Raw genomic sequence first — 121,896 nt, 5'->3', positions numbered from 1 at the left:
CTGCTTAAGTCAATCGGCCGTTAAGATGAAAGCTCATTAGGGCACTTCCCCGGTTTAAGCAGTGCGATTATGCGACTGCACTTCCACTTATCTGGAACATTTTCTGACTCCCAGGAGGTGTTGTAGTAAGATAACAGGATCTGTCGTGCTTCTGTATCAAGATGGCGAAGTGCAGCGTACGTAATTCCGTCCGGCCCGGGTGCCGATGAGCGCCGGGAAAATGAAATTGCAGCGTCCAGTTTCTGCGTTGTAAAAGGCACTTCGAGGCGTTCGTCGAAGCACGGGGGCACAGTGGTGGTAAGAGTTTGGGTCACAGTGTCAGCGGTAGAAACGACAAGGCTACAGTAGTCCTTGGCTACCTCTAATTCACTCCGACCCTGATGTAGAGCCACCACACGGAATGGCCGAATTTGTTCTGGAGAAGATTGTAAACTTCGTACTATCCGCCAGATTTCAGAGAGAGGCTGTCTTGGGTCCAAAGAACCGCAGAACGACCTCCATCGTTGCCTGTCCAGCTTGTCGAGATGCCGAAGAACGTGTCGTTGAGCTTGACGACAGGCTGAGAGGCCTGACGGTGATCTTGTTCTTCTGTATCGCCGTTCTGCGCGGCGACGGATAGCACTAAGGGCCTCGTATTGTAAGTCGATAGCTGATCGTTGCAGCGGAATGGTAACTTGTCTTGTTGTGTCACGCAGGGACGAAAAAATGATGTCTTCTACTTCGAATGGTCTAGTAGTGCGCTGACAGCTGGTTTTCACAGATGACTTGAAGAGACGCCAGTCTGTCTGATGAACGCAGCGTGTGGCTGAACGGCGGTACCACCTAAACTGAACATATGTAGGCAAGTGATCACTACCGTCAGTCTCTATATCCGTGGACCAAGCTGCAGAAGACAGGAGACTCCTAAATACAAATGCAATGTCGAGGCAGCTGCTGTAAGAAGTACCCCGAATGAAAGTGGGCGATCCGTCGTTCAGCACCCTTAGTCCAAAATTACACACCAAGTCGCACAAATCTCTGCCACGGCTGTTCATTACAGTGCTACCCCAGAGGGGATGATGAGCGTTGAAATCTCCAATGACAATGTGGGGGCTCTGAGCAGCCTGAAGCACAGACCTAAGGTGAGAGCAGTCCATCTTCGCACTTGGATGAATGTATCCTCCGATAACTGACAACGTGCGCCTCCTATACTTTATAGTCAAGCAAACGTAATCATTCGTTGTATGCGACAGAATGTCATGTCATACGTACGTCAAATCGCGGCGTACACAAACTAGCACCTTGCTTGCACGGTGATCACTGCGAGACCTAAGCTGGACGTACCCAGACAAACGGAATGTAGAATCCATGTTTGGTTCGCAGATGACAACAACTGGGAACTGGTATTTCAATACCCGCTGTCTGAAATCAGAGAGACGGCCACGTAAACCACGAGCATTCCACTGCATAACAAGCGTCTGCCCCATGCGATCATCGAGGCCATAATCGCTTACTGAATAACAAGAAGAAGTGGCTCCAGCACCTCAAGTAACTGGACAGCAGCTTTAGCCACCGGAGTGTTTAGACCACTGAGGATCTTGCGCATTGAACCCATCAAATTTCTAAGCATACTCTTGATGTCATTATTATCCATCTTGTCGTCCTGCTCGCTGCATTCAGCAGCATTATGCGTGGAAGGCGTACACGTGGGTCTTGATGGTAAAGAAGGCCACTCCGAAGTATTACGGGCTGGTGGCTGGTTGGCTCGTCCATTCGTCGGCTGTAGAGGTACGGAAGCACAGACATCTTCATTTCTGGCCGGTAAAAGCAAACGACGAGAAGGTGAAGCCTGGACATTTGATGTCAGTTCTTCAACTCGGTTAGCGCTGCTCCTTCGTTTGCGTCGGTGTCGTGAACGACGTGTACTGCGCCGGACAGTCCTTGCAGCTTCTCTGTGCGTGGAGTGGTTCCTAACCATCTTCTTCATGATAGTTATTTGGTTCCTCATTTTAGGACAGTCCTTTGAGGTTGCGTCGTGGGCGCCCGTGCAGTTAAGACAATTTGTGGCAGCGTTGCAGTTGCCATCGCCATCAGGTCCACCACATCGTTTGCAAGCTACCAAACCCTTACAAACTGCACTGACATGCCCGAATTTCAAATATTTATGGCACTGTAGAGGCCTCGGTACATAAGGGCGTACCAGATGACGCACATATCCAACCTTGACGTGAGTAGGCAACGGCTCGGACTCGAACACTACTTTCACACAACGCGACAGTCCAAAGCGGTGAAAACCAATTACAAGAGCCGTCGAAGAAGGCAATTTCTCGAGGCTTGAGTCTGTAATCTCTTCGTCCACATCATAAATGACGCCTATCGTAGTTGCCTTGTCGTACGCGGAAAACGCGCGCACTGGAATGTTACCCAACTGGACGATGGCCTTCAGCGTGTCCAGTATAGCCTTTGAAGTAACCTCCACCGACAAAATGTTCTTGCAGGTATTTATACGTATTTCCTCAACCTGGCCTGGTGCAATACGTTAGAAATACTCCGACAAGCTTTGCCTATTTAGAGTGTTCAGGACGTCTGTCGTAGTTGTCGGCCTGTACGAGATCGTGAAGGACCGCATGTTACTAGCCTTTTTCGGTGCCTGTCGACCGGTTGGCGACGTCCTTCTGATCTTTCTCTTCAGACGGCGGCTTGAAACAGGGGTGAAATCACTGTCCGAGGCCATGTCTTCGGTGGAAGAGCCATCAGAAGCGTAATTGTGCCCCACGTTGGGGCCCAGCGGTTACTCACATCGGATGCACCCTGATGAGGCGGTCCAGGGCCCGGAAGCTGGGCGGGGTTTCGATCCCCCATTTTACGGGACCACGTCCCCTAGTGTTCTTGTCTCAGATTGCAGAAGTTGCAGAGAAAATAAAGAAAACTTCGAGAGCTGAACGCTGGAGCTCTTCTCTGTGATCACTTCTTCTTCCTCCCACTCCGATATAGTTTGTGTGTGACCTTGCGTTTGTTTCTTCGAAAAAATACACACGCTGTTCAGCAAAGGTTCACGCGATCACCCCTTACAGTTTGTCCTCGTCCACACCAGCGCTAAGAAACTGCATTTCCTTGCAATGACGCGGCAGGTGTGAACCTGTGTTCTTTCTCAGTAACAGCGCATGCTTTTCTAGGCGACTGCCCAACTGACCAATGTACGCCTTGCCGCAACTTATGGAAACTTTATACACAACGCCTACGGAACACTTCGAAAGGCTTTTCAAATGAATGCTTTTAGGAACGCGCACAGGCATTCTCTCTCACGTGTCAGGTGATCAACAGTGGGCGAGCAAGGCTAGCTTGATCACTTCTCTACACTCGCTCTTCCGTGACAACCTTCACAAGAACATTCGCTTGCTGAAATGATCAATTCAGGCTAATGCTTCTATTATTCGCCAACTGTTACTCAATCTAAGTGTAAGTCACTGCAACTTGTATACCTCTTTTGAAACATAAGCGAAGTTTCCTTTTGAGCATCATCCCGTAAATGGCGTTCACCCAGGACACGTGTACACGAGCTTATCCCAACTGAAAGTTGAGCTATAGTTGGCCTTAATTCGTCGCAAAAATATCGGATGTGCGGGCACGAACATATAGATATTAGGTAGTTTTATAATGCCGTTTGCAAGCACTGCGGACGTTGCGGGAGAAGCGGGCGCCATAAGAGCTTTAGAATAGCGTTAGCCCTGCTGCGAACCACAACGCACGATCGCAGCGACACCGTAGCCTCGAAAGCAGCGCTTGTGGGCCACATGGGGGCCGCCATCACGGCCCGTAGCCTCAAAACCAGTGCTTGCGGGCCACATGCGGGCCGCAATCACCGCCCGTAGCCTCGAAACCAGCGTTTGCGGGCCACATGCGGGCCGCTATCACCGCACGCAATACATAGTGTGCACGTGCGTCACGCAGCGCCCTTTCGTCACTTCCGAAATACGCCGCCGACATGCCCTGGTACCTACCGACTCCGTCGCCTACCACTGCCGTGTTGTCTCCTCATGCTTGCGCCCATTTAGTTTTTCCTCACGATGCAAGTTTGAGGGCTGCTAGTGAGGCAAGTTGACTTAGTAGTCCACGAAGAGGGAGCATAGCTTTGTGGTGTTTCTTCGCCGAAAGTTATTACCCAAAATTGAGAACACACATTGCGATTTTTCGAAAAGTATACGTGTTTGGCTGGCGCGGATTAATAAAAAATCTACTTGAAGAAACTCGGTGATATTTGCATCTTCAGATGTCACTTCATTCCGGGTAAGTGTTATAGCCAAGCACTTACCTGCAAACAGAGAGAGCTCACCAAGATACTCATGTGCATACAAATTTGTCCGCGACCACTGCGTGCACAATCAACGTGTCAGGGAGGCGGTTAAAATCGTGATGGCGATCGCGGAAATTAGGGTATTGCATTGAAACAAACTGTGAAAATGAATGCGAAACAATATTAGTCCACTTCGAAGTATAGCGGATTGGTTCGAGTTGGGGGGTCAAGATTTCGAAAAGCTGATCAATTCATTCCCTAACACAGTCTCCATCATTTTCAGGGACTCCACTGTAGATTAGCATACAAAAAAGTAAAATCCAAGGTGAAAAGGTGTCAAAACATACGCGAGGAAAAAAAAAGTGATGACCGGCATTACCGCGGCATGCACCACGCGAAGTCTCTATCTGCCTCGCATAATATTTTTCTCGGATGTTTCCACAAATTTCAATCAATTAGGCTCAACATCAGCACAGTTTAAAATACTTGGGGGGACTGGGACGGGGGGACGCTGCTACTTTGGTGGCGTGGGCCGCAGCAATATAGTAATGTTAATATATCTCTTGTAAACTTGCCTAGCTCTGCACAACTCGTTTTCGATGGGAGTTGCTGCGCCTCGCTCATCCACTCTTAAAATTGCGGCTGGAGAGACTTTGGGCTTTCACTTATTCTTGGGCTACGCGATTTGTGGTGTTTGTAGTGAAAGCGAGATAATGGGCCCTCGTAGGTCGTGGCGGGCAGCCGGTGTACGCGGTGGCTGGTATACGTGTCGCACATCTTGATTTTCTGGTCTTGTATCGAGTGAACAAACGAGGCCTTCCTGATCCGATGAGCTCGTTAAAGTACGACAACAAAAAACCACAATGTTTCGCTTTCAACATCGTACACAGCAACAGATGCCAAGCCCCCAACAAACCGCGCTGCAGCACGCGAACTGCTGTAGGTACCCAGGAAGGTACCCAGGCATGACGGGGGAGGGTGACAACGGCGGAAGTGACATCACATGAACACTATGTATTTCGAATTTTCTGCGTGCGGTCCGCGAACGCGAACGCCGACTCAGGTTACGACGCATGCGCAGTGGCAGCGACCTCACCGCAAGCGCTCGTGGTGCGCTATTCTAAAGCTCCCTACTGAGCACAATAACGACATGTGTGCAAAAATGAGTAGCATGTCAGCTTTCAACTTTTTTTTTCTCCAACGGAATGTGTCTCTAGTCAATGTGTTGTCAAAATAGTGCATTGCGGTCCAAGTGAATCTTACTGACACTGCATCCGTTCAGGACAGTTTTAATGCTCCACACTTATTCCAGCTGAAATCCTCAAACGTGCATGCCTAGTGAGAAAGGTGACGAGTGGCACGTACAGAAGTGCTGTGTAAATGCCGCCTAATCGTAAATATTGTTGCCTGACGCATCGTTCTGCGTACTATACGATGTATGATAAACGAGCCATCAGACAAAGTTGCTTGATTTTCTCTGACAATGTTATTAAACGGATGGCTATTCCTGTTTCTTGTTGTGTTCATCTCTGTGACTAACAGCGCTGCTTTTTATGTGTACACACTGCCACATTAACCTGACGTGTTTTTTGCCAGTTGAGGCCTCTCGGTCACCTGTGGACATAACGGTAATATTTGTAGTAACCTTAGGCCGGCATGTGCATGAATACCACCCCGCGACAGCCGTGAATAAACGGCCAGAACCGAAGGGCGCGCACCGCACCCACGCGAACCCGCTAGCTACGCCAGCCGTGCAGCAACCATGGCCGTATCAGGTATCAGCCCCGCGTAATGACTATGATAGTTTTAGCAGCGCCATCTATCGGAAATTCCAGTTCACAATGCCACCACTATACCCTTATTTCCGCTGCCCTGTCAAAAGCAGCTTCCCTTACAACATGCTTTCTAAAAGAAACTGGTTGCTGCCGGGCCATGAGAAGTATCACGAACCTCTCATAAGCTTACGTCGAGGAGCGCGATTCCTAGTTACGATGCAATTGCAGCTTCCGATGTACCCTTAGGCTAACACTACGTATTAGGACGAGAAACAACCTTACCACGCAGTACACCTATGAACACAAACGTGTGGGTATTTCTTGCTTTCATCATCTGTAGCAGGTGACACCGCATTGCCGTGCCCGATGGCGCCACTGTGCCATCAAAAACCTCCCAATACTACTCCGTGACTAGTTTCTATGAGCGAAAAAAAAATGCCATGGACACAAGCTAGTCTGGCTAGAAGGTGGTGTGGTATGGAGTGCTTTCACGAATATTCAACTTATGATACGAGAGAATGTATTTGCATAAGGAGAAACAAAACAAAATTACCAACCTGTTTTACTCCCTCCTTGCTCCAAATGGTTTGAATTGGTCACCTACAGTGCTCTTAAAAAGCTTCCATCACCTGGCGCAAAAATCTCGGAGGTTGTGGGGAACACCGTTTATGGGGAACACCGGTGGGGAACACCGTTAACAACGGAACACCGTTGTTACTATACCCCGGATTTCACTCTCTCTATGAGTCCATCTGGGTTAGGATGAGCCCGCAGCAGATGCACAGTGCTTGCCTCTCACACGATATAGCCCTTAAAGTGGTCCAGCAACCCTTTTTCAGCACGGTCAGACCACGCTGCCGATCGGAAGTCGAGGATACCACGCGAGCCAAACATTCTAGCGCAGCCAGCAACCCAAAATTAGCAATTAATTTTCAAAGTCGCCTGAAAATTGTTTTTTCTCTTTTCTATACCAATGATTCACTTTGCACAAAGGACCGCGCCATACATTTCAATTCGTGCCCCGCCGCAGTGCTCGGCTGCTGACCCACAGGGCGCGGGATTGAATCCCGGCTGTGGCGGCTGCATTTTTTATGGAGGCGAAAATGCTGTAGGACCATGTGCTTAGATATGGGTGCACGTTAAAGAACCCCAGCTGGTCAAAATTTCTGGAGCCCTCCACTACGGCGCCTCTCACAATCGTATGGTGGTTTCGGGACGCTAAACGCCACATTGCAATCAGCATTTCGATTCGCGGCTATTACTCATTTGAGAATCGCGGGCTGCACATTTACTGTGGGCGCCGTGGGAGGCCGCCACATGCTCGCGCGGGTCAGAGTGCTTCGAGGCACGCGCCCCGATGATAGTGTGGCACTCGATTCTTGGCCAATCCCCCACAGTGGGTATGCGCCACTAACAATAGGATACCAACAACAACATTGTTTGAAAGGGTCGACACCTGGAAATCGACGCCGCTTCGCCTCGAGCATCCGCCATGTTTCGGCCCACACCGCGTCTTGTTTAAACGTGCGTGCCGCGCCTGCTTCCTTGTCGCCCGTATGAATCGTCGCGACTCCAGTAAGATGGCTGGATGCTGCGTGCTACTGTGCACGAACCATTCTAGGAATGGATGGAAGATGTTCTCTTTCCCAAGCGATCCAAAGAGAACTTTTATTGACAGGGAGATTAAAGAGTGACAAGTGGCAGCCTACGAATGTTTCATGTATGCAGCGTGAGTAATGCAAGCTTTGTTGCCGTTTCCTATCACCCTTCCTTTGCTACGTCGGCTACTTCTGAGATGATTTTTGAAACGGAGTATACATATTACTAGTACCACAGTGCAGTAACATATCAGATTATCACAAGTTATGTGCGTGGTTGTTCTGACTTCGTGTTGGTGCCAGCAGCCCAGTGGCTACGCCGTCATTGAGAGTCGTTACGTTCCGCGACACTTTCAGGCGAGAAAAATTCGATTACTTGCTGTGACGCATGCTTACAAACTCATGACTAGCATCATCTGTGGGTGCGATGCATTTGTGTATACAAGTCCAGCAAAAAGTGCCTTTACTCGAGAGCAAGAGGCTGTGAAGTCATGCGCTGAGAAGTGGGATCAATAATGGCAACCGCTGTAGCGGATGCCGTACTTGCCTCTACCCTGAACGGAGCGGAGGCGAACGAGAGCATCGAGGCACTGTAGCGTGCGTGATCGCAATCACGCTGAAGTAAGCCGTGCGTTAAAAGAAAGAAAAGTGCTCAAGGCCATGGTGCACTTGTGACGTAGCTTCTTTCAACCATGCCATCACTCCCTGCTTACCTTTCAGTATGTTTGTCGGGATGATAGAAGAGAGAAGAGAATTAGAGCGTGCGATAAATACCTCGTTGAGTAAATCCATTCAATAGCAAGTTGTAAATTAGTTGCAGGGCCCCTTCAAGTTGAAATTCTCACATATTATCGCAGCGGCGAGCTTTGATGAGGCCTGCGTGTGTCGTCAACTGTACTTCTGAGCGCACAAGCAAAGATCTTCCTCGCCCCCAATAAATGTTGGAATTTATTGTTATTTCGGTCGCAGAGGTTGACGCCACTGAAAGTGTCCGTTGAATCCAGGATGCAGCTGAGATCGACAGCACAGAAATGTCCCGCTTTGTTCGAGCCTCTCAGATGACTTCCTCGATCTGCGTCAACCTGATCGACTCATCGTACAGCTTCCTCGCCGCTGCAGGGTTCGTGGCCCACGGAACGGCATACGTGGATGCACAGTCTTTGAAATATTTGCCGCTCACATTCTGAACTTCCTCGGAAACGGCGAGGTATACCGTTGTCTCGGCACCTTCTTTCACCGTCTGCAACATGAAAGAGAGAATGGGGGGACATCATTTGCGTTGTGCACCACAAAGCCATTCATTACACTCAAAAACTGTCTCTTTGAAAGACACAGAGGAAAACAATCTGCTCATCAGTAGCTTAAAGGAATCGACAACCAATTTTTATGTCTTATACAGTGCCACGGAAAGCGTACCCGGCAGTGTGCATTATGGAATTATGAAGGAAAAAACATCGCGAAACATTTAAAACTGAAATTTATCGTTTTGTGATGACTGATGTCGTAGACATGACATCCTGCAAACAGTTGAAAAAAAAGGCGACTCAAGCGCTGGTGGCGCGCTATCCAGAATTCAACTAAATCCCGATAATTTACACTGCCAATAAAGCTAGATTCACGGTCTCTAATAACCTTTTATTGCCTAAAGTTCGCACCAATAATGGGAGTGTGAGCATTGTTTTTTCATCAATGTCATTATAGACTTCTCTATCACGTGATCTAAAATACATAATGCATATTCGTGTTTTAGGTCAAAATTGAAAAAAAAACGTTGATTCAATGTATAACTGGTGCATTTTGTTAATTTCCTATAGTTGCTTTGTTTGTGAACAATTCGTAAAGTACTAATATGAACACATTGAAATTCCCTTCTTACTTGTATCACTTAAAACAAAGGTTGCTCTTTCGTTGTTCGTATTTCAGTTTGTTCTTTTGTATTGGAGATCCCACCTGCGGTTCGTAACTTTGAGACTACCTCCGGCATAATTACATGCTATGTATTATCTTTCTGACGCCAATAATGACCAACCGACTGAAATGGCCCTGAAAAAAGAAACCTGTCACACCTTAACTATGCGGATTTTTTCGTTTTGTTTCTAGTTTAGTGGTCGCATCCGGGTTGTGCTTGTATATCACCCGTTTCGAAGGGTAGTAGCACAGAAATCATTATCAGTGGTTCACCTTTTGTGCACTGTGGTTTTATGCGCATGCTTGGCGCGCCGCTCTATACATAAGCTCCACCGCGATAGCAGCGCCGTTTTTCAGCTTCAACTCCGACCGCTTAAGCAGCACAGAATACAGCGAAAACGTGAGCGAAGACAGTGCTGACAAAAAGCGTGTCCCTCCATTTGCTTCGCAGAAGGCCATTCGCAGTGTCGCAAACGGCGGCGCACAAGGCGAATACAGATCATGCCTGACGAACTAAACTCGTGAAGCTGACCACGCGAGTGAACTGACGGTGGACTGCGGCAACGCAATCAGGATTCGCAGCGCAGATCTCGCGTGTGTGAAGCCCCTCTTCTGTGCTCGTCTTCCGTGTAATTACCCACGCGGGTCACGTCACACAATAAAGTCCTGACCTTAGTTGGCAGTGACATTCTGCGCAGCAAAGCGAAAGGAGAAGGCGCATGGCCGGGCGCCTTGTGACAAAGCACAGCACTCACCTTGCCGTAGAAGCTCAGCAGCTGGTTGAAAAGCCACGTCTGCACGTCTGTGCTGCGAACAGCGATTTCTGAGCGCACGAATCCCGGGTGACAGCAGTTTACGGTGACACCTGCGTCATAGTTTGCATACGACCAATAAACATAGCAAAAAAAGAAGAGGAACGCTTGAAGCGAGCCATGCGTTTGACGTCATATAAGTGATCAAAGACGACTACTTGGCGACCACCGAGATCAGCTAACGTTAAGTTCAGGGCCACTTAAAATCACATTTCGTGTGGGAGTAGAAAGGGTAACCAGTTGTTTGCACTTGCGCAACGATAAGAACAGGAACACTAGTATTATAAACACCAGATTGATTGATTGATTGATTGATTGATTGATTGATTGATTGATTGATTGATATGTGGAGTTTAACGTCGCAAAACCAACACATGGTTATGAGAAAAGCCGCAGTGGAGGACTCCGGAAATTTCGACCACCTGGGGTTCTTTTAAAGTGATCCCAAATCTCAGCACATGGACCTACAGCATTTCCGCCTCTACCGAAAATGCAGATGCCACAGCCGGGATTTGATCCCGCGACCTGCGGGTCAGCAGCCGAGTACCTTAGCCACTAGACTATTCAGTCACATTCATTGCTTCGGCCTTGTGACAAAACTGTGACTGTGCTTTTGGGGCAACTTTAACATGAAAGCGTTATGTGGCCAGTTTTGCGAAAGTGCGCACTCATGCGGCGTCCGCAGGCGTCATGCATAAAAAACACGTGACTTGTCCCACCGGCACTGACGCCGGCGACATCTATATACAGAGAACACGGTTTAGCCGCACCTTACAAGCGTTTCATCAACCTGGAAGGGAGCATTTGACGTTGCAATATGTTGTGCTAGCGTGCGCAGAGATCCTCTGCAATATTTTTCTCGCGATTTTGCTTTGAATTATTCAAAAAATAGCTTAGATATATTCGTAAATTATTCAGTTTGATCCACGCTCAAACTTCATTATTCGAATATCCTTCGAAACGAAAAATTTTGCTCACAGCTCTGTTCTCACTAGATACTATACAGGGCCAGTGTCTAGTGCCCTATTATTAAAGAATAAATGTAAAGGAGAGACGTTACCAGTGCCCTCGAGCTTCTTGCTTAGCTCGACCGTGAAGAGCATGTTGCACTGCTTGGTGGTGCAGTAGTTGAGCAGTGGGAACCAGTAGGGCCCGAAACTGAGGTCGTCCGTGTTCAGCCGACCCACAAGCTGGCCACACGAGCCGACGACCACGATGCGGCTTGGCCGACTCTTCTTGAGAAGGTCTGCACATTCAAATAGATGAATTGCTTGAGGAAGCCACTATAACCGTCATGCCGTTCCATTAGCCGTTAAATGCACGCGAGTCAGCTGGCACATATTGAGAGCAGGGCAAGTTCATTACTAGAGTATGGTCTTGCACATAAAAACACACAATCATGATGATGGTGATGATGATACCTTCTTACTGATGTCACTCGCCAACAAAAGGGGGTGAGCTCAGAATCAGGTGGCAGGATCTTTTAGTTAAACACCTATGAAGCTGAAAGAACAATCACGGTAGCTTTAAACTAAAAGGAAACACTGCTCATAAATGAAAAATTATAGAGCAAACAGTGAGAATATCAGATGGGATAAAAATGTCCTTGCTCTGTGTGGGTCCAATCATTCACGTCTTTTGGTGTGCAGCCATTCTCAAGTTGCCTCAGGGACTAAACCTGTGACCTTCGAGGTCACAGGTTTGATTTCTGCCCACGGCGATGGCCCATATTCCGTAGGATTCGAACATGACCAAGTACGAACGAAGAAACAACGACTATAGGCTCTACTAAAGGCATCCATCTCCGGTGAGCGAGACGTAAACATTTATTGTAGAAAAAAATCATAGCATATCCACGGAGTGAATGATGATGAGTGGAATGAAGCGTTCGTCAGTTTGTCCGTGTGACCACCCGTGCGTCCGTGCGCCCGTGCGTCCGTGCTCTTTGAAGATGGTTCCCATCACCTTTGGTAGCAGCGCAGTTAAAACAACACAGCTCAATACGAGTCAACGTAACGAGAAATTACTGCAGTGAATACTTACATAATCCATTGCTGCCTATATAGAAAACATTGTGAACCTCGTTTGCCCTGATTTTTTTAGCAAATGGGGACCGACAGGCCGAGCTTCATTAACGAGAGTCGTGAAGTAGTGGATAAGAACTGATCTTCCCGGAAGTGTATAAGGATTCGCTCCATTTTGAAATATTCCAACGAAAAATGATGATTGATATGTGGGGTTTAACGTCCAAAAACCACCATATGATGATGAGAGACGCCGTAGTGGAGGGCTCCGGAAATTTCGACCACCTGGGGTTCTTTAACGTGCACCCAAATCTGAGCACACGGGCCTACAGCATTTCCGGCTCCATCGGAGATACAGCCGCCGCAGCCGCGATTTGATCCCGCGACCTGCGAGTCAGCAGCCGAGTACCTTAGCCACTAGACCACCGCGGCAGGGCAACGAAAAATGATAGTATACAAGATTATATGAAATTACCCATGTCTTAAAGAAAAGCACTTAGCTCAGTGCTGACTTCATTTGTCTGTGTTTGTTTCAACCGTGTTTTCTTTTACATGAAATTGTTTTGTGCCGGGGTCCACCACAGCTCCACTGACGTATTTACGTCACGGATATGACGCTATAAAATATACACTGACAGATGGAACATAAAAACAAGAAAAAACTTCACGTTACTGGGTGTCAATCCTACGACCTCTGGCTCCACAGAGCGTGGCGCGAAGCGACTAGGCCACCAGCCGTACAGTCCTTGTAGTACCATAACCACGAGCCATTTCTTTATGTACACTACCATAGGCTGTCTTAAAGCTATGCCACTAGTAGTGATTTTAGCTTATAGACTTCATGTGTTGCCAGATTTTCAACAAAGACTACCCTGAAGTTGTCATTGTACCTCACAACATGCAGGCCGTAAGGTTCCCGCTTTTGAAGTTTTTCGCACCACACTTATCGCTGCAAAGCTAGCGAGACATAAAAGTACAGGGTTAGAAATAAGAGGTTGAACTGTGCAACCAACATTCAATATGTTCGACGACCTGACACAAAGTTACGTTATCACCGTTGTGGAAAGAAATAAAAAAAATACGTTTGGTGTGGTTCAGTGACCTAATGGGCGATTATTGAAAGAACAGAGGTCAAGCTTTTTATCGTTTTCTTTTGCAAACGTGGATCTGTTAAGAAGTGCAAAATTTTCCAACTGCGCTCAATTAGCTTAGCAATATTGGATGTAGATATGTAAATACAGATATCCACTGCAATGATTCGGCGTGCAAGGAGAAATTTCCTCCGGTAGGAAACTTGCGGCAATTGCGCAAGTATTTCATATTTGCTCACCCAATAAAAGATGCGTTAGTAGAAAATGCCCAAGGTGATTTGCTTGGAAAGTGGCCTCGAAGCCATCCTCGGTCTCTTCTCGACTCGGAGGAGCTGCGTGCAAAGGAACAAGTTACAACCGTCACTGCATACTCAAAGAAGTTCGTAGCATGGCGCATAGTAATAATAATAAAAATACCTATCTGGGGTTATACGTGGCAAAGCACCTTATGAGGCGCGCTGGAATGGAGGGCTCCGGTAATTTACGCCATCTGGTGTTCTTGAATGTGCATTGATATACCACTGTAGGCGCGCCTATGCCAGTTCCCTTTCACCGAAATGCGACCGCCAGGACCGGGATCGAAACCGCGACCTTCGGATCAACAGCCGAGCCCCGTGATCGGCGCACTCTGTTACAGCTTACAAGTGCACGCACACCAGCCGAGGCTAATGTCGAATTCCAATGGCAAATCCAGATCAAGTTTTTTCTGCTCTGAGACGAGCAACCACATTACAATAACAGATAGGGAGCGTGACTTGTGGGTTCCAATGGCAGATTGAGAGCGACCGCAGATCACGGATTGCTCCGTGGAGCAAGAATTCTTGCTCCGCTGAAATCGGTGGATTGGACCGGAAGTTCAAGTGACGTATTCTGTCCGCCCGCCTTTCATACCATCACCGATGGATGTCCAGAAAACGCTCTGCACTCTCTCATGTTCCCTCGCTAGATTTCGGCTCAAGCTCCCGTCGAGACGAGCGCGTTCCAATCGTGACTTGTGTGTTCCAATCGCAGATTGAGAGCGACCGCAGATCGCGGATCGCTCCGTGGAGCAAGAATTCTCGCTCCGCTGAAATCGGCGGATTTGACCGGATGTTCAAGTGACGTATTCTGTGCGCCCGCCTTTCATCCAATCACCGATGGATGTCCGGAAAACGCTTTGCCCTCTCTCGTACTCTCTCGTGCTCCCTGTCTAGATTACCGCTCGCTAATAACTCCCATCGAGGCGAGCGCGTTCCGATCACAGATTCGGGGAGAGCAATCCCGCTCGGATCTGCGCGCTCCATTCACAATCCGGCTCAGCGCTCGCGATCTGGCATTGGAATTCAACACAAGCTGCGCATGTTCCGTGTATACCTGGACATTGTATTGTGAGAGCAATTACTTGGATAGTCTGGGACTCGTTCGCTGAATTTCGTGCCGACCGGTTGTGCCCTCGCGATCTCCGACGTCCGCGCGGCCTCTGGCCGACTGGGTTCCCCCTACGCCACCCCCTGACGCCGATATCCGACGACAGCGCAGCTCTGGCCGACTGGACTCGCCCTACGCCATCTCCTGACGCCGACAAGAGCTCTCATCGAGTGGTGCCACGTCCTCGGACTCCCGTGGCCAGGTCCGTCTTTCCTATCTTCTCTTTACTTTCGTCACTCGCTGTCCCTGCACCTCGCTCACTCCTTCCTATCTCTCGATATATACCCTTTAATCCTATCCGTTTAATCCCTCCTTACACCCATCCCTCGTGAGCTACTGTTGAGGTATCGCACCTGATGCAGACAGTTATGGGGCTTTTTTTCCCTTCTTTCCCATTTAAGAACCACATAAGAACACAGTTTCGACGGGTTTGTGTTATCGCCGTCAAAGTCACGTCCCGTATAAACCATCATGTCCCGTATAAAGTTCACATTGATAAATTCCCCTTGCGCATCGTACGTTCTATCCGTGGTATAGAGCACCAGAGTAAAGGCGACGAACGACGCTGAAGGAGGGACGAAACGAGCCGGCCCTGTTCCGTCACTCGGGGGGACCACGCAATAAGATCGCCCACTATTTAATCCGGCCGTCAAACGCTCAAGCAAAGAAGAAACACCCCACTCATGTTTAACGAGCACGGAGAACGCCAGGGAAGGAGGAAGAGGGGCTTGCTCGAGAAGCAACTGCGAACTTTCATTTTACAGGCGCGGTCACCATGTGCTCTTTGTCACGACAGCCATCAGCGGGCGGCTTGTTCGCCTTAATATGTGCTGAACTCTCAACGCCAAAAGACCGTGCGAAAAGTGTCCCTGAAGCAGCCGTTTTCTCTTACACCAGCGCTTTGCAGATCAAATTCATAATGTAGCGCAACAAAGGACAAGACGGGCACAAAGAACGACACACCACAAGCGACACACCTCGCGACATGGCTTGCTGCATTGAGTCGAGTAAGTTTTTTTTTATTTTTATTAAACGGCCACCCGTGTGCACCCTTCGTAATTTTTGCTGGACCAGTTGGAAGAATCTGTGTGATAACAAAGGGAAGGGTTCTAGCACGCTACAACGCGGCCACAAGAGGAAGACACACGCACAAGGGAAAAGCTGTACTTACAACTGAGGTTTGATAAAAAAAAGGTATTACCAAGAACATTACCCCGCGTGCGTAAAAAACCAACATCAACTATGATGTTGACGTGCAATCTAACACACTCCCCATGCCTCCCCATTTCTTCCCTCCTTTCTAATATAATTTTAACCAGGCCTAAACACGTGCACTGCATGAGAAGCACGGACTGCTGGGCGAGTTGGTATGTCATCTTAACGGTACGCGAAATAGTGCGCTGTGTTTAGCTTTTTTCCTTCTGTGCCATCGTTTTTTCGCGCACCACCGTTAAGATACGAAAGTGCAGTGCGTGTTGAAATTGTAGTTTCTCCAGATGTCACTTAAACTCTTTATCAGTGATATGACTCTCATCAGCTGTATCAACATTCCTCTATTTGCTGACGACAGTGTTATTTTTCGAGAAATTACTAACGATAATATTAGTATTATTACTAAAATGCTAGTATTAGATAATGATATAAATTACTAACGGTAATTACATTAACATACCTCAGTCTGACCTTAATGCTATATTTAGCTGGTGCGAAAAATGGCTAACAGACCTAAACACTAAACAGTGCGAAATAATGCGTGTAACGGGAACATCCACTACCTCACCTCTTTATTATGTTAATAACATTCCTCTGGACTGTTAACTCTTACAAGTATCTTGGAGTTCACATAATGCTTAATCTCAACTAGTCTCCTCATATTGTATACATTATTAACAACGCTAACCACATTCTTGGCTATTTACGACGTATACATTTTAATTCTCCATGTGGCTTAGAACTATAGCTTTATATAACACTAATACGTACTAAACTAGAATATGCTACAGCCTTGTAGGACGCCACCTATGCTAGTCTAGTAACTTCCCTAGAACTTATCTAGAATAACTTCGTTTGTTTTATACTGTCTAATTATACTAGAACCGCGAGCATTTCAACCATGTAAACTTCCTTAGTGCTCCCTTCTTTAACATCTCGTAGAAAAGTCTCCCGCTTAACACTATTTCACAAGGTGTACCATCATCCCTTCCTATTTAGCAACTACTTCTTCGCTCTCAGCACATATCCCACTGTATTGATTTCCATCACAAAGTAGGCATGCCTTCATGCAACAAAAGCTTTCTTCAATTTATTTTGCCTCCTACATCAAAGGAGTGGAACTGACTTCTCGGTGACATCGTTGCTATTAGCGATAACTACGTGCTCCGTGAGGCATTATGTATAATTACGTTTTTTTGTTGCATTAGGTAACATTATAATGAGGGTCTGTGTTGTATTACCCATCATGTATTGATATATAAAGATGTATAGGCTAACATCGTATTATAAGAGATTGCTTTGTACAATCTAACCGTATTTACTGCTTTTTGTGCAGTGACTTGACCCACTTCTCTCTGTAATGCCATTTGGCTCTAAGGGTCAAATAAATAAATAAGTAAATATGCAGCGATGGTTCACGGACACACAATAATAATCAAGCAATCATTAATTTAGCATGCCCTGGAACAACCATGAGGTCTTAGTGCAGGCGCACCCACAAATAAAGCAATACAAATAAACAATACAATACAGATACTCTTAGGAAAAATTAAACAAAAAGAGTGAAAACACACACAAAAAATTCAGCGCAAAATGGGAAGAATGAAGACAAGACGAGAACCATGGGAAAAAAGTTAAAGTGGGAACATACACAACTGTAGAAACTTTTCTGAAATATGGAAAAATAGAAGAATCTGAACATTGTGAAAGCCATGTTAAGACACTGCAGAGTTGAGATAAAAACAATGACAGTGGACTGTTAAAAACATCAAGATGCATGAAAGTTAACATTACAGATACGTTGTATTCTGTGAACAGTAGAATGTTGGGAAAAGTTGTCAGGTACATGAAATGGTCGAATATCCCTGGTTAACTTGCGCGGAATCCGAAAAATTATACCATGAACTGAATTGTGAAGAAATAACAGGTCAGCGCGATTTCTTTGGCAGTAATGTGATGGCAGTGATAAATAATCTGGCAGTGTTGGAACGGTATCTAGAGTCATTTTTTTGGAGTCGCTTATTGGCATCACTGCTAGATTTACCAATGCTATTCCAGATTAATAATAATAATAATAATAATAATAATAATAATAATAATAATAATAATAATAATAATAATAATAAATGAAAATTTCGACCATCTGGTGTTCTCTAACATGAGCTGACACAGTACACGGGCCACTACCATTTCAGCTCCATCGAAATGCGATTGCCATGGTTGAACCCGCAACCTTATAGGGTCAGCAGACCACCACGGTGCTCGCGGACACATAATTCAGCGCCCAACTTGCTGACGCGGAAGGCGTCTGTCCAAACTGCGAAATGTGATGCTTCCCACTCACACATCATGCCGGCATTGAGGATGAGGACGTCGAGGCGCGGCTCGTTGGCCACCACCTGAGCGGCGAACTGGCGCACCGAGAGCAGTGAGCACAGGTCGAGCTGCATCAGCGCCACGCTGCGTCCCGTCGACGCACAGATGTCAGCCGCGGCCTCCCTGGCTTTGACCAGGTTGCGGCAAGCCAGGATGACGCGCGCGTTGCGCCGCGCGAGCTCCCGAGCCGTCTCCTTGCCGATGCCTGCGCGCATCCGTCTCAGTTATGCTCCGTCGAATGACTACTGTACACAAACAAATAAACAAGCATTCGCGCTACACAGTGCTGCGTGTAACACCGCTGTGCACGACACTTTGTGTATAATGAACACACACCTGTGTTTCGGCATTAACACGAAGTACATGTTAGTTTGTCGTGAATATAGTGAGTAAAATATCGCCCAGTGAATAATTTACCTATTGCAAAAATGACCGATGCGTCTTTTATAAAGGAGGCGTTGGCTACACGAGTTCGTTTCTGGGACTTGCTTCGACTTCTTCGCAGCAGGAACGACACTATTTTACATTGATTGAGTTTCACATTGATCGAGTTTCATAAATAATATTAGGGGCGTCATATAGTGCAAGTCGTACGTCGAAAATCGGGGGAATCTCAAGCATTGTAATAAGTTGAAAGCGATAAGGATACCCCCCCCCCCTCACACACACACACACACGTGCGCGCGCGCGAACGTACACTATATTACTTTCCTAATCGCCAGCCTGCCTTAGATTATCGCTTTTCGGTGGAGACCTAAAGCGTGCCGTGCCGTAAGGTAAGCCAAAGTTAAAACACCCTCCAGCTTCTACCTTTATCACATCTATCTCGAATTGTCGCTAACGTTCAACACTGCTCTTAGCCCGCAGATAAAGATGCCACCAGTATACTGACACCAGAATTTCCGCGAAAGGAGCTCGTTAACGCTATCGCATTAAAAGGCAACGTCATAGATCTGCGGTGGTTGGGTGTTACGTTATCGTTTTCCAGAGCAAAGCGTCTTCATATATTTCACAGCATGTAACGGAGATTCACCTATAGTTGCAACTGATCAAGCATCCGTACTGTTGTCATAATAACTATGGCATCTAAGCACTTTTACATCCCAAATCCAAGACATCATTACGATGAATGCCATTGAGGAGGACTACAGAAATTTTGACCATCTGCTGTTCTTTGACGTGCACTGACATTGCACAGCACACGGACCTCTAACACTTCGTCCCCATCGTAATGTGACTGCCGCAGCCGGGATCGAAACCTCGACCTGCTGGTCTGGAGCCGAGCACCCTATGCCACTGATCCATGACCGAGGCGAACGAAATATAGAGTTTTTATTATGCCCTATGGGAGCACCTTACACGTGTTGTACATTTGCTGAAGGAACCTCGCGTCAGTCCATTTCTTATCATGACTTTTGGTCAGTTCACCTTTGGAGCACGCTTTTCTGACAGAGGACGTGAAATGGTCCGCATAATGTAGTGTTATTATCATGCATGTCTACATATTCACTGACTTACTAAAAAAAAAAAAAAACGAGCAGCTTTTTTGCTAAGAAAGATAGGCGCAAGCGAAGCTTGGCGTGTGCGTGTTGGACGTATTACTGCCTTTGTTTCTTTTTATCTTGTTCTCTCTATCCCTTGCATCACCGAAACTGATTTGATTAGTTGCGGACGTCGGGCGATGGCCTACCCATACGCTGCTTGCGTCGTGCTTAGACCCACGTTTCGGTGCCGGAATGTGAGGTCATGTGTTCATGTCAAAGTGACGATAAAACGTGGCAACATGAAGCAGCCGTGTGACATCGAAAAGAAATTCGGCTGCCATATCACTGATGAAACGGCTTTCTTTGAATTCAACGTCCCAAAAGCACAATACTGTTACGAGGGAGGCCGCAGTGAAAGGCGCCGCGAATTTCGTCCACCAGGGATTCTTAGACGTGCACCTAAATCCAAGTGCGCGGGCCTCAAGCATCGAAAATGCGGGTGGCATTCGGTGTCTCATCCTGAAAGTAAGCATTCGAGCCCCACAATCACCAGACCACGTGGCGGATCACCATAAATGGCTGATCGCTGATCAATCCACTATTTAGATAGCTTTATTAATTTTAAAAAACGGCGTACATATACAAATGAGCATGTTGTTGCCCGTGTATCTATGAAAGTAGATTTATGAGCCCGGACGGCAACGGGTTTTTGGTATAAATGCGACAACACTGCCAGCGAACCCGTAACACGTATAAAGCTTTGCTTGAATATGTTCGGTCGTTTAAGGCGAGATTATCCGGTGAGAAAGCTGAGTCAGCCGTGTTCCCGGGTTGTCAGCATTCATTCATCGTCGTCATCATTTGCAGCCTGTTCAATGCATGACCAAGGCCTTTCCCAGTGATTTGTGCGAGGTGCCGAACGCGTTGCCGTCTTTGGCAATGTCCTCTCCTTTGTTCTATAACTGACCGACATCGCTTCACATTTCGTGGCCTTTTTTCTTATAAGGTACCGGCTACCCCTGATGCAAGTTGTTTGAAGCCCAGCTCCCTCCAATGCAGCGTCCCTCGTATTCACATCCTGGTTTGGGGACGTAAAACTCTGGGTATTAATAGAATCATCCTCCTGTCTTACGACCGCCATTTTCCGTTCCAGATTGCGCAGCTCCGCTGTTTCGCAGGAAGGCCTTTTGCGAGCATTGCGGTACACGGCAGACGCACGTGCGAGGTCGCGCGGCTTAATTTCGTATTTGGCGGGCTTGGTGCCGAAAGCAAAAATTACCATTTGGCACCTACGTGCCTACAAAAAAATAAATCAGTCATTTTGGAATGCCCTCTACAAAGTAAAAAAACAGCACCTAGCCCTAACGTGAATGTTGAAATTCGGCATAGTTGATCTTCGTTAATCAACTTACTAAGCACATTGTAAAAATATTATGACGAGTGCTTCATGAACGCCAAACATATGTCGCTGGTTTCATTCTGGTGTGGTAAATCACTGCTTTTTTTCTGTCTGTGTTTTAAAAAACAATATTTGGCTCTAGACACGCGAGACATCATGCACAGACTTTGAAGGGTGGTTGTTAATTGCCAATTGTAGGGCTGTTAATGGTTACCTTCAGAATATTTAGAATTTTTGGGCTAATTGTTTCTTTGTCACAATTGACGCACTTGAAATACGAAAGGAGTGTACGTCCTATCGTGTTTCAAACGCTGTGGTCTCATCAGCGTATTTATTTTTAGCCTCAACAGTTTTTGGCTGAACGCCCAATTCATTATTTTTTTTTTCTGCAAATCGCCACTATTATTGCTGAATGACATGCTCTGGCCGCAAATACACACACAAAGTAAAGGAACACTCAACGACAACACAAGCTTGTGCCTGTCATTGAGTGTTCCTTTACTTTGTGTGTGTGTGTTCTTTGCGGTCAATGCATGTAATTAAGCAAGTACCAACTAGGCGAACGATCAATATTGTTACAGTATAATATTGCTGAATAGCCCTATGTTATCTGCAAATGTTAGGTTACCGAAATGTTCATTATTATTTACTGCTTTTTGCATTGCCGCTCATTTGTCGTTATTCTGCGAATACGCACCAGTGTTGGCTCCAGTTATGATGACCGTTTTCCCTGTCATGTCCACATTGGACGAGCACTTGCCGATGGTCAACACCGTGTAGAGTTTGACGAGCAGCGACAGCACCACCACGCCAGTCACAATACCCAGCACAGCCCACAGCGGCAGTAGTGCATCTCGCTGACCTGCAACCACGTCTTCCACTGGACCAGCCATGAGCCTGCACACACGCACAAAAAAAGAAAGCGCTTTCACAGTGTACCACAACAAGGACTGATGACTCAGCAGGGCGCGCACATCAACACCATCATCCGGAGCAGAATTGTGCGCGTTTGGTTGACAAACAATCTATAGAGTATAGGCGTCCACCAACCAACATTTGTGTGCGATGCACTTTAAGGGTTAATTCTGTCGGCGTCTCCTGTTGTAGCAGTGTGTCATGTAGTCACGGTACATCATAAAAGCGTTTGTACGTACGCCACCATAGGCATGCGCAGGTTTCCCCTTCAGGGAAGGAGGGGGGAAGGTTCGTCGTGGCGCTCCCTCTATATTAAGTCAATCATTGGGGCTAACTTCGCCCCCCCTCTCTTTTTTTAGGTGACTAGAGAAGAGACGTTGTGTCCCCCCCCCCCCCCGGCATGCGCACCTATGGACACCACAATGGTTGAACCCCCCTATTCACTACCGGTCCACCCAAATTCAAGAAATCTTCCACTGCATGTTTGGTCAGTTTACGTCTCAATATCCAAGCTTTCAAATCCGTAATTGAAAACAAGTGGGAATAAACAGGCCCCTGTGAAATAGAAGTCAAGTAGTACGGCCAAAATTTCAATGTCGACGGGCGTAGACAGAAGTTAGGTACAAAAAAAAAAACGCAGCACAGACACAGCGAAAGCTGGAGAAGCAACCTCGCTAGAACCCACTGAAAACACTCTAGAAGCGACTACTGCAGGTACATTTGAAATGTACCCACCAAGCCACAAATCATGGGAATTTTTTCGTGAAGTAGCCAAGCATCCACTATGCCATCATTCAACATTAGTCAACGAAGCGAGGTAGCCACTTCATGTTCGGAAGGCATTGTGTGGACTTTGTTGATGCTGTGGCTGAAAATGTATTATGACTGAGCCCTTTGCAATGGGTCGGAAGCTTTGAACCATGAACTACTTGAGACATTCGTGTCGTGTTACGCCTTATTTTACTCTTTCGCGACGCTATGTAACAAATCTCAACACGATTCTACGCCAGACATGGCTCCTGTATAGGGCCTTCTCTCAAAGGAGCTACAAGCATCAGTGTGGCTCCGTGGTAGAATACTCGACGGCCACGCTGAGGGCCCGGGTCGAAAGCCCGCTCGATCTTGGATAAATTTTTCGAATTGCTTACGATAGCGCTTATGGACACCGGTGGCATAAACCCACATCACCGAAATCAGTTGCTGCTGCGATCTTAGGGAAGCTTTTGCTGTAGCACAAATCTCGGCTGTGGTTTCCCCCATCACCGTCATTGTTGACGCTTATGGCGGGGATACCAACAGCGTGTTTTCTTACGCGCGTATGTAGGGCGGATCGAATGCGACTGTTTTTTTTCTCCTTCTTTTACTTTTTTTTTCTTCCCTTTTTCTTATTCTCACTACCCCATCCCCCGTGCCTACCTGTTGAGGTGTCATCGTAATGATAGACAGTTGCGGGCGGCACTTTTCTCTTCCGTTCTTTTACGTAGTCACACATAGTAGTGTGACTATGTAAAAGTAGTACACCTTCAGCACATAGTATACCAACAGCATTTCGTGCTGTGCCCACGCCTAGTTTTACTAGTCTCACGGCAAGTAGTGTTGGGTGACCTCCTGTGGATTAGTAACCCTTCCGGGAAACCAGTCTGAACGTCGGCAAGATCTCCTCTTCTTGACTTGCTTTTGTTTCCGTTGTGCGTCCTGTTTTTTTTTTCTTTTTCTTTTGTGTGAGGTCTGCACCGAGAGTGGTTTCCCTCCCAAAGAGTCGCTGATCTGTCACTACGCGGAGCGGGCGAAAACAAAAATGCTAATCTTCTGCTGTAGCATTCCCTTCATACTTTTGAACAACATGACTGATGGTAATCGGGAGCGACTGAAATATTGTCATGTGTCAGGATAAATTCGAAGGTTTCTTCCTTCGTTTGACACAACCTTACTGAAAACCAGCGAATCTGTTCGTTTTGATTAAATCATTTTCATGTATCAACAAAATTTAGCATGCTTGATAACAAAGTCTTCATCATAAGCGCTGAAGCGTTTAATAAAGCGCTTTTGATGGACAGTGCTGATTTCGCTCACCGAATAAAGTAGAAGAAAAAAACTGACAGTTCGTCCTTGTTGGCGAGCTATGGTCACGTTAATCTAGGCAGACTGGCCCAAATCAAAATTTGGATGTACTTTGTTAACCTATCTTATAGTTGCATATGTCATGACATCTTTTTCATTCCAGCGTGCCTCCAATATTTGTGGCCAGCGTAACTTGACTGCAAAGTTCCTTATGCAGCTGTTATTGCGTTCTTTTTTTATGATGTTTTCGCGATTCAAACTACGCCTGAAAAACGCCATGCCCGGTAGAACACGTAGCTCGGTCACAGCGTCAGCTGGAGAGGAGCGGACGTAATAGACGCCGTTGTAAACTGCCTTATATTAGAGTACACTGTATATGTAGCATATCCCGCAACTTTATATGGAACCTGCCAAAAGTAAAGTGGCGAGATCTCCACAGCGCGATAGGTCTGCCATTTCTCCCGTCTTTCCCGAGTAAATGTGAAAAGTAAACTGCTAATTCAGAGAGGCATCATGCAGGACCCTTTGGGAGCCATAATTGTCAAATTACGTGTGTAAGCACATAATTGCGCATTAAAAGGCGACACGAAAGGCTTGGGCGTTGCCGAGGAAAGTTGAATCCGTCCCCGCCCCGAACATTTTATTTCGCTTGCGTACATACACGATTGATTGATATGTGAGGTTTAACGTCCCAAAATCACCATATGTTTATGAAAGACGCCGTAGTGGAGGGCTCCAGAAATTTCAACCACCTGGGGTTCTTTAACGTGCACCCAAATCTGGGCACACGGGCCTACGACATTTCCGCCTCCATCTGAAATGCAGTCGCCGCAGCCGGTATTCGATCGCGCGACCTGCGGGTCCTTGCGCATATACATATACACGCACACATACAAACGCACGCGCAAACACATAAAATACGGTTGAACATTCCCCCCCTTCTCTCGAATTCAGCGTCCTTCCTGTAATGCCCTACTATTGTCTTGTCCTCGTCAAAAGTAACGCTGCAATATTTTAAGAATGTATCATGAACTAGTCCCAGCAACTTGTTTTGTTAAACGGCACTCAGGTTTACAATTAAGAGGTTAATTGAACAGATATTCTTAACTGACAATTTCAATAGAACGTTTAGTGGGGCAGAGTATCTTCGCCTCGACGTAGAGTTCGCGTACGGATATGAACGGTGATGGACTGCTACGGGTTTTTTCTTCTCTTTTTTCAAATTTAAATTCTGCATTCTCTAAATAAAGACAGCCTGTAAGCGACAGCCGGGAGCACTTGTTTTAGTGTGCTCTTTCCAAGTCACGCTGCCTCCATGGCACGATTATGCGATACATCTCTCGAAAGAAATTTAAGGCTACGCCCCTGGTTATAGGTTCGACTGAGTACAGGTGCTGGGGCAAGATTGGACCCCCCCTCCCCCCAATTTTTTTCTTAGATGATTCGGTTGGGAGGGGAGGGGGTCTAGAGGCACCAAGGTTTAAAATATTTTTTTTATTCTCTTTGAGAGGCGTCTCCTCGTGTACACCCATGCACGATATGGCCGAGACACACCTAGCCATGCGGAGACACACCTAGCCGAGGTAGCCACATAATTTAATTTTTATCGCCAGATTTGTAGCCAAATACAAGAGAAACAGAACATTGACAACTTTAAACGTTACAGGACGATTATAGCTTAACGTCCGTTGTCTATAAGCTGTTTACAAAGGTAATAGCTAATAGAATTAAAACCAGCACACAACTCAGTAAACCGAAGGACGTACCAAGAGGAGTTCGTACAGGCTGCGCAGAAATAGGCCATATTCTCACTTTAAATCAGGTGACGAGAAGTGCGCCGAATGTAACCAACCCCTGCGTATAGCTTTCATAGATTACAAGAGCACTTCCTTCGGTTGAAATTGCAGCAGTCACGCACTCATTGTGAAACCAGAATGTCGATCAACCATATGTATAAAAGTACCGGAAGTAATCCTCAGTGGTTCCACAGCCGTCATAGTCCTCCAAGAGGAAGCGAGAAAAATTCCAACAAAGGGTGTAAAAGGATGAGAGTCTGGGAGACACGACCACTGGGGAGACCGCTTCTACGGAGCGGCGACCTGAAGGTTTTACAAGAAGTTTAACTTGTATTGAGGACGACGCGGTGAGTCATGAAAAGAGAAATGTGTAACCTCAAGGAACAACAAGAGAGCAGAGTGAGTCAGGGAGCAAACTAGTGTTAAAAAAACATTGCATCCAAGTTTCACCCAGATAGCTTTACGTGGCAACGCGTTCCCTGTGTCGTCCTGAGACGAATTCAAAATGAATTTTGGAGATTGACGCTCGCAAACGTAAGTTAAAAGACTTCTAAACTCAAAATGAGAGCAGATGACACAGTTCGGTATTTTATTTCACACTGTATATATAGTGTCAGTGTTGTTTTGCCTGCTTCCGATCAAAATGCGGCTTACATTTCGCTATATACTATAGTGAACTAGATAACCGTTCCGGAATGCGACAACACATGGTGTCCTTCTTGCTGCAAGCGGTCGCCGCACTTTCTGGCAGTTTCAGTGTCGCACGCTGTAGCAGATTACTCTTCGATGAACGAGAAGTCGAAACGCGTCAGAAACGACGAGTTGATCCGACTCGGCGGCCTTCGAACGCGAGATCCCGCTAAGAGGCGGCACGCGATGCGCCTACACGCGTCGTTACGCGCGAAGGCACGCCGCTAAGGGTTTCAGGCACGCCACCGAGACCGACGTCACACGAAGACGACGGCGAACAGGGCCAGGAAGGAACATCAAATGGAACAAATAATGACACTTGCACACACTGGTGTTATCTGAGCCGTAGAGTTTCTCACAATAACACGTACGAGGAGCCACAGAGTCACGGCACTGTTGAATACGTCGACGCGCTGAACCCGCCAGAGTGAAGAGAAACTTGCGATAACCCAAAAATACAGAAATATTGGTCTTCAAAGAGTCACAAAACTTACACATTGCAATTTTCCCCAAAATAAGTACTATGAGGTAGTCAAGACCCTCAGTTAGTGCTTCCCACACCCACTCCCCCTCTTCGAGAAAAATTCCAGCCTGTCTGTTAGTTCGGGGTGGGGTGAAACATATTTCTGTCGCTTAGTTTTGTTGTGTCCGGTAAGATCGCTGACATTTGGTGGGCCCTAACCATTATTCCACAGGGAGGTCCGTGTGGGTGCCGTTACCTGCAGACGTATACATAGATTAGAACGTGAGACACCTTGCCTCGTCATAATTGATCATGTTGTCGAATCCCTTAGTTTCCCGATTATTTTGAAGGAATGTTATCATCATACTCTTTATCAACTCCTCCATAAAGTTTGCATGCGGCAGCACACTTGCATATTGCACTGACGTGTGCGAGCTTCAAGTACTTCTCGTATCGGAAAACCTCAGGAACGGGAATACTCTCCAGGTGAGTTCAGTCGGGTTGAGCAGGGAAGGACGCTGTTATACTGACACGACAACTCACCCCCCTGAATGCGCTCCTCTAATGTATTGCAGTAGCAACGTATTCTACGCGCTAGTGCCGATGTGGGATCTAATTGTGAGCATCACGCGAAGGAAACGCCATCTGAGCAATGACAAATCATTGGAGCGAAGTTACATAGGAGCACTTTAATGCCGAGTGCCATAACGTTATAAGCCTAATGATTCTATGCTGCTTGCCGACAGGTCATTTCACAGCAGTTGCAGCACTAGCTCGACGTATAACATGTCATCCAACGTTTCGGAGCAATGTCATTCAAGCTCGGCTACTCTCGCTGTCAGGACAGCAAGACTATATATCTATAGCTCGCCGACTTCCTTCTCGGTAATGCGGCTTCATACAAACAATACATCAAGCATTGAGGAATTTCCACGGAAATCTGCTTGCGAGGCGGGATGACTTATGTAATGCGTTGTTGTGCACGCGATGCAGTCTTTCATATATTGGAAGCCTATTTGTTCGATTGCATCGAGAAATCCAAGGAAAGACTGAGCACGAATGCATTGGAAGCGATCTCAATGTCTCAAGATGCAATTGTTTACTCTGATTCACTGGCAATTTATCGCATAATCGTGCCATGCTGGCAGCGTGACTCGGAAAGAGCACAATAAAACAAGCGCTCCAGGCTGTCGCTTAACGGTTATCGCTTACACGCTGTCTTTATTTAGAGGATACAGAATTAATAAATTTAAAAAAGAGAAGAAGGAAAAAAACGTAGCAGTCCATCACCATTCATATTCGTACGCGAACTACGTCGAGGTGGAAATACTCTGCCCCACTAAACGTTCTATTGAAATTGTGACTTAACAATATCTGTTCAATTACCATCTTTATTTGTAAACCTCAGCGCAGTTTAACAAAACAAGTTGCTGGGGCTAGTTCATGACACATTCTTAAAATACTGCAGCGTTACTTTTAACGAGGACAAAACAAGAATAGTGCATTACAGGAAGGACGCTGCATTCGACAGGCCAGCTGTTTACATACACATTTTTCGCAAAAGCATAAAGCCCAACGTAATTCTATGCTGTGCACGCGATGCAGTTTTTTATATATTGGAAGCCTACTTGTTCGACTGCACCGAGAAAGCCAAGAAAAGACTGAGCACGAATGCATTGGAGGCGCACTCTGTGTCTCAAGATGTGACTGTTCTATAATCGAAATTCAGTGTCCCGATTACAGGCAATACTGCATGTTTGAGACGGCTTGCCACTTTTTTCTGTCCAGATTCTGCTGCGACGTGCCTTTCTTCACACTTTCCCACGTGTATTTTCGGTCTCGGGAAACACAGTGGCGATGCGCTCAGTTGCGATATCACCTCGGTTCTGAACCTTGAATTTCGTCTACCAGCTTCCAAAAGTGCCACTTATATGAACTGGACCCTTCGCTCAAGGTACAGCTACCATCACAACTTTCCCGCTCCGATGCAACACTGTAATGCCGCCTTTGGTTGGGTGTTGCATTCACAAAGGTGTACTCCTTTCGCATTGGTATGGCAGACACTCCTACATGCGACTACTGCGGAGCTGAAGAGACCATTGAACACGTCCTCTGCAGCTTCGCTTGCTACGACACACAGCGATGCCAGCTCCGGATGGTTTTGAATCAACTTGACTGTAGACCATTCTGTGTGCAGAAAATTCTGGGACCTTGGGCATCTGCCTCAGTTGCGCAGAAAGCGACTAAAGCACTCCTACTTTACTTAAAGTCAACAAACCTGAGCAACCGCCTGTAGACTGTGTGTGCTCCCCCGAATGTGCTCGTGATTGTGTGTACCTTCTTATCTCTCTGCAACCTCTTTTCTCCCCTTCATCCCTTCCCAAGCGCAGGGTAGCGAACCGGATGTGCGTCTGGTTAACCTCCCTGCCTTTCCTTGCATCTTTATCTCACTCTCGGTGATTAGTGTGTCAAAGTACGTATTTTCAAGGTTTGTGAAAGCTTGCAGGACCTCAGGTGCATTCCCCGATAAGACGACTCAGAGGTGAAAATCACTCTTTTTCGCTTTTGTTTTTTTTCTTTTCAGTCGATTCTGATTTCAGGATGACGTCATCCGAAACACGGTTCAAAACTTGATTTAGCGGGTGAAGTTGGTCACAGACATTATGCCACCTAATAAAATACACAAAGAGACTCTCCGCTGAGCTTTCATGTGTTGTGCACATAATATCTTAGAGTTTGAACAGTGTTTCAATTTATAATAATAATAATAATAATAATAATAATAATAATAATAATAATAACAACAATAATAATAATAACAATAATAACAATATTAACAATAATAACAATGTATTATTATTATTATTATTATTATTATTATTATTATTATTATTATTATTATGATTATTATTATTATTATTATTATTATTATTATTATTATTATTATTATTATTATTATTATTATTATTATTATTATTATTATTATTATTATTATTATTATTATTATTCGCGTTCCCAAGAAGACTAAATGTTCTCTGTTCAGCAAGTGGAAAAGTTCGGCACTTTCAAAACTCTCTTTTGGCGCCTATATAAACGGGACAACAGTTCATATATTGCATTATTTAAAAAAAATCTTTCTGACAGGCCAGCTGAATTTCGGAAGTTTGGAAGTTCTGGAAGCAAAAGTGGGGAGTCCTTGAGACTACTGAACTCGGAAGGTGTCGAAGTGCACGCCGTTGCTGAATATTTTGCCCCATATTTTTCATCTGCTTATAAGACCTTGAACTCTAGGACTCAGATAGCATAACAGCACAAGGCAGTTTGCACGTATAGTGGTGTGTCGTTGAATGAAAAGTTCATCTGCTCATGCATTAGGCGCTTAATTAATACCGCCCTCATTATGTGTTCCAGATGACATCTCTTCCACCATACTAAATGCTTATGGTAGTATATTCGCCCAAGTATATTGACTACAATGTGTAATAACTGTCTGAACGCTTTCAAATTTCCCAGCATGTGGAAAACTGCACGTGTTTTTTCAGTGTTGAAGTTGGACGGCAAAACTGAGGTTTCTAATTATCGCCCGATTTCTCTATTGTGTGTCGCATTGAAGATTTTTGAGCTGGCTCTTCACAACATATTGTATGCTAGCGAGAATGATTGATTAATTCCTAATCAACACGGGTGTCTCCCTGGCCACTCAACTACCACAGATCTTGCTAGTTTCATGACCCAAATCTCTTCTAGTTCTCTCAGAGGACAGGTTAATGTAGTCTACTGTGACCTCGGCAAGGCCTTTTACGTAGTCAGCCACTGACTGTTCTTTGTTAAACTTGCAAACTTTGATGTTGACTCGTCTGTTGTGTATCTCCTGAACAGCTATCTGCTTAATAGGTCATGCTATGTCACCGTTAATAGACAAGCGCCTCCTTAATACAAAATGACTATTGCAGTCTCTCAAGGGTCGGTATTCTTATTTTTAATTGACGCTAACGATATTTCTTTTGCAATTCGTTATTCTTTTTTCTTGTATACCGATGACATCAAGATAGTTCCATAAATTCATTCAGTTAACGACTGTCGCTTTCTGCAGTCAGATTTGTGTTCTTACTCCGAATGGTGTGACAGCACCAACCTTTATCTGAACACCTCAAAGACCAAGTTCCTGAGTATAGCTGGCAAAATATTCATCGTGTCATTTCCGCGCTCTGCCAATACCATGTTGTTATGTAAGGTTTATGTGTTCAGTAAGCTTGGCGTTCTTTTTGATAGCATGCTGAATTTTTCTGCTCACGCTAGATGTGCACCATGCGTCGCCTTCGTTCTCTCGGCTGAGTTTGCAGAGTCTCTCGAGAATTCAGTCCTCCTACAGCCTTTTACAAACTTTACACCACAATATGTCTTCCTCAAATTGAATATGCATCTGCGATCTGGAATGACATTGCTCAATCTGGCAGTGACGCCAATGAGCGTGCCCAAGAAAAATTCATAAACATCTACACACATCGTTTCGCTAGAAATGCCTCTGGATCTCGTTCCAACATTGCCAGATTATTGTCATTGCCATCACGTCACTGCAGACGAGATCAGGCTCACCTGTTATTTCTTTGCAAACTAGTCCATTTTATGATATCCTGCCCTTTACTTCTCAGTTGTGTAAGTTTTCGAATGCCGCGTAAGTTAACTAGAGAGAACCAACAATTTTATGTAGCTGACAACTTATTTCGACACTCTATACCATTCACAGAATACCAAGTCTCTATAATGTTAACTTGCATCATCTTGATGTTTTTCGCAGTAAACTGTCATTGCTTTTATCGCAGTTCTGCACTGTCCTAACATGGTCTTTTACAATGTAGATATTCTTCCGATTTCCCGTCTTTAAGGAAGGCTTCTACGTCGCCGTGCATATTCCCCTTTATTTTTCACTCCCATTCCATGATTCTCTTGTGTTTTTCTTCTTCCCATTCTGCACTGATTTCTTTCTGTGAATGCATTTTCACTCTTCTTATTTTATTTCTTTTTCTGAAGACCATCTGTATTGCATTGCTTACTTTATTGTTTTATTCTTGCGTGTGCCTGCACATCGTGGTTTTTCCGGGGCAAGTTACATAAAGTATTCTTATTAATATTACTATTAGTATTGATATTATTACTTGGTTTGCATGGAAAGGAGAAACATGGGGGAAGAAAGAAATAAATAAAAGAACACAGACGCACTCTAAAATAGGCAGTCACACGAAAAAATGTCTATAAGCGTGAGGTGAATGTCATCTTGTTAAAGTTAGCAGGGTCAGATGGGCCTGGTCAAACCGAGCAGCCCATTCATCCGGAAATGGTCAATCATCTATGGTGATGCACGCAAGTTCAATAAGCCCAAGGACCACGACAAAAACTGAGTGCAAGGTAGAGAAATCAATGGTGTGCCGTGTTTTTTCTTTTAGTAATCATTCCTCCGAAAAAAACAATGCTTTAAATAATCACTCAATATGTGCTACTTCACGAACTGTTGCCTATCGTTTTGTTGTCAGAATCGTACCCCCCCCCCCCCCTAATTAGTCAAGCAGAATTTATGGCAACGTAGAGAGGGAGCTAAAACAGACTTTTTAGTGGAGACCAGGCTGGATAAGCACCTGTAATAGACAGCCAGGGACTGATATATATGAAATGTGTCAGTGCATATACTAACAGTAGAAAAAGAAGGTGTCCGTGTGAACAGTTTATGACAGTGTGAACAGCTGCAAGCAAACTGTGCATCAGCATGATATTTCAACTGGTTTCAGTGTGCTATTATCTTTTTTGGGGTTGTTCATTTTTGGGTACTGTTCAGTATTATTCTTTTTTTGCTGCAGAACTTAATGATATGGAGTAGCCGAGGCAGTATGGACCTCAACCTCTCCACAGCAAAACAGTTAGAACAGGAGAGAACAGTTAGAATAACAGAGCCCTGGTGTAGTTCATGAATATTCATTGTAAAAGATGGGGCTTCCAAACAAGGACACAAGGGGGAAGTCAAGACACCACAACACGCCGATCAACAAGTGGAGAGAAGCGCCACGGTGGAAGGGAAAGGACACACGAAAACTTATCGGCGCATGCCCTGCCCGTGCAATAGTCGAACCTACATATCAATATACGGCACGCATGAGGGTCTATACGTGAAATATAACGATAGCGTCATATAATTTCATCTTTATGCAAGTTAATAATAATCGACGACTGGTTCCCAATTGAGCTTTCACTGTTATAGATATGTCATGCATCAATCAGACGTGTTTCTTCATTGCTGTGCCGGTACTAAACTGCGCATTCATCAAATTTTAGCATGCACTTACACTCTCGGTGATGTAAAAAAAGATTTCAAGGTCGAACCTCCAGTTAGCAATCTCTTGTGTTCCGATAATATATTGTTAATGCAAAGGTACGTCTTCTGTTCTACGCAAATGCGGCTGCAGCTGAAAGCAACCTTATACATCACTATATATACTGTACAACAATCAGTGAACTTGTTGGTGCGTTTCACGAAATATTTGCTTGCCCGCTTCTTGACTGCCACTATCTCATTCTTTCTCTGCACAGTGGTACTAATTGCACAAACTGCACGTGGACTCGGACTTGTACACGTGGGATCAATCAAAGAAGAGCCGCATGAAGGTTCAGCGTCCGAAAAGACATGTTGCTTCTGTTAAGGATGACTGACGGGAAGAAGAATGTGATCCGAGCACATTACGCTTAATCAATTTGAATGCCAGAAGTCTGGAAGCTGACGAGGTCGGAGGCCTGGAATACATTCTGACTAATTACGATCCTCATGTCATCACGACTAGCGAAACGTGGTTGTGGCCCGAAATAGAAGACCAAGAGCTTGTACCACCACACTATAAAATCATTCGAAGGGACCGCGATGCGCGTGGGGGTGGAGTTGTTGTGATCAAGGCTGATATATACTGTGTACCAATGACTGGTATTCCAACACACTAACGTGTTTGGTGCCAAATTAAAGTAGGTGAACCAAGAATAATTCTTGGCGCCGTATATAGACCGCCTAACTCCCCTATTTCGTATCTCGAAAATATGCAGCTTTATTTAAAAAGCCTAAATATCCGCAGCTCTTGAAATATTATTTCTGGCGATTTCAACTTACCCAGCGTCGACTGGTCTGAGCTTGGCGCAGAGCCTCGCGAAAAAAAAAAAACAGTGTGAACTGATCCTACAGACAGCCTTCAGTCATGATTTACTACAAGTAGTTCAAGAAGACATGCGCGTAATTGGGAAATCGGGATCAATTTCGGATCTAGTGTTCCTGGACGGGTGATTTGAAGAATACGGTGTATACTATTAGTAGATGCTGGCATCTCAAATCATAAGTTAGTTTATGGAGATAAAGTATACCCACCTTGTGCTCAAGGACTGAGAGCACAAATACGTATGTCCTAAATTTTGTCAGAGCCAATGACACAAGCCTTATTGATCACCTTTCGCGATGTTTAGATAACTTCAGTCAGACGAATGACGTCAATGCAATGTGGGCTGAATTTAAAGATATCGTATTTCACTGCATTGGTAGGTTTGTACCAATAAGAAAGAAGAACAAAAATAAACAGAGTCCATGGGTAACCCGTGAAATCATACATATAAAACGGAAAATTAGCCGTGAACGAAAGTTAAGAAAAGATCACAGTAAAGTTTCGGCACTAAGCCCTGCCTTGCGCACGAAGATGACTGCTGCTAAGAAACCCTTCTACGATGTTACATTGACTGGTTTTACGAAGGACGATCCACACCGTTTTTGGCGCCATTTGTCACTATAGATAACGAGGATCCTGGGGACATTGTCGTTAATGGTGAACTTGTGACTGAATGCTATCGTATTGCAACTTGTTCTAATAACTTTTTCCAATCTGTATTTACTGATAGTTCTGCAAATGATTTTTCACCTTTTGCGATACAATCCCCGTACATTTCAACAATGCCTGAGATAGTGGTGTCATATAAAGGTATTGCAGGACTTTTGCTTAATATTGAAGATAAATCTATAGGTCCTGATGGTATACCAAATGCGTTTTTACGCAGGTATTCAGAATGGGTAGGCCGCTATATTGAGAATATATTTAAGGAATCGCTAGTACAAAAACGAATCCCAGATGATTGGCTAGTTGCAAAAGTTGTTCGAGTACACAAATAAGATGGAAATCAAGATATAGGAAACTACCGGCCCATTTCATTGACATGTTTGCGCTGCAAGCTTCTTGGGCAGGTAAAATCAAAATCAATCTATAGTTATCTTGAAAAAGAAAAAGCGTTTTTTTCTCTAATGAGCACGGCTTTCGCAGGAACCTATCCAATGTTACACAATTGGTAGAAACAATGACTTTTCGACTGCACTGAATAACAGAAAACAGATCGACACTATATGTTTAGATTTATCGAAGGCTCTTGACCGGGTTGTGCACACCAAGTTAATAAATAAGCTTATGGAAATTAATGTAAATTATGAAGTTGTAGCGTGGATCCGCTCATACCTCACAGTTCGGGCACAATACGTCAAAATAAATGGTAACAATACGGATCTGCTAAACATAACTTCAGGCGTACCACAGGGATCCGTTTTGGGGCCAATGTTTTTTTTTTATTTGCATAAACCACGTTGTTCATGACATAAGTGATGACATAACCGCCAGGCTGTTCGCAGATAATTGCCTAATATATCGTGAAATCAATAACCAGAATGATCAGGAGTCCCTCATGCAAGCTCTCAGAGCTCTAGAAAGATGGGCCACTAAATGGCAAATGAAAATCAATGAATCTAAATCAGTTACGCTCAGAGTTACGAACAGAAAAAAACATGTAATCAAATGTCATTATGAGATGAATTCCACAACTATAAACGAAGCTGACTTGATAAAATACTTAAACTTGATAATTTCGAATGGCTTAAGTAGGAAACCACACGTGAACAGCATTTGTGCAGCTGCAGAAAAAAGTTGTTCTTTCACCACAAACTAAAGCTAGCAACACCATCCATTAAGCTGCCTGCATATTTGACCTACGTAAGGCCGACGTTAGAATATGCGAGTGCTGTGTGGGATCCCTTCCAGTCGAGGTTAATAAATCGAATTAAAAATACCGAGAATATCCTGGCTAATTTTATTGCGTTATTCTCGAAATGACTCCATTTCTGAAATGCTTCGGTTGCTTGAATTGCCTATGCTGGCTTAACGCCGGAAAGTTGGTCGACCTAAATTTCCTTTTTTGTTATCAGAGAAGGACACCTTAATATTTAAACTAAACCTTATCTTGTTCCCAAACCCACCAGCAACGTCAGATCATGCAATCAATTTGTGCTTTCTTTGTTCCAAAATGCAATCTTGATGTGTACGCGTATTTTTTTTTTTTTTTTGCGCGAATGATAAAAGAGTGGAATCAGTTGCCACTACTGGTACTGCATTCGAAGAGCATAAAAAGCTTTGAAAGTGCATTAAAAATATGTCGTGAACAACAAGTGTTGCTATAGTATTGTACATACATTGCCATGTTATTCGAAAATATTGCATACTGTACAACCATCACAATATATGTATGTACGTTTTTACGAATAGCGTTTTGAAAATATTTTTTGTTCAGGATAAATATGTATTGTTTCTAGTTTTGTCTTCATTGCAATACGTTGTACTTGTTTTTGTTTTATGTTAACATTTACTGTACCGACCCTGTTACGGCCATGACGGCCAACAGCATTCAAAAATAAAATTTAAAAAAAATTACCCAATCTATTGTCAGCCGCAAAACCAAAGGTAACACCACATGTGCTTCCAACTTTCTTTAGCCTGCGAGATACGTGATCAATGTGCGCAACACCTACACCACGTTTTCATGGTTGGTGTTTGGGCTGTTTTGTCTTCTTTCATTCTCATGTCTGTGTTTGCACGCCCACTCTTCTAGAATCTCAATGTTACATTGTTACGCAAAAGTGCAGATACTTGAGCAATTTTATATAACGCACGAGTTCAGAGGAGGATGGAAGATTGAAGCAATGGAAACTGTTGAACACGGAGTGTCCTTAGAGAAGACGACGGTGCTCTCGAACCGTTAGCCCCAACTTACAACATGTTTTCAGTTATTTTCAGTTGAAAGGTTATAGAGCCATTGAATTAATTTAGGTATTTCAGAAAATATTGACGAAGGTAACTGCAAGAAATAACAGGAACACTTGCCATAACCCAATGTGGAGAGCAAGCCAGCTTCAGGGAAGGGTTCTTTATAACGAATCAAAGCCACGTGGTTCACAACGTTACTTATAAACCTTGCTATAACGAAAAATTCTTTTATATAGACAAATGAAAGTTGCTCGAATCACTAGAGGTATCAGTAGTGATACAGACATTGTTTCACCAATGAGTGCTTGAGAAATGCTTGAATGCACTCACGGACATCTACAGAGACTCCACAGCGAGCGCGTTCATAAGAAAGGCAATTAAATAGTTAGAGATAAAGCATTCTGATAAGAATAAATGACTAATTCAATGATCATTTCGCCCTTAAGAAGAAGTATGAGACTCGATTAGCAAGAAATGAGAATTAATATCAACGGACAATTTACAGATAAGGACGTCTTGAGGGGCTACTTGGTTCATTACTTTGCAGGAAAAAACCCAGAAACACCAGAAAGAAGGAACACTTTTTTGTGCTCGACCTGTTTAAGGGTTCCTTCTTTGTGGTGTCTTTTCTTTAATAACGCAATTTTTTCCTGTAGGACCATGTACAGAATAAATGCTGCAAAAATGATGGTGACAAATCGGAAAATCTGAATCGAGAAAGTACGTCGGTAAGGCTGAACATTAACATCCTGAGCACAGGGATGCTTTTTTTTTTTTGAGGGGGGGGGGGGCATACTTTTTTTTTGAGCGGGTGCCGGGCGGACAGACGTGGTCGAGTGCCACTTTGCGCTCTACGAGTCATTGGCATAATGAAATTCGGGGGGGGGGGGGGGGAGAGCATGGGCTTGGTGTGCCCTGGCTACACCACTGGCTGAGGACAGATAGTATGCTCAGTAGCCTGGCGAAAAAGTTCACCAACCATTGCGATATCTACAAGAGAACATATATCTCGATCAATTACTAAAAATGGGAGCCCACTTATGAAAAAGAACATTGTCAAAGAAAAAGGGCGGACTGCAGCGCATTCAGCAACAATTCCAAATATTGACGAAAAATCTCCCGCTGATCGTTCAAGCGAAACGTGTAGAATTCTTCCATAACGCGAGTTCAAACATACGAAGAGAGAGCTTAAGAGCTTGAAGGATCCGAACTGAACTGGGGAAAAATCCAAGGACAGCACGCCATGAAAGTGAAAGTGAGAGGTGAAACATCTGAGGACATCGGAGTGGGTCAGCGAATAAATAGGGCAGCACGTGTTCTGGCAAGAAATTAAACGAAATAAATGAAAGCCTGGTTCAAGCAGGTGTCGTTTCTTTTTATTGATGTTGCTCTCCATGAAGACAACCAGTGGTCATAGAACACGGCGGGGTCGTTATCCGGGGAAAGGAGCAACATTACGCGGAATGACAGAATTATAAAGTACGCGGACATACAACGGCATGCGTTTGGTTAAGAAGCGTTAAATGGGAGAATAATTAAAAGAGGTTAGAATAATACCTATATAGTATATTGTGAGGAGGTTAATTGGGTGAGTCCAGGGAACAGGTCGTAGATCAGAGATAGACACAGCATGAAGAAGATGGTGGTGTTCGAATGCCGATTTCATGGTGACTTCTTTTGGTGATGATCGTGGAGCCCTGTCATGGTCTGCACTTCATTGTAACTACCCACATCGAGAAAGATGAAGCAATCATGGTGATTTGTAAAAAAAAAAAAAAACAGCCCTTGCTTCGTCAATCCTCCAGCGTGGGCATAAGCCCCACTTTCCAGGGTCTACTCAAGTCTAACAGGTGGGGTGGAAACAAGCTGGTCGAAGTGCGGCTTCAAGCAGTCTACGTGAATAATATCACGTCCGCACCGACGACGGCTGCCGAGTGGCATAAGCGATTCGAATGGCCTAATTGATCGGTGAAGTGCACTCGACCACGCGATAGGGACCATGGTAATTTGAGAGTAGTTTACTTATATTCTTTCTCTCTCTCTCTCTCCCTGAAAATAGTTTGGTAAACAAACCACATGCGCAGAATGGCACATGCAGCCATCCAAATGGTGGTGGTGGTTAGAAGAGGAAAAGGTCACGTAATTTATGCAGCCCGGTAGGGAGCATGGCGTATGTTCCAGGTGCTCAGCTTCTAAATACTCAGCAAAATAATAAAAACAATAAACGCAGAAGAAAAGTGATAACCAATATGATGCCCTACTCTGAAGTGCAAACCAATGCGAAGCGCTTTCCTTGGGACTTGACTCGCACATATTTCTACTTGGAGGCAGTTACATATCAATGACAGAAAACAAATAATCGATTCGTTTGCCTAAGTGGGCTTGGAACGACATTTTAGCCATATCGATAATGTGATACTCTTATATATACCCTGCTTTATGCCATTATTCCTGCAGGCACGTGACCATGCGTTTCTGTGCGAATTTAATAGGTCTTAAATTTGGGGAGAGAATTTATTTATATTGTAACAAACATGGCCATACTGCTTACGATACGACAAACGCTTTCGTCCACTGCTCTTCAGGTATTCTGCAGCAGAAAATTGGGGAGTAATTGAAAGGTCACGCAGAAGTTCACTGCCCATCCAATATTTTGGTGATGGAAGCTAGCGAAGCTGTCATTATGGAGGCTTTGATATTTAGAGCATACATATCATTATGCACTCTACTTAGCGAATAAAATGACACACTCATGCATCAGAGTTTTGTCACGCGCATCGAGCATATTGTCTCAGCAATGGTGTTCTCAAAACGAAATCTTGTAGTGCGCAAGGAAACGCGTTGTTTAGAAAGTAGGAAAAATGGCTCGACGTTCGCTTCTTATCTAAGCGGTTTTATCTGGAAGCAAAATATTCGGCCATTCCTGTCATATAAGCGTGACCATACACCTTTATGCTTGCCTTCTGTCTCGTGCTTTTTTTTTTTTGTCCACGCGCATACCAGGATCAGTCGATTTAGTCGGTGGGCCAAAAATAGTCCGACGCCTGCTTTGTGCCTGGACGCGGTCCGCGACAACCTAGCCACATACGCTGTGAAAACACGTACTCACAGACTTGATTGATGTCACCGTGTTTCCTTTTCCAGCGCTGGAGGACACCCCAACGGAACGGGCCTCAACTCAAGCAGGCAAAGAGCATGGCGCGCGTCGTCCCAGAAGACACGTACGCGCGGCTCGGCGCACATGGGAGTGAGTGCTGCTGCGGACGGCTCGAAGCGGTCGAGAGCAACGGTGTTTCTCGGCGCTCGCTCTTCCTGAAGTGCGGGTTCGCCTTTTTCCGGGGTCCACTAAGGGGAAGGAGGAAAAGTCCCTCGCGCCTTCTCCTCGCTGTCGTCGCCGGATCGCCCCCCCCGAAATGCGGACGTGGCCCCAGGGGAAGGTCGATTTCGGAGACGAAGAAGAAAGTGAACGCATTTCTTAAGAGAGCCGGGTGACGTAACGCCTGCTTTGCTATGCTCTCTCAGCGAGAGGCCCCAAAAACGGGGTCTCGACCGGCTTTCGGCCGAAGATTCCATATGTGGCCGCAGAAATGCATGGCGTGATGGGCTGTGTTTGGGCAATATAAAAAAAACGTGCACTGTCAACTCACTAACACCAGCTGATATCGGTATCACGATCAGTGCACCACTGGGGACAAGCTTAGAACGCAGAGATGCTGCGCTTGTATTGTCCAAAAGACAGTAACGTAAATTACCTGGTTAACAGAAGACTGCCATTCTAAATCTCCACAAAGCGTACTGCACATTTTCTCGTAGTTTTTCAGGAAATACTGTGCGCGGCATAGTCACAACAGGTATACAATTCATCAAAAGACATATTTTGCTATTATTACGCGAAACGTAGCTTAGACGCAAGTCAATATTTAGAGGTAAGCGAGTCTAGCACTTCTCAGCTACTAACAACGTTTTCAGTGGAGTCAGACCGCTGCGGCTGTTTCGTATCACCATGCTCGGTGCCTAACCTATACTTGTCTGGTCGAAGCAGTGTAGTATGACTTGAGCCTAGCTACAAGAACTTGGGCCCAAATGGCGATGTCTATAGAGCGGTGGTGATGACCCACCCATTCTTTTCCGCACCACACGACAACAAGAACGCAGCTTCCCGGAAAACACTTCCGAGGAGCACCCTGAAAAAACATTTGGTCTCAATGGTATCAGAGACAAACGTATTTGGTGCCCCTGCGAGACACGCAGATGGTCGACCGCGCCCTATGACATATTCACGTTGTAACCATTCAGACGTAATCACCCCCTATATTTCACAGCACTGCAGTTTGTAATATCTACGGATGACCTAGTAATGAAGACGCGCATATAATGCTTTCGACCGGTTATTTAAACGTCTGTATTCTGTTGTGAAGAGTGACACAGGGCTAGTTGGCTTTCAAGAAACGGCGCCCACAGCTTTCTCCTATTCCGCTGTTTCTTGAAGATCTCATCAATTGTTACAGGTGATTTAATTGGATGTTTAGTTTTCGCGCGTAGTCGCAAATGACAAGTACCATTCACTGCTGTTGCATGCTGTTGTTGACTGTTTCACAGACTTCTAATAGACTAGACACAGCTTTGTAAAGCACGTTTACAACGGCCGCGCGATAAACGCCCTGAAGTCGATAGAAAATGTTCAGTGAACAGTGTCACTGAGCTTCAATCCACAACACCAAAATAGCTGTACTTGAACTGGCATAGTGATTAACGGGAAAGAAAAGAAATGACCGAGCACTACACCACAGGACCAAGCAATAACATCCAAGCGATTTTTACTGGCAAATTGCATCAAGTATGTAGTCTGATGCGAACATACAAAAACGCAGCCGATCGTCACGCCAAGATGAGACAGAGTCATCGCATGCTTGCGCAAGGCTACATATTTGATGCACTTTGCAAATAAAGATCATTTGGAAGTTAGCGCTCGGTCCTCTTGCGTTGGCCGGCTCGGTCATTTTTTTCCCGTGATGCGATGTGCCAGTTCAAGTACGACAAACCAACTCGCCTAATCGTCAATACTTGAGGACACATGGCAGACAGGTGCGTGTTTGAGTTTACCACCACCATTCATTTTTGCACCACGGAAGCGGCTCTTTTAAAATGCACTGCTCATGCGTCAGAACAGTGCTCTCTCAACAACAGAGCATCCCTTTCCACGCGCCCTTCTTGAGGAGTTTCATTTTATGAAACCCCACAAGAGGGGCGCGGCCAACACGCTGGTTAGAAGTGTGTCCCTGGACAGCCACCGATAGAACCACGTCTTCACGCTTCATCGAACAGTGATGCCATTGTCAGAGAACGACCTCCACGATGTCCTCTACGTGCACGAGGCTCCCAGTTGTGTTCGCCGGTAACGATTCTTAGTCACAGGTTGCCCTTGGTACTAAACAAATCAAGTATGCTAGCTGCAACGATCCATGATGATGTCACGTGGGCTTCTGTATGGCTCTAAAATAGAACAAACTGCTCGAATATGGGATAAAGGAAGATGAAGAGATGACGGGTGTTAACTGCCGACTTAAAATTTCGTTCAAGAAACCACGAGTGTATCTACTCTGGAGAGCATGAAAAAATGTGTTACAATTTTAATCGTGTGTCAGCCCCGTTCTCATGTCATCTTCCTTCGTCCTGTGTTCGTGCCGTTTTCTCCATGTAAGAGTTATGCACAAACACAAACGAGCCCGCCTCCACCCCTTGTCTAGATTACACGGGGTCACACCCATTTATCGCCAAATAAAACCAAACAAAATTAGCCCAGCTTTATTGGCTTAAAATCGTAGAAGCTGACGTTAGCAGCAAAGCTTGTTAGTTCGTACACATTGTCAGCAAACGTTGCCATTCAAAAGAAAACAGCTCCCATATCTCGTATATAAGGGTCATTTCTGATGATGATTTCGGGCAGGGATTTCGGTCAATTAACTGATTTTACTCAAATATGAGTAAAATCTGGATGCGTATATTGAAATACTGTTTTTATATCATGGTTACGCTTCGACACATGTGATGACCATGTGTGTGTGTGCGTATGTGCGTGGGCGTGGGCGTGTTTGGGTGATCCTTGTGCTATAGTGTTGTCGATTTATTTATATGAGGGATTGAACGTCCCAAACCCACCATATTATTATGAGAGACGCTGTAGTGAAGGGCCCCGGAAATTCCGACCTTGCACCTGAAGTTCATTAACGTGCACAAAAATGTGAGCACACGGGCCTACAGCATATTTCTTTGCATCAAAAATGCAGCCGCCGCAGCCGGGATTTGATCCCGCGACCGGCGGGTTAGCAGCGGATTTGATTAATATGTGGCGCTTGACATCCCAAAACCACCATATAATTATGAGAGACGCGTAGTGGAGAGCTCCAGAAATTTCGAGCCCCTGGGATTCCTTAACGTGCAACCAAATCGGAGCACACGGGCCTACAACATTTCCGCCTCCATCGAAAATGCAGCCGCCGCAACCGGGATTCAATCACGCGACCCGCGGTTCGGCATCCAAGTACCTTAGCCACTAGACCACCACGGCGGGGCGCTATAGTGTTCCCGTCTCGAGGCTAAGCTTTACAAAACATTTCAAGCTTTCAAAGCTCGATTAGCATATGCTAAATAGGCTCAGTGGTCCTCTAGTTAAACCATACAGCTCTTTTTCGACAGCTCTTGCAAAGCATATTACCATGATGCCAAAACAGAGGTCTTAACGCAGAGATTGAAACAACAGCAGCAGGTCACCCTTTTTTTATACCACACGCAAGCGAGTTTTTGTTCTTTGTCCTTTCTATTGTACCACATAGCACATTCATAATTGCATTGTTGTCTTTCTTGCTTTCTGGCTGCAAGCACGTGGCATAGGCTTCCCTGCGAAAGAGGCTAATCACGGTGGACAACTTAAGCACTCTACTTGGCGAAGCGTACGCGTATGCATTGGTCGCACCCACACGGCAACCGAGAGATAACTGGATAAGTACCGTTTCATCCGCATGACGTGCACGACTTTGTTGAATGCTTTGGGTGCTTGGAACTACAATCACTGTCGGGAACAACCTCGTGATTCACGTCCTTCAAGCCTCGGGCGGCTCTGAATAGCCCAAGTAACGTCTTAGCAGCTTTTCAGACAGCCCGCGTTGACGTATTGGAATCCAGGCCCATAGTTTGTCGCCTGATGTAGCTAATAAACTTATGACAGTGCAGCTAGAGCTATTACTCACCGAGCAACTGTCCCTCGTCCAAATACCCGTTTGCTACTCCATACTTCCCCCCCCCCTCGAGATATCTTAGAACACCAGCGTCGACAACGACGGCAATACTCACCGCCCCATTCTCGGCTGAGTGTAAAAGAAGCGCATGAGTGGTGCCACCTGCAAACAAATACATATCCGCATGTGCGTTTAAAACATGCGATGCACCCAACCACATACGCGGGTTCTTGCCCTTGGTGTGGAGGACAGCCAACCCTTGCTCACATTTCATGGTAATGTAAGCTAAGGCCAGCTAAAGCAAATACGCCTCAGATTTCGGCGAAAAAATTCACGATGGAGCATTGGGAGACCTTGCTCACCAGCGAGGAAAAGGAGGCCCAAGTGGCACTCCTGGACCAGGCGCGGCGGGCTGCTGAGACCAGTGGAGCCCTGGACTAGGGGCCCCACCCACCTGTTTCTAGCCCTTATTTCATTTTTTTTCTCCGCAATAAACGGTTTTCATCCATCGGGACATGTCAAGTACTTTCTGACGTACTGAGAACTGCGTATGCTGCCTTTGGCAGCCCCTGGTCTCATCGCGCGTATCACGCGCGATGAGACCAGGGGCTGCCAAAGGCAGCATACGGTCACAACTTGACCGCGGTGACTACCTCTCTTTTACAGCTCATTTACATATTTCTTTACAGCTTCCATTGTCTCGCCACCTATTACATAGTGTTATTTTCTGCTGAGCTTATTGCGCATTACTTTAGTTTTATGTATTTTAATTTTCAGTTTTGCTCTTCTGCTTTCCGCGTCCAGATCAGTAATCATGAGTTGTAATTCGTCGTATGAGTTACTAATAAAATTCAATGTCAAACTAATCGCATATTACTAAGGTACTCCCAATTAACCCTTATCCCTAACTACTCCTAATATATAGGGCCTTGAAAACCTCCCGTAAAAATGAGGTGAACAGCATTGAAAGGACCATGTCTCCATGACTTACACCCCTCTTTATAGGCAGTCAGTGGATTTCTTCATGGAAGACTATGGTGGCTGTGGATCCGCTGTAGAATTCTTCCAGTATGTTTATATAGGCTTCGTCGATGGACTGATTCCGCAGTACTGCATGACCACTGATACCTCTACCGAATCAAATGCCTTAACGTAATCTATGAAGACTATGTATAGACGTTGGTTGTATTCCGTAAATTTCTCCATCACCTTACTGACAGTATGAATGTGGTCTATTGTTGGGTAGCCTGTACGAAATCTTGCTTGTCCTTTGGTTGACTGATTTGTAATGTCACCTTAATTCTATATATTAGTGATTATTTTCGTAAACAGCTTGTAGACAATGGAAAGTGTATCAATTGATCAGCCTGTACAATTTTTCAAGTCCTTTACGTACCCTTTCTCATTGATTAAATGGTATTTACACTCTTTCACAATTCTGGTACCATCCCTTTCATGAGATACTTCGTATAGAGGGTGCCAACCTCAAACCATGGCCTGAGGCGCTCTTCCTGTCCTCGGTGGTTGCGCATTGCCTGTCAGTGCACTTGACCTGTATCTCCAAACGGAAGCCTTCCGGAAGAACAAGTTCCTGGCCGGCGTTCCAGTCTTCGAGGACCTGCCTGCTGATATGATCATAAAGGCCGACTACCTCTTCTCTCGTGAAGTTCGTCTCACCGTAGATTCCACTGGACTCACCATCTCCCGCTTCACTCCTACAACAGCCCAAAAGTCCCAAGTCGAGATCACTGCCAGAACTGTCTAGTGATACCAATCACGGCAGTCACTGGCCGAGGGTGCAAACATTTTGCTCAATAAAGTCAACACAGTGGCCATCGACGCGTCCCGAGCAGACGTGGATGGCACCAGCCTCTCCAGAAGCCTTGCGCTCCTGGTCAATGGAGCCATTCTGGCAGGTCCGCGTGGAAGAACTCTGACGACTTCCCGTCGTCAGCACTTGTCATTGTGCTCGGGTGGCAAGTGCTGCGAACTTGCCACCTGAGCACCGCGCTGTTCCACACGAAGTCTTTTTACATCAGTCTTACCATCTGTACTTAACTCTCTCCATCAATTACCTTATTTCCTCTTTCAAAAGATGTGAATGTGACAATCGTACATCTTGTTTTCAATTAGCATGTTATTTTTTAATTTTAAATGTACACAGCGACATGTGCTTGCACTTTTGTATATTCATTAGTGAATAATATTATGCTTTTATGTTTATTATGTACATTATTTGCATATTCTTTTGTTCATAGTCTGAAGCTACGCGTTTCGAACTCGGTAGGGTACGGTGGGGCAAAATGAGACATGGGGCAAAACGCAACATTTTGACTTTGCTAACCTGTGTAGCTAACACAAAAAGTACTTTTCTTTGTTGCTCATTTCCAGCGACAAGTATACTGATACCTGCCTTACCTTTTCATGTGTAAAAGTTGATTGCTCACAGCGTTCGAGCGGGAAAAATTACGCGGCTAGTGTCAGTGCGTTAGTGGCCCGTCAAAAAGGGCTACAATTCTACTCGGCCAAATTTTCTGATCCGTGCATAACGCTGCTCTGGTGTCAGTATAACAACCTAAGTATTTATTTTATTATGACACCAAAAGTTTACTTCATTTGGGGCAAGAAAGCGACATCTTTTTTTTTAATTCGGACACGTGAGAGGGTTGAAACGCGACAAAAAGGCATCGAGTTGGCTTCGAAAGTGTCTTAATAAGTGAACTTTTTACTTACACTTAATATTATATTTATATGAAGGTTCGCATATACAAGAGAATATTACATAGATCTTCATTGTAGGAAAATGACCTGAAAAAGTCCACACTGCTGCTCACGACAAGACTTGCTCCATTCACGCTACGTCAAGGTTGTTCTGCGTTCCCAAAGATGTTCTCCACAGGCGCATGAAAAACTTAGAAGAATCTCTCAAGTTGTTCATGAACGCGTTCTGGGATCGAGCTTTAATAACATTTCTCCAATAGCAAAATCTCAAAAAATAACAAGCATTCAGAAATCCAAACCTAGCACAGTTTTAAAAACCGGTTGATGAAGTTGAAGGCCACAAAATGCCCGTGCAGTGATGCATCGAAACGGCAAAAAGAGCCCAAAAAAAGTGAATCAGTACGTATCTAGCCTCCAATTTAAAGAATAACCAAACTAAGTACAAACGTTCAAAAATATAACACTAGCACAAAGAAAGGCGGGTGGTGTTTGATATGCAAAGCGTTTTGGAACAACACAACCCAGGATTCGAAATGAATTCAATGCGGAGAGTGAAAGGACTGAGCTTACGAAGGCTGCGCGGAGGCCAACGGAGTGACTTTCATGTGTTTATATAGCAAGTACTGTAGCGAAAAATTTTTTCACCCTGTCTCGTTTAGCAACACTCAGCGTCTCATTTTGCCGCACAGGTTGGGCAAGGATGAGACATCTTTTGCACATTTTATAGCTTTTAAAATAAACTTTTGAACAGTGAGAACGTGCCATATTTATGTAGGTCCTACCTTAGTACCAAAACAAGTTTCTACATTGACATTTTATAGCGACGAGAGAAGTATACAACATTTTCGCTATCATCACGTTTTTGTCGCATTTTATTCCACCATATCAGTTCTACGTTGCAGATACAAGCGTATTTTTATCTGATTTAGAGGGGTTTTTCATTGCTTCCCCGAAGGCTGTAGAAACACGTTTCTTTAAACTGATTTATGTTCAACCATGTCTTTTACGTGCATCGTTCTTTTTTCTGGGGTCATGAACCTATTTATGCATTGTAAAGTTGATTTTGCACGTCTACTCTTTGTTGCCAAAAAAAATGGCAGCATATCCACGGAGTGAATGATGGATAGTGGGGCGAAGCATCCATCCGTCCATTCGTTCTTGCTTCCGTCCATCCAGAAGTACGTCTGTTCGTGCGTCCGCACGTTCATCTGTGCGTTCGTCCCTGCTTTCGTCCATGCATCCACTCCTGCGTCCGTCCATGCGTCCATCCGTCCATGCAGCCATTCGTGCGTCCTTCCATGCATCTGTCTGTGTGTCCGTACGTCCACCTATTCAATACTCCAAGTACCGCCATCTCACATCTTTTCATCATATATTCCTCATATAGAAGCACCGCCATCCAGCGGACATTCCAAGGACTGAACGAGAAAAGGCACACGCACACTTTCTTACGGCTTGCGCTTCGTGTCTACTTCCCACCTTTAACCACCTCGAGTTCATGCTATATACTAGTTCACTGTATTCATGGCAGTGCGGCCCAACGCTCGCCAAACATTTCTAAAACCTAAGAGGTTACGCCCAGCGAGTATAACGTAGCAACCCTTTCTTGTCTTCTGTGCGTTGTTGAACAATAAAAAATTTGCAGCGTGCGCGTTAACTAAAAGCCGAATTCTCCTGTCTCTCATTCCCCTTAGCAGCCATTGGCATGTACGTTAAGCACTATCTTTTATTGCTCAACAACGCACAGAGGAAATCTCTGCCCGGCACCACCTTGGAGGTCAAAAGGTTATACTTGTTACACACTACTACAACAACTACGAGGGACGGACAGGTGCCGCTATAAGGAGTTCGCCCCTAAAAAGGACACATACCTCGTCAAGTCGTTATGTGGACTTTCGTCTGCGTTCTTGTTATCAGTACCATGTATAGATGCGAAATAAAGTCTTTCGCCGCCATGGAATCCCCCACAGAGCGGTTGGAGGCTGACCATGCAGCTCGACGTGAGCAGCGAGATGCCATTGAAGAACTTCAATGAACTTCAGCGTGGAGTGCAGCTGTGGTGGCGTTCACGTGTGGAGTGCAGCTGTGGTGGCGAACACGGAGCCACTGGATACCACCTATTATTATAGTTAACGCGAAACCAAGGTTTGCGGTGACAGCAACGCAGACGCTACTATGTCGATTCACGACCACGACCTGCAGCTCGTCCGGGCTTGTACGTATGTGCTGCCCTGCATGCAGTCGCGAAGACTGGCACCTAAACTGCTAAAGCTGGATCGTCTGCTATGCGTGCTGCAGCTGCAACAACACAGCGAGCCCAGCAAGGCAGTTAAACAAACGGCCCCCAAGCGCAGCCAATATCGCCCGCCAGAGACGTTTTCACATACCGTGGCAGTTCTGGGTCGAGTAGCTGCGGGCCTGCAGTGATCGACGAGGCACAGCCAATGTCGTCCACCCGAGCCCGATTCTGGAGCTCCCCAAGCCATTTCGCCGCGTAGTCGAGGTTAAGTAGGTGCTCGGGAACGGGCGCACGATGGGCTAGGGGGAAGGCAAGAAAGACAAAGCGAGAATAAGAACAAGCTAGCCCAGCGTGCAAGTGTTGTCTCTTGTTTCTCTGCGTTACAACATACACACACACACACATGCACGCACACGCACACAGGCACGCACGTGCATGTGCGAGCCTCAAAACACTGAACTTGCGAAAATACACCAATGATATGTTTCAGCCTGCTTTTTGAAAACTAATCGGTTTATTGCTTGCACTCACATGAGAAACCCATTTAATTTTGCTTTTGTTATTCTTGTTAACAAATTGGCTTCAAGAATTTCTTTGCCACATTTCTCCTCTTCATTGATGTTAAGTTGGCTTGAGCCAATTAAGCCTCCTGGTGGTGCGTGCCAACCACGTTTTTTTAGCTATATTCTTATAAAGGGGGCTAAAAAGCACACACACACACATTATATATATATATATATATATATATATATATATATATATATATATATATATATATATATATATATATTCGCGTTATTCGAAGGTCGTATGTTCGATTCCTGCTCACGGCAAGTTATTTTTTCACCCAGTTTTCTTTCTTATTTACATTACATTGGTTCTAATAACTTCCCCTATACTTTCCTTGGCATTATTGTCTGTTAGATCTTATTTATATTGTGTCAAAGCACGGAAAAACGAGCCCTTAGGTATACACTTTTTAGCATATATATAGGAAAGAAGTGGAAACTGCAACGACTTCTGTTTCTTAAACGTACAGGAGATTTTACTAGCAGCAAATTAAATGTAAGTGTGAAAAAAGAAAAGTGGAGAGAAAGGTATTTTGCCACAGACGGGGCATGAACCTGCAATTTCCGAATATCCGATGTTATACCATATGGTCTGGGAGTCTGACGCACGTTTTTGGGCCCGATTTCGGTGCATTCGTGTTTCATTCACAAAAACTGTCACCAATGCTCGATGCAGACCGCGCCTGAATGCTTCAGAAGCTTCGTGATTGTTTAAGCGAATTCGGTTAAGATTACACGAACAACTCGTGTAGTGTAGTTTATTCGAAAACTTAGCCGCGCACCAGAGATTAGGGTTGAATATTCAATGCCGCATTTTTAAATGCCGACGCACCTTACCGTATATTAGTTCATTCGGCGGCCGACGCTGGTCGCGCTGCTGTCAGAGTGCAGCTTGAATTGCTTGTACTTTGCTCTTTTTATTTTCAGCGCACAGGTTAGGGGTTGCATCTTAAACACATCGGCTTCTGCCTTCGCCAACGTCACGATCCCGTGACAATATAAAGCTTGCTTCAGCTATCTTCAGCCCTGGTTGAAAAATATGCCGTCGCATTCTATCACAATGCGACCACATGTTGCTTACCATCGTCTAGAGTACGTCCCACAATTTTTACGTTTAATTCTCTAATTAGAAACTATTATTTAACCAACATTTAAGCAAAGAAGCAACATGAACATTTTACCTAAAAATTTGTTGATCATTTCACAAAATGTCTGGCCAAACAGTATGTTTATTTCTCTTAATAAGGATTAGTGTTTTTCGGCTCTTTGCAGATGACCGCTAAAAAACGTCACATGACATTCCCATTCAGAATAAAGCAGAGAAAGTTCTCTAATAAAATACGAACTTGTCCAAAGGCCCATTCTTCAATCACGACAAGGCGTCGTTCAATGAGTCTTCGTCAGGAATGCTGAAGCGAGCGGCCTGGAGAGACAAGGCCGCTGATGTTCGTCAAGGTGAAGATGCTCCGTCAAAGCACCAGTGCAGCAGCGATGAGCAGGATACGTCTAAAAAAAGTAAAGGGAAAAATTTCTTCAGACTTGTGCGTTACTGTATACGGGTACAAATAGAACGTTTCAGTTTGCACAGGTGCCGATTATTAGGTTGTAAGCTATGCGATCGCAAAGTATTTAAAGAAACTTTTGACGCCTTGCTGTCGGGGCTGAGAAAATATACTTTGAAATTGTGTAGCAGTACAATATAAGATAATTGAGCATGAAACATTTGAGATACGGATACTAAATACTACCAGAATAATTTTATCTTATACATTACTTCCCCATTGTATGTTAACATATTTTTATACATTTGCAACTTTTTAGCAAAATTTATTTATTAAAGCAGCAAACGCATGCGCACCAAAATGCCCTTTGCAAGGTTCAGATGACTGAGGTTCAAAAAACATTTCATGAAACGGGAAGAGCAGAAGAGAAGACAGAACAGACGTATGCGCTGTTCTGTTCTCTTCTCGTTTCACTATTTTTTTTTTGCGCCTCAGCCATCTGCAACAAGTAAGCACAACCTCACCCAAAAACAAGTCCTTTTGGTCGTCTTGCAAGTTTATTACCAGCGGACTACTTTAACATATGTCAAATATCTGTTAGTATCCGAAATAAGTATTTTGTAATTTACATGTAATGTGGGGTCGGGTAGAAGGAAGAGAAGAACGAAGGAAGCCAGAACAGAACAGCTTGCCCGATGAACGGGTGTTGTGTCTTTCTCACTCACGAAAATTTCTATGAGTATATTAGTTTTATTGTGAAACAACATATTATGGTTGGTCTGGCTGCTCAGCCAGACAGATCTCGACACCAGGTGCTGTCGGTGGTTATTGCGGGTCACTTTTGTAATTCTCGGCTGCCGCTGCTCGACTTGCTGACCAGCTAGCGAGTTAACAATTACTTACAGTGATTTTAAATAAGGACAAAATGAAAAGGGAACACGGACACTCTCTGCAGCCAAGTGCGACACCTCAGCAGTAGTTCACAAGCGGAGGGATAAGGAGGAATTAGAAGAGCTAGAGAGAGAAGTAAATATATTGAGAGAAAAGTAAGGCACTGGGTCAGAAAAGTCCGTGGATGATGCCCCGATCGGCGAGCGGTCGTCGAAGAGAGGACATCGCGGACGGGACAACCGTCATCCACGAAATCTACCAAGCGTCTCTGTGCAGCCGACAAAAATGCTGACGCACGTGAAAGCCGGTATTCGGAGCCGCAGCTATTCCTTTCGCCACGGTCCACGCACTGGTCGTGTCGCTCGAAGCGCATCTGTCGTTTGTTTATTTGTCGGCTGTGCATGTGTCACTCAAAGCAATTTTATTTAACAGGAACGTGTTTTATGCCGGGGTAGCCAGGGTCCACCACGGCTCCACTGACGTATTTCCGTCACGGATATGACGTCGTAAAAATATATACTAACAGATTGCAAAGAAGAAAAAAAAATTGGCAGATCCCACGTACAGTGAGAATCGATGACATGCGAAGCACGAATGAGAAATGTTGAAACGTCACTTTAAAATCAGCACAACGTTACGAGGTGGAGGTAAATGATGCCGTTAATTACTTCCGTATCATGATTATCATGTTTGAATGTGTCGTTTACCTTCGTCATCTAGTCAAGTCACGAGATACCAAATTTAGTATACGTGGAGCTAGCGAAACGGCCATGCGCACGCTATGAGCGCGCGGTATGTTGTTATGTTCTTACATGACACGCGTGTCAGGAGTATCATGTTTGCACCAGTCATATATTTCGTCATTCATTGACGTGACGTAACACCGAAATTGGTATATGTGAAGCTATCAAAACGGCCGTGAGCGCATATCTAAGGGTGCAATATACTCCAATGTAGCGTTGACGCGCGTGCACGCTGGGCCCAGCGACGCTACGTTAGCAAAACGCGAGCACTATAGTTTGACGCCAGGCGCGACCAGCGTCCATCGGCGCGGCCCGACGGCAACCGGCGCGAGATGCGACATGCTGCATTTCGTGCAAATGCATTACCCAGAGAACACTGCGTCTCCCACTTTTCGTAACGGAGGGACGCCGGACGCACTGAAACGCGCATGCGTGAAAGAAACGCAGCGCGGCGCGTGCCTGCGAGTGTATATGGCAGGACCGGCGCCTGGCGTGAACGCCGGCACCGCCCCTGCCATATACTCGCATACTGCCATATACTCGCAAATGAACGCCGGCGAGCACGCGCAACGCGTCACGTCGAAATGTATTGGCGCCTTGACTGTGGCATGTAGTCATGTTCTCACATGACACGCATCTCATGTTACATGAAACGCACATGTTACATGACACTCACAATCGAACCGGCAACCCCTCGATTTACAGTGCGTGGCGTTAACCAGTATGCCACAGAACATACGTTGTCGGTGGTAACGGCAAACCATATGTATACACCATACGCCGTTTGGCGGTCCTCAGAGCTTCGAGACTTCAGTGCGTTTTCGTTATCAGTAGTGAGATGGCACGCATGATCACGTTGGGGGCGTTGGAAGCGCTCTAAATGTATGGTTCCTCGATTCGCGCGCCCCCTTGGAGGGTGTAACCACTCTCTTATGGGGTGAGTGCCACCTTCCGATCGGCGGCCGCCATTCAGCTCTCCCCGTCTCGTCGCGGCTGGTTGAGTGAGACAGATGCGTGGCGTTTTCTCGGGCAAAATGCCTTGTTGCGTGCCACAGTGCACAGACCACTAGCGAAATGGCTACAGGATGTTCAGATTCCCGAAAGATCCGAAAAGGCGACTCTTCTGGCTTGTAAATATCAAGCGCGAGAAGTGGCAACCCACGGGCAGTTCGTGTTTTTGCAGCGCAATTTATGCCATTTCAGCATTTCGAGAGTTATAACATGAAGTACTGTCACACGGGCACTTTCAATCGCGATAAAGCTGCATGATTGACTCTCTTACACCAGCTGCAGAACGCGCCAATCACTTTTGAGAAATTTTATTCTGATCCGGCTTAATTGCGATCACCAGTGCACCGAGTGCAATACATGTTCATTTGCATGCTGTGTACATGCGTGTTTAACTCATTCATTTTGGATAGCACAAAATGCGTTGATCTCAGTCGCTTCTTGTACACAAGCTGCATATAGGCGCGAAGATGTGCGCCCACTTTGTGCGCTTGTTGCTGCCAGCGCCTTTAACTATTGCTTTAAAGGGCAAAGCCCTTTACGCCGTGGTTCACGTGTCATTGTAGTCACAGTAGCCAGTTGCATTGCATGTCAATTAAAACGGTGTCACAGCATATTCACAGAGTGGATGATAAGTGGGGCGAAGCGTCCATCAGTCCGTCCGTGCTTACGTGGATCCGTCCGTCCTTGCGTCCGTCTGTTCGTCCGTCTCTGTGTTAGTTCGTGCGTCCATCCATCCATCCATGCTTCTGTACGTCTATGCGTCCATCCGTGCGTCTGTATGTCCATCCATTCATCCGTCCCTGCATTCATCCACGCGTCGCTCCGTCTGTGCGTCCGTCCGAGCGCCCATTCCTAACGCCTACGACATGAAATGCGCTCTATAGCTTGTATGCGTCAGCCAGATTCTGCACATGCCGGCGAACTCTAGTTATAAAAACGATGACTCACAGTTCCTGGTTGCCATGATTTCCCAGGGGAAAATAGAGTGTCATGCAGATGCTGAAGAGGAAATTGATGATGGGGAAAATCTTTCCATTGAAGCGTTGACTTCAATAGAATGCAGCATTTTGCACCATATAGGTGGATTTCTCGTGTAAGGAATCTTGTAGAAAACGGATTTGGGGCAGTGCAGGGCTCCAATGAAGGGCTCGGCGAGCCATGAACACGCATATTTAACTGCCCTGAAGGAGTATGTTCAGAATGGCGAGAACTTGCGTTATCCGAGCAGTGAAGTTATGAACTCGCTCATATCTTGTGAAGAGGACGTGAAAGGAACCACATTCTGACAACCTGTTCGCCCTGATGTCCCCTCTCAAAGCTGTAACTGAATATGCAATCAAAAGGGCGAAGTGCAGCGTGCAGGCATGCCAGCAATAGAAGGTTTCTCTGGAAGAAATGGTGATATCAAGTTATACACCAGTAAAGCTGCGCATTCACCTGCGCCAGCTCGAAACAACGAGAACCAGTGGAAGTGGAAACAAGACATGCGTTGCGGTTAACTTGCAGTGAGTTATAACACTTGTTTTTGAAGTATAATAAAATTATCGTCCAAATTAATCTATGGCATCCGAAATTGCTGTATAATAAATGCAATTTGCTTGCTCATTGTTCTAGAGCCGTGTGGTCACTTCATTTTAACGATATCAATGAACGCTTCAGAAATTTTTAATTTACAATATATTTCTATAGAAAACATGCTAAACCTAGTTTGACAGTCAATGTTTGCGTGTGAGCAATGATTTAATGTAATAAAAGCCACATATAGATCACCAGATAGTATGATATGTTTTCAACAATTTTTAGTCAATCTGCTATTTGCAGTAAGGTATAAGAGATGAAAACAGCGTGCAATATACTGTGCGTTGCAGGGTGTGGTCTGTGATTGAGGTAGCTATTGAATAATTCAAAAAACAATATATGAAAATATGGTACGCAATCACAGTTTTAGGGGCGAAGCTTCTAAAGCCGTGGGTTTGTCCATGCATGTCTGTGACCGGTTCGTAACCACCAAGTTTTATGACTCACTCAGCATGTGTTGCTAATGTGAGTGGCAGACAGACGGACGAACAGACAGACAGACAGATGCAGGGACGGACGGAAGCAAGAACAGACGGACGGACGTACGCTTTGCCCCACTCATCATGAATGATGTGTGGAACGAAGCATTCGTCCGTTCGTGCTATGCTATGCTCCGTGGATATGCTGGACGGATGGACAGATGAATGGACGTACGGATGGACGGATGCATGAACGAACGCACGGACAAAAGCACGGAAGGAATCACGGATAAACGCTTCACCCCACACATCACTCACTCCTTGGATATTCTGTGATCTTTTTTTTTCTTTTGTCTCGACAGCACGTATTTTTATTCTTTTTTTTCTAGCCATCTGGCAAATGGCAAACTGTTTTTATACTGTTGTGGAATGCACACAACACAGACACATTGAAAGGTCATGTGAGTTAGGTGCGGCTGTTTCACATCTTTAATCTATATAAATAGTTAACAACTAGTCCATAAAGACGCTAATGGAAGGTGTTAAAACGGCTAGCGTCGACGGTATTTTTCTGCTGCGAGCCACTTCGGCTGCTAATGTCACTTTAAAAATGAAGACTAGAGACTAGATATTCAAGACCTTCACACTCTCGATGAAAAAACTGTGTTCTCTGATGTTGTTTGAGTACCACACGTTTTGACGCAACAAACTGTATGCAGCCGCGCAACACTCGTTGGCTGGCCGTCATGACTATAGGCAGCTTGCAGAGAGGGCATCGTAATGGCGGGCTCCGTAGCAGCCGACGCGGTTGTCTCCACCCTCCAAAGCAGTGGAGGGGAGTGTGTGCACCGAGGAACCCTATCTAAGGATCGTCGCCTCCACTGAGCGTCGCCTTCACGGAGCGTGATCTCTCCTGCGCGCGCGCTTATCAGACTTGTCATTCGGGAAAGGACGAAGGTCACTTTGCTCGCTGATGCGGCCGCGTTTACGAAAGGAGCGCGCTTCTGACACACGACGCAGGAAGAATGCTGACAGTCTGCGCTGGTCTTTTGTATACTTGTGCGCTCGTTTCATGCGTCTTTCTGTTTGAACAGCGCGCTTTAAGTGTCGAGCTGTGGCAGTTGTGCCGCGCTCACCCTTTGTATGCTAGTATCGTGGTTGCTTTCTCCTTGAGGTGTGCGCTAAGGTTTCGAGCTGCTTGCCATTCTTAACAGGACTTTGCAATTTGTGGCTAAAACAGTGCACAATAAACGCTCAACTACTCTGTGAAGACACGTTTCCCTTTTGTGTTAAACATATTCCTATATAGGAAAATTAGCCATGTTTTTTTCTAGCATTTCAGTCACTTGATCCATGTTCAATTAGGTCTGTCCCCTTTAGTTCTCTTGATGGGCATTCGATTCCCTTTATATCATTTGGCTCACTTTATTCACGTTTTTTTTTGTGTATCGTTGACTGCTCCACGCCCTGCACTTCCCGTGCGATTGTCCGACCGCTGTAAAATTATTGTCGTACGCGTCCACGGTCAAAAACGACGCGATCAGTTAAACATATATATTCGTACGCTGTAAAAGTGCCATCTTTCTCAGCACGTGCGATTAAGTCTGCGGCATGTCGCCCGCGTGCGAAGAAACGCACCGAATTTGTCTCCCGCGCAGCCATTGAACAAAATGGCAGACCTATGCGCAACTAAGTGCCGTTCTTTGCCTTTTTAGGGGCGAAGCTCCTTATGGCGTGGCTTGGGCGTCCCTCGTAGTACGTAACCACCAGTGGCACATACCCGAAATAGGTATAACATTCGACCTCCAAGGTGGTGCCGGTGAGAGATTTCTTCTGTGCGTTGTTTAACAATAAAAATAGTGCTCAATGTACATGCCAATGGCTGCTAATGGGGAATGAGAGACAGGAGCATTCGGCTTTTAGTCAACGCGCACGCTGCGATCCCCATTAGCAGCCATTGGCATGTACATTGAGCACTATCGGACAAGAAAGGGTTGCTACATTATACTCGCTGGGTGTAACCTCCTTAGTTTTAGAAAGGTTTAGCGAGCGTTGAGCCGTAGGGCCATGAATACAATGAACTAGTATATACCATGAATAAATTCGAGGTGGTTAAAGGGGGGAAGCAGATACGAAGCGCAAGCCGTAAGAAAGTAAAAGCCGAATTCTCCTGTCTCTCATATCCCATTAGCAGCCATTGGCATGTACATTGAGCACTATCTGACAGGAAAAGGTTGCTACGTTATACTCGCTGGGCGTAACCTCCTTGGTTTTAGAAAGGTTTAGCGAGTGTTGGGCCGCATAGCCATGAATACAGTGAACTAGTATATACCATGAACTCGAGGTGGTTAAAGGTGGGAAGTAAACCCGAAGCGCAAGTTGTAAGAAAGTGTGCATGTGCCACCTCCCGTTTAGTCCTTGGAATGTCCACTGAATGGCGGTGCTTCTATACGGGGAATATATGATAAAAAGATGCGAGATGGTGGGACTTGGAGTGTTGAATAGATGGACGAACGGACACACAGACAGATGCATGGATGGACGCATGAACGGACGCAGGGGCGGATGCATGAACGAACGCAGGGACGGGCGCACGAACAGACGCATGGACGGTCACACAGACGGACGCATGGACGGACGAATGCTTCGCCCCACTCTCCATCATTCACTCCGTGGATATGCTGTCATTTTTTGTTCCCCATGGTACTTTCATCATAGCAGACAAAGTGTATGCATTTGTCATTTTGTTGTTTTGCATATTCGTCGAATGGTGGCACCAACATAGGCCCGGAAAGGGAGCATGCGCACGTGTCCTTCGCAGCATATGTTGCTGTTTTTTTTTCTTGCTTGCTATTTTGACCCTGCTCATTTGAATGGTTTGCTGTTTTCCTCCTTTTAATGCTCAAGCACATGGAAGACAGCAAATATCATCGCCTCTTTACTAGAATGCCCCTAATCAAGACGGGAGACAAGCTCCTTCATAAGCACACAATATCGACTCTAAGCTTGGTACTGCTTGCCGGCCCAGACGGCGCATCAATGCCTTGCGGCACTCGAGAACACAAGACACTGAATGTCCCCGCGAGAGCTTAAAACTACAAACGCCAACTCTTTCTTTTGCTTTCACATGACCAGCTGCATGAGCGCGAAACAACTCTCTTGCTGCAAAAAAAAAAATCGCAGCATATTCATGGAGTGAATAATCAGGAGTGGGGCGAAGTGCTGGAGGGTTTCATCGCTAAACCGTGAATCATCCTCGAATGTCACCCACTACATCATCAAAGACGTGGCAAACACTGCATGTATTTATACAAGAAATTCTATTATTCGTAAGTGTAGCTATATGCCGCTTCCGTTCCCCCTCCTTTATAACATCTTTATGGTCGGTGGAGTGGGGAATCGGTGATGGGGCGTATTGGGATGTTTGCGAGGACTAAGTAGTGAGCAGTTGGCATAAGTGTATCTATAGGCGGTACCGTACATACATTAAAGGGATAGACAATCCTACGCCTTAAGGAGCCACCCCTAAAAAAAGTAAATCCACGCATATTCTCGAGTGAATACTGGCGATGGGGTCAAGCGGTCCGCAGTGAATCATGAATCGGGGCCTTCTATTTTGTTCTGGTTCACAAACGTTTTGTTCTGTCATATTTTTTATTGAGTTGCAGTTAACTGTCGTTTTTATGGTGCTGTGGCCTTTTCTGTTAGTTCTTGTTAACAGCCTTTTGCCAATCTTTCTGTTCACAAATATTTCGGTTTATTTGTGCCGGATCTTGAGCCAGCTCTTTCGCCCCTAAAAAAAGGCTGGAACGCAAATTAGCGCGACTATGGAAGTTGTTTTATTGTACTCTGATACACTGCAATTTACATCATTCGAGGTTTTACGCGCATAAAAATCAAGCACCAAAATAGAAGGCTGGTGAAACTCGCAGCTCAAGCGCACCAAAACAAGCGAACTCACAGAAAGCAAAGGCGCGGGACGGGCGCTTTCCACAAACATCACTACGCATCGCACGAACGAAGCCGCGTCCGCGAGTCGCTCACTACCGCAACCACCGCCGTTCAGTCGCTCGCATATGAAACAGACTTGAAAGACGTGTCCGAATTTCGTATAGATCTGCCGTATCTTCAGGAATTCAAATGAATGACAGCGTTGCATCAAGTCGGACATGGAGCTCACACTTTATTTTTTAATTAAGAAATTGTTCACGTCTACTTCGGCCATACCTTTGAAAAGGTGTCCAACCTTGTCTTCTTCAGGCATCCTGCACGGTAGTGAATACCATCTTGCACAATTTCAAGATTTCTTCCATGTACAGGTGCTCCAAAAGTAAAATGGAGCACGAGAGCTTTGGCCCGTGCTATATGTAGGAGGGAATGCCAGCACGCTCCATGAGGAGACTGATTCATTAATTTTATACGGAAATGATCGCACTGTCTCCTCACACATCTTTATATAAATATATGAATTTCCCAGTACATTGTGGTGAGTGGGGGCCAGGGCAAGACTTAGTGTAAAGGCGATTGCGAAGGACCAGAAAGGACTGGGATGAACATGAAGAACCATATAAACATAAAAGCATTTCCTTGATGGAGCGTGCTGGCATTCACTTTTGCGTAGCTTGGCTCCAACTCACGTGCTACGTTTTCCTTTTGAAGAACCGGTATGTCGTTCACATGTCCCCTGGAAGCTGTGCCTTCTGAGCCATTGTATTCTACACATGCTTCTTCTATGCGTCGGAATCGCCGAAGCACTTCTGCACTTCAACAAAACGATCTGAATTCGTGTCGTCGTTGTTATCGTACCGCATGATAGAGCAGTCGGTCAGCGAAAGAAGATTACTGCGCTGCGCTACCGAGCCCGACCCGTTGCCTCTGCGCACCCTCTGCTTATAGTTAGTTCTTCAGCCACACGTTGCCGTCTTCCTACGTCTCGCTGAAGTTGGGTGGCACTCGCTAGCATGGCAAAAAAACCCGCCTAAGGTGGCTTCGAGGCATCAGGGGTTTGCTTATGGGGCATTTTACCCATTTGTTACGTACTCCAGTGTAGCTTAGAAGGACCTTAAACGGGCCCTTGAACACTTTTGATGGACCTATTCTTTTTTATTTCTAAGCCTACAATGGTGGCTGGGAATTATTTTAAAATAGGTCCAAATACCGATATCAAATGCTTAGGATTTTAATGGCCTAATGAAGCCATCACATGGCTGCCGACTTTATCACTGTGTAATGGCGCTCGCCAGAATCTGTCGCAAAGCCAGGCAGTGGCACACCAGGTCTGTGACTCCCCCCCCCCCCCCTAAATGTTTTTCGCCGTGAATACACCGCACAAAATGACCATTCGTAAGCACGGCCCCCCGACTTCAGATCAAAGAGGTGCCCCCAACCTCCCCCAAAAGCTTCTGCCTACACCTCTGGCCAGAACTATTGCGAAAAGCAAATTGGAGCGAGAAGGCTTATGATTGAATAAATGTAACCTTAAAGGGCCCCTAAACTACCCAGAGGTCGAAATTCAGTCGTGGTGCGGTAGTTGTGCTCGAGTGCACAACGACCACGAAGCCATGATAATTTTTCTAAATGGTGCCGTAATAGAAGAGTTGCACGCGTTTGATTATCGAAACATGGTGATAACCACTTCGCTACACTCCATTGGAATCACCTCCCAAAGGCGCTTTGCCCAATCGCCCAGCGCCCCTTCCAATTCCGCACTGCAAAGATCGCCGCCGACGCGCTGCTCGAAACAGTCTACTTCCGCTTGCCGCGACTCCGTCCCTCCGCGAACCGCTGCTGCCGTGCCGACCCATGCTTATATGAATCGTGCCGGTATGCAACTTTGTTACGGGTAGCAGTAGCTGATTCGCAAGCACGCGCACGCACGCTGGTAACACGAACAACAAGCAGCACGGACAGCAGTTTGGAGGCCAACCGGAAGTCGTAGGCTCTTGCTTGACCAATCATAGAATATTCGTACTGCGCGTCACGCGGAGCTCCGAAAGGCCCGGAGAGGAGGAGGAATTGTTTCTTGGAAATCGTGGCACGCCGGCGGCTCGTAACGCTGTCAGACGTAGAATCATTGATCGCGAGAGCATTCTGCACATGATGCGCGTGTTTGCTTGACATGTTTATAAAAAAAATCGCCATGCCTGCGCGGAACGCGCAGCACAGTCACAGCAAAAGTTCGAAGAGCGGCCTTTCAAAGCCTTTCCTGAACACCCTTTGCATAAATGCTAGAAACACTTGTTCGGTACCCAATACGCCATAAATCATCAATTTCTGTGTAGTCACCCGGTATTCACTTTGCTACCCTTCGTCATTCTTCGGAGAGGCTTGGTATCCGCCAAACGCTTGCAACAAAGTTTGTGCGAATTTCGTGTTTCATGCAATGGATGACGACGATGAAGTATTACGCCTGAAGTGGGTATGTGCCACAGTTGATAGGTGATGAAGAACAAGTTTTTGTAAAGGGTTGCACCATTGGACGACCCACTCGTTACGCTATTCGCATTGTGCGACGACTGGTTGTTCTTTTGCTGTTCTAAAACGCTTTATTACTCATATTAACGCAATTCCTTTCCCTACATCACGCCTGCCTAAGGCAAGTTTTCGAATGAGTTCCAAGCACCGGCGTGGCTCAGCCGTAGAATACTGGGCTGCACGTCGTGGACCCGAGTTGAAATCCCAGTACGCAATTTTTGTTTTTTATTTTGATTTTTGTTTCTTATTTCGTGTGATATTGGTTACGGACACCAGCGGCGGTGGACAACTAGGGCGCAGTGCGTGACCGGTGTTGTGATCTCATAACAACTTTATTTCTTAAGCAGTTATGAAATAACAACACGGCTTCCAATGTTTTGCGCTGCATGTTACGTGGGCCAGATGGGCAGATGCATGAACGACCGCTTACGGAAACACGCCAATAACGTTCGTAATGGAGAAGATGGCTTCCTGGCGCTACACGTGAGCACGTGTGGGTGCACTCCGCAGTTCGAAAGGACAACAGTTATCGGTAAGATTAAAGAAGAGGCCGAGCGTGTAATCTATGAGGCTGCTCAGATGGCGCTTGAAAGGGGCGCGTGCGTAAGCAAGCCATCAGTTGCTCTGTCAGAAAGAGGGCTATGTTTTTTTGGGGTGCGAAGGTCTGCGTAGCAGGCTCAGTGATGATGTCAGCTCGTATCTTTTCATAAATGTTAAAAAGTTGCAAAAGTTTTTCCACAGTTTTTTTTTGTTCACTCGGGTATATAAATAGCCCTCTTGTCAATCAAATTTCATTTGGAAGTCAGCACTGATTGATTGTTATCTGTGGTTTAACGTCCCGAAACCACCATATGATTATGAGAGACGCCATATGGAGGGCTCCGGAAATTTTAATCACCTGGGGTTCTTCGGCGTGCACCCAGATTTGAGCACATGGGCCTGGAAGTCAGTGCTTGTCCGGTATATTTCCTGTCCATCGTGTGGTATTTTCGCGCTATTAACCGCTATTTTCGCGCTATTAACTAGTATACACAACCAACTATAGCCCAGTCAGCCACTTTGTTAACTCATGACAGCTTTCGCTGTAAAAAAACATTGGAAAAGGTGTATGGGCATTTTTAAAGCGATCGTGGCGTGGCATCAAAACTGGGGTTGCCAGTGCGTGTCGCTTTCATTTTTTCGCTTTTCCATAAAAACTAGAATAAACGTATTCGAAAAAAACTATTAGAAAGCATAACGGACATTTTTGCTTGCACAGGTTGGTCCAAACAAAATATTTTCTCTCTTTTTGCTTTAGTACGATTGTGAATGCCTCTTGCTGCACGTATGGTCGACTCCTGGTTGTTGAAGTGGTGCCAATAATTCTAAACTTTTAATTAACTTTTAATTTTTTCACATCGATTAGTAGACTGTTGCACAAGGACCACTCGAGCACTTTGGACAGTGCCATATTCGTTCAGGAACACAAGTCTGATTTGATACCAGAGGAAACAAACAGTCTAGCTTCATCCGCGTTTAAAACTAAATTCGTACACTTGTCAATAAATAGTAATTAATTCACGGACGCGTTAAATAAAAAGGGCCCCGAGATGTGCCGCTTAATAATAATAACGATGACGCAGAATCGTCGATAACATCACACTGTTGCCAATCGGAGGAATATGACTGCGAAAGTGAGTAAACAACACTCATGCCATATTGTTCTGGTTTTGTTAAACGTGTGCTGTGATAGAGCGAGTCAAATGCTTTACAGCAATCAATGATGCCAAGAGTTAACTTTCCCGTTTCTATGTTTCTGAGAAAATTTTGTGTGCGTGTGTGTGCCACGAGCGCAGACGACCTGCCCTGCGTAAAACCATTTTGGCATTCACACATGATTACGTGATTGAAGAAAAAAAAGTTATTTAGTCGGCGTAAATCATCTTTTCGGGGCCTGTGAAAAATATAGGCAAAGCTGACGTAGGTCTGTAGTTCCCGACGTTGATCCAGTCGAGAATTCTTCGGGAATCGAGAAACGAATCCAGGTTAGAGATTGGGAAGGTGCAGCGAATGAGGCCCGATGACGCTATTGCGTTCTGTTCTTACAGGTAAGGCTCAAGCGTTCTTCAATTTGTTCTATTTTCTGCCTGCATCGTCAACTTCTATAGGAGCAATGTTGTAGTTAGCGGGTCATACGAGCGAATGTTTTTTTTTTCCTTTGCCTTTATAGATGAAATGCATCCTACTTTTTCACAATCTATCGACTGTTTGTCTGTCCTTTTAGTATTTCTCTACTGCTTTAAACACGGCTTCATCAGTGTTATGTCCTAGCTTGTTAATGAAGATGACGGATACCCTACATAAACCGCTAGCAGTGCATTTGGGGATTTTTAGTTCGGCTTCTTTTCAGTAGAACTTCTCAAGTAGGTGGACACGGGGAGTGAAACAATGAAAGCCTTACGCACCTGTATTGTCGTTCCACAGTTCGCCATTTTAGATGCCGATGCGTCGGTGGTTGGCCCTCCGGACGACTTTCCGCCCTTGGGAGGAAACCGCGAAGCCGCCCCAGCCGTGGATCCGCGCCTGTTCCCAACAGCTTGCGTGTACCTGACCTAGCGCATGGAACGCCCCCTGGAATATGAGCGATGCGCAGCGACAACGATGGCGTCATCAACCTTGAAAACGATATTACCAGTAATCCGGCAGTATCTCATCTGGGGGCGCGGAGGCACGATGGGTGAAACAACGAAAGCCTTACACATCTGTCTTGTCACTCTGCAAGTTAGTTGCCCTGGTAAATTACCTTATAGCAGCTTTCGATCTGATCATCTTTTTCTTTTCGTGTTTTCGTGCCTTGAAGCTGTTCGCAAGTGTGCATTGCATGTTTGACGCCTCCTGCACGTGAGTGGTGACGTAGAATGCAATCCTGGTTTCATGAATAAAACTCGGTAAAAAAGGTTAATTCATGTTTTCATAGCGTTCCACGCATTAAAGCTAACTAGTGGCGTAGACAGAAAATTTTGACGATTTAAGGGGGGGGGGGGGGGGGTTCAACTATAGTTCATGTATGTTCGTGCGTGCGTTTGTATGCGTGCGTGTCACATACGCATGCAAAACTGAAAAATTGCGGGGAAGTTGACCTACCCCCTTTGCTTTTGGCTACGCCCCTGAAGCTGACAATGTGAGCCTTCTTGATTCTGTCAAGCAAGTTTCGCTCCTTCACACTACCTTGAAACATTTTCAATCTCTCATGAAAAAAAAAAAAACAGGTGACCCCGAGAACGAATTTCAATAAATTTTGACACAGCACTCATCAGCGAATGCGCTACACATTTCCAAGATGCAAGTCATGATTGATGAATTACAGTCAGAGGTGACCGGCAGCGAATCCGGAGTAGGAGCTTTCAGGAACTCAATGCAATGATAGATGACTTGCAAAAACAACCACGCTGGTCTAACGTAATTATTTACCAAGTCGCTAAGCTGATGGTTCCGAGCCATGTCAGACGTCTGAAAGAATCGTAAGGGAGCTCTGTTTAAGCCATTTGGTATATCTGTTTTCTTTTATTTCTAGGAATCACTACCTGGGTCATTTTTTCGCCAGATAAAAAGGGTCCAATCATTGCTAAATTTTTAAGCAGAAAGTTGAATTCGTTTTGAGGTATAATAGGCTTCAAATTGAAAAAACGCCACTAAACGTACAACACGAGAGTACTCTATGACAAAAGATGCAAACAGCCACAATATTGAATTGACTTAAAAAAGAAAAGTGATCATAATGGTCACGTCTTGAATAAGTCATTCGTTGACGTTAACACGTGGGACACATAATCTAAGAGTGCTAAACACTTTCAAGGCGCAGCACCATTTGACGCATCTCAAACGTTTATCCCCCTGCCTTTTCGTATCATAAACCAGTGTATTCATATCAGCCATCCGCAGGAGACGAATCACCACTAATTAATTCCCGTGACCACAAACGCGGCTTACATTTCCCACCAGCAGACATACCCTCACAAACGCAACGTAAAAAAACGTTCATTCCAAGCTTCGGGGGTTAAGCCATCGTCCACCAACCCATCGCACAAAATAACTTTTCCAAACGTTAATGCGCGCAGAATCATGAAGAAACTAGGTGCTTTAAAATGGTCGCTAATCAATCTCAAGTCCGATTTTATTAGTCGTTGCCGGAACTTGGCTAACAAGTGATACTCAACACGCTGAGCTGACAGCTTCAGACTACGCGATCACGCGCAAGAATAGAAAAAAAACATTGGTCTGTGACGTCATCTATAAGTGATAGAATCCCCTTCACATTACTACCAGACTCCTTTCTACTCATCTTGATTGATGATTGATTGATTGATTTGTGGGGTTTAACGTCCCAAAACCACTATATGATTATGAGAGACGCCGTAGTGGAGGGCTCCGGAAATTTAGACCACCTGGGGTTCTTTAACGTGCACCCAAATCTGAGCACACGGGCCTACAACATTTCCGCCTCCATCGGAAATGCAGCCGCCGCAGCCGGGATACGAACCCGCGCCCTGCGGGTCAGCAGCCGAGTACCTTAGCCACTAGACCACTGCGGCGGGGCCTTTCTACTCATCTTCGGCGTTACTGTCAGGTTATATCGTCTTGAGTTTGCACTCAAGTCTTTTCGCTGATATCAACGAGGCGCCGCCTCATATTTGTTGGTCGGAGGCGTAAGTTAAAGGGGAGTGGAGGGGGGCATAATTTCTTGTCGTGCGAGTCGCGTATACTTCACAAAATCACCTTACTGGATAAAACCGCTATAGTAACTCGTATTAGAAAATACAGAGCACTTATTACTTGACGCATTGGCGTCGGATCACATTCACACCGAGATTTTAAAAAAAATTTTCAGCTAATAGTCTTACGAGTCGACTCACTCTGGCTCATACTCAGACTCAGGTGAGTATGAGTGAGTCCGGCTGAGTAGTATGCCGGTGAGGTTGAGCTCGAGTGAGCCCGGTCGGATTAAAGTCCAGTTAGTCTGACTCCGACATATTCCGGTGGAGAAAAATTTTGGCAAGCCTGTGTGCGAGTGAGCCTTGAGAGCAGAGTAATTCCTTGAGTGAGTCTGGATGGGCACCAATTTATTTGCCGACTTATGCTGCCAATTGTAGACTGTGTGAAAGCAGTATTTTCCAAATTAAAATTCGCAGCCCACATTATAGTTCTTCAGCGTACGTACCACGCCCCTTCATCGAGCGCCGACGGTAGGAACGCTCTGTGCACGTGTATAACACATCACGCATCTGATTCCAGAGATTTTTAGTGGGGGACTTCAATATGCCTGCCTTCAATTGGGAATCAATAGAGTACCACAGCGACTGCTCAGCAGTGATTTAAGATTTATGATAAATGACACGACTAAACACGATAAACATGACATGCATATCATGTACGGCATAATATCGTCACCCCCGGAAAATCTTTTCAGGCCTGCGCCCAGCAATTTGACGTCATTTCCGGCCGGCCGACTCTCGGGGAAGCCGCAGCGGCAGCGAGCGCAGCGCGGGCGGCGGTGACGGTTCGGCGGCGTGGTGTTGACGGTGTTTCACGTTTGTTGCTTTCCGTTGTTGTTTTGCGGCAATTTCGTTTCCGTGCGTGATGCTGGAGTGATGCGACAATGCCGAATAAGTGTTGTGTACCCGGATGCACCGGCAACTACAAAACAGGAAAGAAGATACAAGTGTTTTCCTTCCCTAAAGACGCCGACGCTCTCAAACAATGGCTACGCGCCATTCCTAGGAAGGACTTCGTGCCGACTTCGTGCACTAAGGTAAGAATTTGAGATGCTCCTGTTCTTAGCTTGTCGTTGCTTGTTCGGGTAGAAATCACCTATGATGGGAAATACTTGAGCGTGTGGCCGCCGGGCCTCGCGAAGCGCTGACGCCAGCAGCGTTCGCAGAAAGGATGGTCAGCTGCGCTTTGTTCACTAACAGTGCCGTGGTGTCGTCCATTCTTGCAAGCTCTCGGTGGAAGCGCTTCGTGGAGTGCGGTGACATCACGCTCCCGTGTTTCCTTTCATGTTGCTTGTACCGCTTAGCGCAGCGCTTTTATTTAGATGCTTGCGAAACGTAGGTAGACTTTGTTTTAGCTACACGGACTGTAAACGCGGTCATGCAAACGGGAGCGCATTTTTTTCTTTTGAGAAGTGGCGTCTCAGACGTTCTTGAAACGTTTTTGCAGGTGTGCGCGAATCATTTCGACGCTTCATGCATTGAGAAGACGACATCGTAGACGGATCCAAGGACAGGGAGAGTTATTGAAGTTGCACTCCCAGTACCACGGTTGCGTCCTGGATCTGTCCCAACGGTATTTTCCGGCTGTCCGTCCTACCTATCAGTACGAGACCAGAGCACGAGAGAAACCCCTGACGCCAAGAGGAGCCGACAAGAAGCCTCCCAACTCGCCCGTGCTGTAGAAAAGTCGCTGGCGTCATATGAAGCGGAGCAAAAACGAGACCGGTTTTCGTCCCTCGAAGAACTAAGGGCTCGCCTGCAAGGGGTGTCAGTGTCTCCAAAGTGGACTGTGATTCATAAAGAAGAGTGCTCCATGTTTTTGAACATTATCGACTATCGTGAACCTTGTTTGAATGCGTCATTGACCGTGTTTGCAAACCTTGAAGTCTTTGCCTGCTATCAAGGTTCACCAATCAAGAACCTTGGTAGCGCTGTTGTACCAGACTCAGTTCAAAAAGTAAGTTCCTTGTTGGAAATTTTGAACAACCTGTCGATGCTGTCTGAGGAGCGCTGCACTTATTGCCACCTGGCTCAAGCAATACATTCCCTTGTTTGAGCCTTGTTTCCAGTTTTGTATCTCTTTACAAGTTGTTAGCTTTTAAAGGTGCTGTACTTTTTTCTTTTTTTTTTAACTCGAACTGCCTCGGTGCCCACTGTAGCAGTTGTACAGTCCGTTTTGGTACCTAAGCTGTGTACACTTTCCTTGTGCACTCTGTGTACAGACATGTTGTGCACTGTGATTTGTTTTTTTTCTTAGATTTTTGTTTGATTTTTTCCCTAGGACATGCACCTACCTGTGGCAGTACAATTACTTTTCTTTCTGTCATTTATCATGCTGTGGACCACAATTTAGTCACCAGTGTTCTTTTGTATTGTATTTTTTGGCAAGTGTTTGAACCTGATACCTTGTGTTGCTACTGCTACTATGATAAACGAATGGTATGTTTTCCTCTAACCTACAATTTAAATGAAAGTGTGTTTTTTCTGTTCCAAAGCTCGGGGATGTTTTTGCTGTTACAATCTGTTTTGTTTTCTGAGTTTTATGTGGCAAGATATTGTGTTTTGTACTTTTGGCATATTTTCAGCATTAAGGGCAACATCTTGTGTTGCCTGTCGTCTGCCTGGACCGAGAACAATGTGCACTGTGATATTTGTACAGACGGCGTCTGGCTGTGATAAATAAATACGCATTATTCCATTCACGATATTCATTATTTCTTGATACCTTGATAAGTTCCCCCGCAACGGTGGCTCAGTGGCTAAGGCGTAGCGCTGCTGAGCACTAGGGCGCAGTTTCGATACCCGGCTGCGGCGGCCGCATTTCTGATGGAGGCGAAAAGCAAAAACGCCCGTGTGTACGAGATTTCGGCACACAATAAAGATTCCCAGGTAGTAAAACTTAATCCTGAGCCCTCCCCTACGGCGCGCTTCATCGCCTGCGTTGCGTCGGCGCGTTAAACCATACAATCAATGGATACCTTGATAAATCGTGCGGACATGGTGTCAAGGAACCTCGCCCGAGTCGGTAGGCGTGAAGGGCGCTCGCGGCTGGCGCAGCCACCCAGCGAAGGGCGGCCGGCCGGCCGGCGCGATGTGACGTCGTCGACGTCACGTCACGTGACGCGCAGGCCTGAAAAGCTTCCGGGGGTGACGATAATATACGTCCGCCTCGTAACGTTGTGCTGATCTTAAACTGACATATAAACCATCCTCATTCCTGCTTCACATATCATCGATTCCCACTGTACATGAGATATCTGCCAATTTTTTTTCCATCGCTGCTATCTGATGTTTCTTTTCCGCCTCTATGATGTTAATGCTTTTCGTTATCATATCATTTACATTGCCAGCCAGATACTTTCTGAAGAGTGTCCTAGTTCTTTTTTTTTTTTCAACTGTCAGTCAACGCTCTTCTCATACGAATACAACGACCCTTTCGTCTCCCATGTGTTTATATTTGATGTTCCTTAGCAGTTGGCTGCAAGCCCAAAGATCGCAGGTTCGATTCTGGCCAAGGCGGTCGCATTTCGATGAAAGCGAAATGGCCTAGGTGCATGTACCGTGCAATGTCAATGCACGCTAAAGGGGCCCTGCAACACTTTTTGAGCATGGTCAGAAAACGCTGCCTATCGGTAGTCGAGAGCAACGTGAACCAAATACTATGCCCGCCACGGTGTTCTAGTGGCTAAGGTACTCGGCTGCTGACCCGCAGGTCGCGGGTTCGAACCCCGGCTGCGGCGGCTGCACTTACGATTGAGGCGGGAGTGCTGTAGGCCCGCGTGCTCAGATTTGGGTGCACGTTAAAATACCCCAGGTGGTCGAAATTTCCGGAGCCCTCCACTACGGCGTCTCTCGTGATCATATGGTGGTTTTGGGACGTTAAACCCCACATATCAATCAATCAGAACCAAATACTATAGCGTAGCAGGCGGCCTAGAATTCACAGCAAACTCTGACGCTACAAGCTCAAAAATCATTCGTCACGGCCACTGTTATCTGCCATCGGCTGATTCAAGCATGGCGTGCTCGTTGGTTCAGCCGCCGCGAGAAGCCGTGACTTGTCCGCGCGTGCGAGTGCGATAGCAATGAAAAGCCGCGTAATTGAGAGTAAAAGAAGGGGGGGGGGGAGAGAAAAAGGTGTCAAGGGCACGAGGCGCAAGTGACGTATTTTTTCCCCCATGCCATCCCTCCCTGCTGAATTTCCCCCCCCTTTCGTCAGTCAGGACGGGAGAAGAAAGAATGCGATTGCAGCGTGCGCCAAATGTCAGTAACTCTGGGCAAGCGTTTTACTCCCACCTGGGACATCTAATATACAGTGTAGTGAAACATTGTAAGCGCATTTTTAGCTGGCTGTTCCAGTGCGGCATGCCCAAGGACTGTGTGCTAAATTTTGTTAACTCCTTGTTGTGCCACAGTTCAGAAAGTACTGGTACAATCAAGTAATAAAAAAATTGGCCCCGTATCTGCATGGTAATTTCCAAATGTCGTCGAAAGACGATAGTCTTGTGTGTGGAGAGAGTGAACAAGACATTTATTTGATGTTCTGCGCAAGATGATCGGTGAATGGTATTCTGGAGGCACTGCGTTAGAGCGCCTCGAGCGTGTAGCGGAGGCGAACAAGCGCATCAAGTCACGTCACGCATGAGAAATGAGCGCCATCTGGCAGTTTTCTTAGAAAACAAAGCGCGTGGCTCTGAGACGGGTGTGCGCGCCCGTCTCAGAGGTGAGAAGGTGTAGAACACAAAATGAAACGTAGGTGCCACCACCGTTTCGTCTTAGCAAAGCGTTGGAAACAGTTGCCTTTTGTGCAAGCGTTGCATGGTCAGCCCAGCGTGATAAGCGCTATGGTCCCTAAAATTAATTATGTATGCCTTTTCTAGTAAAAGACGCACATGCAGAATATATACGTGTTGTTATGCTGCCCCTGGCATGCGCAATAATTGATTTTTAATTAACAATTGCACAAGCATGAACGCTCAACCTTGAGCAACATTGGTGGGCGCTGCGAATGGGATCGGCCGTTCCAAGTACCCGATGCCGTTAACAGTGGACAAACAGACAAATGTACATACAGACAGACAGACCGAAATTTTTGCGTCGAAGGTGCCCAAGAAAGACTATCGTCTTTAAAAACATTCAGCGTGGTAGCATCGTATTCAAACTACATCGTATTCAAACTCGCCTGCATTTACGAAAAACAAGGAGTATGCATCACTATTTTCAGTTGCTCCTGATTTGCCACGTATATGACTCTCTTTAAAGAGGCACGTTAACTCTCTTGTGGGTCACATGACTCTCATAATAGAATACAATGACACCCCAAAGAGAGTTCACGTGTCATTTTAAACGCAGTCATATATACCTAGCCAGCCTACTACCTCCCCCCCCCTTTTTTTTTTCAACAAGAAAAGAGCCAAAGAACTCTTTTTTTTTCTTCTTAGAGTGTGGCAGTGAGCGCTGCTGTTGGGTCGGTTTGAAAAGGTGCTAATACTTGAGCTAAAAGTAGCCAAAGAAACCACGCAAATTAGTTTTGGTGGTAAATTTGTAGACAAATAGAAAAAAATCACAAACATGAATAGGGCTAATATTATTCAATAATATAGTATTCAATAATTATATTGAATAATATTCAAATAAATGATTTCACATTGTCCAATACGAAAGATGTCGAGCCCAATATTTTCCCTCCATGCCACAGGTGAGTTGCAAATAAATCACCAGGTACTGCAACTTCTAGTTAGCCTGCAGTGGATTTGTCTAGAATGGATAGAATTTGCCCAAAATGGCGGCCACCGTATACGGCCGCCATCTTACGGTCGGCATGGAATCACTGCTTTGAAATAACATGTGGCAATGTGCGTCAAAGTTGCAGATAAATTAGCCCTCGCGTTGCCTATCGCTAGCTTTCTGGTTAGCTCTGTTGGTATAGCGTGCACCCCGCAAAAGGCGTGGCGTTGGTACCAGATTCGATCACTGGAACAGGCCGAAGTTTTTTTTTTTTTTTTCTGAGAAATTGTGGTTTTCCTGATTGCTTCGCGTTAAAAGCGGGTCGTTGCCTGTTTTCCCTTTCTTTATATGCGGGCGTCGCTTTCCAAGTAAATTTTCATCTTCCGCAGCTTCATGAGGTGTTCGAACGTCTCCGTTCTTATATGGCAGTTTGCCACAATGACCACAGGGTGCTGCTCGACGTGAAGTGGTGATGACCCTGAAGTTTTCGCGGCCCGCGAAAGTGGAATGAGCCCAAGGAGGCACGGACCGCTTTTCCCCTCCTCTCGCTGTTTCGCGGTCACGTGACGTCACTTGACAAAAGTAGGTCGGGAGCACCGAGAAGCGGCCTTGGCGTCGTTTCGCCGCAGACGGTGTTTTCCCTTTCTTTGGAGCACGTGCAAAACAAACGGGGCGGCGCTGACCGCCAAATAGTTGCACAACGCATTCAGTATCGCGAAATTTTCTTCACCAACACAGACGCGTGGATTAAGGCGCCAGTAAATACTTTTCTTTTTTTACAGATGCCACTTCATGGAGGTCAAGTTTGCTTTGCCGTAAATAAAATAACAAATGCACACGCAATTACCTGCTGCATTTCCCATAAATAACGTTTATATAAATATGCGCTCCGTCCTGTCTGTCGCTTCTACCTTGTGCTTTTCTTTTCGCTAATTAGTTAATGCGCACCAATTATCCAAACGCACCTTTATAATAAATAACGTCTTTAATCTTCAATATTGAATCACGTGGTATAACTTATCACACTCTCGCAGGTGTGCGGCCTGAATCAGGAACACGACCACGATTTTCGCGATAGTGTCACACCCGCAATGGAAGCGTACATTCAAGCTGCGTCTTACCTTAGAAACAGCTATTGATTTGACCTTCACATCCCGGTCTAAATTTATATCTACATACACACGTAGCATATCGAGTCGCATGTTGTGCATTGCTTTCTTTAGCCGTGCCGGTTTATTGCTGAGCAGGTGTCCAAAAGAAGACGTCTACATTGCATGCCAAGGCCACGTTATCTGAGCACGTATCGCATAACTTATGTCGTTAATTTATTTTCTTTCTTTCTCTCATTCTCCGTAGTTGTTATTTTGCCTTCTGGCTTATTTTGTTCCTTCTATATATTCCTATACCTTTACTCTCTCACTCTCTCTCTCTCTCAGTACTCGCTGTCCCTTAATTTTTATCCTTCTCTCTCAAATCTGTCCTGTTCACGTGCACTTCCCTTTCCCAACTTCCTGACGTGCCTGGATAGCCGACTCGTTACGATGCTTTGATTGATATGTGTGGTTCAACGTCCCGAAACCACCATATGATTATGAGAGACGCCGTAGTGGAGGGCTCCGGAAATTTCGACCACCTGGGGTTCTCTAACGTGAACCCAAATGTGAGCACACGGGCCTACAACATTCCCGCCTCCATCGGAAACGCAGTCGCCGCCGCCGGGATTCGATCCCGCGACCTGCGAGTCAGCAGCCGAGTACTTTGGCCACTAGACCACCTCGGCGGGGCCTCGTTACGATGCTCCCATTCGGATCGTGAGCACGCGGGTTCCCATCTCAACCGGTCAACAATTTTTTTTCCCAGAGAATTTCTCTCTTGGGCTATATTTAATTCTATTTCTTCATAATTTTAGGTCTCTCCCTCTGTACTTGTTTTCTAGTCGATAAAAAGTTATTGCATTTTATGCCGGAGAAATCGGCAGTTATGGTGTGGGAACGAAGCAGAAGAGGATGAATGACGATGAAAAAAAGGACGAAGACAAAGCGTGCCGGTTTTAGATGATTATGATTTCCTACCTATGACATGCGACCTAAAACGAGAAAAACTTAGGGAACCCTAAAGCTTCGCCTTTAGGAGTTGAACGTGATAGCGATCTTCTGTTTCTAGTGCGTGCTTCAAACACTTAGTGCATGAAACGTTTTAGAACTTGCTATGCACCCATTACGTGGCCTTAAGGAACCGGGTGCAATTGCGTGTGTGCCTTTTGTAGAAGGTAACCGGCTTTCAACCACGAAGTCATTAGGGTGATTACAAGAAAGATAACATGGTCATGCTAGCGTAACTGCACGTCAACAGACAATGATTGGGGCGAATATTTCGCATGTTATCGCAGAATTGGTTGAAAAAGCTATGACGAAACTGATGGAACGTGTTGTAGAGACTGTGTCCGAAGGCCTTAGTGGGTTATTAGCGTCACAAATGGGGCTATTGCCACAAGTGGGTAGTGTTCCGCCAGTAGGTCACAGCCAAGGAAATGTTCCCTCACGAGTAGACAATGTTCAGAGGATGCCCTCGAATAAGGGTCCTAGTTCCTCCTTGTCTGCAAAAAGTGGCAGCTCTTCAGGCTCACAAATCTACCATGCAGATTTACAGAAATGTGCAGGCATGGATGTTAACCCATGTGCACAAAAACGAAGGGGGCCTCCGCTAAAGGTTTCCGATACCTGTACTAGCTTTAAATCAAAGATAGTTCTACCTCAGGTCAAGAGTACAGCTAACATTTTGGAGGAAGCTGTAGCCTCTACGGTGCTTTTGTCACCGGAAGATAGATGAGAGTGCTGCAGTGGAACTGTCGATCCGTATTTGCTGCTTCTACTGATCTCAATGTTTTAATTTCTCAGATTCATCCAGATGTTATTATATTAAAAGAAACTTGGTTATCTCCAGAAAAATTCTTTAGTCTGCGTAATTAACGACCATTTCGGTTAGGTCATCCATCCAGAGGAGGTGGTTTACTCACTCTTCTGTCTAATAAATTCTGCCATAAAGCAAGGCTATCCTTTCATCTAAAGTAAATATTAGCAGTAGAACTAACTCTTCCAAGGGGTCTCACATTTTCTCTGGTTAATGCATATTTTCCTTTGGGTGTGCTAAATACTCAGTCACTAGATTCAGTATCAAATGTGGAAAAATGTTGTGCTAGCTGGAGATTTCAACTCTCATCATATATCATGGGGATTTAGAACGGACCAGAATGGAAAACGTCTATGGGACTGGGCGGCTTTTAACAATTTCACCTGTCACACCACTGGATCATTGACATTTTCACGGAGCCAGTCCCGTTCGGTGCTAGATCTTACGTTTTCGGGTCCAGGACTTTCGCTGTTGTCCTGGGAGACTGTTGACACTGGTTCGATTAGCGACCGAATTCCCGTAACATTTGAGATCCACGAGTAATGCACATCGTCTCGTTCGTTTGTTTATTGACCACACTAGGTTTAAAATGAATTTTAAGGCAACTTTTACAGCTTTGGCTGAAAATTCAAGCCGCGCAGGTAATGTTTGCAATACTCTTGACTCGGCTCGTAGGAGGTAGGAGTTCAAGATACACGGAAGGGAAAACCCTACAGCTAATATTTGGTGCAATGACGACTGCTCGAGGGACTACAAACGCCGGAAAGCAGTGCGGAAGCAACTCATGCATGATCAGTCTCCTAGTAACTAGAACAAGTTTATTGCAGCGAGTTTCAAGCGTACTGTAGTGAAAGCAGGAAAATGAATATAACGTTCGCCATTTTGAGTTCATTTCAAAATCAAACAATAAAAGCGCATTTTCCCGGTATCTCAGATCTATCAAATTAATTCCACGTCTCTTAAATGCAGAATCAATAGTACATACTACCCAAGAATTAGAAGATTCACTAGGTGCAATCGCCAGGAGTTTGGAGGCTAGATTTTCCACCTGCATTCATTCACCTCTTGTGAGGCAAGGCACTCTCGAAAATACTGAAGATATATCATTGTCGGTCCTCTCGTCAGTTGTAGCACGTTTACCAGCGGCAGCACCAGGCCCTGATGGTATCACTACGAAAAGGCTGAAAATCTTCTTGTATGTTGCTCTGAATGTGTTATTGGATACCGTAAATTATTCTATAAAACACTCTTGGATTCCTTCTTTGGGGACGGTAGCTAAAGTGATACCCCTGCTTAAAGATAAGAACAAGGGACTTACTGTAGACAACATTCGACCGATTTTGTTAACATCCAATTTTGTAAAATTGATTGAGAGACTATTACATGCTCGCATAGCTAAATTTGTTACTGTTAATAAATTATTAAGTCCCTGACAAATTGGTTTTAGAACAGGAATGTCTATCTGGTGTGTTCACGTTGATTTGGAGAGCAGAATACAGATAGCACGGCGACAGAAAGAGTACGCAGCATTAGTTACACTAGATATCTCTAAAGCCTACGATACATTGTCGAATACCCAATTTTACTAAGAAGGATGAGAGAGATTGGCTTGCCTGACTTTTTTATTGCGGGGACCACTGAGTTCTTGCTGGACAGGGAGTTTTACTGCGTAAAGGGTGGGATATCGACAGAGAAATTCAGACAGGCACGAGGTGTTCCTCAAGGAGCGGATTTGGCCCTGCTATACTCTTTGATATCTCGCCTAGCTCCATTCCTCGTCATCAAAGAGTGAACACGTATGTTTACGCGTATGACATAGCATTCTTTGCATCTGCGGATGACATATAATCACTAATCACTTTATACCCTTTTACAAAGATACTTATCTACCTTGGAAGCTTGGCTAGACAGCATTTGTTTAACTCTTAATGTGCAGAAATGTGCAGTTCTAGCGTTCTCCCCGCAAGACAATATAAATATATCACTCCCATTTCACCAAGCAGATATTTCTCAAGTGCAAACACTCAAGTACTTCGGAATCATCTATGATGGAAAGCTCCACTGGCGCAAGTATACTGAACATACAGTTACCAAAGTGTCACGTGTATTAGTCCTACTTAGAATGATTAGTAACAGTCGTTGGCGATTGCGGACAGACGCCTTACTAATACTTTACCGGATGTACATACGCCCTATGCTGGAGCTTGGGTGTGCCTTATTCTCTGGCGTACCTGCATGGAAGATACGTGCCTTAGTTCTAATTGAGCGCCAAGCACTTCGCTGGTGCCTGGGGTTACCGAAATTTGTAGCAAACTCTGTTTAATATAAGGAATGACGAATTCCTTCTTTACCTGTTACATTCAAATTATTAAATATTCAAACATTCCTAAGAGTTTATGACTTGCCTATAAGACGAGAAAAATATATGTTTATCAGTGATCCAGCTCTCTTTTTTAATATAACATGGCCTCGCTTTCATACCCCTCAGGTAATCGTTACCCAGAAGCTTTTGGACCCATTGCAGATAAGACCTAATGATATAGTGCCTATGCGTAACAGGTTCAGTGAATTAGCCATATCTTACGACGATATATTTTCTAACAATGCGAAATTACTACCTAGTAATCTTCTGAATTACATTTTTCAAGAGCACTTAAATCAATTGGTTCTACGGTTGTGATAGCAAGTGATGCTTCGCAGAGGCCGATGTGGGAATATTTGCTGCACCACTAAACTGGTCGTTCTCTGTTAGGCTTCCTGATTACACCGAAATATTTTTGGCCGAGTTCTTGCCTGTTATATTAGCCCTACGTAAAATTTCTTTAACCATTACTTCTGTGACTGTAGTTACAGATTCATTGTCGTTGTGTTCGGCCCTAACTGCTTCAACAGATTCGGACATTCTAAGATTATTGCGATTACTGGTTCCTCATCAACTGCGAAACCTGCGATTAATGTGGGTGCCGGGACACAAATGAATTGTGCTCAATGAAGTTGCGGACTCTGGCGAAAGCTTCTCTGGCAGATGCAGTTCTCTCTCTCCTTCCTGTTACGGCGTTTGTTGCTGCGGCAAGGTTGAGAAAGTATGCATTATCTGTGTTTACTCAAATTCTCGATTCATCACCGCACTTTCTGCACCCTTGGAGCATAAAATGGTGTGCAGCAAGACGAGCTGAAGTTTAAATAACCAGAATGCGTTGTAGAATTCCAAATATAAATTTTTACATGCACATAGTGGGTTTGGCGGTCTCCCTTTATTGCTCATAATGTTACCGCATATGTAATTTAGGTATGTGCACCTGTGTAGCGGGGAACAGGGTGGTGGCAGAAAAAGAGGACGTTCGGTTGGTGGCAAGAGCTCGCTGGTGCGTGTTCACTGCTGTATACCGTCGAGTCGACCGTTACGTCGGCTCTGAATAAACCCCTCTCGTAGACGTAACAGAGGGGTGTAACGAACTCGAAACTATCGAACACTTCTTGTTGAGCTGCCGACGTTTTTTTCCTTACACATAAAACGTTTCGAAACTATAATGCGGCAATGTGGTCTACCAGCTACGTCGGCCGTTCTGCTATCATTTGGGGCCTTTGCGCTGAGGCACTAGGACAGGAATATTTTCAAAGCTGTCGAAAAGTTTATATGCGACTCGAATAGGTTTGGTAGTGTATCAACTACTAAGAATTCTTTATTCAGCCTTCCTAGTCAAAACATCTTTAGTTTCTGGGAGATTACACAATATAGCGCGACTTAAAATTACAAATATTCATAATGAACGTTACATTAAAAGAATCATGTCTTAATTATATTAGTTCTTACTAAATATTTATCGTAAATTAACGTCACTGCCACCGCTCCCTTCGCGACGCATGTTAGGCAGGGATGAAATCCGAGGCCAATTGCTGCTGCTACCACCGCGTGAGGGCAGGGCCCGGCCTCCACCACGGCTGCAGTCACTGTTGCTGATCGGCGGCGTCAGCTTCGCTGCCGCTGGGCGGCGGCACTTACAAGCGACGAGCTGGCCGACCGGCTTTGGGCCGTCCGGCAAGCTGAAGATGCCACCCGGGTGCAAGGACTTCGAGCGGTCACCTGAGGCACCGCCATCATAATCGAAGGAGAATGGGAAGGAACAGGGGTTAATCCCATCTTCACCCACCTCGCCCGGTAAAACTGCCGGACTTTATTTAAGTCTATTCATTCAAATTCAGTATGTATGATCCACCCGACTCATGGCATATCCCCCAGTGTGGGCAGGTGCCAATGATCCAATCATCATCATCATCATCATCATCATCATCATCATCATCACATGTTCTGACGCCCTATTGCAATGGGAGCTTGTTCCTCGCATTACTACGGCAACATTTCATGTTGTCTTGTGAAGCATGTATACAGGACGCGTCTGTTTGTAAAGCATGCCTCACTTTCACTACATTTCCAAGCACGGGAAGTTATGTTCAATATGTTCACCAGCAAACGCGTGGCCGTTGCATCGCAAGGAATGGTGTCCTCGCGATGCAACGGCCACGCGTTTGCTTGTGAACATATTGAATATACCTTCCCCTTTCAACTTTGTACAAATGACGGTGCGCCTAAAAGACTTCCGTGACCAACTACAATTTCAGCTGGACTGGTATACTGAGTTCGTGAAGTGTGCTGCTCAAGTAGCCCTTTAGACATTGTGTTGTATAGGATTTGCTTTGTAACGTCCATTGTACATTTGTCGAATTGACCTTACGTATGTTGTACGCTACGTATATACGAAAGCCGCATTTGTATCAAATAACATGAAAGAAAGAAAAAACGCACGGCCTTGTGGTACACTCTAAAACGTTTTGCGAAGGAACAGCGCAGTCACCCCCGAAAAGGGCTCTTTGCTCCTAAAGATGGAATGCGCGCAAAAAACAAATGCACACAGCACGGCAAACAGGGGCGCTTGCCTCCTCGTGCAATAAAGCGCCTGTTTTTGGAGTAACTGCCGGGTGCAAACGACCCATCGGTGTATACACAAGCCTATTTCCTATTAAACGGTGCCGTCACGTGGTGTGGTGTAGTGGTTAGTGTACGCGCATGCTGACCAAGTGATTGGGAGTTCTAATCCCGTGGTTTCGCTGCAAATTTTCCGAAACTTATTTGACAGTGTGACTATTGTACATCAAATAGAATGCCTGCTGCACTTCCAAAGGCTGGTTACGGCAACCAAAACCAGATTTTTTTTCTTTTGCGCAAAATAACTGTTGCTAATTTTAGGAGTAACCGTGAGAGCACGTTTACTCTTTCGCAGTTACTCCCAAAATGGTGCAGTTGTTGTGGCAGGTTAGTTACTCCTCCAAAGGAGCAACCTCAATACCCCTATTCCTCCTTTACTTCTTCGAGTGTAGAACATTATTTGCTACGCAAACGACGCGGGTTCGATCCCCACTCGGGCCCCGAATTTTTTTTCTTTGATTTGCATTGTTCTCAATTTTTTTGGTAGCTCATAGGAATATTTTTCGCTCACAACCATTGACACCGACGCCGGAATTTCCGCGAAACGAGCTCTTTGACGCTATCACGTGTTAAAACAGCTGGGTAACTGCCGTACAAATATTAAGTTTCCCATGATTCCATCGACATCGCCTGGACGGTGGCATCATCTGCTACGGCCACCAATATGGAATCCACATAGCTGACTGCACTTCACTTGCATAAGGTAAAAAAAAAAACATCTTGCGTCGATTTGAAACTAAGCCCTATATGGGTTGTCTTTGGCGTGTGCTTGACGCAAGTACACATATTGTTGCCGCAATAAATGCTTGCAACGTCTACTGGGAACACTCGCGTACACTGGTGACTACACTGGATAACCTATGGTCTCACAGAACGTCAGCACTGACGTTAAACAAAGACGGCGGTATTATCAAAACGAAGTGCGCTTTATGGTGTGACGTGTGAATATCAGACTTGACTTTCCTCGGCGTACTCCTCCAGGGTCAAGCATGCACGCTTGAACATAGGTTGCTGAACCATAGAAACATAAAGGTAATGCGTGTCGGACTGCTGTTAAAGTGGAGTCAACATTGGAACCACAGTTGACGTTAATCCTGCATGACATCTGTGACATAGGTTTACATACGTACACTCGAAGAATTAAAGAAGAAAGGGGATATCGAGGTTGCTCCTTTAAGGGAGTAATGCCGGCTCTTTCAGCGCGGGCTGGAGGCTGCAGTATACCAAGGGATTCCCGCCGACCTCCTTCGTAACAGCGCAACCATGTGTTTGTACTGGCCTCCTCTTATTTCGCCGCAATAAAGAGCTCACCGCATAACCGGCCCTAGCCTCTCCTCCATTTTTGAGATAACTGTGAAGTTAATCGTCCCCCCCCCCCTTCCTGATACTTTTCAAGGGAGCAACAGTTACTAAAATAAAACAATTCTTGATTGGCTTAAGCAGAATTTCGCAGTTTGTGCAGGCATGTGATCCGATGTAGAGCCTTCCATGTTTTTAGCCTGAACGCGTGAGAATCGACTACCGAATCAATAAAGGCCTATTCCCGGCCAATATCTGCACTCACCGTTCCGGGGTAGATATATACTGCCAGTCACCTGTGGCGCATACTCACGCACCACGCGGCCCGTGGAATACGGGTATGTGCCACACGTATCTAGAGGGAAGGGTCTCGCGATGTACGCGACAGCATTTTCACGTTGTTCATGTCGTGAACAGACAGCCATATTCCTCCAACTCTCCTACCCTCCCATACCAACTTCGGTCTACAACAAATTAAAGTGGCGATCACGGGAGCACCCAGACGTAGACATACATACATACCTACATACATACATACATACATACATACATACATACATACATACATACATACATACATACATACATACATACATACATACATACATACATACATACATACATACATACATACATACATACATACATACATACAGACAGACAGACAGACAGACAGACAGACAGACAGACAGACAGACAGACAGACAGATAGATAGACAGACAGACAGACAGATAGATAGATAGACAGACAGACAGATAGATAGACAGACAGATAGACAGACAGACAGACAGACAGACAGACAGACAGACAGACAGACAGACAGACAGACAGACAGACAGACAGACAGACAGACAGACAGACAGACAGACAGACAGACAGACAGACAGATAGATAGATAGATAGATAGATAGATAGATAGATAGATAGATAGATAGATAGATAGATAGATAGATAGATAGATAGATAGATAGATAGATAGATAGATAGATAGATAGATAGATAGATAGATAGATAGATAGATAGATAGATAGATAGATTTTACTAATTTATTTCTTGTTACATTGAACACCTTATATATATGCCTTAAAATGACGAGAATGGCACATGTGTTGCTCAATACTAATTATGACCTGTGCGTGAGGTGATCATATTGAAGTAGTACAGGCAGGATTTTAGGACATCGCAAAAGGAACATTTTTTGTTTTCTCGGTATATAGTGTCAATGGTATCCACACACAGTAGCCAGACAGCACGTATAATATACATTACATTCATATAAAATATTACATTGCTCGGCATCTGCAAGGCAGTCCCACTGCGATGGACATCATACCGGCGCTTCAACACAGTTTCGCATTTGCAAGCTCTCAGTCTTCGATGAGGCCTAAGTTACATAAATCAATATCAAGGTCAATAGACGACAATTCACTGATCGTTGTTCACGTGCACCACGAGCGCATGGCACACTTGCAGCAAGTACTTCGCGTGCGACGTCCCATTGCTATGACACGTCACTGAGACGCCACGTTCTTGATGTCGAAACCAAAAATGTATGTATAAGATAGTAGTAATAACCATAGATTCGGAGCCTTCCCAGCCACCACAAAACTTGTTTAAGGTTCCTCTAAACCAGCGTTTTCGTTTACAGCAACAAACCGAAAAAAATGTAAATTTTTGTCAGCACTCATTAACAGCGTAAAGTAATAAACACTGCCTCATCCGTGTCCTTCTAAAGCCAAGGACTGGTAGGCAAGTGCTTTCTATAATAGTGACAGCCGTAGCGAGAGCTTCTCACAAGTAGTCAAGCTGTGGTCGAAAAGATTCGTAGACTTCTCTAATCATGCAGATGCGCTTACAGCGCATTTGAGACGTTGTCAAGCGTGGGGGTTTGGATTTGTTAAAAATCAATTACAGTATACTTACAATCGTCTATCAATCAGCAACATTTGTGTTATATCAATGAGTGGCATATGTATGCGTCCTTCCAAGGACTCGCCGATCTGAGAATCGGCAAGCATAATTTTTAAAGGTACTCGAATAATAGTTCAACTTGTAGAAACTAACCGCCATGGAAGCTTGACCGCTAAGTCGTCAGACTGCAAGCTGAATGACGCAGGTGGGAATCCCGGCCAACTCCTGATGGGGAAGGAACGTGATATCTGCAATGTACTTGGACTTACGAGTACCTTAATCAATCATAAGTGCTTAGAAATTTATGCAGAGGGCACCACTACTGTGTTACCCATAATAATACCCTGGTTTGGCCACACATGCCCCATCGTTTATTACTGTATATGGAAATGAAGGCGGACAATGATCCCGCATGTAATGTGCAACTTTCCGTGTGACGAAGTGTAACAGCAGTCATTAAAGCACTTATATTTTTCTGAGACCGGCCGGGTTGTACTTTTTTTTTTCGCTCTGTGGCTTTCTTGGCAGCCTTCCTTTTATTGTTTGCGCAGCTGACGTCACCACGGCTGTAAAGAAGAGGACGATTTGCCTTTTCCGCTGCCTTTTAGCAGAATGTGTGGAACAATGCTTTCTTTTGGTGACGTCACATGATGACACGCGACCATGAGGAACCGGTCCGTCGTGTGTGCATGCAATTTCGTGCGACTCTTTCGCACGTTCGTTTCCTTTGCCGTCATGGCCACCCTTTGTGGTCTCTCCAGCTTTATCCAATACAGTTGTGAACCAGAGCTTCCACTCATCGCGCACTTCGCAGTGAGCTTCAAATGTAGTCGTTCGAGAGTGGGGCTTCTCTAGGAGTGCGACACCGGTGGAATTCGGAGTAAAATTATGCTCAACGCCGTCCCTAGGTAAGTATTCGTTCTTTCAACCATTCATAGACCATGGTGGAGTTTTTTGTTGTTGTTAATAGTTTCAAATTTATAGTTTACGATTCTGGAATTTCCTGTTTTTCGTGTCATAAAGCTTTGCCCCTAAAACAGCGACATCAGCAAATAATAGGAAGGCGTTTCCTTTCAAAGCGCGAAGAATGGGATCAGGCATGGGGTCCAATGTAGCGGCAGCGTTGTAAAGGCTACGGGGTATCGTTTTTGGACTAGTCCGGCTTTGACGCCACACGAAGAAGCATTACTTAAAAAGTGACCAGCAGTTAATTGTTCAGCTTGTATTAGACGCTTCGAAAAAGCACCAGTCAGAATCCCACGCTGACGACCTGTGCAGTGAAGACGAAGCAACGGGAAACATCGCACGACTTTGCGATGATGAGCACTAAAATATGCTTCTCACTTAAAACAAATTGCTGTTTTCAAACTTTCTGCATTCATTGCCAAAAAATTGTGCTAAACAGTGATGCATAATCAATACCTTTACTTGAACCACTTGATTGCAAAAATTAAGTCACAATACAAGTAAAAGGTATAATATGTATCACCACCGTATAAGGACTCCCAATCAACACATGTAATGAGAAATTCCCAGAGCTCGGGAGGATAGCGCAATATGAAATGATAACACAGAGCTGAATAAGCCATACACATTTTCAGTAAAGCAGGTCAGCATTTTTAATGTAACAATTCACTTTTAAGGTACCGATTCCTATTATGGAAGAGTGAACCATGCTTTTACAAAGAAATCTGTTTATGGCAAGGCGAAATAAAAAACCATTCGCCACATGCATCAAAGATTATTTTTTTATTGGCTGCGCAGTCAGTTAAGTCGTTCTCTCCCAAGCACGCTGTCATTGGCTGCGCCGTCAGTTAAGTCGTTCTCTCTCAAGCACGCTGTCATTGGCTGCGCCGTCAGTTAAGTCGTTCTCTCCCAAGCACGCTGTCATTGGCTGCGCCGTCAGTTAAGTCGTTCTCTCTCAAGCACGCTGTCATTGGCTGCGCCGTCAGTTAAGTCGTTCTCTCCCAAGCACGCTGTCATTGGCTGCGCCGTCAGTTAAGTCGTTCTCTCTCAAGCACGCTGTCATTGGCTGCGCCGTCAGTTAAGTCGTTCTCTCCCAAGCACGCTGTCATTGGCTGCGCCGTCAGTTAAGTCGTTCTCTCCCAAGCACGCTGTCATTGGCTGCGCCGTCAGTTAAGTCGTTCTCTCTCAAGCACGCTGTCATTGGCTGCGCCGTCAGTTAAGTCGTTCTCTCCCAAGCACGCTGTCATTGGCTGCGCCGTCAGTTAAGTCGTTCTCTCCCAAGCACGCTGTCATTGGCTGCGCAGTCAGCGACGTCGTTCATCCCATCACAGCCATTCCGTCGAGCTCGCGCAACAGTTTCAATTTTTTAACCACCACATGGGTACCACCGGTAGTGCGAACTCCCGAACAGCAGTGAACTTTTGAAGAACAGCGCAGGCAGCAGAAGCTTCAGAGAACTCGCGTTCGCCGGGTTGATGTTGCAGTCCGGGCACAAGAACAGGCCCGGATGACCAAGCGCAAGAAGCAAATGTGTGTCGAGGATCCGGCAGCCTTCTAAAGCTGTGTGCACACGACAGACGAAATGGCGATTCGACCCCGGGGTTTGCGTACTACGTCACAGTACGTCACCCGTTCCCACGTCCCCGCTACGGTTCGTGCGAAGCGACTCGTGAAGCGACGGAAGCCCAATCCACCGTTGCGAACCTTGCAGACCAATGACGAAATCTTCGCTTGCAGCGTGCAGTCTCTCCTGTCATGTGGGCATATCCGCTGCGGAGGGATCAGAATCACGTCACAAGTCACGTGACCCATCCATCCACGGTCACGTCTAGTGGCGTATCCATGTGAGAAGGAGGAAGGGGGCTCAAATCTACACACCCCAAAATCTGTTGGCGCACGTACACGCCTATATAGTTTCCCCATCCCTTGCTATGCTACACTGTACATGGATGTGCTATATGGCGCACCCTCTAGCCTCCGCCTTCCCTTGCTCCTCACAATAACATCGGTCCTATTCACCTCCACATCACATCTCTTTGCAACACTTTTTCTAACCTACACAGAATTATACAATGCTTTGTTCTCTTTATTTACTTTCTTTTCCTCCTCACCTTCCCACCCCCTGGCTATTCATGGGTATGCTATGCCTTCCTTACATATCTGTTTTTTCTACTTTTGTTTCTTTCTCTAATACTCTCTCTTTTGCTGCGTTTCTTTTTCACCCACAGCAACGCAATCATATGTTTATTATAGCGCGCCTGGATGGCCTAGCGCACCTGGATAGCCTGTGGACACGAGACTCGCCTTCCGATCGTAGGAACCCAATGTTAATCACACCTCACCAAAAAATTTTATTTGATCTCCTTCTCCCCCTCCTCTTCCTTTTCTACCTCCAACGCATTGCTAGACGACGCATGGTGACGCCATCGCTCGGCGGGTGGCGCATACCCACCTGCGATTGCGCCAACGTCGCCCGGAATATTGCCACGCTTAAACAGCTCCGTGGTTGAAAATGTTAACTAACAGAGAACCCCAAATATGTCTGCCTTGCCGAAATGTGCGAATGACGAGCGTTGCCTGTGCAGCAACAGCCGAGCGTGAAGAGGACCATGGGCGTCGAAGAGCTGCCGACGGCCAGCCACCAGAAGGTGTTCGCCGCCATATGGCGCACCGTGCGCGAGGCACTGTTCTTGCTCCAAGTGGGCACGTTGTGCGTACTCGCTCTCATGGTGCGCAAAGGAGTGTGCCGATCCAAGGCCAGTATGGAAGGCAAGACCGTGGTCGTTACGGGTGCTAACGCAGGTGAGCGTCTCGTTTCGGCATGCCCTTTGACTTGATTTGATTCGTGTGTGTTTTACGATGGCGCTACACTTCACATCCTTACTTGGCCTAAGCTGGGCTCATACCGGAAATGGTTCCACACCACGCGAACGCTTCAGGGCAGGAACAACGTCGTGGTGTGCGTGTCTCTCGTTGTACCTTCCAAGAAACCTGCTTCCCATTGGTCTCACCGCATGTCCAGCCGGGTTTCTTTACACCATGCAGATTGGTTACCATGACTGCATGCGTGCCATTAAAAGAAATAGACTATGGGTGTTGCCCCTGTATAGAATGGAATCGTTACACTACGAGTCAGGACGATGGTTCACACATTCTAAAATCCTGGGAGGCCCTGCTCCGCAGCCCAGGTCCCAACATTCAGGAAAACATCATTAGTCAAGCACCATTGCCTCAAGGAATTCTGGCCGACGGCTAGAGGCGACGAGCAATGACTGACGCGATTGCCTGCTCTTTTTTTTTTAAATAAAGCTCTTTCGTCTTTCTCTGATGATCTAGTGAATTGTATAACTTGATAGGAGGTTTAAAATGCGCCACGCTGAAAGCATCTTTCTGGCGCCTCGTCTTCAAGCATTTAAACGGGCGCTCACGGCATTGACAGTTTTGCACTGAATAAATAATAAAAATGTGAAACTTAAGGTATCTGCGTAATGTGTACAGTTTATCAGGTGGTTTGAAATTAGCAAATCGCTATATATATATCAATGTTCGGGCACTCTTGCTCGTGGCCCGCTGCGTGGGCTAGCGACGTCCGACAAGCCAGCAACCTGATTGAACAGCTCACCGACGTCACAGATTTCTTACCAGTGTGTTGGTAACTTATAGTTACTGACGTTACTAAATGCGAATATTTTCATGTAAGCCAAAGGTACATTGACCGTTTCTGCCCATCTATATTTGGCGTATGCGCTCATACGCATACGTTTCAATTGGTAAGGTAGGTAGCCCCGCCGCGGTGGTCTAGTGGCTAAGGATACTCGGCTGCTGACCCGCAAGTCGTGGGACCAAATCCCGGCTGCGGCGGCTGCATTCTTGATGGAGGCGAAAGTGTTGTAGGCCCGTGTGCTCATACTTAGGTGCACGTTAAGGAACCCCAGTTGGTCGATATTTCCGCAGCCCTCCGCTACGGCGTCTCTCATAATCATATGGTGGATTTGAGACGTTAAACTACACCTATCATGGTGAGGTAGGTAAAAACATTATTATTTTTTACCACAATGGCGTTAAAGAAGTTGCGCCACTGAAATTTCAGTGTTGGCGTCGGTTGTGAATGAAAAGTAAACGTTGTTCATGACCAAAAAAATCAGAGAAAGATGCAAATAATATACGTAATAAAAATCTTCGGTGCGAGAGCCTATCAAACTCGGGCCTCCAGTGCAGCAAGCAGGTGCTATACCGTAGAGGCACGCCATTTCTGGAAACTACTTCAGAACGAAAGTCATTCTAAATGTCACGGGATGGGATTGACGCGCGTAAAATTGCGTGGCAGAAGCGTAGAATCATGTCAGGTGTCAAAACATTGGAGTTTCGCCATGAGTGGGTGTCGTAAAGGACCATCCATCATGAAGCGTTGTCATATCTAATCATCATGATCAGCAGCAAAAGCATCTAGAACGTGAGCAGCTGTGTAGAATCGTGTGTTGCATTGCGGACGCATAGTGGTCCCTTCGCTGATTCGCAAAACGAATAATTATGACCTTGTGGGCGCTGCGCAAATGCACTTGCAGTGGGCGTGCTATATATATATATATATGTGATAGTTTGAAACTTACCCACAGACGTTTGTTTTGTAGAAAGTGTCAACACACGTCGCCATTTGAAGGAAAAAATCACAGCACATCCACGGATTGAATGATGATGAGTGGGGCGAAGCATCCACCCATCCGTCCGTGCGTCTGCCTCTGCGTTCGTCCCTGCGTTCGTCCGTGCATCTATCTGTCTGTCCGTCCACGCGTCCGTCCATTTGCTTCTCTGTCTGTCCGCCCATGCATCCGTTCATCCGTCCATCTAGTGGACACCCCGAGTACCGCCATCTCGCATCTTTTCATCATATATTCATCACATAGAAGTACCGCCTTCCAGCGGACATTCCAAGGACTAAACGAAAGGTGGCTATCCACATACCTACCTACCTACCTATCTACCTACCTACCTACCTACCTACCTACCTACCTACCTACCTACATACATACATACATACATACATACATACATACATACATACATACATACATACATACATACATACATACATACATACATACATACATACATACATACATACATACATACATACATACATACATACATACATACACACATGCATACATACATGCATACATACATACATACATACATACATACATACATACATACATACATACATACATACATACATACATACATACATACATACATACATACATACATACATACATACATACATGCATACATACATACATACATACATACATACATACATACATACATACATACATACATACATACATACATACATACATACATACATACATACATACATACATACATACATACATACATACATACATCGCGGACGCACGACCCACAGCTTAAGGATCTTCGCCCCTAAAAATAACCTTTCTCATATCTCAGATACGAGTTATTTCAGAAGGAGGTTTGGCGCCAGCATTCCAACAACATATTCGTGCCTATCTCCAATGTGACTAAAGCCTGGAGACCAACTTTTGAATATAGAGTTGTTTCACGGTTATGCAAGAACGCATGGTGACCATGCGAGGTGCCTTACGCAAACAATGCTTTAGAACTGTCCTGCACGCGTGGCGCATGAACATATTTTTTCAAAAAAATACAGAAAACTGGAGTGAAAACAGTTATGTGCAGGCGGCAAGCGAGAGGTTCGCGGGACGCGTATTTTTAGACGCCTGAACTAAGGTGTCACGCCGGATCTCAACAGCTTGTCAATAACTTGTGCGGTCTGCAGCCACATTCATGTGGTTTCTATACTTATGCTTCGTCGTCAAATATACAACCTTGAAAAAAGCATATCCTGTTGCAAATCGCAACAAAAGCTTTACAGCAATCTCATTCGAAAGGGAAAGTGGGAGTCAGCTCCGCCGCATTGCAATACCAACAAGCAGTGAAACATACACACAAAAGCGGAAGGGGCTGCTGTCCCAGGATATAGCGTGCTTCCGAAAAAGCTTTTTTTTCTTTTAGATGCGGAGCATCTTATACTCGCGCCTTGTAGTGCGCCGTCCGCACCGCTTCTCGAACATTCGACAGCTGACGCGCGCGCATGCGCCGTCGCGCCGTCGCCCACTCTTCCACCATCTGTGCATCCCTTCCTCCTCTACACACCGCGCGCGCTTCACTCCTCCACCATCTGTGCACCCTTCCTCCTCTACACACCGCGTTCGACATCTACAATTCTCCTGATTCTCCAGTGGACGCGCATGTGGCGTCGCGCTTCGAGAACATTCAACAGCTGACAGTGCATGCGCCGTCGTGCTGTATCATATACTCAAGGTCGGCGCTCGCTCGCTCAGTTGCCGCTCGTCGGTTGGTTTGTACGGCGCGTCGACGTCCAAGGTCGCGGTGAAATGAATTCCAACGAATCCACAAACACAATGATCGACGTCCCTTCGACCAGCGCCGCCCTTTCGCATACGTGTGTACGTGTTCACTCATTTAACACCCCCTCCTACAACCACGTTAACCAATTTAGCCATCGACCCAAGTAAGTCGCAATTTAACACCCCATTTCACAACCACGTTAACCAATTTAGCCATCGACCCAAGTAAGTCGCACTTTAACACCCCGTTAACCAATTATACGGTCCGCATCCTCCTCAGTGTTCCCCCGAGGGAAGCTGCGGGCAATTTTTTTGCTTGAGGTTGCGTTTTGCGGACCCCCGAAATGATTTGGCAGACGCCGTGGTGTCCGCGGACCCAAATTTGAGACTTACTCGGTTTCCTCCGCCTCCTCGGAAGAGGAAGCGTAAATAGAGGCAGCCGTATGGCCTAGAGAGTTTACAACTGAGAGGGCAAGAAAATTACCGGCGTGGCAATCGGCAGCATCGATGAAAATCGGCCCCTTAGAAGTGCGAAATCGTGTCGCAAGAACATCTGGATGTTGCCGTCTCTATTGCTCGTGTAGAAAAGGGTGCGTGTGTCTTTTGAGAGCCGCGGCATATGCGTAGATTCAAGTGTATTCAGTCACGAGTATTGTGATTTGTATCAGTAGTAGAAGATGACCTGATGGTGGGAGTTTTACTAGTGCCCTCTTTAGGTTCTAGAACCAGGTCCCAGCAGCGTCTTCCGAGGCCAAATAGATGTGCCGTAGCTTGTCCTCACTGCTCCAGATATTGAAGCCGTACACTTCAATTAACCATACGTAGATATTGTTCGCACGCTTCTACGGCCTTCAAATGATGATCCGCACTAGGTTGGCGGCTCCTTGAATTGTTGCAGCCTGACAGTCGCGAGCGGTGGCACAAGGCCTGTCATCGTTGTGGTCGAAGTGGGCATGGCCTTTGTCTTCCGGGTCTCATCGAATAGAAGCCCGTACTCTGTTCTTCCACCTTGCTGAATGCGCCTGGCTCACAGGTCGGGGCTGGCGTCAATGTCTTATTTGTGGCTTGGGCTGTGTTCACTGCTTGACGTGGTCGCCCGGATCATAAACGACACCTACACCGGATGTCACGTCTCTTTAGGCAAACTTGTGTCCCGGAAACGAAAACTCAAACAGCAATATATGTTATACACTGGTCAAGGGGAACAGATAAGCTGACAAGTGGTAAAGCACGCCAGTTTTTATACATATGTGTCAACGAAGATTCCATCTTTATCAGTGGTGGCTGCGTAAGCTGTGGATAATCAATAAAAACAATAGCAAAGGTTCTGAAACATTGATTGATTGGTGATTGATTGATATGTGGGACTTAACTTCACAAAACCACCATTTGATTATGAGAGACGCCGTAGATGAGGGCTCTGGAAATTTCGACCACATGGTTTTTTTTAACGCGCACCCAAATCTGAGCATTTGGGCCTACAACATTTACGCCTCCATCAATAATGCAGCTGCCTCAGCCGGGATTCAATCCCGTGATCTGCGGGTTAGCAGCCGAGTACCTTAGCCACTAAAACACCGCGGCTAGGTGGTGGCGTGGTCTATACGCCGAGCGTTGCAACCAGTCTGTGCGGCTGAAATACTAATATAGGTCAAAATAACACGCATGACACACACACACAAACACACACGCACACACACAATATATATATATATATATATATATATATATATATATATATATATATATATATATATATATATATATATATATATATATATATATATATATATATATATATATATATATATATATATATATGGCACAACGGGAGCGTTGTCAACAAGGATAAATATATTTATTTCCCAACAGTTTCGGGAGGGGTCCTCCCTTCATCAGGTGTAACTCATCCCCTCCTGAAACTGTTGGGAAATAAATATATTTATCCTTGTTGACAACGCTCCCGTTGTGCCATATCTCATACCTTCAAGAAGACTAACTGGCCTATTGAATTATTAGTCTTACTATATATATATATATATATATATATATATATATATATATATATATATATATATATATATATATATATATATATATATATATATATATCGAGAGAGAGAGAGAGAAACGATAAGTTTTCTCACAGTTACTTCCAAGGTTCCATTAGTGTGCCGTCCCTGCAGACTCGCATGTTTTCTTGAAAATGCCAAAAAATGCTCCGCATTGAGCAGTGCTCGTGACAACCAACCACAGGTATCGGCAAGGCCACAGCCATGGAGCTAGCACGGAGAAAGGCCCGTGTGATCCTGGCCTGCCGCAACATGGACAAGGCCAAGCGGGCAGCCCAGGAGATATTCGAGAGCACGGGCCAGTCGGTGGTCATCAAGGAGCTAGACCTCGCCTCGTTCAAATCGGTGAATGACTTCTGCGACGACATTCTGAAGACGGAGTCGCGACTCGACGTACTCGTCAACAACGCTGGCATCGTCACAGGTATGCTGTGCCGCTAAGCGTACTGTCCTCTACCAGACTGAGCCGCCTATACTATTTATGAGGCCTATATATTAAAGAAAAGCAAAAGGCAGGGAGTGAAATATTTAGGAGGTAAACTCACAAGCAATTTAAATTTGGAACCACACATAGAAAGTGTTTACAGCATTGCACTCGAAAACTTGGTATTTTTTAAACGGAAACTGCGTCGTACGTACCTCATTGACCGCAGTATTAATAGCGTACGAAATTCTAGTCCAGCCAGCATTACAATATGCGAATATTATTTGGAGCTCACATAAAAAATACTTGATAAAAATTAGAGTGCTTAATTTTGGTTAGAGGTTTATATATAAAATGTCTGCCGTGGTGGAGCAGTGGTTATGGCGCACGGCTGCGGATTCAATCATGGCGGTCGCATTTTGATGGAGGTGAAAAGCTAGAGGCTGGTGGGAAGTGCGGTGTCACTGTACGTTAAAGTAAACCAGGTGGACGAACTTCCCGGAGTCCTCCACTACGCCATGTTTCTCACTGTCATGGGGAAGTCACAAAATTCTGCGGGAAAGTTACTTAACTATAAGCGCCACATCAGGTCTGGTAACCACAACATAGCAGTTAAGCAGAAATTTGATCATATTAACTTACATCGACATTTCCTTATTCGCATGCTGTATCAGCACGGCACAAGAATCACCAGAAGATAGCTAACGCTAATACAACAAAAACGTTCGTTCAGCTAATAAATAACCTTTCCGTTGACCTGTAAAATTATGTTTATACTGGGTGGCAATGAAGGTGGCTGATTCTTAAGTTCGCTTTTTATTTAATTTATAGTGTGCGTTTCCTTTAAGCATTCTATTGCTGTATGCACAAAATTGATTACTGTAATGTTACTGTTCTGCTCCGAATTACGAAACATACCTCTTAATAATGGTGATTGTAATCAACATATATTCTACCACGTATGTAAGTGACAGTTCTAATTATTGTGGTTGGTATTATGTATAACGATGGCCCGAAGTATGGATAATAAAGCGAATATATTTTTTAAATGAGAGTGAGTTAGGGCTCATAGTGACCCGAATACTTACTTACTTTGGTCCCGCTTCATTTCGACAACGCTTATTCTCTTAATAAGCGAAAACGCTAGAGCTGCCACAAGGTCTTCCGTAGTAAATAAATGTACGGTTTGCACGAAGCTCAAAACCGAAAGATAAGAAAACTGAAGTAAATATTTAGACACTTCATAATGTTTTAATCGTATGAAAAAATTCGAAAATATTTTCGTCGCCCCGAGAGAACAAAAAACGGGGTGGGGAGGGCAGGGGGTGCAACCATCTGTCCTGGTTACCTATTAGGCACGCAGTCAGACATCTCTCTGAGGAACACGTCAACTGCTGAAACTATTATCAGCAGCGGCGACATGTCTAGTGAAATAATGCTTGAAGAAATCGTGTTTAACGTAATGCATGAATACAACCACGATTTAAAGGGACCCTGAAGGCGGTTCCTGAACTTTTGTCGGTGTTTAGGTCACAGCACCATCATACCATTCCCACTGCAAATTAAGCGGCACGTCGTGCACCAAAGCACGCGAGGGCCATTATTTGCATATCTTTCCTCTCAGCAAAGCCATAGCCTCACCGAACGGCTTCCTTTCGAAAGTAACCGGCAAGCGCGAACTCATGAACTCAAGCAGCCTGCACTTCCACGGGCCAATATCATGATCTGTAGAGGTCGCGAGATCATTCTCGAGTTTTATGCTACCTGGGTTCATCGTTTGAACCAACCCTAAACATTTTACCGTGAAATACGCTCTCGAAAACACTTCAAGCTTGAATGCCCCCTTTTTGTCCAGTTTGTCGTCGCAACAACTTTGTCACTTTTGGTAACACTTTCGCGCGGCTCTTGGCAATACGCATAACATGCTAGCTGGCATTCACGTGTCGTATAGGAATTCATGTGATTTGCCATATTCTCTTTCTCGGTGGCCAGCATTCGAGGCACGATGAAACTGGCTGGCATGGAATGTAAACCTACATTTATTTCCCTTTTGTTTCAGACTCCAAAGCGGTCAGGCTGACTGAAGACGGCTACGAATTGTGTTACCAGTCCAATTATCTCAGCCACTACTTGTTAACGATGAGGCTCCTTGGTAAGTACGATAAGATTTCAGCCCATTTTTTAGACATTTGAAGGATAATACCTATTTTCATTAGCTGCTTCTCGGCCACGCACTCCAGGTTTGTTATTATTATTATTATTATTATTATTATTATTATTATTATTATTATTATTATTATTATTATTATTATTATTATTATTATTATTATTATTATTATTATTATTATTATTATTATTATTATTATTATTATTATTATCTGTTGCTCATTCAGACGCTGAGATTGCAAATGCGGAGAATAGGAGGAGCCGCTGGAGGTGACTACATGCATAAGAAAATTCGTTAAGCTTTCTCTGCACAGGAATCCCCTTTAGTAAAACTTATTGTAGGGCTAGTTGGTGCATGTCACCCTTGATTATGTTGCCGCTGCCTAGGTGTATCTGTGTGTTTCGTGCATATCATAGTTCCTCGTACTCTGTGCACGTTTGACGATTATTCAATGATGTATCAGTTGAAAGTGTGTCTTTTAATAATTTTTGCTTCGTATTGTTCACTTGAAGCCACTGTGATGTAATGGAGCAGTCCTTCTACAATGTGGTCATATTCAGTCTCATCTATCTGCTTCGAGTAGTCCATAGTGGTTACCTTGTAGGCCGAGTGACCACCCCAAAATGCAGCCGCTGATCCCATGTTGAATTCCCGGACAATTTTTCCTTTCTCATTTTTTTTTTGGCTACGGCTTTCTGAGAATCCTTCTGGTTTTTCTTTTCAATTGTCAATTTCTTCGATTACTGTCTAAAAATATTTCCTGGGGCTTTATGTGCTGAAACCATGATACGCGCCGAAGGACATCGGACTTCTTTAACGTACACGTGAACTACGCAGGTGTTCTCGAATTCAGTCCTCAGCGAAGGACAGCCAGAAAGTGAACACGTGTCCTCAAGCCACCTATACTATAGGATACCACGGCAGGTAGCCCGCGCGTTCTCGCTGATGCTGACACGTGAAATCGCGACCACGCCTGCACAATAAGCCTTACGGCTCGTTCACTCATGCGACTATATAGTTTTCGTTGCGCGACCAAGTTAGTCACAGAGCCACTGCTTCGGTTCAGTCACTGGCTGTTTGATATCGCGGCCTCGTGACCTCTGAAGTAATAAAATGTGCAGGAACAGGAAGTCAGCTTATCTTACCGGGTGATGACAATGTGAGCAGGTGTGAACTCGTTGCGGTGTGAATTCTGATGGAGTGTTGAAATGGTGTCAAATTCACGCAGCGTAACTTCAAGGTACCCAATGTTGCATCATAAGAAAGAAAGCCAGGTGATACGTTGCTTTGACGCGACTCTTAGTAGATACAATTAATTAGCAAGTAATTAACTATACAATTATTCTCTTATTAGTAAACTTCAATTTTCGCATAAAAAGTATCGAATCTCAGGCTTGATGGGCGTATACCCGGTTTGCTTTGCGGTTGTGTTCGTTTCGAGCAAAGAAAAATATATTTTATGGTGGTCTTGCACCGCCCTGCGTCGAACGATTCTCGAGAATGGCAGGGTCTCCGGAGCTATACTTGGCACAATGAAGTTAAATGACCGACAGATGTCCACTCAGGAAGCCCGCACAAATGTCAAACACGTGGGTTGTGTAAGCGCCTCCATGTTTTATGCGTACAATCCTATACGCACACCGTCACTGAACCAGGCGTAGGGTCGCTTTGAGATTGCCAGTGCAAATGGTCGCACGGCTGTGCTATTCTATAGTTTGAGTGAACCTTCTTTTGAAGTATTCACAAACTGCCGAAAGGCGCGGTTTGTTTTGGCGAACTCTGCTTGTCAAAGGATGAGCTTTTCTACAAAAAAACTGCTCGTGTGCAGATGCTAGAAAGCAAAGTCCAGATTTGAGACGGGATGCCTGGTCAGAAAGCGAAGCGGACAAGCCCTTGTCTTTTGTTAGAAGAGGTGAAAACACCAGGAAAGCCTTTTTTAAACGCAGCCTTCTCGTGTATTTGTTTTGTTTTTCTCGAGTGCTGCAATAGAGTCTCGCTGAGGGCACTTCACAAGCAGCACGCGTTTAGCAGCAGTCGACCTTGGCGAGGCGGCACCCATTGTTTGCTGAACAAAGCCAAGTTTTCCTTTCACCGGAGCCTTGAGACACGTTTTCACGGCGTCACATTTGATGTAGTATTTCCGCAATCTCACAACTTATTCTCGGTACGACAATCGTGGCTTGGTTCATCAAGGATGAAGTGCCGCTGTATAATTGGCGCCGCAGACTTCTAGACCTGTTCCGAGTAGGCGGCGTTGAAGAGATACTGTCTACTAAACCAGTAAGATAAGCTTCAAAGGGGCTGTCGCGGTACCGAATGACAACGCAAGCCTTACCCGCCGCGTTGGATGTAGTGGTTATGATGATTGACCTCTGACTCCGAAGTCACGGCATCGAATCCCGGCCGTGGCGGCCGTAGGTGTAATATCAGAGGTTCGTGCACCTATAGCTTTAGGTGCACGTTATAGCCTGTTGGTTAAAACCTCTAAAGTCCTCCACTGGAACGTCTATCGTAATCATACCGCGGTTTCTGGATGTTCAATCCCGACAATTATTATCAGTGGGTCTGGGACGTCAGACTCAAACAATTATTACTACAATACATAGCGGTTAGAAAAGGCATACGTCACATGCAGTAGAAGCGTAGACATTTGGGCGAGATGTTATAGCGTTCCGCCTGAAACATTAACACAAAATGAAGAAAGAAAAGGGAATCACTGATACTCTCTAATAATTTTTTTGAAAACAAAAATCACAAGTAGAGAATGCATCACCTGAATAAAAAAGGTTAAATTTAAAGCCTGTCATTTGAATGATCCTGTGTCTTTTGAACTTATGAGTTTGTCTTTCTTACTCGGCACAGAATCCTTGTTTAATTGTAGCGACAGTTCATTAGAATGCGTCCCCTGAATTCAGGTGATGTGCAGGTGGCATGTGTTTTTTTCTATGTCTATGTGTTTTCCGTTTCAATGAAGTTTCGGTTGCGAATCGATGGTGGCCAGCATCCAGCTTGAGTAGTACGACCACGGGGTAACATATTGCTCTTCCGAGTGCCTTTCAATTTTTGAAGTCTTGCCCCAGTTTCTGTTTCCGTAGGAATGCCACGTAAGCACATAAACTTGCTGTGCCTTTCACTACGACGATGTTGGTGTGCAGGGCTGCTGCGGAAGAGTGCACCGAGCCGGGTGGTGAACGTCTCGTCGGCCGTGCACCACTTGGGCACTCTTGACGATCCCGACAAGCTGGCGCGTGGTCTGACTTCCGTGCGCCACCCGACCTACTCGTACGCCTGCAGCAAGCTCGCCCAGGTGGCCTTCACGCGCTCCCTGGCGCACAAGCTACGCCACACTGGTGCGCACCCGAAGGCCTCTCTCTGCCAGATTGCCCTTAACAGAATTCATTACTGGGCCAGTTCGCGTGAATGTGGGCTGGCACGAAATTAACATGAGGGAAAAAAACTATCAGTACCTTTCTTTGTGTGGAACGCGCGCTATCCAGTAATTTCATCTAGATGTGGTTGTCATCGTCAGAGATCGTTCACATTTGTTTTATTCATGTCGTACTTGTGGCACTTTGTGGCATCACTGTGAGGGGAGGGGAGAGAAACGAAATTGAAACCATTCACAACTAAAAAGGATGGGGGAATACACTACAAGCTTTGATGAAAGGTGCACTAAAGAGTATATAGCTAATAAGCCTACAAAAAAACTTGCTAATTACCCCAGGAAGTGTAATTTGTACTCGATCAAAGTTATCTGCCAATCAACAACAATAAACAATCGTAAATTACGAGCACACAAGAGTGAATAATATTGCAGTATACACCGCACGAGAGCTAAATAACTTTGATAGCAATCATCATTGTCTGTCTATTCAACAGAAAAAAAAAAGGCTTTGACTTTAATTTTTTTTATAGTAAAGGTGCTCGCTCTGGCAGCCTTCATGCATTCAGCCAAGATATTATTGGTCAGCTACCAGTTCGTAATAAGATCACGTGTTACGGGACACCAACAGACAAAAGAAGATAGTTTCATACGCACTGTAATGGCTACTGGTGGCACTGACTGATGCTCCCACGTTTAACTGCACATATATTTATTTATTTATTTATTTATTTATTTATTTATTTATTTTCGATATTGCCAGTCTCATACGAGACAAAAGCAGAAGGACATCAGTTCTTGGATACACAATACAGTCTTCAGTTTCACATTTGTACAACGACATATTTGTCAGAACGTCTAAGAGTGGCTGGAGGCAGAAATGCTTGAAGGGGCCTCGAGGCCTTTATAAAATTCAGTTAGTACATTTTGAAAAAATGGCGTTAATTGCATACAAACACTGAACAATCGGAACATACTTAAAGACGACATACTAGACATTTCTTATCTAGTAGACAATACAACACTAGTTGTACACAAACACAAGAGCACTCGGTACAATACACCAGAAAAATACACAGTTAGGTAACTTTGAACCTGTTACTGCACCCAGCAAAACAAATTTATTCATGTGCAATTGAACGCGAACATTTATTCCACAGAAAATAACCGCTAGTAAAAAGACAATACAACACTGGTTGTACACAAACACAAGAGCACTGGAAACAATACACCAGAAAAATGCGCACTTTGATAACTTTGAACCCTTGCGAGTACGCTCGAACTTACGAGTAAGCTCGCGAAGCCATTGATCGGGCTAACATGGCTCGTAAACTTGACCAGTCTCGTCTTACCAGGTCACAGGATATGCAAAAAGCCCGCTACGACCACCGGCACCGTAATATAACGTTTTCCCCAGGTGACCGCGTGCTCCTTTGGTCACCGTGTCGCCGTGTAGGTCTCTCCGAAAAACCTTTGTCTCGATACGCAGGACCCTACTTAGTCTTACGTCAAGTTAGCGACGTCAACTACGAGATAGCGCCATTGCACTCCAATACGTCACCAAGTTCGTCACTTGTTGACATTGTTCATGTTTCGCGCATGAAACCCTACTTCTGTCGCACTTCTTCAGACTCGCGCCGAGACGGCGCTCCAACGCCTGGGGTTCCTGTTACGAAGTAAAGGAAGATGAAGGACAGAATGAGCTGACAGGCGCGCGAGTGTGCCAATCAGCCATTGTGATTCTCGCCTGAGGTTGTCCCTCTGTAATTGCGTTTATACAGAAGTCACTGACCCCGTAACAATATGAATGTTGTTCCTAATTTAAGTATACATACAGAAATAAATTCCCAAAAAGCCGTGCATGAGGGCTCGAACATTGCCGTGAAAAATTTTCTAAGGCAACTGATGAAAAAAATAGTGAATGTGATAAGTAGGAGGAAACTCAAGAAAATTGTCATAGATGATAATGAGAAATTGGGGACAGCGGTTGCGGGAGGGGGTAATGTATGTATATTATGAGTGGTATTAACGTCAGGGGTGTGCCTACACCTACCCTTTTTTCTATGTGGCCGTAGCATACGCACTGTGCTGTGTTGAAAATTTAACACTCCGCGGATTAATCGCGTGTTCAAGTGGTATAGATCGCTCAAGAGCTTTTCGATTCACTTGGATCCATATCACACACTGAGGACTGTCAACCATTTCGATTTATGCATATCGATTTGAATTCAATTGTGTGAAGACTGACCGTGACAATTAGCCTTGGCTATAGAATGTACCAATGCATGATGAATGTTTGGATTTCTCCGCAGGCGTCACAGTGAACGCTCTGCACCCTGGCGATGTAAAGACGGACATCGCAACCAACTCGCCCGGAGGTCTTTTCTTCAGCTTGCTCTTGGCTATTGGAGGAAAGGTGAGTTGCCCACTTTTTCGTTCGTTGGCGTTAGGGATGGTTTCATGAGTATCACTGCCCACGTGACCAGGGAGCCAAATTGGATGTCATTTACCTGTTCAAGATGCAGCAGAGAGAACGCGAGAAGCATCCTTGCACACCGAGTGGTTCATGAATGCTCTAGTGGCAGCTCGCGAGTCTGTGACCATAGTATAACAAATCGTAATGGCCATTGCGATTGTCACTCTCCTACACTAGCACTCATGGCCTCAGCTGCGTAACACTTAAAACCACAAGCGCTGGTCTCGGTCTCGAAAAGGCCGTTCTCGGAACACACGGACGCAGTAGACGCCGTCAGACAGACGAACACGCGTTCATTTGTTAAGGAGCTTTTACAACGGTGAAGTCACAAGCCGAGCCTAATGATTAAGTGGTAACGTGAAAAAAAATCACAGCATATTCACGGAGCTGGCGAAACTCCGCAGGTAGATTAAGAAACCATGACTCGTGTGTGAATCTTGCCCAGTCGATCATGTGATGACGTGAGAAACACTGTATGTACACAACGTAATGTTTTATTATTCGTCAATATTCCAGATAAATGATGATAAATGAAGGAGCATGCTCCATCCCTCCGTCCGTCCGTCTGTCTATTCATCCGTCCATCCAGCAGTCTGGCTGGCTGGCTGGCTTCTTTTAGTGTCGGCCCAACGACAACCCTGGCAGCTAACTCGCTGCTGCACGAGGGCTTCGTAGTCAGCTGTAGGCTTGCTTTTAAGCTTTTCGTAGGCATCTGGAACATAAAGGAACCAGCAGCTCCACCAGATGTTACATTGTTGTCTCGTCCATGAAGACAGCAGCAGATGTGTTGAGGCTAAACTTTTTATTTGGGTGGGCTTCTGCCTAAAAGATGAAAACATAGTGGACAAGCAATTCACGCTGTACAGTGATAGCGGTGAACAGAGCGTCGGCCATCGATAATCTGACAAACGTCAAGGCGCGTCGGCTTTTATACATGTGCTATCGAAGATTTCCGCTTTATCACTGGTGGCCGCTTAAACTCTGGAATAAGTTAGGCTTCATTCAAGTCGCCAGCACAATCTGAACGAAATTATCTTAAAAGAATCGCAAAGCTTCTCATACATAGCGGCGCAGTCTGCACCGAGCGCTGATTGATTAATTTGTGGGGTCTAACGTCCCAAAACCACCATATTATTATGAGAGACGTCGTAGTGGAGGGCTCCGGAAATTTAGACCACCTGGGGTTCTTTAACAAGCGCCCAAATCTGAGCATACGGGCCTACAACATTTTCGCCTACATCTGAAATGCAGCCGCCGCAGCCGGGATTCGATCCAGCGACCTGCGGGTTAGCAGCCGAGTACCTTAGCTACTAGACCACCGCGGCGGGGCACCGAGATGTGCAAACAGTCCTCACGGGTGAAATCCGAATACATCAACAAAATTCACGTGGTAATATAAATAAAAGCATAGAATAAAAATAATTAAAGAGAAAGATTTTTCCGAAGCGCACGACCGGGGATTCGAACCTCTGACAGCTCGCTCCCCTACGCGATGCCTTGAAGAACCACACTGCAGGTGCCATTCATTTTTCAAGACACTAAGGTCAGAATACGGAACCACGTGACGTTAGGCGAAACGCACTGGACGCCACACGTGATGAAATTAAAATTATGCGCGATGCGGGTCATGCTGCATCGTTGCCCGGGCTGCGTTTCCTTCGTATCACTGACAGCCAGGGCTGTTTTCCGTTTTGAGGTTGCATGACGGCGCCACTTTGGGGCAGTTGGCAAAGAATAAAGGGCCAGGGATCGTGTTTTGTAATTATCGATTGAGACAAGTCATAAGGACAATTGGCGTCAGAAAGACATGGTTAAAAAGACTAAAGTGTTCAGGATACGGGGTGGGTTCGAAAATGGACCCAAGTGCAAAAGCGAATGGAGAAGAGGCTGACGCGAAGTGTAGGCAATGTGAGGTCGAGGAAAAAAGGGAGAAGATGATTGTTGTCCAGAGTGAACTGCTGATGAGAATCACGAGCTGAAGTCTGCGTTGGCGACAAAGCAAGAGAAAACGAGGGCAACGGGAGAAAGGCTGAATTCCGCCGAGGAAGCACTAGCCAAGGTGAACAAAGAAGCGGCCTACGGAGAGAACAGTTGGGAACCGGCAACCAGAACGGTAGGCAAGGAAGAGCAAGCAAGTCTGGAAAAAACAGGTTCAGCCGGTTCAATTGTCGCAAAACCCAGCTTCAGCGAAGTAGTGGCGCGGCTGGGATGGGACAAAGCAGTGTACGTCACAGGTGTAGGTAATTCCCACGTGCAAGACGCTCTATCTGAAAAGTCACAGCATGTGATAATCGCCGGGAACTTGAATTTAACTCGATGCGCAGAAGTATTCAAAGAGAGGGTAAGAGGTGACAAGAAGGTTGCAGTAGGGACGTTCCCAGGACGCAAGGTGGAAGCAGTCATTAGGCAAGCGAGCGCAAAACTCAAAACTGCAGCTGATAGACGAAACCTTGTGATAATTTCAGGTGGTATAAACGATGTATTAAATGAAGATACGGCAGGACTAGCAACCACACTGGCGAAAGAGGTCGATGACATGCGCGCCACTTCTCCTCAGGTACAGGTAGTGATATGCACGATACCGGAGGTACCGGTGCGTGACGGCAACCTTCAAAGAGCGGTTGTCAACGCAAACCAAGAGATATGGCGGAGGAGTCGAGAGAAAGGCTTAGAGGGGGTGAAAATAAACAGAGAGGTGCATAGGTGGGGTGGATTTCAACGAGACAGAATTCACTTCGATGGGCGGCTAGGTCATGAGGTGGGTTGGCGACTTGCAGGACGCGCAGTAGCTTTTTTTGGGGGGCACGCGGGCCCTTCGGGGTGCAGGATAGCTAGAAACGAGGAAAACAACCAGGGATACACTTTGCCAGGTGGTATGGTCAGATACGATTCCAAAGTGGCACCAGTATCTAAGATAGGTAGAGTCGGAGTAGAAATTCACGTAGCCACGAAAACCGAGCTCATTCAGACATAGGGTATATTAACATGCAGGGTGCTAGGAACAGGCTGAAGTGGGAAGAGATAGAAGAACAGCTAAGGGAGGAGAGGCCGATGGTATATGGCTTCGTAGAAACACAACTTGGGGACATGGAACAACCTCCTAACAATCCGGACTACGCGTAGCAATATTGTAATAGAACAGAAGACAGCAGAAAGGAGGGTGGTATTGGGGCATTCATTAATAAAAGTACAGACTGGCAAAGGGTAAAGCAGGAGTGCAAGGAACATTTATGGCTAAAGAAAAATTGGCAGGGCAAATGACACTCTTTGGTTTGGTGTACATGTGGACGGGAGCAAAGGTCAGAAAGAAAAACCAGACAATGGTAGAGTGTATATTAAAGACGTTGAGGAATCAGGAGGCGAGGGCGAGATAATTATACTAGGAGATATGAATGCGAACATAGAAGATATAGATAGTGATACTGACCCAACAGGCAAAATGATAATGGATATGTGTGAAAGGCATGATTTAATCATTTCCAACAGTACCGAAGAGTGGGAAGGGCAAATAACATTCAGCTACTTGTACATGAAGAATTTCGATACAAAATGGAGGAAGCAAACCAGAAAATTGACTGGTAAATACTTAGAAAACAGCAGGGGGTCAAACCAAAAAGAATTATCGGTTAACAAGAAGGTGAAGGAAGCTGAGACCGATATGTGGAGAATTGGCATGATTAATAAGTCCGCACTAGAGATATATCGAACTTGTAAGCTGGAAATTGCCAAGTAAATGATCTATGATAATAATCGGGGTAGGTCTCTACTGTTTGAGGCCAGGACGGGAGTATTGCGAACCAAGACATATCGGGCCAAATATGAAGGGATAATTGATTGATATGTGGGGTTTAACGTCCCAAAACCACTATATGATTATGAGAGACGCCGTAGTGGAGGGCTCCGGAAATTTAGACCACCTGGGGTTCTTTAACGTGCACCCAAATCTGAGTACACGGGCCTACAACATTTCCGCCTCCATCGGAAATGCAGCCGCCGCAGCCGGGATTCGAACCCGCGCCCTGCGGGTCAGCAGCCGAGTACCTTAGCCACTAGACCACCGCGGCGGGGCAATATGAAGGGATAGACACAGTATGCAGTGCGTGTGGAGAGGAAGAAACTGCCGAACACTTGATAATGTTCTGTAAAGGGCTTCACCCTATAGTTCAAGATGATGGCGCAGAGTTCTTCAAAGCACTGGGGTTTAGGGGCAGGGAGGGCAAAACAGACTTTAAGTGGGTAGAATTAACTAGAAGTAGGTTATCTGATTGGTGGCTGAAATCAAAGCACGAGTGAAAATTAAATTTTTCACTGCAAAGTAACAGTCCTCAACTTCAAAGGGAGAAGAAGATAAATCTAGTTGTGTGTTCACTAAGTATAACGGCTAGGTGGCGCTAGCCACCGCCCGATCTAAAGGGTACAGCCATATCAATCCACCCATCTATCCGGAAGAGCGTCGTGTGGCTCATGGTGGCGCGGGCAAGCGGGAATGGTTGGGCTGTTGTAGGCCCAAGCCCCAGTAGGCCCCCGCAACCATACCACACATGCGCACACAAGCACACAACACACACATATATATATATATATATATATATATATATATATATATATATATATATATATATATATATATATATATATATATATATATATATATATATATATATATATATATATATATATATATATATATATATATATATATATATATATATGAAAGTAGATGCGCTTTCACATAACAACTGTTTATTGTGCCGACGACGTTTCGACGGGAACCCCGTCTTTTTCAAGGCATAGAAAAAGACGGGGTTCCCGTCGAAACGTCGGCACAATAAACAGTCGTTATGTGAAAGCGCATATTCTTCTGCATATAAGCCATATATATATATATATATATATATATATATATATATATATATATATCGTATGGCCTCAGAGTGGAAGAAGTACGTTCGCGCTGTAATTTCATTTAGACTCAGGAATATGTACCAACTACGCACCCAAATAAAGCTTTATTTCAGGGACCAGAATCGACGCCAGCAGGGAACGCCAGCCGTGGCTTCACGTGCCGGTGCCAATTTTTTGAATTCCCAATTCTAAGACTCTTTAGTGTTCTACCGGGGTTCAAATGTGTGTCTCGGGCTTGTACTTCGACATAGGGAAAGTGGTCGCCTGTGCTCTATAGTGCTTATCACTCGAGGTGTTTTTTCTTGCGTGTTCCCACACTAATGTTTCCGCTCAAGCTATAGATTGTTCGAATGTCACTTTTCTCGCTGCAGTGGCCAAGGACTGAATAGCCAGCTAAAGAAGAACCAACATAGGGTCGAGTTAAAGTAAAACAACTATGGCAGTTTTCGGTTGGGCTGTGCGTACTTGTCCTATCTCTTCAAGCGTCCTTTTTTGTGTTAGGGCTGTAAGCAGAAAGTCTCTAGCTGTGCCTTTTTGTGGTTCGTTCTCACTTTGAATGTACGGCTTTTCTCGTGCAGACTGCCGAGGAAGGGGCGCAGACGTCCATCCACCTGGCCGTCGAGCCCCAGGTGGGGACGGGCCACTACTACTCGGACTGCCGGCGGGCCTGGATAAGCAGGCAGGCGGCCAACCGGAGGAAGTGCGAGCGCTTCTTCTGGCACTCTGCACGTCTGGTGCACCTCGACGAAGACATGGTCAACTCTCTCATAGGAAAATTATAGCATGCATCGAAAATGTACAAACAGATAGGCTCGCTGAACTCGTAACACTTACTGCTCGCGTGTAGTTCCATTTGATTTGTGTAGGAGAGTGCTTATCAAGTGTAGGTATACAAATCCCTGTTTGGCTGCAATTAGATAGGTCTCAGTCAATTACACTTGAAATGCTCCAGACAGGCTCGTTCCTCTCGCGGGGCCTTCTCAGTCGTATCTCCACAGACGTTGACTCAAGTTGTCCGGAATGTAATCAAATTTATTGTTCCTTAGCGCACATGCTTTGGCAATGCCCCGCGCTACCTAACGGCCCTCTATCCAGCGAAGCCGACTGGGAAGAGGCACTCCGGAGCCCATCGCTCCAGGCACAAATCCAGGCAATCCAGAGGACCCAAGAAAGGGCGGAACATCACGGTGTCCCAGCCCCGACCTGGACGCAACCAGCGGCTTCCGCGGATCCCCGATAGGGGTTCCCGCGAAAGCTCCTCGGGATCACATAAAGTTCATTGTCTGTCTGTCTGGCTGCAGTATGTATAAATAAATAAGTGCGCACACCGTACGTAACATATTTTTGGCAGTGGCGTTTCTCGATGCTCAAGTAAGGAAGTCAAGAGCTAGGCTTAGAAATGGCTTGCGTAGTGACGGTGGCGTGCCGAAGACCCAGAGTACGTACAACAACAGAATACTGGGCAACGGGAAAGGCAACAGTGGCTGTGAGAAGGCCCGGAAGCGATTAAAGGCCTACGCCAACGACGATGTAGCCATGGATTTGCATGGGGTACGAATGCTCTGTTTGAGCGCGAGTTTTTGTGTCTGGAGTTTAGACGACCGTGTCGTGTCTGCGTTCAACTCCAGCATCTCTCTTCGGAGAATCAACTTAGAAACAAGCTAGCGTCACCTATAGCTAGAGACTATATAGCAACAACCTAGATGCAATCTAGGACCTGCATCTACTTTCCAAGGCCTAGAAGCAAACTGGAATTAACCAGATTAGCCCCTTCAGGCGCAAGCTGTGATGAAGTGTCCGTAAAAGTCTAAATTTTGCACAACATTCAGACATGCACGACAGTACATTCAAAAAAAAAAAAAATTAAGAAATAGGTTGTTTTCGGTTAGCTTTGCTTATTATTCGTAATTTGTGCATACCTAAATATATAATTATTCTGCAGTCAGTCATGTTCAATTTTACGCATAAAGTAGGAAATCTTAGGCCTTAAATGCACGCGCCATTCGTTTTTGGTTGTGTTCAATTCGAGCAAAGAGAAATAATGCTTATAAAGTTGGCCCTGGAACGTGGAACGTCCTGCGACGCGTCGAACACCACTGTGCTTTCACTAAAATAATCATCTGCAGATTTACGCAGCACGTTGGGGTTTAACCCAGACGTGTTGACCATGTAGAAGGTTCAACTGATCGTATGCGCAGTGTATCTTGCCCTTCTTTTCTCACTGGTGCGAGAAACTGACAAAATGAAGTTGCGTCCACATATGTGCACACTGCGCCTCGATGTGTTAGACTTCAGAATCGTCCAGCTTTGCTAGTTCAAGCTTTGCACGGCTTAGTGCGCGTTTCGCCAATTTTCAGCATTTCTTTTTCCAGCCGACAAATTTTCATGGTGTTCTTTTGAGTGTTAAAAGCTCTTGAAGTATTGATCCAACCGGGATACAGATGGTACTTGTGAAACGTACTATCTGAGATCACGGAGTTATTTGTACACGTACATAGTTTGTGCATCCTGGCCGATATATTTCTTAAATGGTGAAGGCTGCAAGGGTAACAGTACTTTGTAAGAAAGACAACAAGCTCGACAGAAATAAGAAATAGTAAGGTGAAATACTAAGCAGCAGTTTCTATCACCAGAAAGATACTGCGTGAGTTATTCGTTCTGATACAACCTACGGATGTCGTGCTCCTGCCGGCGAAGTGCCAAATAGGTAATACCCGTGCCACACGGGCATAGAAGATGGCATTCGGTGGCGAAAGCATTCAGTTCCCGAATGACATTTTTTTTTTTCGGCGGCGCTGCTACACGTCCAAAGTGAATGACATTTGACTTGATGATGTCGATCGCAGCACCTTCCAAGTGAGCATTGGGTGAGTAGCAATAAAAAAATAAAAAAGCGTTTACAAGCTTCATACACATCAGATAATCATTAAATGTAGAAATAAGCATATTACGCTGCCCTAAGCTTTAGTTTCTTGCTTTGTTTTACGACGTTGCAGCCGACCGTAGCAACCTAAGCCAACACTAGTCAGATCCACAGCGTAATTAGAAAATGGCGCCTGTCGCATCGCACCTGTCGCATCTCTCAGAAGAAGATGTTCGCAGAGTTCATTTTTTCACGGCAGCACTTGTGTGTTTCCGTACAAAGCATCGTGCTCAAGAGCGAATAATTCTGGAGCAGAGACGAGTTATTATGCGCCAGCTTCAGGACATTGAACTTCAATTAATTTCAAACCATTTCAACCTGATCTTCGTATAACGTTCAAAGCAATTTTTTAAAAGTTTAGTGCAAATAAAAGACGAGAAATTTTATTTTTAGCTGAATATGATTTGTTTTATATGCTTTAATGTAAATTGCACTTCGCGAGCTGTGTCGTCGAGAGTAGGCATTTCTCAGTCAACTGAGTTCTGGCGAAGGCATTTGGTGGCGAATGGCATTCGGACGAATGCTATTTGGTTCGCCCGTGTGGCACCGCGCGAATGGAAACAAATCTGAAGGCATTCGGGAATAAATGCTATTTTCTCTGCCCGTGTGGCACGGGTATAAGACGGTTAACGACGGCCGACAACGCGGCAAGTGGTGATTCATGCCGCATCAAGTGTAGGGCCTTAGAAATGCGGCCGGATCTTAGTAAGAGCTTAGATGATTGCAAGGCATTCTTATTTCTTCCCGGTGTGATTACTCTCGGTTAGGTAAGCGTTCGACTTGCATAAATATAGTCCCTATGCAGCCAGATCTTAGCAAGAGCTTGGATGATTGCAAGGCATTCTTATTCCTTCACGGTGTGATTACTTTCGGTTAGGTAAGCGTTCGACTTGCATAAATATAGTCCCGATGCAGCCGAATCTTAGTAAGAGCTTCTTCTTCTCCTCATCTCATGGCTCTTACCCAATGCAAGAGATTGGTCGAGTGTTAGGTGAATTTTTTTTGTTTGTTTCTTCGCAATTCTATCGCCGATGCAGCCCGGGAAAAGCGCATCTCGCTGTACATTAGAGAGTCGCTGTCCATCGCACCTATTCCACGCAACATGCATCCTACTTTCCACAAAAGTAGACGCGAGGCTAGAGCTAACGCTATTCAACGAAAGTTCAAGCAAGACCCGGACGCCCGCTAGACTGACGCGGCCAAGTATCCGCACAGAAACGCGTACGGTGTCAGCGTCGTCGATTCTCAAGGCCGACAATTAGCGTCGGCCACGGTGAACGCACTCAATTGCGACGCCGCAAAAGAATCGGCAATCGCTCTAGCAACCACAACATGTACAGACGCCGCGGTGATTTTCACCGACTCACAAGCCGCCTGCAGGAATTTTGCTAAGGGCCGTATCTCAGCCAATGCCATCAATATTTTGAAACGGCGAAGCACTCCACTTCCATACATTTGTGTATTATGGATGCCAGGACACGAGGTTCTGCAGGGAAATGAAGCGGCCCACGCCGCTGCCCGCGAGCACGTCAGCCGGGCTGCCCCCTGCCCACAGGACATTCGACCCGTCGTTGAAGAGACGGAAGTTGTTCAAAACACCTACTCGTCGTTACTCCAGCATTACAGGCTGTAGCGACGAGTATACCCCCCACCACACCCAAAACTGACAAAAGAGGAAAGCGTAATACTGAGACGCCTGCAAAGCAGCACATACACACGTGGGGCCCTAATGCACCGTCTCTACCCAACGAGATATAGCTCTATGTGCCCGCTTTGCAACGTACCGGACACTCTGGCGCACTTGCTTCTTGCATGCCAGTGTATTGCCAAACGTGATCTGCAACAACACACGACTGATAACGAAGCAGGACGGACGAACGAAGACCTAACCGAAACGTGGGAGGCGAAGCTTGCCCTCGAGGACCTGTAAAAGCAACAACAACTCGTCGCCAGGGCCAAGGGGGCAGTAGAAGCCAGAGGGTTCCTGGACTAAGGAGCCCTCCCACCTCAGGGTGACACCGGGCATTGCTCGGGGCACTGTTTCAAAATAAACGTTTACTTCTCTTTCTCTTCGCAATTCTACTCGTATATGCTAGATATTGGTTACTCAACAAATAATTACTGAATAATGACATTTAAATGTTTAAGAGAATGAAGAACTTAGCTTTATATTCTTTTAGTCTGACTGATGAATTTCTCTATGGCGTAGTAAACATACCTGTGACTGTAGGCCAGAGTAAAGGCACCGAATGATACACTCTAAAAAGTTTTGAGGAGTAACTGCGCCGTTCATCCGAAAAGGGCGCTTTACTCCAACAAAGGATGAACTGCAGAAGCATGCGTGCCGTGCGCAAATTTCGGAGAGCAACTGCTTAGTCCTTCGTCAAAACGAGAGAAACGGGAGGACGAATTGCAACACTTACTCCTGTACGCCTAGAGAATGAGAGGGAGGGACGCGGGGGGTGAGCGAGTAGGTTTCCTTTCACTGTTGAGCACTTTTTTACAAAGTGCATTACGAAGTGTCCGTGCCTGGAAAATATATATAAGTGGCCGTAACAATACTCGTTCGTTTCTCGCAAGCAATAAGTGGATAAAATCGCTTAACTAGTCCACAATTACGAAAACACACGCATGCACACATGATCCGCATTCGGCGGAATTCGATGTCCAGCTTGCTTGATCGATCAGATCGTGCACGGTTTGTTTCCTTGCTTTTATTTCCACCTGCGCCGCAGTCGCGTTTATTTATCAGCTGCAACGTTATTTTATTTTAAAAAATCCTCTTAAGTGCCGACATGGTGACTTTACTACTGTGGTTCCCGTACACCTCTGTGGAACACGTTTACCCTTGCTTTAGATATCGCTGTAGCTTCTCGATCGCACTGTGAGCGCCTTCTCGTCTGAGCATGCTTGTAATACGTGCCAAACGAATATGCACACTGTGACGCGTGCGTCGTCAACATTCCTTCCTCCATGGTCATCAAATTGTCGTACCCGCGCTGTTGCAGCAGAACGGCGTGCTGGTAGTGTCGTAGTGTCGGAGCTTTTTTTTAAATCACGGAGACGTTGTGCAGCTCCAAGGCATGCAACGTGGCATATTTTCGCTAAAGGGTCGACGTTGTAACGAGGGCAAGGTTCTGTTTAGCGTTGCTTGAATCAGTTGCCAAATTTTGGACTCAGTGTTGCCAGACTGCCAACAAATTTGGCGAAGAAATTTGCCCCTGTAGTTGTGCCTTCCCCGTGAGGGCTTTGTGTCGTCCGCAGTGCATTTCGCAAGTGCGTGTGCGACGTTGGCCATTTTAATTAATGGAATGTTGCGCTGCGATTGTGCCAGATATTATGAATTTTGGCTATTTGGGCCCTGGGAGTCCAGAGCAATCGAGCGACCTGATGTCTTCAACATCCACTCAATATATTTAAATGAATAACATCAAGAAGAGGATCCTGCAGGTCATATTATATAAGCTGACCCGCCTGTAACGTCACCTATCCAGCCAATAACAAAAATAAACAAACATATAATAGCCCCCCCCCCCAAAAAAAAAACAAGTGCTTCTGAAACACAATTGTTAAAAAAGTTTTGTTTCTCATTATTGTCATTCCAATTTCATCCCCCCTGTACGTGAAGGTAGTCTTCGATGTAGAAATGAGTTGAGCATATATTCAAGATCGCTGCTGAACGCAATCAGCAGAGATGTTCCTTTCGCAAGAGATTGTGCCTGATCACCAGAGATCTCAACTCGAAAAGGATCTTTGAGATACACTTCTGGAAGGTATCTCTGGAGACAGGCCCGTAACGGAAGAGGGAGGGGGGGGGGGGGGGACTCGAGTTTTTCTTGAAATTCGAATAAAGAGGTTGTTTTACCAAAAATAAATAATTAAAATAGGCAGTTTTCAAGGTTTGCAAGCCTACTTAAAAAATGTCTGGCTACGGACCTGTCTGGAGGTGTCCAGAGACAATGTCCTGCCACATCCCCTTCTCAGACACAACAAAGTGAGATGGTGCATCCATCTTTTGCATCTGAACTGTGTGCATGTGTATCTCCAAAACACTGAAATTGCCAGTGTCCTTATTGTATTAAATAACTCATTAAGTCCGAGCTTTAGTAACCCATAAGTGCCCTCTCCCTGACAGTGGGGCAGGCACAACCACAATTTATCCCTCCTTGTCAGCCAATGAGAGGGATCAATTCACCCAGCAATGCCTTAATTCTAACATCACCTTAATTTCTAACATCACAAGCTTGGGCTATTTGGATATACAATGACACTATCCACACACTCCACAACACATCTTGAATTATTTGCCTCTAGTAAGCCACAGAAAGAGCCAAAGGCAAGCAAACATAGCACAAATCAGAACTCCATACCTAATCTCCATGTCCTCATTTCTTTCTTGTCAATAGGATTCAAACCCAAGATCATCACTTTAATAAGAAAGGGGGCTGTACATTCTGTTCCATGTGAAGGGGGCTGTACATTCTGTTCCATGTGAACCACAGTGTGCACTTTGATCACAGAAATAATGTCAGGAATGGTAGTGAAAGCAACGTTGTCATTTGGTTTTTAGGCCTCGGTATCTGGCATGGAAGGCTGCACATGTGTCAGACGCATTCACCAAGTTTAGTTAAATCTATCCTTGACTATCTCCCAGAACACTGAATTTATCAATAATGCCATTGCCCCCTCTTTTTTTACTGCTTTCTATAAAAAATGATGTCCAGATTTGATGGACAAGAGCTTCATGAGGCAGTTGGAAATATAAAACAGTTAAGGTATCCTGAACATTGCTTAATTGGCTCTCTTGAGCAAAAGAAATCTAGAGAAAACAAGGAATTAACTGGTGGTAGAAGTAAGAAAGATAAGCATATCATAAATGTTCATGATCTGCACGGTGTCTCACCAAGGTGGAAGAAAGTTGAAACAAGGTGGCCACAATGTTGTCTTTTGGATGTGACAAGTTGGGCAATATTTGTGCTGCTGTTGATAGCGGAAGCTGCGAAAGCAGGACAAACAGCGAGGATGCATAATAAAGCTCGGACCAAATTCATCGAGACTATTTATTGCTATGTGAAAAACTCTTTTCATGTGGAAGGCAACATGCTTGCCAGACAGAAAAAAATCATCACTATACGTGCGTCTCAGGGAGTATAGGAAAACTTGAATGGACGCCTTCATTGAATTTATCGTGCTGTAAGGTTTGCAGCTTGCTTATTTGGTTAACAAACATGGCAATCAATAAAAACAGTGCTGTTACTAGCAAGCTATATCATGTCTGAATATCAATATCCACACCTCCAGGTACAATGGCAATACAAGAGTGCCTGTGGTACCTTCTGAAAGCCAAGGTACTATTGAAGCAAAAGGAGACAGCAGCTTATGAACTAGTAGAGGCTTTTTACATTGTTAGATGGCATGTGTGTTGCATATGGCCTTCATTATTGCTCCATGACGTCTAAAATAATTACCTTCTCATTGGTCTTTAGCTAGTTATGTTGGCACATGTAGTTTGGTCAAAAGTACATCCTTTTGCAGTTGTCCTTTAGTTCTTGTCACATGCAACTTTGTGTGTATGTATATAATATGTACACATTTGTAGTTACAATAAAATTTCTGTTAACAATTGGTAATTGGTAGTCATTAATATGTCGTTTCTGTATAGTTTTGTTTGGCTCTGCAAATTTCTGTGTAAATTACCAAAGTGCCCAACTTGCTGCGTCTTGATTCTTATTAAAATTGTAAGCCTTGCCCTCAACTTCTGAATATCTCAGCAAGCTGAGATCTCAAAACTGTGAGACCCTTTATTTGCCCGGGGCTGCTGAATTCACGTGCTACTTGGAGAACCAGATTTGCCTTTATGCTTTTCTAAGTGCCATATAAGGGCTCTTATCCAATCTATGAAAGCAGAAACATATTGCACGAATGGGACTAGGCATGGGCTCTGTTTATTCATAACCATACCTTTTATAAGTATAGAATGTGTACCTGGAATGTAGCTTTGTGAAATATACTTCCATCACTACAAGTAAGCAGGACACATGTGTGTAGATTCTGCTACCTTTGCTGAATAAACTCACTAGTTTGTGGACACCCTAATGTCACTGAAGAAGCTGAAATAAAAAAGCCCATCTGAAACCACTCCTCCAATCAATTGCCAGTGAAGCTACAAAACTGTGCCCGGAACTTTAGTTATTTCAGCATATCTAACATGACAGTGTAAAATAAATAACACAAACGTATAAGCACAAATATACAATGTACAAGTGAACAAAGGGAATTAAAGACAAGACTGGATTGTACTATATGGAAAAGAGAACATTAACAGGAAATGAGAAAGGCACGTCAAGGGCTGAAGTTACCTGTTCAATTATTTTACCGATTTCATGAAAGTGCTGGGTTTCATCCTTGTTATACAGTTTTTCACTGTCCACTTGATTCAGAGAAGCATAGAAGCTATAAGGCTTATCAATGCTTGCAAAGGGACTTTCAAAAGAGATTGTAGGAATTTTGTGAAAAGTGGACAACTCATACTGGCAAGGAGGCAGGGAACATGCGCATTTTTTCACTGTCGGCTCTTGTGGGGGCAATGGCAGGGCAGGAAAAAATCTTTGGTGAGGCTGCTCTGCCCCCATCTGGAGCACAAACCTTTGCCTGAGCAAAACTTGAATGCCTGTCATTGCCGGTAGCCATGTTGTGCGCATTCACTTGAAAGATAGGCATGATTGCATACATAAAAATGTTTCATCATGTAGTTATGTTTACATAAGAAAAAAAGGTTCTTTCTATCAAGTAAAAAGCAATAAACTGTCGCTGCATTCAACAAGAAAAGGAATAAAAGTAAAATAAAAAAATTGTAAATAAAGAGACTATCTAGATATGCAGCATTAAAAACACCTAATAATCGCATACGAATTTACGAGCGTATTGATTAATATGCTGGCCAAGGCCCGAGAATACATATATTTAACGTTGTAGACACCCAATTATATTTGAAAAATTATTTTTGAAAATAAATGTCAGTTTTTAGTTCTGTTGAGTGGCAAGCCCACATATCAAGTAAGCAACCTGACAGTAATGGCAGTAATGAATTAAAGAAACGAGATAAGAGTGCATTACTTTATATTCTTAGCCACTAACTTAAAACTTCACTCAAAATAAACAGGCACCACATGTCATTGCACTCCACAGAAAGTTTATTAGAGCAGCACAAGGACTTCATATATAGTGTGTGCATGACATAAAATTTTTCATTTTTACCGTAAATACTGGAACAGTCGCATGTGTCTGTCATCCTGCCACCTTCCCCATTAATATAGACATATATTTTGTGTTTATACAAATTTTGTGTTCATACAAATTTGTAACACACACATGCTACACAAACGTAGTGAGCCTCTTTGATTCTCCATCCCTAAAAATCTGAGAAACTGTAAACAAAGTTCTTCTTGGCTGACAGAATTGCCTCAAGTGGTAAGGGACTGTCAGGAACAAATAATTAAAGAGGCCAAGTGAGCTTCGCAAAGTCTCAACTTTGCTGAAAAAGAGCATGGCGTTAGCAAGTGGCAAAATTAAAAGCAATTTTTTGCTAGGCCTTGCATTCATTATGCCAAAATGTGTGCAGCTATGTCCACTATGAACAGTTTGTGCACATATGATGTATGCAGTAGAAAATTTTCTAGCAGTCTGACTGTAAATGCACTTTCATTCAAATAAAGTGCTACTTTAATTGAATTGCCAAGTTATTTCTCAGTGACTAAATGGCATATGACAGTCTTTTATCCTCCATCTCTACCAGTCTTAGACTGCTTGAAATGGCATTTTCAGCCAGTGGGCACTACTAATGCAGTATTTTTGGCAGTCTTGGACAGTCCAGAATGACGTATTTAAGGGCCCAGTGGGTACTTGAGAAAATTATAAATATTTACAAGCGTTATGGGCATCCATCCCATATGGATTCCTAAATTGTATACATAACTAATATTATATACCCACAAATATAAAAATGTTGAGCTTGTAGTATAATTTCATGACAACACATCTAGTTACTACAAATATAACTAAATCACAATGTTTGTTTGCCATTCCTTTCTCTGCCACCATAGGCTTTGTTCACAGCACATTAGGTGAAAGATGTGCTCAATCTAAATTAATTGAAATGTAAGACTAATAACTTAGTCTGCATCTTTTACAGGACATTTTCGTCAATATTCACCTTAATTCATGACATCATGAGGCATACATTTTTGACAGCAGATAAAGTAATAACAAATAAAACGAGGTGGCTACATTTTTAATTTGAACGAATAAACAAGTGCCTGTATAGATGTGTAACTACATGCATGACTTAAAGAAAGTGTAAATTTTAAGGGCTTGTTTTCTTTGTTAAACACATTAATAATGAGATCTAACAGACAATAATGCCAAGGAAAGTATGGGGGATTTTGTTAGAAGTAATTGTAATGTAGACATGAAGAAAGATAAGTGGGTGAAAAGATAACTTGCCACCCGCAAGTCATCTTTTCGCCCACTTTGATTTCTTCATATTTACATTACAATTGCTTCGTATAATAACTGGCTCCCATACTTTCCCTGGCATTATTGTCTATTAGTTATCATGAACACATGCATGACTTGTGATATTACCACATTCATAAGCTTATTATTGTCAACTACTCAAGATCTGTGCATATATTACATTAACCTTGAGTACTTCTTTTATGTAGCAAATGCAAATATTGGTCATTTTCAGGGTCTGTTCTGATGCTTTGTATGCCATTTAATAATTATCCACTTAGCTTTACCAGATTGTGGCCATTCGATGACCCAACCTGCACCATATAAAGCTAGGTGGATGTGTCACTATACTTGGCCTAATGCAGCTGAACTTGCAGTAATTCACCTATGTATAGTGAGCTAGCTGCCTAATCAAATTGATTTACATCTTCCCTGGTCTAACATTTTTAAAATGACCTCCCACAGATATGAGACTAGCTAATTGTAGCAATAAACCACAGAATAAAAACTAACCTTGCTTAACCACAGATAAGCTGCAACTCATGATACTGGGCATCCCTTACACTAAGCTAGCCTAAATTAACTAAAACTAATATACAGTAACTTTAGCTCAAGCTAGTAGTTGTCACATTCACATCCAGCTGACGTTATTGAATTTTACCATATTACCTCATAGTGAGCAGCAGGGTCTAAACACTACAGAGATAATATGTTGTTTAATTTATGCAGGAGAGTAGCATGCTTAAAGCAATGTGGAGAGCTTTTGTTTACCGTAGTAACTATGATGGTGAGCAGCAATGTACATTGTTAATCTTCAGAAAAAGCAAATTTTGTGAGCTCTCTCTTTCGCAGTGTTCTGTGAAGAATATTGCAATGTGCAGCATTAGCTATTTTAATTTCACTAAATTTTATTTTGCTGCCAAAACGAATATATGCTGCAAGAAGATTTTTAGAGGCAGATTATGTGAAAGCAAAAAAAAGTGTGTTCATAGATTCTAAGAACTGTAACTAGCATATCTGCTATGTGTGTGAATGAAACTTCAATATGCTTAATTCATGTGGCATTCATCTCAATTCTGTCTCACTGCCATATATTTTAACTGTTAATTCAAGTGAAATATTACTTGCACGAGCATTAATTAAACAAAGTGTTCAGTTGTATGAAGTTTTTTTTAAACCCAACACCAAAGTGCTATTGAATTTTTTACAATGCTAACCCACTACATATTAACAAAATTTTCTTCAGAGTACACTTCAGTTCTGCAAACACATTTCCTGACATAATCCAATGCCCCTGAAATCATATATTGATTACTCTAAGAAGTAGAACCACACTTTTTGTGGTTCTACTATCTGAAACACAGCACCAGTGTGTCTGTTAGGCACAAATGTCTTTACCCTTTTGTCGACCTCTCACAATTTTTATCTGTACATTTGCTACAGTTCATTATAATTTATTACACCTTTACTTCTTGTGCCTTTGTTTCCATCATTTTTTCTTCGCTTCTTACCTGGAGGTTTCTGCTATTGCTTTAAAGTTTGGTGCATCTAATTACACTTTTTTGCCTTTCACATGAGCACACGAGTTGTGCACATATAGTTTTAAAAAGGTACACGTGACATCTTGACGTGAATATGTGGATTGCTTTCTGATGTGGCATCTGTTTTAACTTCTCTGCCTTTTACATAAGCTTGCAAGCTGTGCATGCATAGTTTTAAAGAAGTACACGTGATGTTTTTCCGTGAAAATGTAGATAGCTTTCTGACATGGCAGGTGTGACTGGAAAGGCATGGTATGATAAGCTATAAAAGAGAATAGTTGGTGCAATAAAGTTCCGCTGTAATTTCACCGCTTGTCTAGTACACTGTGTTCCTTAGTCCTCATCCTTTTGCTGCACTGTGTTTCCTCAGCTAAGTATATACCAACTCACTCAAATCAAAGTATTGGTGGAGGTCAACATCTGATGTATGCTTCTCTTGTGCAACATGAACGAAATAAATGGAAGTAAGCGTCCCATTCGACAGCGCTCAGTAGCAGGAGCTTAGACTTATTTACAGTAAAACATAGCTTTGAACGTTGAAGTATTTCAACAGATGTATGCTGATATGCTGGTCACATATTTCTGGGTTTTGGACTTGCCTTTAGCACACTAATGACCATAGGTCGGTAAAAAAACTGGAGCTCGCTCAACAAATATATGTAATCTGCTCTGAGGGCTCACTTCGACTCAAACCCACTAAAACTTGTGTCAATTGAACTCACTCAGACACACAATTTTTCTCAGCTGAACTCACTCAGACTCACCACTTGACCCGAGTCTGAGTGAGCCTGAGTGAGTAGACTCATGAGTCCACGAGCGTAAAATCAGCTTTTTCAATCATGGTGTCAATACGCTTTAATGCCAACATCTCACAAAATCCGTCCTCTACGAAATGCATTTTGATTTTACATCATCAGATATCAGTTATTAGGGTTACAGGACATTAATACAAAGTATGCGACTCAAGCAAGATATTTTCATCAAGGACCTCCCAAAAAGTTTGTGAGGCAGGTCTCCCTAAGACATGTGTGAATAGACACCACCATAAAATCCCGAACAAGCCCCACGATAAAGTAAAATCTGCTGAGAATTACAGGGGAGGGGGGGCTTGCTCGGTCATGGATCGAAATTTATGATAGCGAAGGAAGAGCCACTAAGAATAAAGAATGCACACCCATGCTTCTAATTAAATGCTTCATTGAATACACATGCATTAATTCTTTTCATTCGTCCTCGTTGGGTGAATAAAAAGAGTGAATGCCACAGTGAAAATGAAAAGGGCAAGAAGGGGGGAGTCATATTTCAGATTTTACGAAAAATAGAGGGGCACTTGTGTTCAGAATTTTACAGTATAAAAGTAAGCCAATATAATATTAACAGCAATGATGGGACAACAGCGGGGCAATAAAAGGTGGAGCTCACTGAAGAAATATATTTTTCCTTTAGGGCTCACTCTGACTCACGAACATTTTCATAAACTGCACTCACTTACCATCAAACTCACCACAATATTACTCACCTGGACCAATATGAGCGAGTCTGCTCAAAATTTTGCTGATCCGTGGTGATGACACCTTATCTTTGTGCAATTCAGAAAAACCAGCATTTGTGAGCGTTTTTTCACACACTTCTAACATAGGATTTTGCAGTGTTATTACATGTACAGTATTCTAGTTGTCTGAATAATTGGTTGACTTAGGTTTGTTTGTACTGCTTCATTACTGTTCGATTCATTTTTTCGACTTCGAATCTTATGGAGGAATACAA

The 121,896-nt window shown here is 44.9% G+C and overlaps 2 protein-coding genes across 3 annotated transcripts; one reads left to right on the top strand and one right to left on the bottom strand.

Moving 5' to 3' along the window:
- Positions 1-8,567: 8,567 nt before the first annotated feature.
- On the bottom strand, positions 8,568-65,378 carry LOC119184872 (retinol dehydrogenase 11). Of its 2 annotated transcripts, XM_075889586.1 has the most exons (9): positions 65,208-65,378; positions 51,492-51,651; positions 49,725-49,875; positions 22,057-22,256; positions 18,445-18,681; positions 13,721-13,813; positions 11,427-11,612; positions 10,310-10,419; positions 8,568-8,886 (listed from the first exon to the last, which is right to left on the bottom strand). In XM_075889586.1, exons 2-9 carry the CDS (start codon positions 51,505-51,507, stop codon positions 8,701-8,703), a joined length of 1,179 nt encoding a protein of 392 aa, XP_075745701.1. In that variant the 5' UTR covers positions 51,508-51,651; positions 65,208-65,378; the 3' UTR covers positions 8,568-8,700. The 2 variants fall into 2 exon arrangements, with proteins under 2 accessions (XP_075745701.1, XP_037289968.2); XM_037434071.2 differs by lacking the exons at positions 49,725-49,875; positions 51,492-51,651; positions 65,208-65,378 and adding an exon at positions 40,491-40,695.
- A 19,743-nt stretch (positions 65,379-85,121) lies between these two features.
- Positions 85,122-108,443, top strand: LOC119164134 (retinol dehydrogenase 12-like). The gene is made up of 7 exons (XM_075889585.1): positions 85,122-85,254; positions 87,898-88,114; positions 93,982-94,221; positions 96,281-96,373; positions 99,544-99,738; positions 102,083-102,186; positions 107,730-108,443. The coding sequence occupies exons 2-7, from the start codon at positions 87,922-87,924 to the stop codon at positions 107,931-107,933; spliced, it is 1,029 nt and encodes a 342-aa protein (XP_075745700.1). The 5' UTR covers positions 85,122-85,254; positions 87,898-87,921; the 3' UTR covers positions 107,934-108,443.
- The last annotated feature ends 13,453 nt before the right edge of the window (positions 108,444-121,896 follow it).

This window comes from Rhipicephalus microplus, chromosome 3, assembly GCF_043290135.1.
Source record: "Rhipicephalus microplus isolate Deutch F79 chromosome 3, USDA_Rmic, whole genome shotgun sequence".
NCBI lineage: Eukaryota > Metazoa > Arthropoda > Arachnida > Ixodida > Ixodidae > Rhipicephalus > Rhipicephalus microplus.
The sequence above is the reverse complement of the archived record's forward strand: the minus strand, read 5'-3'. Positions and strand labels throughout refer to the sequence as shown.

What these genes read in the sequence shown, in the direction of transcription:
- LOC119164134 (XM_075889585.1), top strand. Translation starts at nt 87,922, where the DNA reads ATGGGCGTCGAAGAGCTGCCGACGGCCAGCCACCAGAAGGTGTTCGCC. An exon ending in CGTTACGGGTGCTAACGCAG is followed by an intron (nt 88,115 to 93,981) that starts GTGAGCGTCTCG and finishes AACCAACCACAG; the next exon opens with GTATCGGCAAGGCCACAGCC. An exon ending in CAACGCTGGCATCGTCACAG is followed by an intron (nt 94,222 to 96,280) that starts GTATGCTGTGCC and finishes CTTTTGTTTCAG; the next exon opens with ACTCCAAAGCGGTCAGGCTG.
- LOC119184872 (XM_075889586.1), bottom strand. An exon ending in ACTAACGCATCTTTTATTGG is followed by an intron (nt 11,613 to 13,720) that starts GTGAGCAAATAT and finishes TTGAATGTGCAG; the next exon opens with ACCTTCTCAAGAAGAGTCGG. An exon ending in CAAGAAGCTCGAGGGCACTG is followed by an intron (nt 10,420 to 11,426) that starts GTAACGTCTCTC and finishes ACTATGACGCAG; the next exon opens with GTGTCACCGTAAACTGCTGT.